The sequence below is a fragment of the Mytilus edulis genome, chromosome 3 (assembly GCF_963676685.1).
Source record: "Mytilus edulis chromosome 3, xbMytEdul2.2, whole genome shotgun sequence".
Classification (NCBI taxonomy): domain Eukaryota; kingdom Metazoa; phylum Mollusca; class Bivalvia; order Mytilida; family Mytilidae; genus Mytilus; species Mytilus edulis.
In genome coordinates, this window is record NC_092346.1 from 70806480 (window position 1) to 70950658 (window position 144179).

The following is a 144179-nucleotide window of genomic DNA, read 5'->3' on the forward strand; positions in this document are numbered from 1 at the left end:
TCACCTATCTTTGATAATAATTGATTAGTTAAACTTTCCAGAGATGTAAACCTTACAGCATGCATACCACTTATTGCGGACCTGTTTTTGTATTGCTATGAGTTACAATTTATGACAAAAATCAGCAAAGACCCATCGAAATAACATATGATACACAAATTTAATAATACTTTTAGATATTTGGATGATATTTTGGCTCTCAATAATGACGACTTCAGAATGTATACTAAAGAAATTTATCCTGTTGAACTTAGTTTAAATAAAGCTAATACTAACAATGACCACTGCCCTTTCCTCGATCTTGGTATCTATGTCATTAACGGAAAGCTTAATACTAAAATTTATGATAAAAGAGATGATTTTTCATGGTAACGTTCCCTTGTCACCATCTTACGGTGTTTATGTATCTCAACGTGTACGATTCGCTCGTGTATGTTACAATGTTTTAGATTTTAACGAGAGAAATGTATGTATTACTGAAAAATTATTACACCAGGGTTTTCGACAAATAAGTCAAAACATTTACTAAATTTTATCATCGGTATAAGGACATCATTCGTAGATATAGCTCAACATGCAGACTTCTTATATGTTCAGGTATTTCACATCCAATTATTTATGGAAATATTCTTTATACAGCACAAAAATGTCAGTATTCACCTCAGTAGCTAACAAAACCTTTAATAGACTTATTAAGAATTGATATAGTTACGATACTGTTGTCAGGTCATTAAAGATTGCATATTTTGGCGTTAATATTGATTCACTTATAGGGTCTTTGCATCGGAACTAAACTCATTTATTTGAAAACCAGTTGTTGGCATGACACTTGTTATGTTCTTCTCATATATGTTATGATGGTATGATACTAAGCCCCTAACGGGAAGGATTGTGCCTGATATTCATATGATGAAGACATAATCTTTCAATCCGTTTAATTGAAGTCTGGAGATGGCATGTCAGTTAACTGCTAGTAGTCTGTTGTTATTTGTGTATCACTGTCATTTGATTTATTTTCTTTAGTTATATCTTCTGACATCAGACTCGGACTTCTCTTGAACTGAATTTTAATGTGCGTTTTGTTATGCGTTTACTTTTCTACATTGGCTAGAGGTATAAGGGGAGGGTTGAGATCTCATAAACATGTTTAACCCCGCCGCATTTTTGCGCCTGTCCAAAGTCAGGAGCCTCTGGCCTTTGTAAGTCTTGTATTATTTTAAATTTTAGTTTCTTGTGTACAATTTGGAGTTTAGTTTCGCGTTCATTATCACTGAACTAGTATATATATTTGTTTAGGGGCCAGCTGAAGGACGCCTCCAGATGCGGGAATTTCTCGCTGCATTGAAGACCTATTGGTGACCTTCTGCTGTAGTCTGTTCTATGGTTGGGCTGTTGTCTCTATGACACATTCCCCATTTCCATTCTCAATTTTATGATAAATATTACATTTTAGTACTATATTTATGATTGGTTTATAAGGCTTCTTACAGCAAAATAGGATTGTGCCATATCTCAACTTCATCGGATTGCATTTGTACGCTCTGCTCTGAGTATATGTTTTCTAGATTTTGTATGGATGGTGAATAAATATGCAAATCCATGATCACATTTAAAACAGATCAATGGAAAAAGGAGCGCAGTTAACAGTACACAGCTAATTCCAAAAGCACTCCTCTCCTAATAAATGTTACATCCCTTATTTCATCAAAGTCCTATATTTAAGGTCAACAAGCCATTTAATTGAAAACTTAGGGATAACAGTTATTTGGTTATCTTATTTTCTATAAAGCATTTCGTCAAGTAATGGAAGATCTAGCAAAACGATACTTTGATTGCTGGTACTGATCGAGGTTAATGGAGTTGGAATACACAATTTATTTTTAAGCTGTTTTCAAAACAATCCTGTTGTAATTCTGATAGATATATTGTCGAATATTTATAAATCTGATCTTTGTGTGGCCAATCAAGAAACGTATTTCATCATTACAAAAAATAGGGAACCTAGTAATAAGCTTGGAAATAATAGAAAAGTAAGATAGCTTATAAACTACAGGCATCGGGAAATAAAATGAATAAACTGGATAGATAAACACTCGATTATATATGCAATGACAGTAATTTAAGCTTCCTTTAAGAGGCTGTAGGCATTTGAAAAGGTTTTGTGTATCGGTGTATTGCTTTTAAAAGTAAAGATTTGTTTTATTGCTATTTAAACATTTATTTAAAATGTGTTTGAGTTAAGGGACCTGTGTTACTTTCAACTATGCGCAAAACCGATATCGTATTTTAAGGTTTACAAAGCCTTGGCTTGACAACATGTGAACCAGTTAAAAGGTAAACTACAAATCATGCTTTCACTAGCCCAGTAGTCAGCATTGCACTTTTTGTGCTGACATGAATTGTCATTGATATAGTTATATTTATAAATTTACTGTTTACAAGTTTTGAATTTTTTGAAATACTAAGGCTTTTCTACCTCAGGCATAGATTACCTTAGCTGTATTTGGCAAAACGTTTAGGAATTTTGGTCCTCAATGCTCTTCAACTTCGTACTTTATTTGGCCTTTTTACTTTTTTGGATTCGAGCGTCACTGATGAGTCTTTTGTAAACGAAACGCGCGTCTGGCGTGTATACTAAATTAAGTTCTGGTATCTACGATAAGTTTATTTTCATTATTAAGTCATTATTCTCACTCCCAGCCAATCAGTCTTTGTTCTTACTCCTTCAAACCGCTTGATAATTAGCGGCGAAGCTTTGATGCAGCCGAGGATCGAAACCTGGACCTCTCGCACAATTAAAAAAAACGATATAAAAATTGCATCCAGTATAGTGGAAGGATCTGAAAGTTATTTTGAATTGTACTATATTATTGTTCGTGAATGATAAATTATATATAGACAACATATTATCAACTCTCTTTCGGAAATATCAATTACTTTGTGTGATTTACCCGATTAATTTCAAAAATACAATATGTATTGCACGAAATGTGTAACTACTCATTAAAACTCGCCCAAGAATAATTGTAGGCGATATTCTAACTTCTTGGTAAAGAGTAACAAATATAAAATAGAGAGAGTCAATAATAACGTCTTCTCTTGCACTATAAAATACAAATGTCAGTTTATTCTACAAAGCTGTACTTGTAATTACTAGCGGCAGCATGGCTGTAATCCTCCGCAGTTCAGTGATAACTTTTGATTACCCTTTAGATAACATAGTATGTGATTACTAGTCATAAAGAGTAACAGTTGATAAATCGTTTTCCAATACCACTTCGATGACCTATGATTTTTGTTTGTTTCATTAATAGGTGTTATCAGTCATCGGCATCTGCAATGAAAGTTTATCAAGCAGCAATTGACCGTACAATCCCAATCCATACAAATAATCATTGAGACAAAATGAGTGCTTTAAAGATATTGCCTAGAAAGATAGGTCAGTGATGGGTTCATAAACAACTAGTATACAGATTTACGTGTACTCAACGTGATTTTCATTAATTTACAATAAGGAATACATTTTGTTGTACGATTTAAAGCAGGGAATATAAAAAGCACAAGTAGGGAATATAAAAAAGCCTAAAGATAATTGAAAAACAGAAGACATAAAGAAGACAAAACACGAATGATCTTTCGGACTGACTTGGCTTTCATTTTCACGTGTTTGCTTGATCCAAACTGTTTATCAATTAGCGTATCTAACGTTAACGATAATGTTTATGCAAAGAGCACGTGGTATGCAATATATTCAAAGCAATATAAAATATTTTCGCACTGTATATTATCAAGTGAAATTTAAAAGCTCCAGTTAAAACACTTTCAGGAATGGGTGAAAGTATGCCCTTGTATATGCCAAATTATAAACGATACATAGGGAGTAACATGTATTGTTTGATTAAAGCTTGAATTTTATAAACTAAAAACGGCGGATGAATGATATCAGCTATAATGAGGTTCCTAAATTTATCCGATCCTTTCAAAATTATGAAATTTTTATTCATAAATTCAGTTTGATAATTGATGATAAAACCTACGAGAAATGATATATTTGAATATAGCCATAGGGATGTTTTTTAGTCTTCAAATATTGTAATTATAAAAACGCTTTATATCAGCCGTAATTGAGTGAAACATTTTGTAATATGGTAGATCGAACTTATAACTATATGTTTAATGTTGTGCTCAAAATCATAACAACTGAAAGCTCAAATCAATTACAAATTTCAAAAGTATTTAACTCCAACAATTCTAAAAATTACAACTACAGTAAAAGAGGAGTGAAAGATACCAGAGGAACAGTCAAACTCATAAATCGAAAATAAACCGACAACGCCATGGATAAAAATGAAAAAAAGACACACAGAAAAATATTAGTACACAAGAAACAACATAGAAAACTGAAGACTGGGCAACACGAACTCAACCAAAAACTGGTGGTGATCTCAAGTGCTCCGGAAGGGTAACCAGATCTTGCTTCACATGTGGCACCCGTCGTGTTGATCATGATATTACAAACCCGGTAAATATTCTAATTCGGTAGGTCAAATTCATGATAAGGGACGGGGATTGTAGTCACGATGTGAGAATCATCTGTGAAATGGTTATTCCATAATGGTCAACCAACTCGTGATGGCGTCCGTGAAATTTAACGAAGGGATGTTTTCAACTTCACCATTTGGAACTCTTGGTTTGATAGCATCCTTATGAGCAGCAACCCTTTATCAAGGAAATCATGATAGGAAACTCAAGCGCAGGAATATATAGTCCGTATACAGGCGCTTCTGGAATGTTGCTACATAGAAATGTACGCTACTATACTCTTGATTTGGCATCGAAATAATGAGTGTAAATAAAGGCAATAGTAGTATACCAGTGTTCAAAAGTCATAAATTGATTGGGAGAACAAAAACCCGGGTTATAAAATAAAACAGGAGAGCACATCAATTATAAGACTATAACACAGAAACAACAGGAACACTAATAGTGCAACAAAAACAAACGCCATATGCCTCGGACTTGGTAAAGAATATTTTTAGATTTTTTTAAATCTAGTTTAATCGCTAGCTTTATGACAATGTTAAAAGAAATATCGCCCAAAAGACAACATTACGCGATAAAATACATCACACACAAAACATATAATAGTCGACACAACATGCAAAATGCAGAACATAACACACATATTTATTTAACGACAAATATCTAATGATATAAAATTCATTGACGTAACTAACATGCAATCTCGAACTTTATACAATCATTTTATTTTCGTAGACTGAGAAAAACATGCAGTTTTCGTGGATATTTGATTTCTCGGTTTTGCAAATCTCTGAATTCAAAGCAAATAGGAAATTTGTAATTCGTTTAATATTTGATTTGTGGTTGACTGTATGCACGAAACCCACGAAAATTGGTACTAGTATTCAACGAAAAATAATGAATCCACAGTACTCGTCCATAGAATTGTCATGGTAATGAAGTTTAAAAAAGGCAAATGTTCAATTATTTGGACTACAAACGATAAGATTTAGAGAAATTATCCATCCGAAACCATACCATCATCATCAAAAAATTAATACATGAATGTTGGAAGTCCAAAACACCGAGACAAGTCGTAAAGCAATGCTAATTAACACTCGGGAATATGACAATAATGGTATTGAAAGGCAACTTTATAATTATATGAACAACAAACTATAAATCAATACACACATTATTCAACAGAAACCATAAGGGGTTATACAACCAAATCATATTACGTCACATCTGATTTCATACGAAAAGGGGTCGAAAAAATAAACCCTTGAATTTGACAGTTGTAGGAAATTAATCCTACATGTCATTACAATAAACTGGGTCATTAACATTTATCTTGGGTGTTTCCAAGCTCAATAACTATTGGATTTGGTGTATTTATAGAAATTTTTGGAAATTTGAGGTTACATGGTTACTAAAGCTTGTACACAGGTTGAAATGAGGTGAACATTTGATTATAATGTTGTTTTTTTTTTATATATGCAATGAAATGTTATGTGAATTTTGATTATAGTACTGGACAGAATTAAACTTTACTCATGACAATTATTTTTTTTTATTTTAAACATAGATGAATCCTGCACAATTTTTTGAAAAATGTAAATTTAATAAAGCCTTAATGGTGAAAATCAATATTGGTATTACACCATTACATAAACATCAAAAATTAATACATGAATTTTGGATGTACAAATATTAAGGCACGTCGTATAGGAATGCACATTCACACTCTATATCTGTTATATTAGGGAATCGTTCACGTTCGGTACTTAGCAGAATGGTGACATAGATATCAAACCAAAAATCTAAGACGTGATTAAATGTCATTGGTTAGTTTAGACAAAGACATCGTATAGATCAACCAATTCGGTATGATGTTCATAAAATTAACGGTGTGTCATATTTAGTCTTTTCTACCCATAACTCTGTTGGAGCAGTTTCTGCGTAAGGAGAACACATCTGTATATGAAGTCAGTATATCGTAATCGTGCACATGCATAACGTATTTATTCAGAGATGTAAACACCATACGACGAAGATCCTCCTGTTACTGCTGAGAAATGGGAAACAAATAATTAGGAAGTTAAAATAGTTATCAAAGGTACCAGGATTATAGTTTAATACGCCAGACGCGCGTTTCGTCTATAAAAGCCTCATCAGTGACGCTCAGATCAAAATAGTTATAAAGCCAAATAAGTACAAAGTTGTAGAGCATGGAGTATCCGAAATTTCAAAAGGTTGTGCCACATACGGCTAAGGTAATCTATTCCTGGGATAAGAAAACCCTTAGTTTTTCGAAAGATTTTATGTTTTATCAACAGGAAATTTATTAAAATGACCATATAAATCATCCCGTTTGTCATAAGATTTTAGTGTAAAGTCGTCCACCTATCAATATTGAGGAAAAAATCATGAAGGTATGAAGCAGTCCTTCTTGTATCAGTAGTATCCTTAATTTGAAGTTCACTGGTATATATGAGATGCAAGTAATGACTGAAATATTGGTTATTCAGTGATTTGCAAGTGCTTTTTATTTGTCTTTTAGAAGGTTCTAAATGAATTTTGCTACAAACGAGTACAAAAACAAGTCGACCAGAAAGGGTGCACAATTAAAAGCCAGTGAAATACCGACTGTTTGTTAAAATACTAATCCTCAAAACTCAACAAATTTATTGATGTTTAAAAATTAAAGCATTTTGATAATATAATTTTCATTGTATTTTCTGATAGAATCAGTGTGGTTCTTCACAAAATAAGAATTATTATAACCCAAAACCAAAAATTATACCTACAATTGGCATTTTTATTGAAAAAGCTCTGTTTAATGAGATGGTGAAGTCGATCTTTGAATTGATCATATGGAATAGAAGTGTAGAGCGTAGACATATTAAAAAGGTCTTAATGTTGTTACAAAATTGCAGAGATAGTGATCTGAGATTTTGCAGTAGATCTTTGGAATTTTTGAGAATTCACATCTTATTGACAGCACTGGTTGAATATATCTCATCACAATATTCTTATAGTACATATTTTACTGTAGAAAAAATAGAAATCAACACGTTAGAAAGGTGTTTAGTCGAACATCTTGATGATAAAGCTATCAATCATTCTTTATACGGAGTTTTATGAAGTTTTTGTAACCAGTATAATGACGGTAGATTGTAAAAAAACTTATCAAAGATACCAGGCTATTGATTTAGGAAACTGAAACTACAGATGGCTCATCAGTGACACTGAAGAGAATTGAAAGTATAATGTTTCAAAAGACGTTGAAACCAACTATGTCTTGGCGTGAAAACAAATGTTGCATCACAAATATATTTCTTCGCTAGTGACAATTGCATATATTCATATTCTTTTACCAAATGATTAAACGTTAACTTGTAATAGTTATAGATTAATGAATTAAACTATTTTTGCAATGTTAGTGAGCAGATAATTTGTCATGCATACATGAAGGATGGCAAACGATAATGAGACACCAATTCACAAACCATAAAACATCAAGCTTGTCTAAATACGATGACGTTTTTGCAGAAACGCATCATATGCATTATGTTTGAATATAAAATGAGATGGTTGGTATACATCAACAAGGCAATGAACCAAGAATACAACAAAATAGTGAAAAACATAGAATTCATCTTAAGTGGTCAACAATAGCAATGTTTCTTTACCAAACCTCAAACTCTAAATCAACTCTATTCTAGACAACTTATAACTAATTTTACGGACTGCTATAGAATATCTATCAACGCCAAATCCTTGAAGGACAACAATATTTAATGTTTAACATATACGTAAAATATCCACTAAAGATGTTTCAAACTATGGAAAAGTGCATTATCATGTGGCGAATCTATCTTGATTTCATAAATTAACTCCATCAGGAAATCAAAACATGTGTGAAGAAGAGTTTACTAGTTAAAAAAAATACTGTCCAGAAAGAAACAGAATTTTGGATTAGCATTATAGACGACATAAACATAAGTTCGACACAACTCAACGATACCGCATCAAATTTCATGGTGATAAGTTTTATCGGAGTAAACTTATTATTATTAGTAAACCACCAACCATCATCCCCTAGCTATCCAACACAACAACATGTCAATAGATTATCGTAAAATGAGATGCCGACCAAATTACGAAGTCTGTCATAAAAACCATCGATAAAAGACGGTCAAACACATTCACAAAGAAGAGAGATGAAAAGACAAACGGATATTAACACACAACACAGAATACAAAGCAACAATAAATTCACAAACACATAATCGCCATTCCTTTGAAACACCGTATTACCTGATATAAAGATTTTCCTCTTATAAGATGTTTTGGGCCAAAGAAACACAAACATTTATTTAAAAATATAATTTATCTTAAAAAACATATATTGTGAATGTTCATAATTAGAAAGTGTATAACGTGATTACATAAATACATTGCAGACATTCTATTAATGTGACTTTTCATTGGCTAATGGTGAGCAATCAGTCAAACATAATTTTCATACAAAAGAGATCACGAAAACAAGCAATAGCTAGATAAATAATAATATATACTTTCAATATTTATAATTGTTAACGTTATATCAATTTCATAGTGGCGTTTGATTTTTCTTGAATATTTAACCAGGGTATAGCGTTCCAAGTCAATGTGCTATTGTGATTTGTTTGAAACTGTTTGATGGTGCAGCCTAATTAACATGACTGTCTTTACTCCAAGTAGGATGAGAGAAGGTATTTAACTAAGAAAACTGATTGTTAATTGCTACGCATGTAAACTGATTTCATGGAGCTTGTTTTTTTAAGTTGTCTAAGTTGTTAAATTTTCTAAATAAGTTTTCTCATTGCCACTTTATATTCCTCTGATCGAGAAAAAAGATTTAAAAGGTGGTTTAAATATTGATAGAAATAGTTTGATTCAAGTCATGGACCTCGTCTCGTGTGTTTATTTTAATAGTGGGTTTTTTCTATGTCTTTGTATTTAAAACTTGTTAACTAGTTTCTAAGAAGTACTTAAGTTATAAAGAATAAATGCGAGTGTCAAACTATCCGTCTTAAAATGACTTTATTTAACAATAAACCGACTATTGTTTGGTCAGGTTCTAAGCAGATATGTGTTATGGTAATATATAATTGGTTTGTCTGATTTTGTTTCTCATTGACCTACTTTCAATTTAATTATGTCTTATTATGTGTGCTGGATATACAACTAAACAAAAGTATTCTCTTGATAATTATGAATCCGAATGGATGATATACTGATGTTTTGTTTATGATTTTGAACAAAGGAACGAGTTTGTATAATTCAACCAGCCTTTTCGTCGAGGAGCAGGGTTTTCTGTCCCTCTTTAATATTGAAATAGGAAGATATGATATGATTTTTAAATGAAGCAACCCTTAACCTGAAAACATATGATATAGAAGGTAAGTAACTTTAGTTTGAGGTACGTCCTTAACAATGAGCGAAATACATATCGCATAATAAAAACTATAAAAGGACCCAAAACGACAAATATAAAAACATTCAGCCGTATTAACAGATTGAATGTGTTTTTCTATTATATTTGTTCTGGAATATTACTCCAGATCAATTTGTCTAATTTCATGTTACATGATAACATCATGCAGTATATTTGTGAAAAATGTCTTCCTTCTTCCGACTATCTTTATCTTTGAACTAAGGAGATTACCCTGTCCAATTTTTTTCTTATATTGGGTTCAAAAAGGGGGTTCCTTTCTAATTTTTAGGAAACAAAGGGTTGCAAATAATAAAGATTTGAAGTACCATATGTATACGCAGTACATGTTTCAGATTGTACGATTCTATTCATTTTCACCTAATCAGCTAAATAAACGATCTCTTCATAACAAAACGCTCTTAATGCTCTTCTGACACATATTTAGTAATAGCAGACAAAACAATTTAATAACGAACAAAAACGTCATTTTTGTATGTTTACATAATTTCCTCGTCTATTTAATGTTTTCAGAGACAATTCAAATGTTCATGCTATGAATATCTAACTTGCTTTTAACTAATTGTATTAAGACACTATCCATTATCACAAAATATGTAACGTTAGAAATGTATGTTCACAGCGCTGAAGAAATTGAACAAAAAATGTCGTAAGAAATAGTCGATATTGCTTGGTAACATATAGCCATCAAAATAATTTATATATCTACTTTACGTCTCAAACGTTTTGAGCAAAAAGAAACCCTAAGCTTGCAACGAACTTAAATCGTTCCCATGGGCCAAGAATGTCATTTAATAAAGAGGTCTTTGAAAAAATAAATTGCGACTTCAAACTTTTATTATAAAGATACAATTCATCTTTTAATCTTGTTCAGATTCAAACTGAAATTCATTTCCTGGTCTAGAGATTTCAATGAAGATTTTCAATAACTTTCAGGTTAGTATCCATAAATCATTTAAACAGATTTATTCCAAGAACATTCTAATAAGGCAAATGTAATACATCTTATATTCTGTTCATATATCATTTTGTTTTATAAAAATACTTTCAGAGAATTTTGCTCTGTGATTTTCTAATTATGTTAACCTTGGATCATCAACAACTAATATCAAAGAAGATCAATTGATCATGGTTTTTTTCAAGTTTGCTACATGTAATAATTGGTAAATAGAAGAACTGTGAATCTTTGGCATTTTGATCACAGCACATGTATATTTGCACTGTAGGTTATACCATTAACAATTTTCTAACTCGCATGTAGATTGAATGTCTTTGGAATAAAGGTTTTGTTTAAGTTGTATTTTATTTACAGTTGAATTTGCATTCAAAATTATATATATCACATCATTCATCATGCCCATTCATGATTTATAAGATACTTAAAGTATTAAATTCTTTACTGAAAATAAATATTATTTCTTAACAATTCTCTCCAGCAATCCTAGAAAAAATCCTATTGAATTAGAAAAAAACAACAACAAAACACGTTTTAAGTAAAAATTGGTAATGAACATGAAATGGAAGAAATCTATAATAATTTAACAGTATCATTGAAAAGTATCCGAAATTCTATATTACAATTGTATTGCTCAAAAATACAATTAATAAGACAAGTAAGCTTCCCATCAGATATAACACAAATGTACGATAATAACAATCTATTTTAAGCATCAGCAACCACAAGTGAAAAAAAAACACATATGAAAATGCATAATACTACATATTTCTACTTTGATTATATGGTTCTATGTTCAAAAATTAAGAAAAATCAATGACATAATATGAAAACTCATAAGCATTAAAATACACCAACAGATTTGACTTAAAGCAAGTGAACATTAAAAGATCGTGTTCAAACAACCTTTGATGGCTTAATAATATGCATTGCGTGTACACATAACACAATTCGTGATCGAAGTAAAATAATGGTTATGATAACATAATAAGTCAGTGAATGGCGACGTCAAAGATGCTTTGTCACAATACAAATGCAACAAAGTGACAAGGCCCTATAAAATTCGTTAGAAAAAAATCTTTAGAAAATCAAACCGCCATGATAGTACATCCACTTCATTTGAACTGATGAGACATTTAGTGTATATAATAGAATTTTATGCGATTGTCATACAAGTGAGAGGTTTAGCTAGCTATAAAATCAGCTTTAACCCACAATTTTCCACATCTGAAATGCTGTACCAAGCCAAGTTAGTATTATGACAGTTGTTATCCGTTCGTTTGATGTGTTTCAGCTTTTGACTTTGCCATTTGTTTTGGGACTTATCATTTGAGTTTATCTCGGATTTTGGTATTTTTGTTTTTTTTTACTTATCAATGTAGAAATGCGCATCTGGTGCAGAAAATTTAATACCGTTAATGTTATTTTCGCATTGGCAATAATACCCCATATTTTTTTTTCTCGATAATCTGTCAGATATTAGTTGTTCTATGTACATATTTGCTTGAGGCGTTCTAGCTATTTTCGTTATAGATAGAAACTGCACACCTTTCTAAATTTCCCCTGAAATCTTGTAATTAATATTTAGATTTGAGCAGCAACACCTACCATAGAATGAATTTTGTCACAAAATGTCTTTTGCAGATCATGTTAATGTTGATAGCTCATATTAAAATTTTACCAAAAACTATGCGTAAAAATCGCATATTTAGATCAGCTTTGGTTACATTACAAACAACATCTGTACACTCTAAGGAAAATAATCATAGTTTTTAAAGGGTTGAAAGTTTATACTAATTTTGCATTGTTAGAAGTCAATCAAATAGTACTTGTATCGCCCCCTCCTTTTAATAATTGCCTGTTCTCATGTACTAAAAAATAAAGCGAAATAGGAACAGTGTAAATAAACTATATAATTTTGATAACAAGAATAATGGTAGTGAAATTAATAAAAAATAAAAATAAATTGGTATGGATGTATGGTTAGATATTTGAAGGACTCATATTGTTATAAAAAACCCAACTTTTTGTATATACCAATCCAATATTAATTTGTCGTTCACACACACAAAGGTGAATAAATTAATTTTGCTTGAAGACACCACGTCATTCAAAATAGAAAGTTATTTTGAAGCACGTCCTTCGATATTGTATTTTTTTAGAATCGTTTTATTGATCAAACCTTCAATCCAGGGTGAATAATATGATTATTCTTTACAAAGCAAATTATTTTGATTCTCTAAATAACACGTTCAGTCAATTAGAAAACTTGTTTGTTTGTTCTTGATAAAGGATTTTAATGTTAAAAAGTGACGCGTTGTTTTTATAACTCCGGTGGCAGTAATGGATTTCGTAAATTAAAATATTTGGAACAGTATGCGTACAATTCGATGAGAAGCAAGAGGATTTAATTGAAATGTTCATCGCAGCATTCTGATGTTTTAAAGACTATTTCACCGATCAAACGACCATGTGTAAACAAATCTCTTTGTAATATAAGGGTGCAGTCATGTTTTACAAATAAATATGCAACATACATGATAAATGTAAACATTTGATACGCAAAATTAGATATAAAAATGATTTTCGTTTGACTTGATTTATACATTGGCATTTTAGTATGTAACAGATGTGATGTTGAAATTGATTTCTGATTTCTCTTAAACATCTTCTTGTCCAAGTTTTCTATCTAATATGGCCATAGGACCCACAGGTCCTTGGAAACCGCCACCATGTGACGACATTTGTCCTCTTTGTGCGGTTTCCCAAAGTTGTTTTTGCATAAGTGCCAGAGAAATTTTGTTAGTGTGTAGAAAATCCTTCATTGATATCATTTCGTCTGAATTGCGTCTATCGGAATCGCTGTCGCTATCTGTTTTTTCACTCTTTTTATGTCGCGCACTTCCGTTTAAATGTCTAGGTGTAATAGCGTTTCGTCTTCCTCTCGATCTTTTTCGGCGTCGACAATGACAGTTTAATTTAGAAATCATCCAATTTAAAAACTGTTTTATCACAATGGATGTTACGTTAAACAAACTATATATACAACAACAACCTAAAACAATAAATATAAAATTTCCCAGACGATAAAAATGTTTATTTTCATAGTCATCTTTTTGACTGACTACATAATCACCAAATCCAATCGTTGCAAAAGTGACAAAGCAAAAATAAATAGCCTCAAAGTACGTCCAATCTTCCACCGGATAATACATTGCAGAAGCACAGCAGGCAACCACTACAGCTCCTAACAATAAAATAAGCATGACCCAATACACCGAAGGTTTCCACGTGTCTAGTTGTTCATCGTCCGAGATATGAGAATTTCGTCTATCCTTGTTATCTATACCTTTTATTCGTAGTTTTCTTTCATGAATTGCACGTAGGATATATGCAAGGAATGTGATGATTCTTTCCAGAAATAAATTGAAAAACAGAATGGCGCCAGCGCATCCCAAAAATCCATAGAATATTAATAGTATTTTACCACCAATCGTTCGTGGTGTTGTCATACCAAATCCTGAAAATATAATAAAGTAATACATGAATTTCTCATTCTTATAAATAGGTTCGACTATATATATGTGGCGGGATTTTTGTAAATAGTTATCTATATAAATAACAGGTGGTAGAAATGTCACAAGTACTTGATATCACACACTCGACATATGGCACAAACTTGAGTTTTAAGTTAAAAGGTAATATCACATTTAAACACTAATTTTTCGTATCTGAGACCCCCTCCACTTCTCTAATGTTGACAGAGGAATATAAATATGGTCATTTCGGTCTTCAACAGACCGACAGAAAAACACTTGCTTTTATTGGGGCGTTCGTTTGTCTTCTCATGCGGGATGTACAAGTGTCAAAGAGACAACAACTCAATCAAAGGACAGAAAACAACCAAAGGCCACAAATGTGTCTTCAACACACAAGAAAATCACGCACCCAGAGTTGGCCAGTTGGCTAACAAGATTGTATTGATAAAACTTGCTGGAATTCTGACTGTTCGTTACCAATCAACATACATAACCGTTGTCGCTCAAAATATCCATAAAAGTATGATTGTTCACTCCCGGTATCTGGGCTTTTCATGCTATTAAATGGAACACAATTTAATTAAATAGGTCAAGTTTTTAATTTAAAATGAATAATATTGATAAAGAATGTAGATATTGTTGCATAAAAGAAAAGATACTGGCATCATCTTTATAAATATCTATATATCTATATTATATATATATATATATGTTGAAATGGGATTGCTAGATGTCTAAGATGATTCCTAGTTATGTTTGTCTACAAGATTATAGATTGACTGTACGAACATATTGAACATGCAGAAACATCTGGACGACAAAAAGGAGGACAGAGGAAGATTGCACACAAATTCCTCAAGGTTAGAATTTATATTTGAACATTTTTGGAGGGCACGTTGTTTTTTTATCCTGTACATATTTTTGATGAAAGATATTGTTTATATTCAATGCGTCCAAATCCTTTTTAGCAAAATTATCTGTGAAAATACTATATACGTTTCTGACCGCCCTTACTAGATGAATAAATATATTGATCAGTATGTAAATATTCATATTTATGGACACATTCTATAAGTTCTGGACGAATAGCCAAAGATAAATTTATATGATAATTCAGAATGTTAATCATTCAATAATAGCATTACTTCGGGATCAAAATGGACATTTATTGAAAATCTTATTTTCAAATGCAATAAAATAATGAATATAATGAATAATTAACGAATTTAAATGTCAATCAACAAAATCAATATATAACAAGCAACTACAAAATAAATCTAAAACAAATCTGAATATATTATTAAATCAATTGATTTCCGATTTACTGGTGAAAGAATACTTCTTTGTTCACGAAGAATCATGACTTGAAAGAGTAAATTCATTATATGTATGTGAAATAGCCCTACACATCGTTGTCAATATAATTGAATTTTATGCGACTATCATACAAGTGAGAAGTTTATCTAGCCATTAAATCAGGTTTAATCAAACAATTTCCACTTAAGAAAATGCCTGTACCAAGTCAATACTATGACAGTTGTTATCCATTCGTTTGTTGTGTTTGAGCTTTTTATTCTGTCATTTGATTATGGACTTACGGCTTTGAATTAACTCAGGGTTTAGTATTTTTGTGATTTTACTTTCTACATCATTGCTGGCTTGTATTTTAAAAAAAATATACTTCTACTATTTACTTCTCCTATCAGCAACTAACGGGTTCAATTTTTAAATGATTTTAAATTAACAAAAAGCCAAAAAGCTAAATAAGAGATGAAATATGAATTTAAACTAAATTTATTTTTCACTTGCAAACATATGGTTAACAGGGACATCAAAATCAAGTAATCAGTGCAGATTGCTTTTCAGATTTGACAGCCAAGATGTCACATATCTTTGTTCTGTATTTTTTCCCCAACCTATTCAAAATATATCTTCTCTTATTAAGATCGATCAGGGGTTTTAAATAAAATCGAAAGAATGTTTCATGAATGGGAAAATGTAGTTTGAAATGTGTGTTTTTTTTTTTTTTTTGTTGTTTTTTTTTTAAATATTAATAAGAGTACGAGTAATAGACATTTTTACAAGTCGCTGGTTGTGCAAAATTGTCATTTTGGAATGGATAAATCGCAGACAAATTCATTTTTGTAAAAAGTAAAATCACAAAAATACTGAACTCCGAGGAAAATTCAAAACGAAAAGTTCCTTATCAAATAGCAAAATCAAATGGTAAAACACATCAAACGAATATACAACAACTAGCTAGACAGTTAATTGTGCTTCTAAAAAAAATGAAGAAAAAAATTGAGATTGCAGAATTGCAGAACTTGTTTTCTTGCTACAAAACAAAATATGTAAACTTACTACACATTCCTTAATTAAAGTAATGTTATCAGAGTTATCTCCCTTTATATTACAAAGATGAACAAAGCAAAAAAAATTTAAATTTAAAAAAAAAGTCTTAAATTAGGCCGTTAGTTTTCGCGTTTGATATTTTTTTTACATTTGTCATTTCGCGGCCTTATATAGCTGACTATGCGGTATGGGCTTTGCTCCTTGTTGAAGGCCGTACGGTGACCTATATTCTCTCTCTCAAAATTTGCAAATTTTTATTTCATTGTGTTGTCATATCGAACTTGCTGTTTTATTTCAGTTTCTCTTCCGAAACCATATAAAACATTAAGTTGTGTTTATACAAACTATCGAATGTCCATTTTTTTTCTGAAATTCCTTACAATAAAGTCTTACAAAGAGGAAATCCAGCACCACAAAACATGGTTTAAACCATTACTTTTCGAAAGGTCAGTAAAAACAAGACAAAAATAGATAAATTTCCGATGTTTTTCTTAAAAGCAAAACTTTGAAATCACCATTGTGTTAGGAATAACTAGTACTAAATTGAAAAAAAACAGTTATTTAGTTAAACCAACTCTCTCTTTTACAAATATTGGAAATCATTCAAATCCCTTATTTTCAAAACCAATGATCATAAGGTCAGATTCTCGTTTTCCATTGATTTGATTCTATAAAAGCACAAACAAATGCCATTATGTAGATATTTACAAACATCATAACCACGTCCAACCTATAAGTTGTCATTGTCCCTATTGACCATTAAGATGCATCATCACATTTCTTCATAATAACATGGTAACACTATAGATTTCAACCTATTATGTAAATATACATCATAAGTATGTCCCTACGGATTAAAGTAACTATCTCTTGTATAACTCAGAGACAAACATTGTTCTAACTAAACAGCATATGTTATACTGTCCGCATATTGATTAACTATAGTGGTAGTATTGACACTCTTGAAGTCTTATTTGTTCATAGAAACGCTGGTATCACCATTTCCATAGAAATTGAAAACTGATCTTTCAAGTATTATTCACTTAAGCTCGAGTCAAAAGTGCAAGTGATATTTTAAAATTACAATAATAATTTCCATATGCAATTTATACAATGTTGTTTCAATCTATAAATGTCAAATAATTTAAATCTGGCATCATTTTCAAAGACCTGCATTAAAATTTTAGACGAAGCATCGTATTTTTCAAATATATGTAACTATCAATCTATGTAATCACTAGTGCAATTCATCTGACATTAATTTCTAACATTTTAAGAGTTATTTTTACTTAACTTTACCAAATCATTGTTAATGAAATTGAGAATGGAAATGGGGAATGTGTCAAAGAGACAACTACCCGACCATAGAACAGACCACAGCAGAAGGTCACCAATATGTCTTCAATGCAGCGATAAACTTGTTTATTAAATTGTATGCCAATTTTCTTTAAAATCGTTTCTTAGGATTAATTCCTTTGTATTTTTGTAAAGAAATGTTGAATTCAAATTATTGAATAAATAAGAGGGATACAGATTACACCAACGAGAGAGAGAAAAAGAGATAGTACACGAAGAAAAAGAGAGGAGATTACACCTAGTTTTCGATTGTGAATGTTATGTTAACGATCGTCATGAACAGATGAACATGCATGCAATTTTTGCCACTGAACTTATCATCTTCATTGTATGACAAAATATACTTATGAGTAGGTGATATCTGAAACCTAACTGGAAATGTTGTTAGATTATTAATCAAATGCACAAAAGACCTTCATACATATCAATGCTATTATTGTGTATAAATATACAGAAAAATAACAGGATTGGATGTTTTGTGTTAAAATTCATGTTTATGTTACAATGTTTTACACGATTAAGTTACTATAAATATGTTTTCAGCAAGTAGAAACATTCCGCGATACAATAGTAAGTATTGTTAGTCATGTAACCGAGTTACAGTGTAGCAATGTATGCTTTAATGACAATAAAATTGTAAAAGAACTATAAATTTGCTTTCAGTAAGTGGGAGGTGATCTTTCTTTGAAACGATCTTTAGTATAATTAGTCATGATACAATGTTTTTATGTTCGGGTAATACGTTTTATTGTTGACTTGGGACCTATTTCTTGGTAGATTGTTTTGCTATCATACATGTTGGCTGCTTTATAAATCAAGGTATAATTGTAATAGGGGCTGCTACATTGCTATAATGACTACCCACTCCACCAAATATTTATGCGCATGTTTTAATTCTAGAATCTCTTCAGTCAATATAAAAAAGAAGATGTGGTATGATTGCCAATGCGACAACTGTCCACAAGAGACCAAAATGACACAGACATTAACAACTATAGGTCACCGTACGGCCTTCAACAATGAGCAAAGCCGATACCGCATAGTAAGCTATAAAAGGCCCCGATAAGACAATGTAAAACGATTCAAACGAGAAAACTAACGGCCTTATATATATAAAAAAATGAATGAAAAACAAATTTGTAACACATAAACAAACGACAACCACTGAATTACAGGCTCGTTAGCTCGTTATGATTTTATCAGAATTCAGAATTCGACAAAAATTGATATCAGATATATCATGGTTTGTAGAATAGAATCCTAAGCAATCAAATACTATTAAACACCTGTCCATTGTTCAAAGCCGTTAGGTAATTGTTAGATAATGTTTTTATTTGGTTATCAGGTGTTTACATCATGTTCACTTTGTAAAGGAAAATGGTAAAACGAATAGATTGGAATAACGTATAATATGAAACCAAGCTATCAAATATTCTATGACTAGAAGGTAGTTTTAAATCGATAAATCATTTGTGTAAACTATTGTGTTCCTTATATCTTTAATTTCACAGTCAGAACAATATGTTAAATATCAATTATCTATATGCAACAGATGTCAAATGTCATTAAGAATTAAATTATTTGTTGACAATTCTAGTTCCTCTGGTTATATGCCTACAACTTCATATTTACTTATGAAAATGGGAATGTTTAAAATAATCTTGGTTTGATATCTTGAAATGAAAGCATACCGATCCCACTTTAATGAAATTTTAGCTGAAAACGGAAGTTGAATTCTATATTAGTATTTCGACTTCTGTAAAGAAGTAGTGCTATTAAAAAATATGAAGTTTTCAATTGGACAGCACAAATCCTCGATTTTATTTTTTGCGTATAATAAAGTATTTGTATCGATAAAAAAATGTTGTGTAAAGGAAATACCGGTATAAATACAAACATCGTTGTATCATTGCCAATATATCAACTCTCCAGCAGAAACCAAATGACAAGAACATACTTGGGCATGCACATATAGAATGTGGCGGCATTAAATAGTTATCAAAGGTACCAAGATTTTAATTTAGTACGCCAGACGCGCGTTTCGTCTACATAAGACTCATCAGTGACGCTCATATCAAAATATTTATAAAGCCAAACATGTTCAAAGTTGAAGAGCATTGATTAAACATGCTTGCTAGCACCAAATACTCACTGAAACCTGGGACAAAAGTGTAACAGTACATCATAAGAACAAGCCATAATAGTCAGGTGATAAAGTCTTAACCCATCAGATCGATACAAAGCACAATAAAAATAAAACAAACACAAAACACACAAAAAAAAAGTACAGATCAGAGAGTCCTCGCAGATACTGAAATCAAGTTCAAAGGCAATACCAACCTATAAAAAAAAACATGTGTCTATGACAAAAGTTTAAATTTTTGTACATATCCAACTTGAAATGATTTAGTGTAAATATGTCTTGAAATGTTTGATAAAACCTTGTAAAATGGTTCCTGACTTGGAACATACACATACAGAATATGGCGGGGTTGAACATGTTAGCCTTGCATTTCAGTTCTGTTTCAATTTTCAAAACATTGTAATGCTGCGTTTTATTTTAGTAATTTACATTGATTGGTCCAAATCATTCATATAGACATGGACCTTTACAATAAGAAATGATCATCCGTAATTTAACAATTATACTTTTATGGTTGCTTACATGACATACGTCGTACAAAATAAGATATGCTATAATAATATATTGATGAATGTCATTTCTACAATTTTATTTTCTGTTTTGTCTGGAAGGTTATTATATTATAACATCAAAAGCACTTTTTAACCAAAAAATGAAACTAAATATCGTTATGTCTTTAATGTTGGATAGAGAAACATCACTTCTCTTCCCTAAAATTGTAGAAATCACAAATTATATCAAAACTTGTAGCAAATGTATACGAAGGAAGCTTGCAATACTGTTCAGTGTAAAAGGAATACTAGTAGTTATTCAATTCCTGAATACATATACAACGTCCAATTAAGTACGTAAGGTTTTTATGAGTTCAAAAAAACACACCTGAAATTAAGCAGCCATTTAAAATCCGAAATTTGTATATAAAATATCACAAAATTTGAAGAGGAAGTTACAAATATAAAAACAAATGTTTTGTTAAATTCTACAACATTTGATAACTTGCAATCGTACCTTATCTTTTGCATTTTATATTGTACACAGAAACATATTAATAAAAGACACACAAGTCATAATCATATAGATAAATTAAAGAATAAATGTCATAAAGACCAATAGCAACATGTGTGTGTCGAAAAAAGAATGCCATAGTTTTAAACAGGATATAATATAAGAATGACTAGAATTAAAGTGGAAGACACTTCCTTACAAAGATATGTGTACGATACCAAAGTACATTCTAACGTACACTCCATAGCAAAAAAGAAAAGTAAAAAAGAACAAATCTTGATTCAGCCAAGCTTTACAAATGGGAGGAACATTTCCTTTACTGTTCAACAAGAACTATAATGTCTTCCTTGAATTTCAGTCTGTTGCAATTATTAAAATATTGTAATGCTGCATTCTATTTTAGTACTTTTATTTGATTGGTCTAAACTATTATCATAAAGATGATACCATACAATAAGATATAATCCATATTATATACAAAACACACTAGTAAGTTAACAATTGAACTATCATATGCTCAATGACAACACAATATCAATTAAAGTTTACAAAATTTGTATGCTCCATAACGATACCATATCAATTTGAAATTTCCCAAATGACATATTATATTTATTGTAAAGGTACATTGCATTATTTTAGTGAACCTCACAAGTTTGTAATAAACTGAGCTTTTATAGCCTTTTTATAGCCTTGTTTTCCTAGTAAATCAGACAAAAGGAATTATCAGGAGACAGATGTAATCCAGGTCAAATTTGTAATGTATCACGAAGTCAAGCTTTCTTTATAAACTACTTTTCTATTTTTTTCCCTTTCTGTTTGTGCATCGGTCAATAGACATTTTTATTCGTTAAATTATTAAAAAGCTATTTCACCATTAAACATGTGGTCTTTAATATAAAATGAATGTGCTAAATAGAACAATATTTTGTACCTTTTTTCTTTGCTATAAAAAAAAGATGTAGTATGATGCCAATGATTCAACAACCCACCAGAGACCAAATGACGTAACGTAGATGTTAGCTCTGACGTATTTATAATCACAAAAATACTGAACTCCGATCGGAAAGTCTCTAATCAAATGGCAAAATCAAATGATAAAACACATCAAACGAAAGGACAACAACTGTTATATTCCTGACTTGGTACAGACATTTTCAAATGTAGAAAATGGTGGATTAAACCTGGTGTTGAAGCGCTAAATCACTTGTCATCTCACTTGTATGACAGTCGCATCAAATTCCATTATATTTGCAACGATCCGTGAACAAAAAAGACATAATAGGAAATAGTCAAAATATGGATACAGCAGTCATCAGTGTGTCACAATATCAAAACAAACGAAATTTAACAAAAAAGCATATGTCTTTGGCTTATCAAACTGTTGGTAACATGACTTTCTTGAAGCACGTGTCCTACGCCAGGTAATAATTACCACATAAAATATCATGTATATAAACAAATTACTGTCGATGTTTAATAAATTTCTATGAAGGTTTAACAAGTCTATTGTAGTCCAGATTTGTTTTAACCCAAGATTGTATCTAAACATTCACTGTAAAACAAACACATGGATATAAGACCAAAGACATAAAAGGAAGTAGCTACAGGTCACTGCACGGTCTTCAACAATGAGCAAAACCTATTCAACACAGAAAGTATAAAATGACCTGACATTTCATATTTAAAACGATTCAAACGACAAAAAACGTAAGGCCTGATTTAAGTAGGTAACTATTAACGAAAAAAATATGATATACAGCAACAAACGACAAACACTGAATTACAAATGATATATGTATTTATTAATTTCCTCAATAACTTTAATCACAAACTGAACATAAATGTTGACGATGTCGAAGATTGAGTCAAATTCGCTATAAATCCACGAAACACCAACATCAAGTCTAATTTGAAAAGTCAACATGATAATGTAACCTTCGTTAACACCTAATTAGTATTCACAATTGATCGACTTATTTAATGTTTTGGCTTTTTATTTTTATGCCTTAAAATTAAAATCATCTCAGTGCGGACAAAATTCTGCTCCTTGGAATTACATAATGTTAAATGGATATAATTCCTTTACATCAATGCACATCAGATCATAGATCTAGGATTTTATGACGTCATTCAAGAGTTAGAGAATGTGTATTTTTTTCTTTCTTGGGCTTAATCAGTATTTTAGAAAAGCAATTTACTTTTGCAAAATAGTACACTCTCATCAAGACTTTGATGTAGTGAAGTTATTATTTGACAGCACTTTACCAATGTATTATTAATAATCCACGTCTTTCAAAGTGAGTAATAAAATTTATGTTTTATCCAACTTCATATAAGCTTTATCATATACATTAAACATTAGTTAGCATTATCAATTAAATTAATCAGATGACGGATTTAAAATAGTATCAGTGATTGATGACGCAAAAACAACTATCCCTTGTCCTGTGAAAGTTTTCCAATGTAATGGACTTATTGAATGACAAAGAAAGAAAGCCGATAGAAACATAAAGATTCCATAACTGTTGTTTCAGTTATTGGACTGAATAAAAAAAAAATAGTGGCTAGACATTTAACCCTGAATTCTAATACGCTGGTCCAGATAATTATTTTCCTATGTCAGTTATTTTCAAATAAAAAAAAATCGATACAAAATTCTAAAGCGATTTCATACGCATCACATATGACGCGTATGAAATCATCGATATAATAAACACCAAGGACCCACTAGAAAACAAAATGCTATTCATTTGCAATACAAAAAAAAATGGGATGTTCATGTCATGGTAAAATACAAACAGAGGCACAACTAAGTTTGATAAATTATAACATTATGAATTGCTGATATCGTTTTAATGTGAGATTGTGAGATCGATTACAACTAATCTTATGTTAAGAAAATATGTATTGAAACGCTATCTCTTCATACAATGATAGTTATATTTTCCTTCCATTTTACCGTATTGTTATTGGATTTTTGAATGATCACACACTTTATGTGTGTGGCCTTCAATTTGGTTTTGATCTAGAAAATAGCAGTTGATGGTTATTCCAGGAACATGCTGAAATCGTAGAATGCATACTTTGGAAATTTAAAGTTTATATTATCTGATATTAAAAAAAAAACCGCACACAAACATAATTTGTCACCCGAATTCTTTGAGCGACAAATTGCATATGTGATATTCGTTGTGTTTCTCGTTTAAGTACAAAAAGAATGATAGTCTCTTTCGGTTATGTCACGTTCTAGAATAGAGGTTGGGAATATGGTTAGGACGCTTTGAACAAATCCATCGTCATTTGTGAAAAGGATATTTCGTAACGACAAACGAACTCGTTAATAATATAAACACATAGTCAGTTCTACAAAGTCCCAAAATGACTAAAACATATATTTTAACATAATATATTTGATCAGAAAATATTGCATTGGAAAAAAATCACTTCAAGAAAATGTATTTGATCATTTGACCTATTCTAGGTTGTATTTCAGATGGATTCTCTCATCCGTATAAAACTACATTACAAAAAGACGTTGGAGTAAAAAGATTACTAGTGACATCATCAGCTTGACTTATGATGATAACAATCGATCAAACTAAATCTGACAATCAAATTCGCATATCACTTAGTGCTTTTCATCATTGCCTCTATGTTGCCTGTGATTGTTTTACTTAAAACACTTAGTTCTGACTTTCTTCCATTGATTTACTACTACAATATGACACAGAACCTGCAAGAGGAAGGATCTTTAAAGTGGAACTCCATTAATAAAATAAGATTTAATCCAATCGAAATTAGTAAACTACGTGTAATATTGGTCAAAACTACAATACGATCAGTAAATCATTGCTTCAACCTGTAAAAAGCATCAATATTTTATTATCTTATCGCCTACTCGAGTTATATTTGACTTTTTTCAATGATATAAGAGTAGGAGATCTTAAGGTTAAGAAAGATGTATGTAAATCCATCAAAACAAAATCAATTTCATTTGCGCTTTACATGGTAATGTAACTCTATAAATGTATTTCTTGTACCATGAAATCTAATTACTCACGCCCTAAATGATGTATAGTTATACGTATTTTTAGCAAATATTTATTGAGATATGATATCCGTCGTGTGGTGCCTTCGAGCATTGATACTAGTTGTCTAATAGTAAAACCCTTGCGACCCAGTGGAATTCAACATGGTATGACATAATTTGTGTACGCGCCAAATGTGTTTCTAAATGAGATTTTTCACCAGGTACGCTGGTGAGCGAAGGCTAAGAATTAAGAGATAAACATTTTTCAGAGCATTAAAACCTTATTTACACTGGATGCTGTAAACTCTGGTAGCAAAAGTGCAATAAAAGGTTTGATAGCACGAAAGTCCCCCCTAAAACAATGCTTATGGGAGTTGCAACTTTAGTTTTGAAAGTTTATTATATTAGAAATTTGATAATTTACACATGAAATATCATTATAATGATGGCAATACCGAAGAATTTGAACGGTTGATCGGTACCCTCAGGGAGAGATAAATCAAAAGGAGTGGTTCCAAATAAGTGGTTGTAAACACATATGTTATGAAAATCATAATTATTCCGTGGATACAATTGGTTATTGACTTACATAGTAAGACATTTTGCGTTGAAAACGTTTGTGACGGATAGACACACAAATAGAACAATGGACATCAAGTGACAATAATATATTGGCGAAAGATATATATGTATATATATATATCACCGTCATTTTTTTATTTAGTTGCTGGTATTGTTTCATATTGAAGTTTAACCTAAGAAGCATAGTGTAATGGCTTGTTAATCAGAGTAAATATAATTCTCCTTACAAAGGGCAACTAGCTGTCAATTTCAATTTAATCGATTTGAAACAAAATCTCACATTCTACTTATTACATACTAAATAAAGGCAACAGTAGTATACCGCTGTTCAAACTCATAAATCCATGGACAAAAAACAAAATCGGGGTAACAAACTAAAACTGAGGGAAACGCATTAAATATAAGAGGAGAACAACGACACAACACTACCATGTAACACACACAGAAACGGACCAAGCATCAGACAAAATCCCACGAGAATAACAAATATAACATCAAAACCAAATACATGAATTTGGGATAGACAAGTACCATGACACGTCTTATCGCAATGTGAATTTACACTAAAAAAATAAGAGAAAACAAACGAAGCAACGTTACAATGTAACACACACAGAAACGAACTATAATATAACAATGACCATATTCCTGACTTGGTACAGGACATTTTTAAAGGAAAAAATGGTGGGCTGAACCTGGTTTTGTGGCATGCCAAACCTCCCTCTTTTATAGCCATGTGAAAAATAACATTAAAATGACAATACAACATTACAGGACTACAATATAAATAAATTGGAGAACACAATTGACAAAGAAACACACGAACAACAGCCAACAAAAGGCAACAAGTTCAAAATTTTAATACGCCAGAAGTGCATTTTGTTCACACAAGATCTACTAGTGACGCCAAGATACAAAAGTTTGAAAGCCGAAACAAGCACATAGTCGAACAGCATCGAGGACCAAAGATAAAAAAAAGTTGTGCCAAAAACGGCCAGGGTTTTCTGTTAGTTACTAGAACATCCCTATTATTTAGAATAATTTATACTTTTGCAAACAGTAAATTTATAAAACTACTATACAAAAGATGTACATGATTAAACTGAAGTATTAACTAATGACAGGAAACAACTGAAATACATTACATAACCAGACATTTGCAACACAAAATGTAGACTCATCCGAATAAGTTTAAACCTCAACGCCAAGTGACGACATATTTGAAATTGTAAAAAATGACCAAAACAAATGACGTCATTTGAATTTTTAAACAGATCATCAAAAATGAAAAATGACGTCACATTTGAATGAATAAATAAAGGCAACAGTAGTATACCGCTGTCTAACTCATAAATCCATGGACAAAAAACAAAATCGGGGTAACAAACTAAAACTGAGGGAATCGCATTAAATATAAGAGAACAACGACACAACACTACAATGTAACACACACAGAAACGTATATTCAAACAAAAAAGTTTTAAAACATGCATAAACTCGAAATTATGTAAGAGCATTACATGTGTATTTCAGTTTATAGGTCATCTAATTAATCATCGAAGTGACCTTCCGAAGACTAACGAGAGTTATATAATCCGATATAAACATAAACATACATATATAAATCGATAGCAAACTCGTGCAGTTGGATTTTCCCAGGTCTGTTTGGTTTCATATTATAAATTAAACAATATGTTAATAATCTTTTTTGTCTGTATAAGAATGAGGTTTTTGTAGACCGGTATAGTCAAATAAATGGTTTACCATTGTTTCACTTTCAATGTTGACATTCTTTTCCTTTTACTAGCTCAACATGTCTATTTCATGTATAACCCATCTCTAGTAAAGAAGGTTCAATTTGAGTTCTTATGAATATTGTTTTAATGAGGTCGAATTCATTAGCAATGTTTCTTTGCTTATTTTGAAATTACCGAACCAAAAATGTCTCCTTAAAGATAATTTGTATTGCACTATTTCACTTACATTAATGGTTGAACAAAAAATCATATATATTTTTCTCTCTATTTCGTACACTACCAAGAATTTACTCACGTTTTTTTTTTGTACATTTCTACCCTCGTATATATCAGTACCTAGTACCCCTTTAAAAAGAAATTCAATGATTCCTATGATCGGACATTTATTGCAAGTTAAGGCTTTGATTGAACAAATGTAACATCTGTTCTAGCAAACCGCTTAAGCACCCTTTAATGTCTACGACTCATACTTTTGTCTCATTGTTCACCATTCTTATCCTACATATCACTTTCAGCAATAAATAATAACACTTGACTTCCATATGCAGACATTCTATTGATTGTAAGCTGATTACTGTCCATTTATATCAAATAGAAGACGTTAATGATAAGAACATTAATCCCAAAACGACAAACGTATGAAGACATATAACACTTATCTAGACAAAGTCATCTGGTGTTGAATTTTTCTTTTCAAATATCAATGCATGATTTTAAAGCAGGCCGTAATAAGTCTAATACAATCGTTGGTAGTTAGTTAGAAGCTTATTTGACTATTTTATATTTATTCAATCAAGCTGTCAGATAGATTATAGAGATGACATTGCACTGAAGAGAATTTATATCCTCTTTTAATAGAATATATGTAATTCATCTTCTAAATGTATCGATTCAATTCTCAAAGGAGCAATTTCATTGACAGAAAAGGGATGTTTAATATTTATGTGTTATGTGTAATCATCATTGGCCAATCAGCTCTATGTGATAGTATTTTAGATTCTGTCACACACTAGCTTTTCATCCGCCGCCACAGGCGACTTCGGAATAGAACTCCAAAAGTCGATTGAATATAAATGACAAATAAACTTTACAATATCTATAAAGTCATGAAAATCACAAAATTATGAAAAAAATTATAGTATCTTCGTTTGTTACCTTCCTTAATGCAATGATGTGGTGTGTTCGATTTCGAAGATGTTTGCGTTGACACCTTGGTATCTTCATACAGTTCAAATGTATTCAAACTACAATATGCACCTTTTTATGTTTCATTCCTACCTATACATTTGTTTTGGTAAATGGTGCCTGTAGAAAACGAAATAGCATTATCTTTTACAACACCGGTATATTGTGTGTTGATATAATACATAACCATTGAGAACTACCCATGTGTAATATTTTATCAATAAAGGCAACAGATGTATACTGCTGTTCAAAAGTCATAAATCAATTGATAGAATGAAATGATTGTCATTAAAAGTTTTTAAGTTATAAATATGAGATTTACATTAAATAATCCAATTAAACTATACCAATGATTGGTATCAGAATGCATAAATGCTTGCAATATTTCATAAACATGACAGTATGCAGCCGTTTACGTCTGCACATCCTTTGCACACTTGCAGTTTTAAGTTTGAAATTGATTTAGTCATCGTAATATTTATGTGTTTGTTGCTGATGAATGGTCGCTGTTAACTTTTGTTGGTTCTATTCTATGTATTTCAAATTATGCTAAAGTTGAATTTAATTAGTTAAAGATTGATAGTTAGGAGGGTTTCCAGTCTAATTGAAATATAGGCATCTGATTTCGTTATACTCATATGTGGTAAAACGAACTCAGAGGTCTATTATATTTTAATTAGACTGGGATAGTTTCATGACAACATAGTTCAGAATATTTAAAACGTGAATCATGTACATGTATATACATGAAGAACTTCTTGAATTGAAGTTAAAATAAATTCTTTTTCTTCAAATAAACATTAATATCGGTCTAAAGTAGACGAGTCGTTTGTTAAATCACGACACTGCATGTGATAGGACACATTATTTTCTAGAAGAAAATATACACATTTGGCGTTTACCTTGGGGTGTTTATAACTTATATAATAGCAAAACAGAGGATATGGTGTATCTATACATGACACATTATATCAATACACAGGAAAAAGACACAAAAAGCTGAGAACAGGTAGAAAATAAACTGACAACGCCATGGCTAAAAATTAAAAGACAAACAGACAAATAATATTACAGAAGACACAAAAAAAGACTAAGCAACACGAACCCCACCAAAAACTGGGGGTGATCTCAGGTGCTCCGGAAAGGTAAGCAGATCCTGCTTCACATGTTGCACCCGTCGTGTTGCTTATGTTATCACAAATCCGGTAAATAGTCCAATTCGGTAGGTCACATTCGTCAAAAGGGAAAGGGGATTGTAGTTACGACATAAGGAACAATCGAAGGTTACCTGTAAGTTCAACTTAACCATTTTGAATCCTTGGAAATCTTGATTACTTTTAGACATGTCCGCTATTAAACAGGGGCTGCTAAAATGTGCTACACAGAAACGGATTTTTAAAATCATCTCTTTTGTCGCAAAGTTTTCAACAGACCCTCATTGCCAAACTATAGATGTAGTTCAAATATTAATCGAATTCAACTGTATATATCTATTTTTTTTTCAAGTTCAATCTATTTACATGAGTTCAAGAGTTAAAGCGAGCGTCTTTTCATTTTTATCGAGAAGCTACTGTATGAGTTTATCTCATAAAATAAAGGAGGTACTATAATTCAACAAGAGGAGAAGTACAGTTGATTCTTAAAGGAATATCGAGAGTCGGCTATATGTATTCCTAGCTAAACATATATTGCAAATTATTGGTAACCTAATCGCCTTTATAGAGCAGCTTCACGTAGCCACAAGTGTCAAATTTCAAAGAAAAATATGTATGTAACAGACGTTCTTATTTTTGAAGTGTCAGTTGTTTCAATTTGACTTGTACATATATATAAATACTCACGGAACTGACTTCATGGTCATGATATTTGAACTGAAATCTACGTACTACGTTATATTTTTAAATTCAAACCAGTTTACTAGCTACTATACTAAAACATAAGATAATAGGAGAGGTAAACAAAAGACAAACAAACTGAATAAGCTGACTTTTGGTTTTTGTTGTTTATGGGTTGTTGTCTTATGGATGTCAGCCTATATCTTCTTATTCATGTGTAAATCGACGGACTAGTTGTTGTTAATTAAAATTGAAATAGGAGATCATCTGATACCCCTTTATATTTGATTCATGTTTGTTAGAAATGCACGAATAAACACTTCGGACTATCGATATATTAATTGCTGCGGAGTTAGTTGGTGTTTTGATCAATTTCTATGAAATACTTTGTTTATTCAAACAATGCAAACACATTGGATTCTTTTTCCTAGAATACTTTCTTTGAACCAAATCACAGTGTAAATTTAAATAAAAGTTTAAATGACTATCAAAATAAACGGAGTCGTTGATTTGTATATCACTGGTGTTTAACTGATCACAGTAACTGCAATTACGGTGATCCCAACATGGCGGAGCCCAAAACAGGTAAAATCGTCTTTTTGTAATTTCTCCGTGTACACACATTATTTTAAAGAACTACTCAGCCGCTAGGTTGATATGTACGGTATTGTTATATGTGTGTGTTCTTAATATCATATGTGACCTTGTTACCGAAATAATAGCCATTATATATATACTGATTGGCGACTATAAATAAATCGTGTTTGAATGTTTGATAACTAGTGAATAATTTACTAATTTACTTTTTGCGTTGAAGGTATAGTCTTTATATATTACAAGTCATAATTAAATAAAACGGTAAATGTTTATCATGAACAAGGAAAGGCAAACATTTTTCATGTTCACACATTATTAATGGAAACTATAATGCTTAAATTACATTCGTGTTCAAGTAAAGATATGTTTTAGGTCACGGTATCTTTTTTTGTGAATCTCGTTCCCTTATTAAACACATTTTTTTCGTAATTTGAATGTTGTATTAGTTCCTTTGGTGTGGTAGTTAAGGTGTGCGCCAATACTGCGTCTGCACTAGACACAAAAGAACAAATATAGCGCATATAACTTACGAAACAATGAAGCCGTTACTAAGAGTGTTTAAGGGTTAAAACCTGTCAAATTAATGTTCACCGAATTAACTCAAAATTCTCATATTTGATTTACAAGAATGTAAAACATTTATCCAAATGATTAAAAGTGTAAAATAAACAGTTTACAGAGCATAGGATCCAATATATGTAGCTTCGTTTCGTGCGTATTTTAGTTCAGACGCCATCTAATTAAATGTCGAGTTAACCTCGTAAAATCTCCGATGACTATATAAGGTGTTTAAACATAAATATGGTTGAGGAATGACTGTAATATTTTTCTGTCTATGAAGAAATAACATAAAAAATGTGGTGCACACTGAATAATACGCTGATCGAATCAGTCAATCAAATGATTTACCTTTGTTTCACTTTCAATGTTGACATTCTTTTCCTTTAACAGACTGCTCACGCACGATTCATGCGTTACCTATTTCAAGCTAAGGGGTTAAATTGAAGTTCACATGACTAGGGATTCAATGAGGTCAAATTATTCACTTGCAAGTGAATAATTAATCTTTAATGGTTTTTTTTTGCTTATTTTGTCAAAATAGAACCATTCTTGCTGCTAAAAGCGAATTATTATCTCAATATTTCACTTTCATAAATGATTGAACAGAAAAAATCCTATTTCAGATTTTTTCGTGTATGTCGTAGCTTATGCCCCTTCAAATAAAGATATTGTGGCTGAATCGTTTTTATATTCAAAATTATGTTTAGGATGGCTTGTTTCTATTTCCAATTTATTTTCATTGTTTTTATTTGCTTACATGTTCGTATCCAGGGTAAACTAAAAAAGTGTAGTTGATTTTTATTGGTTAATCAGTAAGGAATCGTGGTATTTTACATAAGATAAATGATTAAAAACTTTCCTTTTCTTCTCGGTAGTAATCAATAGATGTTTAGATTAAAGTATTTTCGAGTTCACCTTTATATACAAGTTTGCATCGAAGTACGCAGTTAATTAAAGTTGTTATTTCTTTACCTGTCATTAGTATATAAAGCAGATACTTTATTATTTCGGCCGACAGACGACGGATGAAGATGGACTCCAGGTGATGGCATAAGCTCAGGGTCCCGGTGAGCTAAAAAGGATATTTGATACATAGAAAATATACTAAGCTCGAACCGTCTCTTTTTACAATTGATGGAATTTCAAACTATAATTTACTATAGTTTTAACATTAGGATGCATTATATTCTTAATATCGTTGACATGTGGTTGTCCCGAATAGTATGCAAATATCTGTATAAATGATCATGAAAAATAACTTACCTTATATATCAAAATATTTCGATCACGAATGTTGTTTACGCGTTTGTTGTTATCTTTACACTACAATTTTTAATTACATATTCCGTTACCAGAGGTTACTGACAAAATCAGTTACTATGATCATAGACATATTTTATACAGTGACGATTATCTTTCAAGTTATTTGTCAACAAGTTACGACTATCTTATTTTGGAGTTACGATGATCTTCTGTAAATTTTCAATGGCTATTATTTCGGTAACAAGGTCACATATGATATTAAGAACACACACATACAACAATACCGTATATATCAACCTAGCGGCTGAGTAGTTTTTTAAAACAATGTGTGTACGCGGAGAAATTACAAAAAGACGATTTTACCTGTTTTGGGCTCCGCCATGTTGGGATCACCGTAACTGCAGTTACGGTGATCAGTTTAAGACTGTCCCTTTGGTATCTTTCGTCCCTCTTTTTTTAACAGCAGTGTATATATGAGGAAGTAAAGGTTATTCAAATGTTTTGCTGAAACAACTTCGTTGTCATTTCGAATGTTTTGCATGGAAGAAAAATCGTTTTATAACGTATTTGGTTTTTTTTAACCTTAAATAAAAGTGATTCTTTGAATTGGACGATTATTTAAAGAAAAATAAATACATATATAACTTGAAATTTTCAGTTTCCGCTCGATAATTAGTACAATTTAGCATTTGTATTTTGGGAACATGGATTAAATGAAGTATGTTATATATGCCAGCAATCAAACAGGGAACCAGTGACACAAAAACAGACGTCATTAAAATTTGGAGCATTATTATTGTTCTCAGACTCCAACCAATCAAAATACTGGATTTAGTGTTTCGAGCACACATTTGTACTGAATAATGTTTAATGACAGTAGGCCCTGGAGATCAACACACAGTCCTAAACCTAAGATAAATGTCCTACATTATACATGGTTTAATATTTAATGTTTTACCACGATTATAATCGGCATAACAAATGAAAGGAAATATGTCGAACTATACATCAGAGCTGTAATTTAATTATACAGAGACTATAAAACATCAGTATACATAAGTTATACAATAAACATGGTTTAATTTGTATGTTTACCTCAATTATAATTGGCATATTTGGTATATAAAAGGGGGACGAAAGATACCAGAGGGACAGTCAAACTCATAAATCGATAATAAACTGACAACGCCAGGGCTAAAACATGAAATACTTCAATAGCTCCTTAACAATTCGTTACTATTATCTTGTGACTATCCTGTATAAAAGGATGTGTGAATGTCTGTTAGTTTTGCGAAATCATTTGTTAATTCATATTTTCTGCATGTAGTCTCAATTTTACAAACAAGAAATAATTGATGCAAGCTATATTTTATTGTAGTTTTAACATTGGTAGGCATTATATTCGTGATTTTTTTTGCCCGAGCGATAGAATAACTTACATTAATTAAGTCGATTCTGATTAGGACAATTAAGGTTATTTCTATTTCCGATGTGAATAAGTGTAGAGCGTTTATGTAGGCTCTACCATAAACCTTCATATTTTCGTTTGTAAACAATCAGACGACTGGCAATGTGTTGTTTTCAAAGAGAGGGGTTTTTAATGGCCAGCATGAGCGTTGTCGTATCTAGGTCAAATAAATTAATTGCGAATTGTAACACATTGTAGTCATACTTAGTCGGAAACCAGGTTGAAATAGAACAAAAGAATCGAAGCTCTTTGTTAGAGAAGGCGATAAATGTTTACTGTATTGTTTACTATAGTGACAAATTTTTTAAAAGTTAATAGAAACAAACAAAATTGCAATTTTCTTCTCAATTTCGAGGTGTTTTATTTTAAAAACACCATTTGCATAAGTTTTCAATTTATTTAGTTCATAGTTAAGCAGAACAATTAGATATCAAGTCGACGACATGGGTATCTTTCAAGTTGGATGACAAAAATGCATAACCTCCGATTTTTTTGAAAAAATTACCACGGACGGAAACCATATCAATCTATTACTTCAGTAATTTTCGTGTCTGCCCTTCCATTATGTGACTGAAGAAAAAATTCCAAAAATGGGTAACAATTGTATCGAAGAGAGAAAATCGAGTGCACCGTTTTATTTTAGGGCGTGTTTGAGTTGAGTATTTTGTCTTGATATCGAACAAAGCAAGAATATTTCATACATCGTCTCGCTTCAAATTCTATCATTTTTATACATTAAAGCTACAGGTTGACGTTATAACACAAAAAAATCACAGTACTAAAAGATGAATTATATAGGTCAAGTGAAATACCTATCTAATGAGTCACAAAAACAGAGAATGTGTGTTCGAATAGCTATTTTTTTACTGAAAGTACTTGACGACAGTCTTTCAAGTTGGATGATGAAAATGCATATCTTCTAAAAATTCTAATTTTTTGTGTGTGATAACTAGAGTTTATAGTCTTCATACACTAAAAAAATCTAGTCACGAAAATATTTATTTAGAATTTTTTTAAATGTTTATGAATTTTCGAAAATTCCACCTGACAACCGATCAGACAATAGTTTTAAGTTGAATCAATGCAGACAAGATTATTAACTGATGCTCATTAGCTAGTTGATACATTTGTCTTTAAAAATACAACTGACATATAAGGATCGTAATGGTGCAATATGGATAAATTTATCGGTTTCCAAGAGCAAAAATGGTAGCGCGTCATCCCTACAATGGCTTCCGTTTCTACGATTGTGAAAATGAACTGGCGTAATGGGGAGATAATTTTGACGAAGTAGGATCCTGACTGTACTATCGCAACATCTGCATCATTTAAGAGTTTGGAATTGTTTTAAGTTGATGAAATATATCAAATGCATGCCAATTTGATAATATTCGTTTTTTTGTAAATTGGATTTCGAGCATGGGTTTATTTACAAAGCGAAAGAAGCACGTCATATTAGAATGTTGAATATATTATATTACTGATGAGGAAAAGATTCTCAAAACTCACATAAATTATATCAAATTAGCGTGGGTAATCTCGAGTAGTTGTACAATTAGCGCCTTTTATTGATGTCCGTATTCATTTTTTAAGAAATAACATATGAAACCTCTTGGACATAATTATCTTTAAACTATCCCCATCTATCTTCAAATTTTTAAAATTAAATTTGATAAGAAACTTAATGATTGCGTTATATTCACATATTATTTTAGTAATTTGTATCCTACATGCAATACTTCAATAGCTCCTCAACAATTTGTTATCATCTACATGACTTATCTCTATAAAGATATTTGTGAATGTCTGTATGTTTTACGAAATGATTTGTAGATCCATATTTTCTGCATGTAGTCTCAAATTTACAAAGAAATTGTTCGATACATAATTCATTGTCGAGGAAAAGACTTTCAAAACCCACATATGTTAAGTCAAATTAGCGTGGGTGTCTTGTAATTTGTCAGTATTACTAACAATAGATCGATGAAACTGGCGGTTACCTGCACGTACTACAAGTTAATTCTAAATCATATATATCTTGAATTTTGTTTAAGGTTGGCAAAGTATAATCATTAAGTCACTAATGAGATCAGGCTACAGTTTCAAGTTAGGATGAACAGTGTTTTAAACAGTTGAGCTTATTTATGTCCGTATTAAGTTTTCAAGGAAAAACATCAATGAAACATCTTGAACAAAGTTGCCTTAAAATCCTTAGTTGTCATGAAAATGCTCTACGAGGCGCAAAGCCCGTTCGGCGGTGTCGTGTACACTAAACAGGAAGTTTTTAAATTTTACCATATGAACTATTGTCTCAATTGTAAAATACTAATACCTTCTTAAATCCTTGAAATGACAAGTCAGTTAGTCTTTTCAAAAATAGTTTTATTCTAATATGACATCAAATGTGATAGTCTGTTTTATATCGTTAATAGTTTGTTATATGTTTTATATCGTTAATAGTTTGTTATATGTTCTATGTCTCGTTGACGTAAAATATGGTTCATACTGATCATACAATTTATATGGTTGAAATCTTTCTATTTATCGATTAGAAACGAAAATGACATATTGGACAGAATAAGTTGATTTATATGAATTACATTTTCTAACAACACCATCATTAACAGTAATGCCAAATACAGGCGACGAAACTGAATTAGACAGAGTCTATCAAAGAGCCGTAAAAAGATTTACAATAGACAATGTTGGATGATTAGCACGATTATGATCGGCTAAGCAAATGAAAGGACCCACTCATCCATGCAAACGATCTTACCCCCATTTGATTTTATATGGTCTAAGAATGTTAAACATTATAATGCCAGTAAAACCCAAAATCAACTGACATTTTGGAATCGAAATTATTCTGTATCAATTCAAAAATTGATGTTATAAGACTGCCCCACCTATATTCAATTTTTCAATCCGATAAAGAACTTTTTTTGAAACTTAATTATTGCGTTACATATACAGATATATCTTAATAACTTTTGGATATTACATGAAATAGCCCCTCAACAATTCATGACTTCCCTGTTAAAATAAATTTGTGAATGGCTGTATGTTTTGCGAAATAATTTCTTAGTTCATATTTTCTGCATGAAGTCTCAATTTTACAAACAAATTGTTAAATATGTTAAATTATTGATGAGGAAAAGATTTTGAAAACCCACATATGTTACATCAAATTAGAGTGGGTATCTTGTAAGTTGTCAGTATTACTAACAATGGGTCGATTACACTGATGGTGGCCTGCATGTACTACGAGTAAATCAAAATTATGTATCTTGTAGCCAATAATAGTGGGCTGTATAATATAATCACTTAGTCACTAATGAGATCGGGCTAAAGTTTCAAGTTGGTATGAACAGTATTTGTAGCGGTTGCACTAATTTATGTCCGTATTAAGTTTTCAAGAAATAATATCAATGAAACACCTTGAACATTGATTAGTTGCCTTGTAAACCAAATTGGTTGTCGCGAAAAGGCCCATTTGTACGCGGCACCGAGCTTGTTCAGCGCTGGAAGTTATTTAATTTTCACCATATAAACCATCGTCTCAGTTGTAAAATAGTAAAACATACTTCAATTAAAGAGTTAAAATGCCATTCGACATGCTCAAAACAGTTTTATTCTAATATTACATCATAGTTGATAGTCTATTTTATAGTGTTAATAGTTTGGTATATGTTCTATTTCACATTGACGTAAAACACGGTCCATACTGATTACGTCATACATTTTATAAGGTTCAAATTATTCTATTTATCGATCAGAAACGAAAATGACATATTGGACAGAATATAATGTCCTTAAGTTGATTTATATGAATTATATTTTCTTACAACACCATCATTAACAGTAATGCCAAATCCAGGCGACGAAACAGCCAACATCGATAAGCAATCTAAACAAGCGTTACAAAGCGGGACATCTACTGCCGTGAGAACTGCCGTACAGTATGATAAATAGCGACAATATGTCGCATAAACACTTAGGTTCTGTAGAGCTTTGCAAATTAAAATTCATATAAAAGTATTAATAGTTAAATTATACAACTTTGTTGGACTTCCTAGAAACCAAACAGTAGAAATCTAGAATTATGAATATGAGATTGAAAGTATTATTAAATGTCAGATTGTGTGTCATCAATATCATAATCATTAATATTACATTGGAATGTTACCTATTCTTACATCTATTTTATCCAATCAAAACCGGGTGTTTAATAGTGCAAAATCAATTGACATCTATAACTTTTACAAAATTAGTCCTCCTTTTAAACTTAGTGTTGTTTCCTATTTATTATTTATAACTGTTGATGTAAACGTCCCTTGGTTTTGTGAGTCTTTTTTTACTCCATGGCTTTGATTGTTATTGTCTTAGTAGAGGCAGGGTTGAGATCGTAATAGAATAGTATGAAATTCAAAACAGTGTAGCTGTGGCCATTGATTGACACATTAAAATCATTCATTGACTGGGACAATTTAGGTGAACGTTTGTATGTAACGACCAATGCTCACTATGTACTTTTTAAAGACACTTAAACTATGGGGTCACCAAAGGTTCTCAACACCTAAATAAAGTAATTCGAAAAATTAATCAGAAATAACACGATATTTTGATTTATATCAATTATATAAATCAAAACACAAAGGTTATTCCTGATTAATTTTTCGAATTATTTTATAATTAAAGGCGTTAAGAAACCTTTGTTGACCCACAGTTTAAATGTCTATCGTAGGTACGTCATGAACAGTGGTTGTTACAGACAAACGTTCACGTAAATTGTCCCAGTCAATGGATGATTTTGATGGGTCAATCAATGGCCACAGCTACACTGTTTTGAATTTCATACTATATACCCCACCACATTCTTTACAGGCTTATCCAGTTAGGATATAGTTGTCATTTATCTATTGTCTACATTTATGCTGGGTAATGATAATATTGAAATTGTAATACAATATACTTACCTTGGTTTACATCTAACAGAATTTTTAAATTATGATTTAATGGCAAAAGCTATTGCCAAGTCGGCAAGTAGAGCTCTTGGGTTATTGATCGCAAAATGTAAATCAAATGGTGGTTTTTGTTACTCTACTTATACAAAGCTTTTTGACACACTTGTATGGTCAGTCATCGAGTAGGGTGCTTCAATATGGGGAACAAGAGAATTCTCTTGCATAAATGCAGTTAAAAACAGAGCGATGAGATTTTTATGGGTGTAGGAAAGTATACACCAAACTTATCTCTGTATGGTGATATGGGCTGGATTCCATGCAATGTAAAGCAATGGACAGCTGTTTTTAGATTATGGTCCAGATTTTGTAAAATGGACAATGATAGATTGAACAAAAGAGTATTTATGTGGTCATATAAGTATGGAAATAAGCCAATTAAAAACTGGTGCTTCAGAGTGATGACTAAGTTTAAAGAGTATAATCTTGAACCATATTGTAACTGTGATATATTGTTAACTAAAAATGTAATTAAGGATATAGAATGCTTAGCTATTGATTTATATAAAACTGAATGGCATAATAAGTTGGTTTCGAATGAATATGCCAAACTTCGTACTTATAAATTATTTAAAACAGAATTTAAGGTTGAAAATTACATTTGTAAAACTATTGCAGGGAAATATAGAAGTGCTTTTGCAAAATTTCGCTGTGGTGTTGCGCCCCAAAAAATTGAAACGGGCCGGTATCAGAACTTACCTATTAATGAAAGAATATGTTTTAGTTGTAATGATACCATTGAAGATGAGAAACATGTAATATTGAAATGTCCACTATATGCAGATTTTCGTGCTGTGTTGTTTAGTCATGCTAATTCTTTCTGTCATGATTTTAATAGTATGTCAGATGACGATAAATTTGTATTTTTATTTAATGATGAAAATGTTTACTTTTATACTGCCAAAATCTGCTATGATATGTTACTGAAAAGAAAATGTTTATTATATTCTTAACATTTGTATACTTTTAATCTGTTTTATGTTACTCTTAACATCTGTATACTTTTAATTTGTTTTATGTTTTATGTATGTATATATATATATATGTAATGTATATACCTTTTTTATAGTCTCTCATAACTCTTTTTAGAGTGGCTCTTGTTTTATATTGGAAATTGTAATATTATGTAAATGTTTTATAAGAGGTGAGACTCAAATAAAATATTGTCTTGTCTTGTCTTGTCAAATAGGTATCATTGATTGCGTCTTACTTAATTATTGTTTGTTAAAAAGGAGGCCGTTGATTTTTCTACTTTGAACTAATGGGTATATGTTTAACAAAATAATTAAAATGACGTTTAGATGATAAATACTCTATTCCAAAAACAAATATATTTATATTTAACTATAGAAGAACAGCTTCCAGTCAATCGTAGATGTTAAAATTGTAGTGAAAAAAAGTGATGATTGTTTGTACCAAAAAGAAAAGGGACATTATGTTATGGCGCCTTTATTATTTACCAAAAATATTGAAAGGTTGCGAAAACATCTATGATATAATTTAATACGCCAGACGCGCGTTTCATCTACATAAGACTCATCAGTGACGCTCAGATCAAAATAGTTAGAAAGCCAAACAAGTACAAAGGTGAAGAGCATTGAGAACCCAAAATACCAAAAAGGTTGTGCTAAATACGGCTCAGGTAATATATACCTGGAATAAGACAATCCTCAGTATTTCGAATTATTCATGAGCTATTCTTTCGTTTGACCTTTGAATTCTTGTCGCTTGGAACATTAAAAAGGACTATAAACTTTATTAAGACCTTTTCTTCCAAACTGATATCGGCTCTAAAAATTTATTTGAAATCAATAAAGAACGCGAGGCATGTCAATTTCGTCTACAAAGGCGGTGTCTTTTGGTTTATAGGTTATAGGTTACTCATAGTTTATATGTTCTCCTCTTATATTTGATGTGTTTCCCGCAAGTTTAGTTTGTAACACGGATTTTTTTTTCTCAATCGTTTTAGGAATTTCGAACAGCTGTATACTTAATATGTTGCCTTTATTTATGTATACCACAAACCTCCTTTTATTAAAACTAATTATATAAGGTTATAAGAAGGAATATTTTTTCGTCAACACTCTATGCTTCTTTTCTAATCTGTGGATCTCGTTTTAATTGTGTATCTGCTTATTACAAAGCCTTAATGATACTCATTATGGATAGCTAGTTTGTTATTCATTTTAAATATCATCAAAGCTTTGCAATATTTTGACAACCCCCTCGGGAAATTTCCATATTTGTTGTAGAAATTCTGCAGATCCTTAATAATACAATTATTATTTTGAAGTGAAATGCATACACAAATTTATGAAAAAAATGTTCTTTCAAAACATGTTATGTTTAATTTGCAATGTATTATATTTGAGAACAAGAGTGTTTTGAATATATATATGTACTATTCTACATGTAGCTAAATAATTGAACTAAAATGTCTAAAACTCATTATTTGGTTTAGAAAATGAAATTAATGTTTTACGTTTGTACATTTAATCAAAGAACTGTAAATCTCCTAAATCGGGTACACCACGGTTGGTTGATCAAAAGCTTACTTACGGACGTGTTCCGTGTTCTAACATGAATTAATAGGAAATGTCACGATAGCTACTGATCGTCTATATCAGGAATGATTGAAAAAACATTGGCTTTGATTTTGTAATTGCTTTGTTTAGTTTCTAGACACAGAGTGGAAATTACTTATCTTTTACTCTTCATTTTCACGTCTGATTCAATCATACTGAATGAAGCTATTCCGGGGAAGCTGTTTCATTACCAATAACGAAGAACTGACATCAACAGTCTATGGGTCATTACCAAGCCAATCGTTCTTAATATCATGTATATACTTTCCAAAACCAATAGAACATGATGGAGAGACAAGATGTTTGCTTGTGTTATTATACGACCCGGATGTATCTTATTACGCAAACAATGATCTAGACGATGTAGATGTCTCCGTACAATTAATGTGTTACAACCAATCGTTAAGTTAATTTACGAACACTTGCAAAATTAACCTTAATAAAGACGATACTCAAATGTCAAATCAACTAAGACAGATTGCTGGGTTCTCATCAGTGAGTTACAGAACTGAAACAAAAGTGTTCCGTCTACAATAAATATCAAATAATAAAGGCTTCCGAAGTAACCGAATGTCAGCTTTATATTTATTGGTATTGCTTTGACATACTTAGTATATCAGTGTTAATTGGTTGATAACAACCATGTACATTCTTTTTATTCTGAAATCAGACAATCTTAAACCATTTTTTAAAGAATGATATATTATATACTTATACTGAGCAAAATTTAAGGATGAAAAAAACCACATCAATTCTATTGCAAATAACCAGATGCCTTCAATACCATATGTTCTCACCATAACCAAGCTTTTAAAAACTGCAATAAGAAACACACTTTTTTATTGATGAAGACTTTAACTGGTTTGAAAATTGTGTCCCTTTTAAGAAAACTGTGTGTAAAATTTATTTTTATGTCCAACAAATCTGACGTTGCATGAAAAGTTCCGATTTGAGGCTGATTTCGATAGAAAAAAAAATCGATTGAAACTTAAATCTAGAAATTGATGTCTCGCCTCAAAACTAAGCCCTAACATGTTTGAACTTTTCACAACCAAAATTTGGAATTAAAAAGAAAGGGAACTATCTTTGCCATTATAAAATTATTCAATTTGCAGATTATCTGGTTCATTGATAGGAAAATGGCAAAGAATCATCGAAGTCGATGAAATAATGTTTTTGGGTAGAAAGCGAGTTTTTAAACTCTTAACTTTTGAAAATAATGAAAACGACTGGTATTTCTCAATTCGAGGGCGAACGGAAATCACGTGTTAACCATTGTTTGAAATGGAATTAATCATAACATTTTTTGTCTGCATATGTTTACAATTTTTTTTAAATTATGTTGCGAATATAGATTAAGGCAAGTCTTTCATTTTTGAATATGACCTGGAGTTCGGTATTTTTGTAATATCTTTGTACAGAATCTTTTAAATGAATACATATGCATATACACACAGGTTGATATAAAATGCGACTAAGAGTAAGATTAGTCAATGCATGCGTCTGGCATAAAAAAAAACAAAAACATCAAGTCTTGTATCTTTGATGAGTTATTGTTTTGCTTCTGATATGACTTTTTAATACCTTCATAAAATTCCTAGATGATGAATTCGGAAAATACTAAGTAAGTAAGGCAACATCTCTCTTATAATGAAAGTTGATATTAGATATATAAAAATTGTCATATTTCTCTTTACGATTCAGCATATTCTTACGTCCCAGGATTTCAAATGTTTAAGTTTGAATTTCCGTCTGGGTAAAATAAAATTCAGAAAAGCACTTTGAACGAACAGAATTTATGATTTGTTTCATTTAAGATTCGTCTCATTCTTAAACAATCACAAAACAAATCTTCTGGGGAATATAATGAATCGAACTATGAAGTACATCTTTGTGATACCAAAGTACTGTGTTACTTGTATTGCAACGTCGAATAATTGTTATTTTCAAACATACGATCGTCATGATAATTCGATTAAAAAAAGATGAAAAATGAACCTACATTCTCTTTATGTGATTATGCATTAACCGTGGTGACATACAATTTCAAATACTATTCAATATCTTCTGAAATTGGAATGACAAATTAAAAACGCAACATTACTTTGCAAGATTTGTATTAGGTTTATAGACAGTCACCTATTGCTGCTGGTACAAGTAATGTTGGACTTTGGTCAGAATAACGACTTGTCGATAAATTCAAAATAGTATTCCTTGGACGGTTGTGCATTGGTAAGTACAATTATCTCATAAACAATTATTTCATTTCCGTCAACTTTTACTTGTCAACTCCGATGAGCGGTGGAATGCATATGACTTTTGTCTATGAGTATGACTGTCCCTCTGGTATCTTTCGCCCCTTTTGTGTTAATATAATATCATGTATTCCTTGAGAGTCACATGTGCCATCTTTAAACCCCTGATAAATATGACTCGAAAGTGAGAGTGAATCACTGGAACTATCTGGATTTAAATAGTAAACTTTTGGTCACGGTAAAACTGGCCCCAATAGCAATATAAGAAAGCCAATGATCATTGCATGGTTCTCATTCTACTGATGCCGATAAACTTTTAACTATTGACGCTTTTGAAAGGAAGAAATAACTGATTTTATTTAAATTGTCGATGTTTAATCAGTTTAGGAATTGGAGCGGTTTTGTTTCGCAAGAGGATGATATAGTCGTATCCTTACTTATATGTGTTTCAGATTTATAGAGGTGGTATGGGAGTCTAAAATAAAAATGATAGAATTTGTTTATAGTATCTATTGATATATGTTCAAAAATATGATAAAAATAATAGGTCACCGCGCATTTTCTCAAGCTACAGGTTGTGACAAAATTACACATTTTGTATGGATTATACAGGAAAAAAAACACCATTTTTTGATTAAAAACTAAACAAAAAGATAGAATTGGATGGTCACCGTACGTTTTTCCCCCTTTTAAATACTAAATAGGAAAATTACATGTAGATTCCTTCAGAAATTGCACTGTTTTAGAGTTACCTCCCCTTAAAATACTAATTTTGAAAAAAATAAAACACCCAAAAATAATCTACACTCGAAAAAATATAAATAATTATAAGTTATATTCTTATAAATTGGTTCTTTTAAATGAAAATTTCTATAAGATATCTGCATTCCTGCAAAAAATTTTACTAACTTGATAGAAAATCTGGACCTTAGATTCTCTGTTTTTTTACAATCCAAGATGGCGGAAGACACTCATACCACCTTAAGTATACAAATTTAAACTCTTACATCTTGAAATATCATGTCCTGTTAAATTTTGATATAAGGAGAATTTGTATGCATATACTAAATTTTTATTGAAATTGAAAAAGGGTCAATGAAATTTAAAAGCTTCGATACAATCGGTTATACGTGTAGTTTAACATCAGATACCAGTTCTATTTCATTTAACTTTCAATTTTCTTACTTCGTGTCATATTTCATAAAAATATTTCAATTAACTTGTATATTTATATATAGAATTTATGTTTCCTGTCGGGTTAATGTAACGACTATAACACACTTAATTGGACCATTCGAACAAGTATTGCATATTTGATTTTTGAAGAAGAAAAAATCCTGAATCAGCTCTAGCTCTCAAATTGATATTCTTGATCGTCCTAAAGGGTGCTATTATGAGAAATACATTGTTCGTTCACCGTGATAGATTAATTCGATGAAACCAGCTGTTTGTATGAATAAACGATACTTGATAAGGTTAGTCAATTACATTTTTCTAATGAAAAGAACTGCAAATCACTGTAAAAAGTCTCATCTGTGAAAGGCCGATAGCTAAAACCGTCTTGATATCCTGCTAAAATGCATCAAAAAGAGTGTAACTTAAAGTACAGAGCATTATTCATATAACAGCGAATTATAAATTCAGTATGAATAGAGTAATACGATTCATTGCAAGCAATCCTTTCTCTCTTTTGGATAGAAGATTAATTTAGTGAATGATACTATTAGCTGTTATAAATCAGACTTATGAAAATCCATTTTAACACTGAATGGTGGTTTTGTCGTGAATGTGTTTACTTGTAATACGTCTACATTTCTTTACATGTCTTCAATCAAAGATTCTCCAATGCCTTTTAGAAATCATTTGTTTCATACATCATTTTTATATGGCATCAAATGTCATTTGGAAAATTTCAATTTCCTGGTGAGCAGTTTTTCAAATTGTTTCAACTAAGTTTTTATGAGGTTTTAATCATAGATTCATCCAGAAAATAAAATTTCAGATAAAAAAAAATCAACGCAATTGAAGTGTTTGCTGATTCTTGTTTCTAAATTGAACTACGCATTTGTATGCCTGGGATGTAAAAGAATAACATTATTTATCAGAATGTTAATTTGAAATTGTCTTTATCTTTATTAAAGTCTTTAATTCTAAGCTTCAGTCAGTGGTTTCAGATTGCTTTGGGTTTTAATTCGTTTTTCAATTTAAATTGAGTTTTGTTATACAATTTGAATTATTTCCATGGGTCACTGTTTTTAAAATAGTTTATGAAATGAATGCCAAATAACATAGGTACACAAGTATGAATATCCCAGTAAAATATCTAATTCAAGGTATATAAAAAAAAACGATTTATATATCAAATGACTATGAGTAATTTATATTCATTATGTGCTATGTTTTTTTTTTATCAGAACACATTTAAAAATTTGGAGGTTATAACAAAAAATCTTCTCTGGCGTCAAATTATTTTATCCATAGTTATTCATTTATAAAAAAAAATATTCATTAAACCATTTATTATAAATGTTCATATGTTTTCACTTCTGAACATATAGAGCACGAATAAGATTATTTGCTTTGTGTTCTATAAAAGTAACATGCTTTTATGGTGCATTTTGTTTTTCCAATAAATTAAAACGTCATTAGAATATGATTACGACGTGATAAGAAGGCGTTAGATACGAACATTTAACTTATTTGACCCATCAAATGATAACATGAGCGCGCAAAGAAATGGTATCGTCCACACTGTTATGAAAACGATTATAATTTTAGTGAGTTCTTGCAGATTTTATGTGTATTTATTTTGAAACATAAAAAAACAACGAACATTTCGTAATTTCTGTGACTTTCAAATTTATCACGAAATTTCTGATGTCTGCTATAATTTCTGACTTTGTCGAGTGTTTTTGGTTTTGCTCTTACATTTGATACCACGAAAAAATTTAATTTTACATTAAACCCTTAACGGGCTGTCTACATTTTCAAAATTGCAATTCCCGTACTCAAGTATCTATCGTTTTTTTTTAATAAAAACAAATGGAACTCTTTATATGTCTATATTCAAACTAACATATCAGGAAATCATCTAGCAATGCAACTATAGAATTCAATTTATATAATTGTTATTTGTTTTTAATTTGTCAATGTCAAATAAGCTAGATCAGGAATAAAATTTATACATAGGGGCTTTCTATCATCTCAATATAATACTCAATAGTGCAACAAAGTGGATAATTGCTTACGTAGTGATTTTTTTCTAAATGAAATTGAAAAAAAAAGATTCAGTGGGTATACGTATGTCACAATAGCAGTAAAGTTTCATTCTTAATTTCTTATTTGGTGTCGCTATGATTACACCGTAATTTTCAATTTGAAGAATATAACGATTTGACATAATAGGTTGTAATAATGTATTGATTGCTCCCTCGACGACAGCTGACAGCAACAATTGAATTTAGTTTCGTGTTGATTTGTAGGGAAGATTAAAATTTAAGCAGAGCGAGTCATTGTAAATATTAATTTAGAGATCAACTGCGTGTCACCAAGCCTTAATAGTTTCACTTTGGCACATCTCGTTAAATTATAGCACATTTTCTTCAATCAGCTGTTCTAATTCTCTCTGGGTTCAACTGAGCATAAGGCATTTTTCAGCTGTGTTCGAAAGAAACTGATAACACCAGTCTGTTGAAGTGTTGCTCAACCATGTCAACATTGCATGAAATGTTGTTTATGTCTATTATGTTTAATGATAAACGTTAATGACAAAAAAATATCTGGCGTTTAGATAAAATCGAGAAATCGTTTGTATAGCAATTATTTCGTGGTCTATTACTTTTTGAAAGATCTATAAAAGGGGACATATTATAGCGATAAGAGATAGAATAAATATTACCGTATATGTTCCTAACGGAATAAATGGTATAGAATATTTGTTCCGACAGGAACAGACATTATGGCATTGTTTACAACTACGTTTCTACTGGAACTTCTGTCAGGTGGAACAAATGTACGTTGACAATATTACTAGTGTGGGAGGTGTTTCCACGAAGCCGCAAATTTGTGGATAAAAAGTTGTTGGATTAAATTACAGACGAAGTTTGTAGAGGTATTCAAATAACAGTGTGGCCAAACTCAATACTTATGTTGGTAATACAGCCGATTTCATTGAGTGTGTAGCCAAAGGTAATATATATGGTTAGCTTGATTTTTAACTGAACCGTGAAGTCATTAGTAGGTCAGGTATACTACCCTCCTTTTCGAGTAGCCTAGTCCAACAGACATATAGATTGGTTATCTGCGGGACTAGTCTACTCTAAAAGGAGTGTAGTTTACCTGACCTTACAATGACTTCACGGTTCAGCTCACAAGCAAGCTTACCAAAGATATAATCTTTGGCTTCACACTCAAGGAAATCCGCTGAGACATTTTTTAACTTGTTTGTTATCGGCTACATATAACAATGATGTTACGCTCTCACAGTCGGTCAGAGGCCATCCATTGGGGGAATAAATAGAATTTATATGTACACGAAATACCATAAAATGATGAAAATTGAATTCACCCAAAATAGCTTTTTGCATGTTTAGTGAAAAATCAACCTTTAGTTACGTATGTTATCAATCCACTTAACTGCTCTTATATATTTCTTGCCATTCAGTGTGAAAATGTCAATTTTAAATCAATATTCTTAAGCTTAGGTGTGAATGAATTATTGACACAAAATCATTTGTAGACTTTGCCAATACCTTTGCAGTTTTCTGACGTTCTCGAATATATAATGTTATTAGGAGTCGTATTCATACATTGAACAAATGTAAACAAAAAAATGATTGTCCGTTTTAAAAAAAATCTGATTTTGATAGCCTCCTTGAATTCGTTCACTCCTTGCTTTATTTCACGAAGTAAGACAGAGGGTGTGTGGGATGGGAAGAGTTCTAACCAAAAGGTTTAGTTTTGTCTCATGTTTGATATGTGGCATGTTCATTATTCTATTCAGTAATATTGGTACACTGGTTTATTTTCCATTTCAGCTTGCACAGTGTAAGAAGTTCAATGAAACTTTAATAAATGATGTAACACTAGATCAATTCGTATTACATTGTAGCATAACGTATATTCTTTTTTCACTTTCAATTTTACCTGCATATTTGTAATAACAATACGATTATCGTTTATGTATCAGATTGAAGGATTTAACATTGTTGATTAGAAAATAACAAACAATGTGTATCGTCGTGAAAGTAACATGGAATTCGTGTGTAAATTATATACAGACCCAACTGTTAAATTTTTCTAAATAACGAGAATGAAAATCGCAAAAAAATCAACGGTTCGGGCGAATGGTATACTTATTACTTGTGTGCCTGTATTCCTTTGTGTTTCCTTTATGCCCGCGTCACACTGTCCCGATTTTTATATACGATGGACACCCGAATGCGAAAATTGTAAGTTCGTACGAAGTTGGTCCCGATCTCGTTAAAATACCAAAAAGTGACCGAAGCAAGTACGATGAATAACGAAGTCTATACGATGGTGCCGAAATTATATACGATAGCAAAAGATGGACATACGAAGGTTAACCGAAGACGGGTATTTAAGCTTCATATCTCAGCCGAATCATACACGATGGATCACGAAGGCTACACGATGGATAACGACGATGGCGCGATGGCCATACGATGTCTAAAAGACGTCGTGTACAGCTTACGATGCATTTAAATTATATGCCGAAGGCATCACGCGTTTTAAATTGTTTGATCAATATTGAATATATATTATATTGTACATTTAATTTCTGGTTTAATCATAAGACGGAAGACCGTGGGCTTGAAGGGTAAAACTTGACTCTGAGTCTGCAAATAATGCCACCAAAATCAGGGAGAGAAAGATGAAGAGGACATTTTTACGTTCAAGGCCAAAGGTCAGGTTCATGCAGATGGACTTGTTTTTTCTCCTTGAAATAGCATAATACACAGATTATTGGTTGCTCATTTTTTACCTGCTGGTTCTAAAGACAATATTAAAGGTATTTCCAGTTACTGAATGTTTTGGTTGATTTCTAACAAAATAGTTTATGTATCAAATGCAAATTCAATTTACCGTTTTCTGCATGTGTCATGTACAAATAAAGGTCCATATTTGTCCCCAATATGTTACATACGAGGGGATGCCACGCTCCGCATTGCCTTGTTTGAACTGTAAAATGTGTGCAATAGTCTGAATAATCACCCATAATTATGCCCAGGTTTACTGATCTACCTTAAATTAAGGTAAGGTAATGGGTTCGTTGATCCTTTTTTTTTTTTCAAAAAGAGCTCTTTCAAGGAGAATATCAAAATAATATAGACAAAAGGAAGGATGTGGGGAAAGCAACAAATGCGGCAAAATATGACATATAGAAACAAAATGGTTATGGAGTAAACATTCGTGTGACAACAACTCAGACGATACATAAAAAATAAGAACAATGAAGAAAAAGTTGGTTTCCCTATATACGTGTACCTGCAGTGTTGGTGTACGAGGCGCGTTTATGATTTTCATTATGTTACTTGATATGAAAAATTGACAAAAAAAAATATTTACTTGTAAAAGTAAATCCTGGGCCTGTAATAGCTGCTCTTTTTGTTCCATTTGGATTAATAGAAACAACGCTGTTGCCTTTCTTGTTCTCATAGAATCATATGATATGAGCTCCATGTTTTGTGAACGTCTTTCTTAATAAAATTAACGGTACCAATTTTTCTTGCACCAGATGCGCATTTCGACAATACATGTCTCTTCAGTGATGCTCGTGGCCAAAATATTTGCAATCCAAAGTATATATAAAAGATGAAGAGCTATAATCCAAAAGATCCAAAAAGTATAGCCAAATCCGTGAAAGGAATCAGAGCTTTGCATGAGGGAGATACATTCCTTAATTTATAATAATTTCTTATATTTTGTAACAGCAAATTTTAATAACACAATAAATCCGTATTTTCATTATTGTCGTATTAGACTGACTAGTGCATATCGCGCATGGCACTTTAAATGTATTTTAGTGCGAAAATTAACTTACATTTAGCTGGATTTATTGCCGTCGTAGTTCCATCTTTTCGCCTTCGTACTTTTATTTGATGGAAACACGACGGGATTACGAGGTCTTCACGAAGTCGTGTTGCCATCGTAAGACCTTCGGGTAGCTTCGTAATTCATTCGTGCAGACATCGTAATGTCAAAACTGCCCGATGGAAACGATGGAAACACAAATGCAATACGATGTTCAAAGATGCATTCCGGGTGACATTACGATGGTGAGGATGGTGATACGAACTCAATACGAACCCTCAACATCGGACGCACCTTCGGGGATTTTTTAACATGTTTAACTTCCCGAAGTTGTCCCCGTAGGCTAGAAATAGTGGCCGATGGTTCTACGATGGTTAAAGATGGCACTACGAATAGCCCGATCTGGATACGATCAGTCCCGATTTTGAAAATTTCCATAATCGTGTCGCCATCGGCGTAAAAATCGGGACAGTGTGACACGGGCATTACCATGTGTTTGTTTATGCCCGCGTCACACTGTCCCGATTTTTACGCCGATGGCAACACGATTATGGAAATGTTCAAAATCGGGACTGATCGTATCCAGATCGGGCTATTCGTAGTGCCATCTTTAACCATCGTAGAACCATCGGCGACTTTTTCTAGCCTTCGGGGACATCTTCGGGAAGGGTTCTCAATTTTTTAACATTTTTTTAACAATTTTTTTAAAATCGGGACAGTGTGACACGGGCATTAAATGTGTTTTATTCAGATGTTTGCAGTTGATGTGGTCTGTTGTATTATTTTCAATTTCCAAATTGAAATTAAAAATTTTGACTTATTTGCCAGAGCCTTCCACTTTCTCTTTAATGCCGATTTTTTTATAACTAAGTTATTATTTCAATCTTTTCTCATTGTTTAGCGTGGTAAAAATCATATTGTACTTCAGTATGCAAAAACCGTTTAAATATACCTGTACATCACTTGTCAAAACATTTTTACAGAATCTGTCCTAATATAGATCGAAATCATAACAGATACTCATAACTTTACAACAAGTAGACGTATAGTCCAGATGTATGCTGCTCTGATTTGCTTACTGAAAAATGAACCAAAACAATCAATAGAATTAATTAATATATCAATTTGAAAAAATAGCTGATAAAACGGAATTATTGCTTTAATCTAGGCTACCAGATAGTCTCAAAGGGAAACATTTTGTCTTTTATCTTGTTTATTTTGTAATATTCACTTTACAATACACCTGAGAGCTTTCGTATTTATTGCATGAGAAGAGTTTCAGATACTTGAAAAGATTTTTTTCCAGCAGTTTACGCCTAATTTCAATCAGTACTTTGAATTTGTCTTTTGTAAGTTGTTGACCATATGATGCTTTTGACCCACAGTCTAGGTTTTACCTCGAAAATCATCGTTAAGATTTAAAAAGCTGCCAATTCGAGTTTGAGGACTTATAATGTCAGTCTGTAGTTAAATAATGTTTTTAGGTTTTACTAACTTTTGGAGGACAAAAAAAAAACAACAAAAATTTTCATGTATTTACTGCATTTGATATAATATTATAAAAGACAAGGAGAGGTATTGTGATTACCATAAGACAAATATCAAACACAGTCCAAATAACGTGAACTTAATCAAAATTATTATAGCTCACCGTACGGTTTTAAACCATGAACAAAGCCCATGCTTTATAGTCAGCTGCTAATGACCCCGATGTGACAAAATGAGAAACAGTCCAAACGAAAAAATGTAACGACCTGAATTTTAACAAATTAACAAGAAACGAAAAAAAAACAACAACGGCCTTATTTATGACGACCTATGAACTTTAATGATCAAACCGTGTATCGTTACATTTTGAAACATAAAAGGAGTAGGTTCAGTAAGACCCCTTTTTGGCCCCAAAATATAGCAGTTTTACAAAATTGTGAAAATGTAAACTTTTAGCTATTAACTAGAAGGTAGAATGCTTCTGCTTCACAAATATGGGCTGTTTTTCACAATACAATGCACAAATATCGGGTACTAGCATCATAAAGTCATGCTAAATTACTGAAATCTTCACAATTTTAGCATTTTAGCTAAATTTTAGACGGTTTCCGTCCTAAATGAAAGCGGCCGCATTTGTGTTCATTCATAATATTGAAATCTAAGTTTTATTTGATAATAATACATAACATGTATAAAGGTTGAGGATGAACACGGATGCGGCCTTTTTCATTTTTGACAAAAACCATCTGAAAAGTGACGGTTTTTGGCATATTTGATAGATTTTTCATATTTAAGCTTGAATCGGAGCGTTTTTAATGACTAAATCGGTCAAAATCTTTCACATACACGAATTGAATCGATTGAAACAGACACTTAAGGGTTTAAAAAGTGTCCAAAATCTTTCTTTAGATGAACCTAAAATTTGAGGCCAAAATCGGCCCTTACCGGACCTACTCCTTTACATAGACTTTCAGAGTACCATGCATTTCTAATTAATTGCTTTTTTCCTCGATCAAAATCTACAAAAGACAGACAATACTATGAATGCCTCAATTTTATCTGCCAATGTTTTTTTTTTCATTATTTCTTAAATAAAATGACTTTGATTACTTAAATAGCATAGATTGAGTATTTGCAGGGGACGTTACGCACGGTGTTCGGTGTATGTTTCATTTGACCATTTCTTGATGCATAAGTATGACAAAAACAAATCATAGCTACGCATTATTGAATTATAGTAACTTGTCTTGATTTTTCATTTGAATCGAAATTAAATAAAAACCTGATTTTAATAAATTTAATGTTATGTCTCATTATATGATTAAACAATGATTTTGTGTTCATAATTTGCCGTATTTGCCGTGTAAGACGTAACAACAAGCGCCAACCATCCAAATATAAACGAAGAAAAAATACTAACTACTGAATGGATTTCGATAAAATTTGTACAGATGGGATATAATATATATTCACATTTATTATGTTAAACGGTCACAATAAATATCCTGTCAGTTCGCAATCTAGCAGCCATTTTCGAAATTCCATATAGCTGTAAGATTTGAAAATTCGAGTACACAAAAATGAAAGCTAACACTTCAATATTATAATATTTTTATATAAATAATAGGAAAGGTTCGCCACCTCTACATAAAAATGTGATTTTATTCAATTTTACAAAATTATTTTTATTTTTAACATAGCTTCTCCCATTTTATTTTTTTTCAGTATTTTCCGTGTCTTTCGTAAATGTTGCCATAGAGCCATTGTTCAAGATTTTTGAGTACGATGATAATTTAGGGTATTTTAGATTTGTGACAGACAAATGAATTATGCAAACAAATATTATTACTGAAATGTGATTTTTTTTAAAGATTTGGATAAGCCTTCAAGGTTAAAGACACGCCAAATTTTCCATCAATTTCCATCCAGTTGTCCGTGTCTCCCGTAAATGTTACCACGTCCAAATTGAACGATTTTTGCATGGAACGTGAATGTAACGTTATAATATATAATTGTATTTCACATTTACTGAAAGTGTAGCATGTTGTGTCTCTAGCATTTGACACGTTCTGTATAATGATATTATTTTGGGAGATATTTTTTTTTGAATAATTATTTAAATCAACAAGAAAATTTGACTTCCATCAAAATTTTTAAGCCATTTGCTGATTGTAAAAGCGTCGGATAAATAAAAGTATCATGCAAAAGATTATGTATTTTTAATGTCAAAGAATAACATTTTAAACCAAGTGACACAGAAATTAACAACTGTAGGTCACCGTATGGCCTTCAACAAAGAGCAAAGCCCATACCGCATGCATAGACAGCTCTAAAAGCATGATTCAATCATGATTTTCTTGATATGATCCAGCGATTTTCATGTGTTAATTTAATTATATTATTATATTACTTTAAATTTTCGGATGAATATATATGTAGCACAAGCTTTAAACATGCCGAAGCTTTCGTTTTTGGATTCTAGTAACAGATGCGTCTGCTAGTACGATTGTATATGTTGTATACACTAAAAGTCATTTCCACGCATCCGACAAACAGACGCATTTGAAATTACTCATTATATTTCAAGGACTGTAGATGACATTTTAATTTTAAATAAACTCAACAATCCTAAACTGCCGTTTTCATTTTAAAATCTGATGATGAAACTATAATTATAGATAAAACAAACAGAGGATAAATAGTAGCTGTTTATGCGATTGACCTGAACAAGGATTATTTTCCATTATAATCTTCTTGAAAGACACATATTTAAGATGTTGATAATACGAATAAAAAGACCCTGAAATTATATTCGCGAACTGTAGTTAGAAAACTAGTTGAAGGTGGGTAAATAACATTTATACTCTTGAAGCACAAAAAGCTTTGGTACTGGCGGTTTCCAATCGATATAAATGCCTAGTCCTAGATACTTGTGATGACGGAATTCTGAGAATCATAGAGCAACAATTGACATGCTCGGGCAGTGACAAATATTTGAAATATACACTTTCATTTTGTCAAGAATATGATGTCAAAAATATATACTAGAAATCAGTCATGTTAACATGTTTTTTTTTTAAATAAATAGTTAAACATCAAAATGCAAGCCGTTTTATAAAAAGCTGCAAAGCTTTGACGTTTTGGTACAGAAGTAGGATGAAATAATTGAAAAACGACGTCAACTAACGTTACCATTACACGAACACCGTGCGTAACGTCAGGGGGATCCGATTTTTCATTAATATTGACAAAAATGTATCGTGACTGCGAACAGACCATTTCAAATATGATTTCTTATACTTGTGTAACAGTTTGTTTCATTGTTTACTTGAAGAACTAGAATCATGTAATAAAAGTGTCACGAATTGGCTGTGTCTGTATTGGCCCTAGACTCGACAAATACAGTAAACCTAGGATCTTTACTAGGATCAATACAAAAAATCAATAACACTATCACATTATTGCTACAGGTGCAAAAATATGAACATATAAAAAGCAATACAAATATACTATTATAAATACAGTTGCATAAAGTCACCTTCTAAAATTATTAAAAAAAAAGGATTAACAAGAAGTACAAATGCAAAAAAAAAATATCCAGCAAAAACCAAAACGCAACAAAGTAAATATTGTATCTCAAACCCATTGAAGAAAGACCCATACCAAATTAAAGCAATACTCGATCTTATGCAGCAACCTTGCTTGAAACGGTTACATTTTGTTAAGTGTGATGTGAAGCCAGTTGCTGTCTGTTATACATGTTAATATATTTGATATACAATGTGCTTCCAATTTAGGGAATTTTAATTGCATATATTGGATATTTGGTTAGATATTCACCTGAATTAGAACTTTTTTTTATATCGTGACAGCTTGTCTGTGGTTAAAGACCGTAACTATGATGGCCTTAATGTATCTGTTTTCTTTTGTGTTGTTGGGTTGCTGACATATGAATGTATACACAATATTTTCTTTTATTCATTAATTAAAGTATAAACCTTTTCAGTAAGAAGGTGTTTTTAGTTTTCGACTCAATTTCTGTTGTCTGTATGGCACAAACAAAGTCTAATATGAAAAGACACAAATCGATGGTAACATACTTATAACAAGTAAAGTCTTGAGAATGAGAATACAACTATAACACACGACTTATCTTTTACTTAAAAGAATTTCATTGCATTTGTTATGGTTATAATTTTGTCATCTTATCGGCTTTTGGTCTCATTTTCTGAACAGAAATAGATTTGCATACTTAAGTGAATCATTTTCCCTACAACTTCATGTTTCATTTGGCCTTTCAACTGATGAGTCTTACATGTATGTAGACAAAACGCGACTGGAGTACACAACTATAAGACTGGTATATTTGATATTTTTTTAAACAAGTTAAGCAATTGCTCAATAGATAAAGCAAAAATACTAAAAGAAGGGCACATTTTCTCTTGTTTTTGTTTCAATTACAAACCCACATCATGTTGGTTTTTCCAGTCTCTATATATTATACAGAGTGGCTATTTGTTTGGCTACCAGACACGTATTGCTGGGACTACGTGTCCGGTGATTGCAATGCGCATGTCACAATTTCATCATGCACTTTCGCGTGTGTAATATTATCTGCAGCAGTAGCAGGTGTCTGCGTGACAGAAATGTCATGATATTGACTGAACAAGGCGGTATCAATGTTGGTGATGAACTTTTCCAGTTCTCAACACGCGAATTCAACAATGTGAAATTTTCTTCTTTATTTATTTAAAATAAGCACTTGTAATAAACTTTGAAAAATAGTTTTTCAATGATATCAACTGATGTTACAGTGATAAAGATTAGACATTTTGTTAAAATACAGACTTTTTGTAGTTTTATTAAATCTAATTTATTTTATTTTAATGTACACTATGTTTATTACTGTTATATGAAGTCTAATCTCATTCTATGAAATTATATAATAAACACATGTGAAAATAATTTGTTTTAAAAGTTTTTAATTTCATGATTCAATAGAAGAAGCTGAACATCTGTACTTCTATGTACTAAATTATAATGTATCCTTCTCAAAAATGGGGAAAAGAAATTTTTATTTGTATTTCTTTTTCTGCTTCTGGTTTGTCTCTTTTTTCATACAATTTTGTCGTAGACAAAACCTTTTCATCAGTTAACCATAACACAATGTGGTTCACAACATCATGACCTCTATGAGACCCTGACCATTGACATATATGTAACAATTGCTGATTTTTTGGCACATTTTGTGTCCAGAACATTGAAAATGGTGCAACACAGGAAGACTTTATTTTGAAGATGATCTTTGACATTAACCCTTGATATAGGAGGTCAACTTATTGTTTTATATGTCAGTCACAAAATCAGACAAACGTTATTGCTAAGAATGGAAGGATCTTTTCAATGTATCCTCTTTCTTGTCATGATAGTTCTTTAAATAGTTCTCTTCTATGTTATTTAACCTGTATGATAGACAATTACTTTTCATAACGCGTTAAGCTGTATGTATGTGAAAAATTAAGAACTATAGGAAAATCAAAAGATACTGACAAGGATAGTGTCTGAAACATCTTAAAATAGCTAAATAATTTAAAATGATTTCCCTATCGAAAGAATCAAAAATAGTTGACAGTCACTATCATATTTTAACAATGGTTCTCTTCCTGACGGACATGCCTCAACTTATAACATTAATTGATTTTAATGTTTTGAAAACTTCATATTTTGGTCCTTAACCATATACATTTTTTAAAACTGTTATGAAAATATCTTTACAGTGCATCCTAAGTTTTCCCTTCAGGACGTGCGCAACTATTGTATAATTTAATAATTTCTTCCAGTTGGCCGGAAAGATAGCAACTGCCTATATAATAATATTTTTACGTTAAGTCTGCATACGAATAACCTGAGACGCTCGAATCACAATAGGTAAAAGATTAAAGCAACGATGCAGTTGAAGAGCATTGTAAACCACATCATCCAAAAGGAATGTGAAAAACGACCAAGAAAAATTAAACATATTGTAAACAGTAATTATAAATACTACATATCAATGACATTTCATGGCACACAAAAATGCTGACTACTGGGATAGTGATACCCTCAAAGACGAAACGTCCAACTGCAATCGCAGCATCCAAGTGATTGTAAATTTAAGCTCTCCGAGATACCAGACTTGTTATTTGCTACAGCAGACGCTTGTGTCGTCTACATAAGACTTATGAGAGATGTACTTATTAAATTAGTCCTTGAATGAAATACATTCAATGGAATATTGGGTCTATCTTTATGTAGAAAATCTTTGATTAACATTTTGATCAATGCCTTTAGATGTATATTCCACATACATGTAAAATAGAAAGGGACATGATACATGTAACGAGGTTTACTGTTTCACCTATTGACACAAATTCGTGTTTTCTTATAGTTTGAGAAGCGATTGTCGTTTCAACAACGTGATTATTTAATATGAAATGTAGACTGTAACATTCCGTCGATATCACTGCAACTTAACGTTTACTTCCCGAGATGTTGATTAAGCCAACACACAAGGATAATTTCAAATAAAATTGAGAATGGAAATGGGGAATGTGTCAAAGAGACAACAACCCGACCAAATAAAAAACAACAGCAGAGGGTCACCAACAGGTCTTCAATGTAGCGAGAAATTCCGGCACAACCTTAACAAGATGTTATCTCTTTTCACCACAATTTAATTAGTTTTTGCTTTAAGCCATGCACATGCATATTTCAAAAATATTAGTTTTTAAATGCATTTATTTTTATGTTAAAAACTAATTAGTTGAATAAAAAATAGTAATGGTACAATTCTGTATTCTTCTACATTTGTGAAGATGAGTTATTTAAAGATTTTTCCATTTGTATCGTTTAAAGACTATCAAATATCAAACCATAATGAATTATAAATTACGGTGACTTCCGACATAAGACAATATCATGAAAACAATATCACAATATGGCATCTGCTACTCTGCAGCTATATAATTGTACAATAGAAGATAGCTCTACGTCGTACGTTCAGATGGCCTTAATTGTTGTCATAATGAAAGATAAATATTTTATTAAAACTGCCTCATCTACATAGAAAAGAAGTTTATCGCCATATTGATTGCTACTCTCTTACTTTGTGAAAGCATCAGAAAGATTATAGTACTTGATAAAAAGTAACCATTTCGTAATTAGTATACAAAGACAAACTAATTTGTTGTTTGGACATGTTTCTACCATTCAAATTGACGTTATGTTATTTCTTATGAGAATACACAATATGAATAAAAGATGAATATTCATGTAAAAGCTGGCGTTTCAGTCCAAGCGTACCTTCTTCAAAATAAAAATTTGTAGAACATTTAAGATTTAGAATATGATAGACATTCACATATTAAAACCATTAGTAAATCTAAGAATACATATTTAATCTTATTTATACAATGTATATTATGCCAAGCGTCATGTTAAATGATACTTTAGAGGTTAATCCTATGAAGAACGGCATAAACCGAACAAGAGAAATATTTCATTTTTATATTACAGACTTGGCTGTGTGGCGCTGTGCTCAGTACAAGCGGACCCGATAGCTGGAGCTCAAATCCTGCTTAGTTAATGATATAAAGTTCCAAGACTAAAAAAAGTAATTCCAGCATTGTTCGGCTTAAATCAAAACATATATTAATTCTGAATAGAAGAACATTCCGTTTCATTAAGCTTTACGTTTCCTCAATTTAGATAAATTCTTTGGTAATGATCCTGTTGGAGCAGAAATAAGAGACTTAATTATGGCTATGTCGATAGACAAATATATTGGGTTTTTCTATGGTAACACTTCCCAAATGAATTCTAATCTGATCACATCAAAGCCTTAATCATTAGTGTTTAGGATTCAAAAGACGGTAATAAATAGCAATACTACACGAAACAGTTTTCTGTATAACAAAACAGTCAGATTGACTCGGTTCTTAAACACGTTTGTCATCAACTTATATGTAATTATATTTGAACACACATGTACTTCAATAAGTTGATTCTTGCATTTTGTTTTATTACGAATGGTGTAAAATAAGTTTTTATTAGAAATTTATATATATAAAAAGAGTTACGTGAATAAATGTTTTATTTTTTTCGAATTCCTTTATTGAAATATGAGCATCAGAACTTTTTTGGTTTGTTTGTGAATATTATTCTATAAAACCACATAACGTAATAAATAAAATAAGACATTTTCCTGGACCTCGGTGATCGAGTGTTCTAAGTAGTTCATCAATGCTATTAAAGAATTCGAACCCTGCACGTGGTAGGTGCGCTCGACTCCGATCTCAACTGACTAGGATTGCCAGCGTCGGTGATGATCTCCTCGCGCCACACATTCCTGCACACATAAAAACTATTCTACACGACATAGCCAATAATGCGTAAATACAAACTTCTCATATGGAAAGGATCGATAAGTTTACCCTGATCGTACCTAACATAACGGGTTCGGTAAACAGCATCTCCGTAAACATGAGGAAGTAATTTCCCGTTTGTAATTATTTTCAGTAAACTTTTAAACAAAATCTGTGTATCAATTTAATGTAAATTTTAAAGAAACTAATGGTAACTAAATCATTGACTTAATAATTTACTAGTAACACATAGATTACAGTCATTGAAATCCAAAAACGTCACTACAAACACGGACATAGCGAACGAGTTGGGGTATACACAAACACATGAGCTTCGCCATAAACAGTACAAGAGCAAGTTTGCTATCAAAGGGGCGCAATTGGTGCCAAAGGTATACTTAGAACCTTTCGATAAACTGTATTGCCAAAACGTACATGAATGTAGGCAAGGAGAAAATGTACAGCTGCAATCATCTTATCACACCTCCAGGTAGTAAATATAGCATATTTACATTCATCATTCGTAGAAGAAGACTTTACATAAGTTGTAGCAAATACATTTTCAACAAGAATTTTCAAACGACCATTTAATTCAATAGAGACACTTGTGTTTGATTAGATTGTGTGGAAGAGTAGTAAAAGAATTGAAAAGTCAAAACTGGCAATCGAATAAAAAGGACCATTAAAATAATGTAATTTATTTACAACATTCACAGAATTTTTTAAGGAAAATGCCTACATACAAAGTTAGGAATATGACAGTTGTTATCCATTAGTATGATGTTTTTGAGCTTTTGATTTTTCCATTTGCTTATGGACTTTCCGTTTAGAATTTTTCACTGTTTTAATACGTTTTATTACAAAAGTTATAACGATAATTTCTTTGATGGTAGTGAAGGGACTCATTACAAGCAATGAGATATTAATTGTAGAACACTTACCAGAGATATAGTTTATCTAACCAAAAACAAATAAAACATTACCGTCCTCAAGTTAAATATCAAACAAAATGATCACATATACTTCAAAAAGAACATTATACAAATTGAACCGGCGTACAAAAACAACTTACCAATGGTGGATACAACTGTTCCAACAAAGTAAAATGCTCCAGAGAAGTCCCATCTCGGACGTTTGTTTCCTATAAATCCGGCAGATTCAGCCTCAGTATGAGCATTCAGCAATATCTGTAAATCCGTTTCATTTATTTGGGGATATTTTTGTCGGAATAAATTCAAGGAATCATTATACTTCTTTCTTTCTTCCACCTCGTTATCCCGCTCCAAAAACATAAATACTGTTGCACCTGCTAGCATATATGCAGTCATTACAAAAAACAAAAGAATAAATCTCGCGTTGTCTTCGCGCAGATGCAGGGCAAAGCAGCACCCCTGCTTTCTGGCAATAGGCATACCGAAAATAAAGAGTTACACCATTTTGTTATCCCACACATCAGATAAAAGTTTTTGTCGAAAAACCAGTGAAATTATAACCTCACAGATTCCAATATATAGAATTTAATATCAGGTTTCAGTCCCCCAACATTTCAACACATTAGAAGTCAATATAATCGTTAAAAGGAATAGCTATATCGCTATTAAATTGAGATTTGTTGACAATTACTACTAAAATTATACAGCAAAGTGGTTTCATTATTAATTCCATCAGTGTAATTTTTTAAGAATTCAAAAATTCGAAATGAGAATCACAAGATATAACCATATTTAGATAAATATTTTTCGCAGCACAAATTCCGATTATTACGGTATGAATAAAACACAAACACCAGTTGAACTGCAAATAAAACTGTTAGTTATACGTGACAGATTTTCTTTTATCGATCTAGTCACGGATGATATTGCAGTTACGCTCGGAACATCAACTTATAATAATGGATATCTATCGGTCATAATTGATATGTGTTACACAGTTTGTATTGGGGTATAGTGAATTAAAGACAGATTACAGGGGATGAAGGTGAGAACATCGATTGGTATGATAGTTTATTTACCAAGGACGAGTCAATAGCCGTCTACTTAAATCAATCGATCAATCTCAACCCAATCATAACTAATAATTACATGTTCATGTCACTTTCATAGAAAATACTTAACCAAACAAAAATGGAATTATTTGCCTTATGTCCAGAATACGTTATATTTCCATGACTGGAACTAATCTGTTTTTTTGCAATGATTAATATACTTCAGGTGACATCGCTGTTCATTTCTCAGGGAACAACGTGTGGCTAACAAATAATTCTATATGATGAAGTTCTTTTGACCGATCCCGTACAAGAGAGATCAATCACAGTTCATAACATCAACATGTCGTTTGATTAAGCGTATTAAACTTGAAAAGTAGTAAATATCTAGATAGTTACAATGCAATGACTTTCTTTATTTTAATGCCAAGACTTTAGAGCATAGTATTGATGGTTTATCGCTACATGTTTTACATTAGAAATTGTGTTTTCATGACATTACAATAAATCAGTGGCCTGATGATGACCCTAAAAAATGCATTGTTTTGTCATGTGATCTTTGTAAGATAAAAAAAACATATTGCAAGCACTGTCTGTGCATGAACTTGAGATACAGCTCAGTAATTTTAGAAACTTCATTAAAGTTGGTGTATGCATTTTATCATAACGACGACACGTGCTACATGTTATTGTAAATCAAAAGACAAAACTGATGTGAAGGCTTCGATCCATATCATTGTAAATACGATACTATTGTAACAGCTTGCATAGACATGAATTTTTTTTTGTTACACTTATAGTAAGTTTCAATTGGAAAAAATGTTCCTAACTATTAAAATTTTCAGCTTAAAAGGAGCCAGATAAGATGAAGGATCAAAGTCAAGAGCGCACCTGAAGAAGTTTACACTAGAAACATGTGTCACTTACAGAGAGTATTATACAAATCATTTGTTAACGTTGATGGTAAAGATTGTTTATACGAATTCATTGTTTTTCCAAAATCAAAACTTCTTTTTCAACTTTCAACTTTTATGCTGATAATTTTGATAGGACTTTGCTCTAATATTTGTTGGTATTCTGAATCACAAAATTAACAGAATACACGATAAGGGTATTTTATCAGCGCATACATTTGTACATTATGCCATTGTACAATAATTCACTGGCTGAAATGGCAACGAATTTAAAATATCAATAAAAGCCAAAAAAAAGGAGGTCACATTGAAGTTCATGATAATGATATCCAAAAACAATATGTTGGTTCTTTTGTTTTAATATTTGTGGGTTGATAACTAGACGTTTAACAGATGACAATTGAAAAGTGAGGAGAAAGATAATTAAATAATTAGCAACACGACCCTCCGCCCCCCCCAAAAAAAACCAAACAACCAAATAAAATAAAATAAAAAATAAAAATCAGGGTTTGATCTCAGGTTAGTTCGGAAAGGTTAGCAGGTCATCAATAACAGACGCATACGTTGTTGTAAGCATTGGATATAAAATGGTAAACAACTTTCATGCAATGGGACGATTTAGAGCTTGGCATTTGGTATAAATACACGTCTGTTGATGAGGACGCTATATGTTAGATTTTTTGCAACCCGAACTGCCTTTTCGTTTTCCAAACAATGTTAGCCCCATGATTCAGATAGCTTAGTTTGCTTATTTTTATTAACGAAATACACCATGACTGATGATAAGCGGTGTTCAAAGTTCTACATGCATGTAGGAACTTAGATGCTAAGTTTGTGTGTATGACGCTAAACAACATCACCAGTTCGTTATGTCATGTTTAATTTTTCCTACTACTCTCCTTACTCTATTCATTTTTTAAATGTCATTTTGGTCTTTTTCTCAATTAAGTGATCACGCTGTTTTTGCCCTCTTTGTCCTTACCATGTTTATAGCAGACGGTTTATCGGTATAGTGACGAAAAAGTATACATAAATACCGATATCCAAGGTAAATTCAAAAGTCCACAAAAACCGGAACGAGTAGAAAACAAACGTCATATTTTCGACTCCGCACAGGCATTAAAAGGAAAAATAGGTTGGTTACTTTAGTTTTAAGCTATCTAAAACCTCCAACTTATATGAACATTCAAATTTGTTAAAATTTCCGTCTTATTGACAAAATTGGATGAGCAACTCATACAGACAAAAAGGTTAATGTAACAAGTTTTGGGTTCCAGCATCTAAAGCTGTAAACGTACAGTGGAGATCACTTCTAACTTCTAATTAGAACTGTCAGAATAATCTGTCACAGAACTGTTCTAAACTGTCCTAGAACTGTTCTTAGCAGAACTGTCAAAATTAGTTCTAGGTAGAACTGTCAGGATCAGTTCTCGTCATAGAACTGTCAGCAGAACTGCCCAAATAAGTTCTAATCGTAGAACTGTCAGCAGAACTGCCCAAATAAGTTATAACCTTAGAACTGTCAGCAGAACTGACTAAATCAGTTCTAACCGAAGAACTGTCAGCAGAACTGTCTAAAACTGTTCTAGCCGTAGAACTGGCCAAACCTGTCAGGATTGTAGAACTAAATGACGTCACTGGAGTTAGGGCATCTCACCAGTCACCATTCAGTGTAATTATTATCGTTGATAAAGCTATTTTTTAATAAATATAATATTATTTTGATTTATTTATATTTAAGACAAAGAATCCTTAAAACTGATGTATGGATAGAACTGACTAAAGCAACTCTAACCGTAGAACTGACCAAATCAGTTCTAATCGTAGAACTGTCTAAAAATTTTCTAGGGTAAAACTGTCTAAATCAGTTATACATAGAACTGACAACATCAGTTCTAGCTAGTACTGTCTAAAAGGTGCCAGGATGACAGTTCTACATACTGTCATAGAACAGGTCACGTGACAGATTTTATGAGAGGTTAGAAGTGACCTCCACTGTACATCACAAACATACAGCACATACATCCAGCACAACCGACTAAAAAATTCGAACAAACTTACCAATAAATTTCACAAAAGAGGCAAACAAAACATGTATTTGATAAGACATATTGCAAGCACTGTTTGATAAGATTCTTGAAGTTTGGTAGTACAATGTGAAAATATATGTACTTTTGGTCTGAACAACTGGCAAAATATGTGCTCTTATTTCAATTTCATATAATTGTTGTATTTGACAAAACTTTCAACAACGGTACCTCAGTAATCCCAAGTCCAAAATCTTTCATTTGATACCAAAGTTGTCCAAATAGTTTACTCATTAACAAAGTTATATAGTTAGGAACTATTTTGTTTTAAACATGTACTTCTATAAATTATAGTATAATCTTTAACCCCGTCGCATTTTTGCGCCTGTCCCAAGTCAAGAGCCTCTGGCTTTGCCAAAATTGTATGTGTTTTTTTAAATTTTAAGTTCATGGGTAAGTTTTGGAGTTAAGTGTGGCGTCCATTTTCACTGACCTAGTACCCATGTTTGTTTAGAGGCCAGCCAAAGCCGGCCTCCATGTGCTACATGTTCTCGCTTTGTTGAAGACCAATTGGTGACCTTCTACTGTTTTCTGCTTTAGTCGGGTTGTTGTCCCTTTGACACAAATCCCATTTCCATTCTTAATTTTGCTTTCTTGTATGTTCTCTCCAAATAAGTGAGTCTTTACCTTATCTGGACTGGGTTATCATTTTGTAAGCTTTTTCTAAAATGTAACCGCCCGTCTGCCTCCTTATTTTAAGTATTCAAAACATTGATAGAAACAGATAATCAAATTCTTTGAAGAAAGCAGATTTCTTAGTTCAATCTGTATCGTTGTTTATCAAATTCTGTCGTCGTTATTTACCGGGTCATCTGTACGATAGCACAAACATGTTGATTGACCAAATTCAATCGTTTTTCTTTGGAAGTCGTACAGGGCCGAAAGATATTTTATTATATTTAAATTGTGATGATCCATCTGTAACTCAATTCTCTGGTTAACAAATGATCGCTCAACTTGCATCGTTGATATTCTTGTTGACTAATAAAAGTCGTTTAAAAAATGGCATATTCTTTTTGTAGTAAACAAACTTTTACCATAGAAATACTGTAAGGCAGTATTTATCCGATGTTCAAACCTTGTAGATTCAATAAAAATAGACAAATCAAGTGTGGGAATCGAATGACTTCTAAAAGGACCAGTAGCCCTTTTCACAAAAAATCTTAAGTGTAAAATTAATCTTACGATAAAAATATTTAGTTGAATTCTTAAGGAATATTTTAGACTTACGATAAATTTTACACTTAAGATTTTTTGTGAAAAGAGCTACAGGACTGAGTCTTCGACTGAATAAGCGGCGCCTTTTTGGCATGCACAATTACCCGCCATGTGATGCTCACGCAGTGAAAATGTCACAAACGGGATAAGACGACTGTTTTGGTATAAAGATGTAACATAACGGTAATGAGTTTGACCGATCAATTCGTTATGATGACCGTAAAACTTACGTAGATTTCCGTCGCTTTTCCTCATAACTCTGTTGGAATAGCCTTCGCCTAATGTGCGCGTGCCTGTTTTCAAAGTCCATGTGTGTACACCCACGAGCAAAACGTATAAACTGAGAAATGTAAACGCGAAGCGATGGACCAGAGGGTAAGTTTCTGCTAAGAGATTTGGAAATTTGAAACCATAACGTTTGTCATGGATATTTTATTTTGAACACTTCTATCTATGTCAGTATTGTGAAATGATCAAGCTATAAAGTAGACCTTTTACTTTCAATAGTATCATTCATATAAAATTCACTGGGATATATGACATGTCAACACTCATTTAAATGTGGGTTATTGAATGACAGAACATCATACTTACATCTAAAAGGTATATTAAAGAACTTTGGCAGATGTCTTTAATAAAGTCCTTTATGGATTCTAATTTAAATGATTACAAGTCAGGCAGTAGTGGTGCCAATTGGACTGCCGACTGTCTACTGAATTATCAATCCACCAAACTCAACAAATACGTATTCGATCAAAAAGTATAGAATTTTGACGGTATCATTTTCTGTATATAAGTTGAGTAAATCAGTAAACTTCGCAACAACAAAAAATTGGTCATGAAGGAATTTGTTTCCGTTTTTGTAGAAAAATCCGTTTAATGAGACAATGTAGGGGATCTTTCCATTGAGCATATGGAATAGTAGTGTAAGAGTAAAATAGAAGGATACATTTTACTGCAAAATTTTAAAGATTGTGATTGTACATTTAGGGTAGATCCTTAAAATTTGAAAGAACTCCCATCCAATTGACAACGTTGATTATATACATTCATCACAATATTTCTGAAGGCCATCTTTTACTGCAGAACTAATGGTGATAAGAGCTTTAGAAAGTTGAATAGCAGAAGATCTTGACGATATCGAACTCTAAGGTTAATTAAAAAAGGTGAAGTTCAAGAAATCTGAAGTTATCAACCATCGAAACGAGTGAAAACAAACGGTCAGATCCTAAGAAAATGGGTGGGTAAGAAAGTGTATAGTTCGGTTAATTTGACCAATATTGGGTGAGCAACCCAATCAGACATAATAGGTTAGTTTATACATATTCTATTGTTCAAAAAGGACAAATGAAAAACAGGTTAATGTGACAACAATTGAGACCCAGATAATATAACTGTGAAAACGTACATAACAGACACAACAAAATTGCTTAACAAATTTATTCACACATACAAAAAAATATTATAAAGACGCCAACAAAAAAGCTGTTTTAGTTGGTTATAAATTTTCCAAAGATACCAAGAAAAAAGTTTTGGAAGGTGACAATGTGTTCACAAAGACGCCGATTAAAAAGTTGATGTAGTTGATAGTACATACCGATTATGGTACAACTTTCTCAATATAGTACAATCTAATTGAAATACAAATACAAAGAGTAAACAAAATAGAAACACTATAAAAATCTCTTTATTTCTAATTTAAGTTATCCAGTACAAAAGTGGGATATTCGCATCGTTTTTTTTTTTTATGTTAAGACCTAATAAGAAAAGGACGGATTTATGATTTTCTAAATCCCCTATTTTGTAAATGATGTAATAGTATATGTGGGATTCCCAGTTTTGTTGTGAATCCGAAAATCTTTAAAGAGACATAAAAATAAGAAAAAAAATACTATATCTACAATGCTGGAAAAAATCGTTTGTCTGGTCTAGATTACACAGTGCATATGCAGTACTGGAAGCTGATAATAAGGCAGCAATGTGGTCTCGTGATTTAATAGACGATTTATAAGAATTAAGGAGTAAGGCAAACGGGCTTAAAAAAAATCAACATATAAAAAACCAAACTGTCAAGGAATATAATTTCGTTATTACTCAACCACATTGCAGTTTGATTGTGATATTACAGAGAATAAGCAAATAGTGTTGCCGTCAAGTAGCATTCCTTTGTATGCATTATAATCTTTAATTCTAATGAAAAAGAAGACAAGGCAATTCGTCTGCTGTTTTTCTCAGTCAAATTGTTTACTTTTGTGGTCTTTATATAATTCTTTTCGGCGACCTTTCAGAATGTCTGTCAAATCTACAGCTCAAGAATGATTTAGAGGAGCACGATTTTATATCAAGTTCGTTTAAAAGATTATTCAGTAAAACCCATTTTCGATCAAACTACATTAGCCTGTGCAGATGAGGTCATATATTTTGTCTAGAATTCCGTTAAAATTGTTATAATAATTATATTTTAAATACATCTGAAAACAAATCAGCTTATCTGTTGATGTACGCACACCTTATGTAATAACACTTCGTCTTAAAGACTTGAAGGCAGTGAATATATCTTGTTTTGTTATACCCATCTACATCTGGGTCTTTGTAAATAAAGGCAACAGTAGTATAAGTCTAAGTCTGGTTAAATCTTTCTCCGTTAGTTCGAATTTTGAACATGAATAAAGGTTATAGTCTAACTTGCTTTTGATATAGCCATTTCATGAACATTCTATTTTTGGGAGTTGCTTTTGATTCAAAACTTCGACAATGTCACAATCAATAACCCAATGTGACAACACTTTCAGATGCCAGAGATTAAATATTCATATTTATCAAATGCAGTAAATTTATTGCATTGTATTGTATATGATTTCATTTTTATATAGAGGACGTTTTACATATTGGAACTTTCTTCGTTCGCCTTCAGTATAGTTATAATAGTACATCTGAAATTGCCGTTCGTGCAGTGAACAACACTCAGAACGATATTCATTGTTTCTGTGCAATAGATTAGTAGAAAGAGACACAGGACCATTGAAATAGAAATAGCATTTTGTCTTGTTCCTTTGCCAAAAAAAAAACAACTTCAGAGGGTCTAAAGAACTTAAATACTAAACAAAATGATCGAGTTTTAAAAAGTTCATCTGAGATTGTTCTTTCTTAGTACTCCAGTACGACCATGATGTGTTACAAAACTTCTTAAAAATGTATGTTTATATATAAGGTTTCAACTCTCTCATACAAAGCTGACCCAAGATAGATTTGTCGGATATTTTTGGTCCCTTTATGTCAATTACAGCTTCAACTTTTTCAGATCTTATAATTCTAAGTGTTTAAATATTCGGCTTTTGTCATTCCTGATAGAGGAAAATACAGAAAATCCCTTCGGATGAATGAAATATATAAAAGTGAGGTTTCCATTTTCTGATGTTTCTAAGTATTTTAATTGTTGCTAAATTATTGGATTGATTCTTATAACATGATAATTGTATAGGATTCTTACACGTTTATACCCTATACTCGCGAAGTACTTCATGTATGGAATTGTATGACAACTTAAAATACAATGCAACAGAAGAACAATATGTGAAACATCCGTCAGAAAAGAGTGACCAAGAACAACAATACAAAGTGCTGATCTAAGATAAATCGCAGAAATTTTGGTGAAAGCCCAATTTAATAAACCAAACCTGTTCACGCAGACACAGATGTCAACCGGATAATCTCAATACATCTAGATAACATAATTAGTTTTTTTTTTTTTTTTTTGAAATTATAATGTTTTATTTGAATTTTACATTTGTTAGAGATACATGAAGTACCGGTACCTTACCCCGGCCTCGTTAACGTTAGTATATAGCATTTCATTGATAAGTTAGTACTTGTTAGTGCACAATATATATTTAACTATGAAAAATAAAATCAATGTTAAAACCGAAAAAAGACATGTTTACTTCAATGCTTAATCCAGTGCTCCAGCTAGAAATTGAAAGGGACAGGGTGCCAGTAGAGGCCAGGGCACTTTTTTAGGTAAGGAAAAGGCAACTCTCATTTATTATGTGTATTATTTCTTTGTTTATCCGTCTTGTTCATTTGTCATTATCACATTGTTCGCATTGTGTTTTTTTTACAATAAAGATGTATCATAAGTTGTTGTTTTAAATATGTATTCTATAAAATTTGCATTAAATATATTATAAGTCATTCATACATTGTCATTATACATAGCAATACACAGTAACACCTTACATGAATAATAAAAACCATACGAAATAAAAATAATAAAACATGAATGTAGAAGCAGCACTATTATTTCTACAGTTCTAATGTTCAATTGTTCATATGTTTCCTAACACAGAGAGTTCTTTTGTCTTTGGCATTAAATAACTTGGTTTCTGTAGGTTGAAGTAAACCAGCAAACATTGTGTCATCACAGTTCCATTTTACATTTAGTAGTTTGTTAAATGTTCTGGTCTTCATGCTGTTTCTGTGACTGGGTTTAATAAGTTTCACCTGTGAAAATACCCTCTCCACCTCTGCGGTACTAAGTGTAAGTGTGGTGGCCACACTTAGAAGTCTGTATACCAAGTGATACTGTGAATTCATTTGTTTCCGTGGGTACCAATTTTCGTGGATTAAGGAAAATTGACACTTTCGTGGATATTCAATTTCGTGGTTTTGACAAAGTCCACATACAAGGCAATGGGAAAAAAAATGGTTAGCCTGTACACACTAAATCCACGAAAATTGGTATCCAACGAATATTAATGAATCCACAGTAGATGTCTTTGAGTCCTGTGACTGTAGAGTTGTGAAGAAGTTGTAGTAGTTTTGTCATTAACCTCTTCTATGCTCTCAGGGTGTTCAGTAGTTTACTGAAGTCTTGTTATTGTGTCTGTAGTTCTTCTGGGTCCACGGAGAAGTGGTCTGCTAGGCTGAACATCTCATTGAACACATACCGTGCTGGGAGTTCCTCAGGTGTTCCAATCAAATCAAGCACTGTATCAACAGAACTGTCTTGAATGTTGTTGATCAATTTGGGTAGGAATGGTTCTTTGACTTTTCTGTTGAAGTCAGAGCTTGATGATGTTGTCAGTTGTAAATATCTTAACATATGTGAATATTAAAGCTACCATGGCCGATCTTGAGTTTGTCTGGTTTCCAGCATTTTGGAGTATTTTGTCTACTGTAGTTATGCGAAGGTTCACATCCCTAAGTTGAAATACCAGTGATAGGGCAGCTATGTGTGGTAGGGTGTCTGCAAGTAGCAATAGGGATCTCAGTGTGGTGGGGTCTTTAAGGCTTTTCGGGATGCCATTACCAACTGGGTCAGTGCTGATTTCTGTTGTTTCCAGGTTTTCAATCATATATTTGTAGGATTTGATTATGCTAGAAACTGCCTGGTCATGGGATAACCATCTGTGATGTTTAGCTTGTTTTATTGCTAGAGGTGCTTGATTGAAAGCAGCTTGTACCATCTTTAGACTTGCTCTGTGTACACAACTGTACTTGTAATATTTGCATATTTTTTCTAGAGTTTTATCTGTTTTTTTCATGAGTGGAACATAGTTAAAGCTGTCCCTACAAGCGAGTGCTAGTCTATGATCTCTGCAGTGGTTTGTGATCATTGCTGGGTTGTGGTCTTTTTTTGTTTGCTACACCATTATTTTATCCGAAGAATACCGCTGCACCATCGGAGACAAAACAAGACATGTCACTTATAAAAAATTCTTTTTTGTTGATTTCGGTTATTATTGAGTTTGTAACTGTCTCTTCTGTTGCATATGATAAATCTTTATCGACTGAAAATGCTGTCTGCAGTTGTCCTATTTGGTTGATGTATCTCGAACAGAGAGCTAGGTGTTTAATAGATCGGTTGTCGGATACCTCATTTACCATTAAAGAAAAAACATGGACTTGATTTTACATTGTTTGAAACCGTGTCGGAGACTTGCTCACTGAGAAGGTCAAGTAGCTCGTGTACTATTTCCCAACTTGAGTATGTGGCATTCTTTGCTAACCGTAGGTTTGTTAAGTTGGTAGCACTAAGTTCAATGCAGAGATCTATCATTCTGTTGAAGTGGTCAAGTGGTAAGTTCTTGCTAATTAAGTAGTACATAACTTTGAGTGCTTTAACAATGGCTTTCTGTGCAGAAGATGCGATATTGTTGGACATGTCGTTGACAGTCTGATTTAGTTCCATGGAGAGTGAATGTTTATGCTGATCACTGCCTTGATGCTCTTTGACCTGTCTCGGACCAAGCCTTGTTAGCATTAAAACAATAGAACTTGTGTTTCTGATCATTATTTTAACGGTGTCCTTATAAATACATCTTCATTCGGAAATCTTAATATTCTAGCACCTGATTTCACTCCCGGTTTTTAGTGTAGTTCGTGTTGTTTCTTATTTATTATTTATAACCGTTGATACAAATGTCTTTTAGTTTTATGAGTCTTTGTTTGCTCCTTGGTTTTGGTTGTAATTGTCTTCTATGAATAACACTATCAGTACCAATTGCACAACACCAGATACGCTGAAGAGGTAAACAAAAATCGATATCTACTAAAAGAATAAACTCCAGATACCAGGAGTCATAATCGGTGATATGAAGAAGTAACTAATTTTAGGATAATATTGCCTGAAAATATTACATGAAGGTATCATAGTTTTGAAAATGTCATACATCAAACATTAATTTGGTGTAATCTCTTACAAACGTTACTGGCAGGTCTAATTGCAATTTCATCTGATTAATAAATCATTCTTAAATCATTATTCTACGATTTAAACATGAAATTCAAACACGTATATTGCATTAAGATAGGAAGAATTAATGAAATCAAATAATTAGAAACCAGATATGTATAATTTTAATGGGCAAGCAAATAGAAATATATTGACATGTTTTTCAGAGAAATCCTCTTTTGTCAAAATTTCTCACGTTTTTGAAGTCCTAAACTTTTTACATATTAAATATTACAGGTAAATTCGCTTTCTAGCAATCAAAACATTCTTTACAACGTAATGTAATCTTAGATAGAAATACAATTTATATCTTTCCGGAAATTGCTGTAGACCAATCCTCATAAGCTGTACTGTTGGTTTGCATACTAATGATACCCCCACGACAAATCAACCAATTTAAGTGTGATTCTATAAGTTTAGGCTCCACTGGGGCTTCAATGATTTTTATTTGTATCAGGATGAAAACCCACGTTCATCATATCGGATTATTCATTGTTGGTAAAAAAAAATTCCTATACAAATTCGAATTCTTTGTAATATTGTATACACTTTCAGTCAGCATTAAGTAAATAAAGGCAACAGTAGTATACCGCTGTTCAAAATTCATAAATCGATAGAGAAAAAACCAATCCGGGTATGCAAATAGTTATCAAAGGTACCAGGATTATAATTTAATACGCCAGACGCGCGTTTCGTCTACATAAGACTCATCAGTGACGGTCAGATGAAAATAATTATAAAGCCAAACAAGTACAATGTTGAAGAGCATCGAGGACCCAACATTCCAAAAAGTTGTGCCAAATACGGCTAAGGTAATCTATTCCTGTGATAAGAAAATCCATAGTATTTTGTAAAATTCAAAGTTTAGTAAACAGAAAATTTATAAAAATTACCATATAATTGATATTCATGTCAACACCGAAATGCTGACTACTGGGCTGTTGAAACCCTCGGGGACGAAACGTCCACCAGCAGTGACATCAATCCAGTGGTGTGAATAGTTATCAAAGGTACCAGAATTCTAATTTAATACACCAGACACGCGTTTCGTCTACATAAGACAATATGTAAAAGGCAGCCAGTTATTAGATCGATAAACAGATACTCTCCTCTTAAATGTCATTCAATTGGCAGTAGTGCATGTTATATAGCTATTAATTTGTGTCACTACATAATCAAAGATCATAAGACTACTAGGCGGTGAACGTTTAACCAAATAATCCTCTGATGAAAGTTGCCTATATAAAAATAAGAAGACGTGGAATATCTTCCAATGAGACCAAATGACACAGAAATTCAAAACTTTGTAGGAGTCAAAACACCTCTTTTCCGTTCCAGTGGATACCAGTTCACTGTTTGAGTCAAAACATCTGTTTTCCTTTCGCGCTATTACAGAGTGCACTATTTAAATCATAACGTCTTTTCGTCCTTTCCAGTCATTACCAGTACAATGGTTGAGTCAAAACATCTGTTTTTGTTTTCGTGCCATTATCAGTTTACCGTTTTATCAAAAGATTATATTTTCCCTTTCCAGTCGTTACCAGAAACTGTTTGAGGCAACACATCTTTTTCCTTTACAGTCATTTCAAGTACACTGTTTGACATTTTTGTTTAAGTAGACTATGACGTGCAATATGAAATTATCGAATGTAACTAGTTAATGTTTTCTTCATTTTAAGATTTGAAAACAGCAATCATCTATTTAACTTTGATCATTTAGGTACTAAGTATCCGATAATATGTTTAACCTTGCATTGTGTAAACATAGTCCGTTAAATTCAGTCACTTGATTCTATTTGCTCGTAAAATCCATCAATTCAAAACTGCACGATATTTAGCTCATATGACGATGATTTGAGTAAATGAATTATTTGAACGTTATGAATCTGTTTCTTTTATGCTAGTGTGGATGTTCATCTTAATTGTGTTTAATGAGATCCAACACAATTTAAAACCGTTTTCCTTAAAGTATACAACAAAAACTATACGGCTCTTGTCAACAAGTTAGGTGCGTCAGTTATCTATGGTATTATATTCTTCGGTAATAATTTCATAACAAATTATTTACAAAAATATTTTTAAATATAAAAAGCAACACAAAAACATTATAACTTCGTTAAACTGTTAAAATATTGCTTAATACAACATTTTCTTGACGAACCTGTGATGTATGATCCCTGAATATTTTATCTAATTAAAAAAGACCTGTGATTCCACGTTGATATGTAACTTTGAAGAGATGACCAATCACGATAAATCTGGGTTTTAATCATGTCTATAAACAAGAATTTATTTTTACAGTACATTTAATAAATAAATATATATTTTATTTGAGTGTCACACATCGATTGATACAGTACATATATACAAATTAATTAAGTAACATCTTTAAAATTCAATCAATGCCCAGCCAAACATATGACTTAGTTTGGTTTCATATTTTACCAAAAGTATTGTTCACTTTTGTTTTGTGTTCATGAAAGATATCGTGGATTGCCAATCGGGACTAATTTTTTCTTTCTTTTCTAATGTTAAGGTTTGTCTCGTCTCATTTTAACAAACGTTTCTATAATTGGATTCATTTATTTATGATGTGTTTAGAAAATAAAACAACGTATGAATGGCCAATTTTAAGTTAAATTTTTTTTTACAGGTTTCATCAATCTAAAATACATTTTGAGAATACCAATTTTCATATTCATCAACCAATTAAAAATACTATTTCCGCTTGCATATACAAGGTAATAGTATTTTATTTTAGTTGCACTAGTGTATCACCAGTTACAATATATTGAAGATTAAACTAGTTAACTGTAAACATAGATGAATGTGTCGCCTTGTTACGTAATCACAAAATTAAGCACACCACCAGGACAGGAAACACCACGTATCTTATTGTCTCAGATGACAAAAATTATTTAAGTTTAAAAACATTCCCACGCTAAAGACGTGTTACTGTAAGCAATCTACTGTACAAGGAATAATGCATTTTTGTCCACATCATTCCTATTGCGTAACCATTCTCGCACTATGTTTTACGTTATTTTGTTAAATATTTTGGTAAGAGTGGTATCAAAATGAAAGCTGAATGTTTGGGGATCATCATAGGAGACCTTTCTGATTTAGTAAATTTGATAATAAAAAAATGTATACAAATTTTAATGGAGGGTAAAATTTTCTCCTTAATTGAGATCTAAAAAACTTGTTTTGAGTACTCCCCAATTTCAAAACCCAGACTCTCTTATATGCAATTAAAGGTATGTGGATTTCTTAAGTACAAGAGACTTATCAGGTCTTGATTTGACATGCAATGACTGTCACTTTATTTGAATAAAAGCAAAAGAGCTATGACTGCTTTAAATTAAGGAATTTTTCATATAAAATAATGGAGCGAAGAATTAGTGGTGTTCCTCCTTATATGACCGTACACATTATAGGAAGAAAGATAACTCTATTTGACAATTGTTTGAGCTGGATAAATAAGATTTTGTTCATTAACCTCGTATATAATGATGGGACAACCTATATGTATCTTCAGTGGCGGATCGAGAAATTTTCACAAGTCACTAACTGACCTAAGAGGGGGCCCGCTCCAGTCACGCTTCAGTGATTCCCTATATAAGCAACCAAATTATTTCCCAAAAAGGGGGGGGCGGCCCCCCCCCCTAAATCCGCCTCTGATCTTATCTTACCCTAAGATTGAAAAGGTCAAGAGAATTCTAAGGGGGTATTCTACACTATAATTCGATTGATTGGTGATTGCTTAACGCCGCATCAGCAAAAACAGGCTATATTGCGGTGAGACCATAATTGGTAGAAAGGCAAACATATCAATGACCAACATAAAAACGAAGAACAGACCAAACAAAATATTAGAATAGTTCACTAGATTGATTGGTGATTGCTTAACGCCGCATCAGCAAAAACAGGCTATATTGCGGTGAGACCATAATTGGTAGAAAGGCATACATATCAATGACCAACATAAAAACGAAGAACAGACCAAAAAAAATATTAGAATAGTTCACAGAAGGCTAAGAAATGGCAATGATAGTTATCACATAGATAATCTCTATAGAGGCTAATTCAATATGAAAACAACCATACTAAGGTGCATGTTGTCATTAAAAACTCAAATATATTGTTGTACAAGTATTGTAAATATGCAGCTCAACAGACATATCCACATTTCAAATATTAACCCTACCTTCACAACCAAGCAAAATCAAGCACACCTCTTGAGTAAACAAAGTAAAAAATATCCAAAATCAGTTCAATTGTCGTCTTTTGCACCAAGTGTAAGCAAGGTATCAAACAATATCGGTTACACTAACCCACACAACTCTTCAAAGGTAGAACTAGCTGGAGTATGGCTACATGTTTCATGTTTAGCTCACCTGGCCCGAAGTGCCAAGTGAGCTTTTCCCATTAGTCTGCGTCGGGCCTCTGTCGTCGTCCGTCGTCGTTAACTTTTACAAAAATCTTCTCCTCTGAAACTACTGGGCCAAATTAATCCAAACTTGGCCACAATCATCTTTGGGATATCTAGTTTAAAAAATGTGTCCGATGACCCGGCCATCCAACCAAGATGGCCGTCACGGCTAAAAATAGAACATAGGGGGAAAAGGCAGTTTTTGGCTTATAACTCAAAAACCAAAGCATATAGAGCAAATCTGACAGGGGTAAAATTGTTTATCAGGTCAAGATCTATCTGCCCTGAAATTTTCAGATGAATCAGACAACCATTTGTTGTGTTGCTGCCCCTGAATTGGTAATTTTAAGGAAATTTTGCCGTTTTTGGTTATTATCTTGAATATTATTATAAAGATAAACTGTAAACAGCAATATTGTTCAGCAAAGTAAGATTTACAAATAAGTCAAATGACCGAAACGGTCAATTGACCTCCTAAGGAGTTATTGTCCTTTATAGTTAATTTTTAAATAATTTCATAAAATTTGTAAATTTTTACTAACATTTTCCACTGAAACTACTGGGCCAATTCATTAAATGTTCAGTAAAGTAAGATGTACAAACACATCACCATCACCAAAACACAATTTTGTTATGAATGATATATCCATCTGCTTCCTTTGTTTAATATTCACATAGACCAAGGTGAGCAACACCGGCTCTTTAGAGCCTCTAGTTTGTGAATCGCATACGAAATTAAAACCAGAGTTTATTTCAGCGGTCCAAACATACAAAAAGGCTGGCCCATTTAGTATAACCCAATGCAATACATGATTTGAGTGATGGTTAAGCTAACAGGACATTTAGGAACTTTATCAATATCTGGGAGATCGATTTTTTCATTTGTAAAAGTTCGATATCATAAATGAAGCTTTATAATATTTAGTTTCATTATATGATAATTTAAAATAGATATAAATGACCAATAATAAGACTAGTTTCTCATAAGCAGACTGCCACTGTTATTGAGATATGTAAATTATGTCTAAGAAAACAAAATATGTCTAACTAGGGATGCTCATAATGAGGACAACTTTCAGTTGGAGATAAAATAAAAAAAGATCCAATATACGTAAACTAGAAATTGTAATCATGATGGTATGTTTGAGATTTTTTAAACCACTTGGTCGATGCCACTGTAAAAAGGTCGCCTTAACAAGTGTATCCACATTACAGACAAAAGTAAACACCTATTTGTTGGTATAACTTATCATCTTACTTTTAACGAAAAGTTGTATTGTTCGAAATACTAAATATGTTCTACTACAGCTATATATAAGCTATGTTCGGCAAAACGTTTCAAAACGTGGGGTCCTCAAACTTCTTATTTTGTTTGGCATCATATATTTTTATGATTCGAGCATCGCTGACATGTCTTTTTTTTATACCAAATGCGCGTACACAATAATAAGTCTGGTATTTTTTTATTTATATACAATGTATATATATATTTTGTTACATCTTGTGATCAATTTTATTTGGCAGTCGCCAATGGCAGTCAGCAGGGTTAAAGAACATCAGTTGTTCGACCTGTTAGTCAAATGCGTTTTGTTTTAAAATACTTCTTCACTTTTTTGGTCTTTTGGAAAATGTTGTTTGTGCCGTATTTAGACCCTTCTACAACGAAATTTGTTTTACATGCACACGTATAAAAATTGCAGTTTTTATCCAACGCAATCATAGGTTTGAACGTAGTTTTCAATTTAGACTCGTTTAAATTTTTTCGTTTGGGCTTGTATCATATTTTCCCTCCGGTTTATATGATCCGTTCATCCTATATTGACTCTTAAAATTCAAGAGTCTTATCTAAAAATGAGGGTACATTTTATATGGCCTTCCAAATACCGTTTCGATCCCTAAAATCACTGAAGAGACATTTATTGTCGACATCCGGATCTGGTGTACAAAAAAATATTAACACCTTATGTTTGTGGCATAACATCGTGGCCACAAGTTACTTGTTTCCCGCTTAGTATTAAATTTATATTAAGATCCAGTTTGTTACATCTTGTGATCAATTTTATTTGGCAATCGCCAATGTCAGTCAGCAGGGTTATTAAAGAACATCAGTTGTTCGACCTGTTAGTCAAATGCGTTTTGTTTAAAAATACTTCTTCACTTTTTTGGTCTTTTGGAAAATGTTGTTTGTGCTGTATTTAGACCCTTCTACACGAAATTTGTTTTACATGCACACGTATAAAAATTGCGGTTTTTATCCACGCAATCATAGGTTTGAACGTAGTTTTCAATTTAGACTCGTTTATATTTTTTCGTTTGGGCTTGTATCATATTTTCCCTCCGGTTTATATGATCCGTTCATCCTATATTGACTCTTAAAATTCAAGAGTCTATCTAAAAATGAGGGTACATTTTATATGGCCTTCCAAATACCGTTTCGATCCCTAACATCACTGAAGAGACATTTATTGTCGAAATCCGGATCTGGTGTACAAAAAAATATTAACACCTTATATTTGTGGCATAACATCGTGGCCACAAGTTACTTGTTTTCTGTTTAGTATTAAATTTATATTAAGATCCATTTTGTTACATCTTGTGAGCAATTTTATTTGGCAATCGCCAATGTCAGTCAGCAGGGGTAAAGAACATCAGTTGTTCGACCTGTTAGTCAAATGCGTTTTGTTTAAATATACTTCTTCACTTTTTTGGTCTTTTGGAAAATGTTGTTTGTGCTGTATTTAGACCCTTCTACAACGAAATTTGTTTTACATGCACACGTATAAAAATTGCGGTTTTTATCCAACGCAATCATAGGTTTGAACGTAGTTTTCAATTTAGACTCGTTTATATTTTTTCGTTTGGGCTTGTATCATATTTCCCCTCCGGTTTATATGATCCGTTCATCCTATATTGACTCTTAAAATTCAAGAGTCTATCTAAAAAAAGCTTATGACTTTTTGAAGAAAGGTGTTATTAAAAAATAAAACAAGCCATTTGTATTTTAAAATCAGATCATTCGCTGTGAGTAAGACTGGGGCGATTAAATTGCGACCCAGTACCAGGGACTTGGAATATATTTTAGCATGATCAAATATCAAGCCAGAGTGTCCCAGCGCAATATTTTTCTTCTTTATTGACATGGAATACCATTGATAAGTTCATTTATTTGTAAATTTACTACTTATACAAATTGAATTATTCAAAACACTCTAAATTTTCCTTCATATTGTCTCAGTCTATTTGTCACAACTTTTTTTGAATTTTGAAATTTTGATTTTGCCATTCAACTATCACACTGATTATTTTTGATATAGACGAAACACGAGTCTGATGTGCAAAATTACCAGCTTGCTTTATTTGATGATTTTGTACTGATGCTGAATGAAACCGAAATAGAAGTTGAAGATGTCACACGTATGGGAAATATGGAAGCTGCCCTGTCGGCTCGATTTAAAAAAAAATATATTAAATTTAACCAAATTACTGGCAGTTGTGATTACATAGCAAGCTGTTTAATGACTTTAGGTAGAAAATATATTTTGTTTACAGCATTATAATTTGGTTTCCTTCTTTCCTGTCAGTATTAAGATTTCTAATGCGCACCGTCTTATTTTTTTTTATCGAGATTAATATATGAAAGTAGTCAATTGTCCTTAAAAATCCTTGAAAGTGGAAGGGTGAGTTCTCCACCGAGAGGTAATGTGCCTGTATAAAGTCGGGGTTCTCGTCGTTGATATTTAAAAAAAACAACCCGGAAGATACTTAAGGGACATCCAAATCTCTTAAATTTAGTTAAACTGAAACGCCACTAGGGATAAATATCATGCTACTGCTATATTTAGTTCGCTGATAAGTTATTTTATTTGATTATGGATTACGCAATACCGGTTATTGATTCTTATCTTACCCTATGACATCTTGAAATTCGTATTCCACCGTACATGTATCCAACGTTCATATAATTTCCAAACCCTTCAAGTTGACCGAGTGTGACTTTTGGAAACTGCGTGAAAGACACCCAGGACATAAGATAGATAATAGTGGTATTAGTAGAAACAGCACAGACATTGAAAATATTAAAAGTGTAAAGCACTGCACTGGAAACTAACGTACACCTATAAAACAAAACGGTTGCTAATCTCATTATTCCCGTTATGTATTTTGTGATATACCCTTTAAACACGTAGTCTATATTTAATTATTTTATTACGTGTTTTTGAACTCTTTTCTCAGAGGATTTGATTCGTATTGACTTTTTAAATGTTTAGTGGGTGACGGGGTATACTATTCTTTTTCATTTTTTATGCTTTATCATGACTCTAGGTGATCAGAGCTTGACATATTGTTTAACTATTGCTGTAGTGGTGATCTTTTCGAGTTGTTGTGTTGTTTTGAAGTCAAATTGACGTATACCAATTTTATGCTTCTTTAAGTTGGTGAATCCTTAGAGTAGGTTCCATGCATTAAGTATCGGCTGCATATTGTGATACATCAACATCCTATTTACAACCTGATAAAAGTAGCTCAACAAACTATTTTTATGCCATATTTAGGGGCATCTATTTTCGGTGTGTGAGTCCGTTCGTTCGTCCGTCTGTTTCGTTTCAGGTTAAACGTTTTTGGTCAAGGTAGTTTTTCATTAAGTTGAAGTTTTATCAACTTGAAACTTAGTGCACATGTTCCCTTCAATAGGATCTTTCTAACTTTAATGCCAAATTAAAATTTTTATCCCTATTTCACGATTTTCTGAACGTAGAAAATGATAATGCGAGTGAGACATCCCTGTACTAAGGACACACTCTAGTTTTGATAATGCAATTGTTTATATTTCAAACGCTTACCTGCGAGTGTGGCATTCGTGAATTAAGAGCACATTCTTGTTTTCATAATGCAATTGTTTATGTTTCCAACGCTTATCTGTATCCTCTGTTGAGACATAAAGAAACTTGAGGCAATAAAAGAAAAGGAGAATCAATGAACTACTGTGTGTATATTATTTAAATCATATTGCATAATATTAAAAATGTACAATATATAGAGAACATGTAATACTTTTTTTAAGTATCGAAATTTGCATCAATCTTATCGTCCCCCCCCCCATAAATATGCACAGAATACAAGTTGTAAAAACAGTTTTTGTTGGGGTTCGTGTTGCCCAGTCTTTGGTTTTCTAGGTTGTTTCTTGTGTACTATTATTTTTCTGTTTGTCTTTTTCATTTTTAGCCATGGCGTTGTCAGTTTATTTTCGATTTATAAACTTGACTGTTCCTCTGGTATCTTTCGCCCCTCTTTTGGAAAACGTTGTCTGAGATTTTTTATATCAAGTTTTAATATGGAATATTGAATTGAACCTTTTTAGTTTCAATACTTTAATTGATACGATATTCCCGTGCTTGCATTTCCTATCATGATTTTCTTGATAGAGGGTTACTGCTCACAAGGAAGCTATTAAACCAAGAGTTCCAAATGGTGAAGTTGAAATCATCCCTTCGTAAATTTTACGGACGCCATCACGAGTTGGTTGACCGTTATGGAATAACCGTTTCACAAATGATATCGGATATGTTCCTTACGTCGTAACTACAATCCCATTCCCTTTCATGAATGTGACCTACCGATTTAGACTATTTACCGGATTTGTAATCACATAAGCAACACGACGGGTGCCACATGTGGAGCAGGATCTGCTTACCCTTCCGGAGCACCAGAGATCACCCCTAGTTTTTGGTGGGGTTCGTGTTGTTTATTCTTTAGTTTTCTATGTTGTGTCATGTGTACTATTGTTTTTCTGTTTGTCTTTTTCATTTTTAGCCATGGCGTTGTCAGTTTGTTTTAGATTTATGAGTTTGACTGTCCCTTTGGTATCTTTCGTCCCTCTTTTAAGCAATCAAAATTATTCATTTTTAAAATTGACCTTTTAGTAATTAATCCGATACACGTTTTGTAGCATTTGCTTCTGTTTTTTTGTGGTGATAAAGGGGGGGGGGGGTATTTATTCACATCTTATTTCTTTTTTAAGACAACTCTTCATTAACTCAAACTAGACTGTTACATTTACCGGAAAATACAGATTCCAGATCTACGCTTAGCGATACAATGCCTGTATTCAGACTCTAAAAAAATGTCCGCTCGCACAGACTTGTATATATTTTATTGTAATTCCTAACTTAGGGATAGTTATAGTAACCAATAAGCATTTTCTCAATTTGTTAGATGCTGGGTATGGGGGATGAAGACCCATTAAACTGGTCATCAAAGATACCAGAGGGACAGTCAATTTCATAATTCGAAAACAAACTGACAACGCCATGGTTGAAAATGAAAAGGACAAACAGACAAACAATAGTACACATGACACAACATAGAAAATTAAAGAATAAACAACACGAACCCCACCAAAAACTAGGGGTGATCGCAGATGCTCCGGAAGAGTAAGCAGATCCTGCTCCACATATGGCACCCGTCGTGTTGCTTATGAGATAACAATTCCGGTAAATAGTCTAATTCGGTAGGGGATTGTAGTTAGGACGCAATGAACATGTCCGATATCATTTGTGAAACGGTTATTCCATAACGGTCAACCAACTCGTGATGTCCTCCGTAATGATTTCAACTTCACCATTTCGAACTCTTGATTTAACAGCGTCCCTGTGAGCAACAACCATCTATCAAGCAAATCACGATAGGCAATGCAAGCACGGGAATATCCCGTGCTTGCATTTCCTATCAATTGGGAGATATATACACCGTATGGAGGTGCTGCTGGAATGTTGCTACTTAGAAATGGAAAGCTCAAATTACACTCCACTAGTGATAAATAGCTTGCTACTTCTATATTTAGTTCGGTGATAAGTTATATTTAGTGATTATGATTTACCCATTATCGGATTATTATTAGAAAATTCTTATCTAGCTAACCCTATGACCATGATGACATCTCTAAATTCTTAATTCACCGATCATGTAATTTTCAAACCGAGTGTGATATTTTGAAACTGCGTGAAACACATTCAGGACAAGACTGGTGTTGGCAGAAACAATACAGACTTACACAAAACTAAAAGTGTAAAGTACTGCATAAAGTAAAATAATAGCAACACATCCATCTTTAGAATAAAACCATGGCTAATATCAGAAACGTTTTATTTGTTTCATTCCCCTTTTGTTTTTTGTGATATACATGAACCTTTTTAAATTATCTTAAATGCATAGTCTATATTAAATTCTTTCATACTTGCTTTAGAACTCTTTACTCCGATGATAAGATTTGTGTTGACTGTTTTAATTTTTTTGCGTGAGAGATTGTATCCTATCCTTTTTATGCTTTATCCTGACTCGAGGTGATAAAGGCTTGGCAAATTGTTTAATCATTGCTGTAGATGTGGTTTTTTTTTGTGTTGTTATGTTTTTTAAGTCTCGTTGACGTTTACATATTACATACCTGTGGTGATAAGTTGGTAAAATGCTTCTGAATGGTTTCACTTTAAGGACGAATCATTTGATTTTTTGCGTAGGTCCAATGCATTAAATAAATACATATAAGAAAATGTTGTATGAGTGCCAATAAGACAACTCTCCATCCAAGTAACAATTTATTAAAGAAGACCATTATAAGTCAAAGTACGGTCTTCAATACGGAGCCTGCCCTGAAGCTGTATATTGTCATATATCAACCTTCCCTCCCGTTTTACATTCTGACCTTTAATTATTCTAGAACACAACCTGACTAAGGTGGCACAACAGACTATTTAAAAAAATTGCAATTGTTTATGTTTTAAGCGCCGTATCTGTATCCTTAGTTGAGACATTAAAGTCATTTAAAAAATTTAGGGTAAGGAAAGAAAGAAAAATCAACCAGTTTATGCGACTGTTTACTATTTAAATGTTATATTAAAAAGGAACCATATGTGGAGAAAATTAAGATACTTTTAGAAAGTCATTATTATCGAAATATTAAGAACGTCAATCATCAACCATGTAGTTTTATTTTGCGTAAATAAGCACAGAATGCACACCTTTAGGGGGATACATATTTTTACACTAAATCAATAAAGGAACTTTTTTCACCTATGCAATTAATTTAAGTTTATCAATAAAAAGTTGATTAAGGGCAACTATGATAAAAACAAGCCTTAAATTCCACCCCTGAGAGTAAAAATTGCTGATGCAGCAAATTGTGCCTGATCTGTAGGTAAGTAACATAAAATTTACCTAGAAAGTAGAACATCATATTTTTTATGTTACTTGCAATACATTTTTAATTATAAATGCTCGCTTTAACTTTTCGCAGTGTCTGACAAATGTGCAACCACTGAAATTTGAGACGCGACATTCTTCGGTTGCATGTACATCCTATTATTTTCACCGAAATAAATAAATTGCATAATTTCTTATTTTTTTTTAACACAAGTACAGCTATACTAGTTTTCTTCAGGTTTAATTTGTAGTTCTGATGTAACATCACACCAGTAGGAGCTTTTGGGGGACCAGTTAGTGATTAAGGGGTCCTTACTTATTCATTTAGCTCTCATATTGGTCTGAAATAGAGATAGAAATAGGGATTTCTTTACATTGACTAGACATTATTTTTGACAAAGAATGTATTTATGATGTTATATCAGCAAGATTAAATGGTTTATTCATTTTCCATGCAAATACCATTAGTTGTTATTAAGATTTTCTGACAGTGAAAAGCACAATAAAGGCAAATTGATTATGTAAGGGGACATAATTTAACTTAATGCATACATGAGAAATAGACAAACAGTCAACTTAGAGATGTATTCTAGTACATGTATTGTCAAACAGATTTTGGAATAATAGTTAACTGTAATCTAAAGTCTCTTGTTGTATTGCCCTCATAATCTGGAAATGTTTTAAGTAATATAAAGCATGCTGTAAAATGTGGAATGGACATTAATATCAGTTTTCATGATTTGGTGCTTAAACTGTTTCTTTCAGTCAGATTAACCATAAACAGAATTGGCAATCCAATATTTCCTCCTGAATCACCATGTTTGACTCCTGTGTTGATTTGAAACATCATATATTTGGGTTTTGTTCACTCCTTAAGTAAAAATGGTAAGATGAAAAAAATGTGAAAATCTGCCAGATGGGGTAGGGATGTAATGTTTCATATTTTTGGGGTAAGAAATGAGTGCAGACTAGTATTCTTTATTGTAATATGTTCCAAAGTAAGAAGTCTATGCATCATAAGTGTCATGACTTGTTTCAAGTTTGTTATGTCTTGGTTAAGGTGGCACGGTAGTATTTGCATTCCAGAATTTAGGTTGCTCTTTTTTGTACCCTACTTAGGTAAATGTATCTAAACAGTGTGATTGGACAAAACATACAGCATCAACTGAACATACTTTCCCAAACTGAGGGATGAATCAGGTGTAGAAAAATATGAAATAATTTTACATACAGATGAAAATGAATTTTTGAGATTTTTTTCTGTATTTTGTATTCACTGCACCATAAAAGACCTAAAAGTACTAGTGGCCTTAGGTTTTTAAAAATAGCAAAAAAAGTAAACGGTCATGATACATATTCAAATTCATTTCTGAATAGTAAAATGAAAGTACTTTAGTAAACTGTGAATGTAGAATTTTTTGCAGTGTTAGAAAGTGGTGATAATTCTAAAAAGGCTATTATTATCCCTTATGGGCCAGGAAATACTACCGTGCCACCTTTAGATATTCTCAATCTGTTTAGGCTAGCGATAACAACATCCTATTTACACTCGAACAAGGAAGAAGGAAGAATATTGGTTTTACATATCAAAGCCGAGTATGTCTCTACATATGAGACAATATCTGAAAAAGTCTAGTTTTTGGCAATAAGAAAAAAACAAAAAAAAATTCTTTAGACCCGGTATTTTAATAGCACAAATCGAAGAACACACATTGGGGATCTAGGAACTGTTGTCTGTAATTCAAATACTTGTTTAATAAGGAAACAATGGCAATTTAAAAAATGGTACAAAAAAAATCCAGTTCTTTCCTGTTACCAAAGTGAATCAATTTTAAAAAGTTTCTAATGGGAATAAGGAATAAGTTTAAGACACTATTTGTGGTTTACTAGTATATCCTGCAATAGTTTATCAAATGCCAATTATTGATTTTAGCATTTGCAATACAAAAGGTTTAGAAATATACTTAAATATAGTCAGATATGTCGGTAACATGAAAGAATCTTGAGTAACAGGACAACGGTAACAGGACAGAGTTGGTAACAGAAAGGATTTTTCTGCTTTATTTTAAAGTTTAAGAAAAATAAATCATTTTAGATTGGTCACAATTGGAAGATAACAGCAAACAATGCCATTTATCCTTTGAAACTGTATTTGCAAGATGAAAAATCTGCCCAGGTAATGAAAAATTCTAAAATAAATTCCTTTCTGTTACTATCTTCTAGACTAGAATTGCACAATGTTCTCTGCTGTTATCAAAAGCAAAAAACCTATTTTTTTATTCAATATACTGTATATTATTTTGAAATTTATTTGATATGGGGGTGATAACTTATATTAAATGAAATGGTTGGCATATAGTAGATTAACTGTTCGATTCTTCAGTGAAATTGTCTTGAACATCCTTCCTGTTACTGATGATGGTTATGCTGTTACTTTTGATCAGGTAACATGACAGAACGTAACAGAAAGGAATTACGCGATAGTTTTTGTTCTTTTTATCACATTAAATGTAAGTGTATTTCCTGTGACATATAACTTTTAAAAAGATGATATAAAAACACACTTAATGTTGTGGTGCACACTTAAAAATATTCTCAGAAAGTGTAAAAAAAGGCTATAACAGGATAGAACACCAATAAGTATTTTTCTATAAATTCTTACCTTTTTCAGATATTGTCTCATATCGCAATATTTTATTTGTAATCAAAGGTATAACTTCAAAATCTTATTCAAACAAATAACTGTACTGTTGGCTGATAACGTTTTTAAAGTCTATCGGTAGATATACTATAATAATAATTTCTATAAATAGTTTATTTATACGTCAAGAAAAAAAGTATAAATAGACTAACATGTGAAGGTCGTATTATAGATTGATTCAACGATCTGTGTGTACGCATGTTATTTGTTATAATTAACAGGATCTACATGCCAGAATACGTTTGATTTGTTCAAGTTATATGACATTAAACTGCAGGTGAAATGAATTAAGACTGGGAAGAATGTACAATTGTAAAAGAAACATCGTCTAACAAAGGTATGATTTACAAGTAACAAATTAAAAACCTCATTGATCATTTGAATGGTGGTCATGGAACATCTCCCCCTTTTCAATCTTTTGCCTGGTGTGTTATAAGTCTTAGAAAACCTGCAACCATCAAACTTAATAGGTTTCAGATCGTATGGAACTGACTCCGAGGGAACTGATGATACAACACAAACATAAAACAGTAGTCAAGGAGAAAGATGTGTACAACGATACCGAATAGAATTAATGTGCGAATATGATGATATCGTTTTGAATGCAAGTATACCGGCACAATTTTGTTTTTGCTCATAGTCGAAATGTTTTGCCTTTAGTTTAGCTGTGTTTAAATTTGATAAATCAATTAAAATGTGACAAGTCAAGATTACAAACTAAAACCGAGGGAATGGCCTGAACTCAATGGTTGAATCGACAGGGTACGTATCTCCTGTTCTGCATGCATCACCCACCATGCGTACAATATACATATATTTATGGTCCTCTAAAGTAACTCGCTTAATGAAAACACATATAAGAAAATTAACCACTTTAATAAAGATGTACTGATAATTGGTTAGTTTTGTCCTCTGTACATTTATTTATCCATCTATCTTTCGTTGGCTAGAATTTTCCGTTATTATTCTTCTACTTATCTGTATGGATACACGATCACAAAATATGGGGTAATCATTATTCTTAGATAAAGGAAGTGCAACGGTAACGTTCTTGACTAAAATAGTAATTGTCCTACAATACTTTCATACATATTCTATTGTGTCACTCATTCTAGACTCAGAAATCTTTCTGTTAAAAAATGAATAAGAATAATTGTCTCTGCTGATACAAAGTTATGATAAAAGGGTATAAAGCGTGATTTTAGATGTAGTGAATATTTTTTATATGAGGTTCATAGTCGTCACTATAATGGAGATGACATTGCTAAAAAAACAAAATATCACTATCAGACATATACAAATATTAAAAACTAATTCGATGCATTTATTCAATTTTAACACCATCGCAAGACAGTACTGCTTTTGTAAGAATAAGTAAAATGTACATGAAAAATCGACAAATTATACCTGTAGATTTTAATCATTACGACATCTGTCAAGTAAATATTGATTAGAACAAATGTGTTACCATGATACATGTGAAAGACAAATAGTTTTAAACGTGTATTATGATTTTTTTATCTTATACTTAAGGCCTTACATGCATAATTAAGTCTCGGTTTGAGATGAGAACTTTTCAACCTCTACAAGCCAGACAAAAATTTCACAAGTAAAATTGAGAAAGCAAATGGGGAATGTCTCAAAGCGACAATAACCCAACCAGACAACAGCCGAAGGCCTCCAATAGGTCTTCAATGTAGCGAGAAACTCCCGCATCCGTATCCAATACCTTTAAACACTAAAGGAATTACACTGTAACACAATTTGTTAACCTCAAAACCATCTAACAAGCAATTTCCACATCATAAATAAATACTTTGTTCGAATGCCCCTAAACATTTTAATCGATTTACACAAATAAAAAAACAACGTTTGCCTACGGGTTTTTATATTAGACGAAACAAAACATGTGTGTAAGCAAAAAGATAAAAAAAAAAAAAAAAAAAAAAGAACTGAAAATGACAACCGAAACCGTTCATGTTCTCAACTACGTCAGTATTAGTATCACCGATAATTTAGTATATTTGATTAATTAGTCAACTGATAATATATCTTTTAATACATGCCAATATTTAATCATTGACTTGGTGTAACAGTGTGGACCTACAGTAAACAAGCAGATGTATAAATATTCAAGCACTGGTAATATAAACATGATACCGATTTGAGAGTGTACAACTTATTTGTTTGACAATTTGATATCGGTTTAAATTGATGCATAATGTATATAACATATTTTTAAACGAAACAAATTGTGTGTGTATTGAATTACTGAGTTCTGCTACACCGAGTTATGTCGTCTAAGCGTACCTGAAAATACTGAAAATTCAATGTTAGAATGATACATGCCATCATGAAATAAATATACGTGATGTTCGGCAATATTGAGCATATAACGAACTATCAAATCTATAAGAACGCATCTACATTCAAGTTGACTTCGTTCCAGTCATTTTTAAGTGATTTTATGCACTATAAAATATATTTGAGAAAATAATGGAATTTCATATTCTTTTCAGGATTGTAGAAGATGAATGTGGAGTCAATAAAGTAAGTGCGGGTTTATTTTGCAAAAGAACCACCATTGACCCAATATGAATTACGTATTTCATTCTTTAAAACCACCTAGCAGAAATAACATTACTGGTAAATAAGTTTTACTGCAACAAACGCCCATTTAGTCAATAAATGCAGATATCTCATCATTAATGCTCGATGCCAAACTATTAGAAAATCCAAAACTTCATACAAACGTTTGCAGAGCTGATAAAACTCTAAAGTATACGTGATGTTTTTTTGGTGGTCCTTGTCATCTATCTTATTTTATTTACACATTTACAGTCCCATATAATCTTAATGTTTAGAACACGACGAATTGTACTTTAAAAAACCTTGATCTCTCTCATCCGAAACAGTATATTGGTTATTTGCCTTGTTAGTGGGAATTATTATGAATCGTAACTTAAATTTAATGTATGACATTTGCGCCGATTTTGAAAATTTTCATTCTTTCATTTGCGCCGATTTCATTTTTTTCATTTGCGCCGATTATATATTTTTTCTTAATTGGATTTACAGGTAAGTTCATACTTTTACATTGGCTGAGCACAGAGTATAAAGACAAATCAAGTGACATTGCAATTGGTAAATGGCTATCCCAATGCTTCGGGTTACCATTCATTTCCCTAAATGAAATCGACGACTGCTTCACGTTTGACAGTGTCTGACGCTCCTTCTGTGACAAATGTCATATATTCTTAGACAACGTACAAGTACACATTCCATAACTGTCAACCAATGATGGCGTCCATAAAATTAACGAAGGGATGATTTCAACTTCACCATTTGGAACTCTTGGTTTAATAGCTTCCTTGTGAGAAAATGCGAACTCTAGAAATGCCCCCACCAGTACGTATGCCAGACAAAGAAAAGATAGCCTTCGTTATCGACAATTACGCCAAATATAGAAGAGACGAAATCATAAGAAAGGAATATATTAGATGTGTTGCCTATACATACTCGGCAAGAACAGATTTATGATTTGAATGTATTCCGTTTTTATGGATTTGAATGCTGTACATATATTTTTAATTCGTCATTTTAGTTTAAACAAAGCGCTTTTATCTTAGGTTTTTACTTCTTGATTTTACGCAGGAGACAACAGTTATATACGTGTTATGATTGACAATTCATAACATATGTACAACTGGCTAACGGAAGAGGTCTTTAATAATAAATGAAAATAACATTACTGGGATGGAGAGTTGTCTCATTGGCACTCATACCACATCTTCTTATATCATTTCACCTGTAATTTACCTGTTATTTACCTGTAAAAAAATCGGCGCAAATGAAAAAAAAAATCGTCGCAAATGAAAGAAAAAATCGGCGCAAATGAAATGCAGATCGGCGCAAATGCAAAACGCCGCTTAGAAGCATCAAACTATTATTCTAAAATGCGAACAATAGGATTTATCTCATCGAAAACATAAAATACTACTAAAGGGTAATATCAAATGGTTATTATATCTGCTGCAGTAAACTGAACAGCATTTCTTTTGATTTATTACAGATAAGAGGTCTAACAAGATATCATTTTGTAGTCGTAATTTACAAATGACATCGACAGGAGAGTTCTAAATACTATTGACTAGTATTGTTGTGCAACATCATGAAAAACGTACTGATCATTACAAAAATAATACAACCCTTTTAAAATAAATCTAATAAAACAACTTGCATATCTTGTATTATGAATTTATTTTTCACTTTTTAATATATAATGTTACTATTCATTTCAGTGCTGTGTGTGGAATAGCAATTGTCCAAAAGATATTTGGTCCTGGACCTACAGAAGGATCTAATCATATTAAACTACAAACCGCTGGCGGTCCAGATTCTTTGTTTCAGAGAGTTATTTTAATGAAAAACATTTACTACGATTCAAAACGATTCCATTTCCACAAGAATGATAACATGCATTTTAGGGTACGATAATCTTTATTTCTCAATATATATGGTATAGATATAAATATAATTGAAAGATAATATAATGCTTTAAATAACACAATAATGATGCACTCGCAGATCATGAAGATATTTATCAAAGATACTCATTGAAAACAGTATTCAGCATGGGCAATCCAGTTTCAGTTGAGTCATTAATTTTGAGTGGAAAATTATTGTCAAATGATTGTGGTAGGCAAAATCTGTTTGCAACTTTTCTACTATACATCGCATCTGGAATAAATGATAGCAATCTTTCTGTACTTTATTTCATCACATTTAGGGCTAAAAAACAGTATCAAAGATTTGCCAATTTGAAAGAACTATAATGTCTTAAAAAATGTTTAATCCTGGTGTCAATGATGAGCTTAGTTTAACAAAAATTGTTTGGTTATTAAACGAAAATTATCTGTTATTTATTTTTACTGTAGTTTTGGAATTTCGATAGACCAAATAATGTATAGGATCAGTGTCCTTTTGTAAGACATCGTTTGCATTCTAAAAAAAATAGGACATTTTGTTAATTCATTGTCAAGGCAGACGCTTATTCTATGATAAAATATAAATAATGAACACATAACTTGTTAAAAATAATGTGAAAGAAAGACCATTGTTACCTTTCACATAAAGAATACTTTGGATTCGTGTCATTTTAATAAGTGCAAGATAGTTTATGGATTTAATTGAAAATAATAATTTGGTAAGATGTCATCACTAAACAAAGCACAAACCTAAATCCAGCACTGCGATTCAAATCATTTCGGGTCACAGTTATCTTTGAAATACATTATGAGTATTATTTTTAGGCCTCTCCAAAATAGTTAACAATTTATGACAAGTCAGCCTTAATAAACCCTTATTCCTAAATATGTGTTTGTTTTCTTTCAGATTCGTCATGATGAAAAGACAGATTGGCACAGAATAGAATTTGCCTCACTAGGTTCAGAATGTTTATTATGTAGATCTATACGAAAACATTGTGATTTATCGTTCAAGAGAGATTTGTGATTGCGTATTGGTTTTAATTTTCTTGTTATTTGAATTATAATTGGTTTTAAAATAAATTGTTTTGTTGATACTTCGAGTTATCTTTCTTTCCAAGACGTCACAAGAATAGTAAAACTTAGATAGAGTAGAAGTTACAAGGAATACAACAATATTATTATTATTGATGTTTAATATGATATCTACACACTTCATTTCTAAATTGTTTTTATTTTGCATTTCTCCTTGATTTGATTTACCTCTTTGTAACTTGTATTTATACGTGAGCTAACGAGAATAAGATACAAGTTGTACAATACAACATTTGTCATTACTGATTTGTTTGAACGGTGACCAGATCGACCTGTCTTTGTAAAAACATATACTACATACTGTTAACATGTTCAACACTTGCACTTCATGACTACAGGTATAGTCTCTTGTAATATGGTACATTCCATTTCCGTTATATTTTCAGGTCAACGTTTTATATTTAGTTTCTGACTAAACATCCTAAGACAAGATTTTAAACGAAAAAATTAAGAGTTAAAATTAAGATTTAAGATTTAGATGAAAATGTTTAAATTAGAGAAGCCGTAAGAATTAAATCGCCATTTTACGTTTTCTGATGTTTACCCTATAGATATATGTAAATCGACTAAATAAAGACAACAGTAGAATACCGCTGTCCGAAACTCATAAATCGATAGAAAAAAAACCAAACCGGGGTTACAAACTAAAACTGAAGGAAACGCATTAAATATAAGAGGAGAACAACGACACAACATTAAGATGTAACACACACAGAAACGAACTAAACATTAGACAAAATCCGATGAGAATAACACATATAACATTAAAACTAAATACATGAATTTGGGATAGAAAAGTACAATGACACGTCTGATAGCAATGCGAATGCACACTCAAATATAAGAGGAAACAAACGACACAACAGAAACACAACATTAAAATGTAACACACACAGAAACGAACTATTATAACAATGGCAATTTTCCTGACTTAGTACAGGACATTTTTTCAAGAAAAAAAGGTGGCTTGACTAAACGATAAACAAAAGATTTGCCCGACGAAGAGATATATAATTTAGGTACCGATATTAAAATTTGTATTTCAAGTCCGAAACGTAATAACCAGGTATAGTTACTCTGCATATGGCGAACGATAGTCTCAATTGCACATACAGATATAGATAATCCCGATCTTGTTAATAATGATTTTCCACCAACGGATAAAAGTAAAATCATAAAAGTACTTAACTCCGAGGAAAATTCAAAACGGAAGATCCCTAATCGAACGGCAAAATCCAAAGCTCAAACATATCAAATGATTAATGTAACTGTCATATTCCTTACTTGGTACAGGCATTTTCTCAATTAGAAAATGGTGGATTAGTTTTTATAGCTAGCTAGGTAAAAATTGGGGTAAAGCAATAATGACTTTGTTAAAATCGTTAAATTAATCACCACAACAACAACCAAATATGTAACAAAGAAACACAAAATGTATACAGACAAAGCACATTAGCAAGAATGAAAGACAAGATTACAAAATATTTCATAGCAAAATAACATAATGACGGGATTACATAGTCACGACAAATGGATATAGACAAATAACCAAACATGTATAACGAATAGAGAAAACATTAATGATGAAAGGCTGAATTCGTGAATGTCGGAAGTCTTTATCATTTAAAAACGTACTCGTGCGAAAAAAAGGACTACTTGATTAGATTTTGTACTGATTAAGGAAGTTATTTTTTAGGTTGACTGAAACATTATCTGGTTCGCATCGTACCGTTTTACCATTGATTACTTTAAAAGTTAAAAGTTTTATTCAAACTTGCATCAAGGTCAACATACTGGCAATGCTCACTGAATCGGACAAGTTCAAGATGTCAGAATTTGAAAGAAATCAACTAAGTTTTTGGAAGGAAGAAGTGAAGTAACTCTAGTAGGAGTTCTCGTGTCCGCGCGGGGGTATTAAATAAACTCATCATAGATACCAGGATTAAAATTTTATATTTACGCCAGACGCGCGTTTCGTCTACATAAGACTCATCAGTGACGCTCGAATCAAAAAATGTTTAAAAGGCCAAATAAAGTACGAAGTTGAAGAGCATTGAGGACCAAAAATTTCTTAAAGTTTTACCAAATACAGCTAAGGTAATCTATTCTTGAAGGTAGAAAAGCCTTAGTTTTTCAAAAATTCAAAGTTTTGTTGACAGTTAATTTATAATTATGAAAATATCGATGATCACTCAAGTCATCCCAGACGTGCTGACTACTTGGATGGTGATACCCTCGGGGAAATAAATCTCCACCAGCAGTGACATCGACCCAGTGGTTGCAAATAAACTCATCGTAAAACCGACTCCCCATTCTTACCGGACGTGACTGTGTACTTGTACATCCAGAACAGCAAAATGGGGGAGGGGCAGAGTGACGGAGTTCATACTACTTCTGAATTATCAGCAGTATGAGAAGCCCGTATGATGTTGATGTTCGTTTTATACATGCACTAACATTTATGTATGCAGGGGTACTTTTGCATCCTTTCACACGCGTTGTTGATTAAAAACCGCGATGGAATATTTTCATTGTCAATATAATGGAAATTGATGCGACTGTCGTGCAAGTGAGAGATTTAGCGCTATAAAACCAGATTCAATCCACCATTTTATACATTTAAAAATGCCTGTACCAAGTCAGGAATATGACAGTTGTTGTCAATTCGTTTGATGTGTTTTGTCATTTGTTTTGCCATAAGGCCACACCAATTTAATTTCTTGTTCTACGGATTTTTGGACTTCAAAATTTGGGGCGAGCGAGCGATTTGAAAATTTTAATAAAAAAATATTTAATTTGCAAATTTTTGAGGCGAAGCTTGAAAAGTAAAGGCGAGCGATTATAATTTTTTTTTTTGTAAACATAAAATAGTAGGTTTTGACAATATTAAAGCTTGATTTATCACTTGTACTTTGACATTTCTTTAATTTCTGAAGTATTTTTTCCCTGTTCACCAAGAAATAAATAAATCTGGTCTATGTATGTGTGACTGACAATGAGACAATTCTCCATCCAAGTCATAATCAGTTTGGGGGCAACCCCTTAATGTTATAAATATCCCTTTTACATGTTTTATGAGGGATCAATATAAGTTATTATAATATATTTATTTGTACAAAAGGGCTCATATTTTCTCAAAGAACTATATATCTATCTGGTATTAAATGGTCAAAACATGTCCAAGAATTTTGTAATATTCCTGGACTTTAACCATGTTAACACATTTACTTTAACAGTTTAATATTATTCAAAATAAGTGGACCCCTCTTTTAGAAAAAGTTGTTTAAAATGTGATGTAACTCTCCTCTTTTTGAGTTCAAAATTCTAAGTTTTCAAAGGTTTTGTTTGTAAGAACTATACAAATCCTTGGTATTTCTATTTTCTTTTCTACATCAGTAAAATGACCCCTTGTCTGAGGGAGGATTGTTCTCAACCTGATAATAAGGCAGCAACCATTTGATTTTCTGGGGGGGGCTATGGTTTTTTTTTCTGTACAAACTTTTTTTTTCGCCTGCGGCGAAAAACAATCTATTTTTTTCGCGACAAGTTGAAAACAATTTTTTTCTTTCAAATTTAGCATTACATATAGTGGCAGCTGAGGGTGAAACAAACAATTTTTTTTCTCAGAATCAAAAACAAATTATTTTTTTCTCCAAAAACTGGAAACAAACTTTTTTTTCCAAAAAAAAACCATAGCCCCCCCCCCCCCCCCCCCCCCCCCCAGAAAATCAAATGGTTGCTGCCTAACAAACACAGGTCAAAATACGGCCTTTTACACAGGGCTTTGATACAGACCAAACAGCAGGCTATAAAGGACCCCAAAATTATTAGCGTACACAATTCGAACAGGAAAACCAACGATCTAATTTATATATCATGTAAATGTACATATATATCCAAACGGGAAAATACAAATGAACATCAACAAACGATAACTGCTGAACGACAGGCCCCTCAATCAATCAGGACAGGTGCATAAACATGCAGCGGCTATGGATAGTTTTGTTTTGCCAGCATACAATATAATTGCAGTTGAAGGCAAATCTTTCAGAAGTTCTTTGTACTTTATTCTAACATAACGAACATTTTTTCGATAGGGAATATAAGTAAGGGGGAAAGTAACCAATTTTTTATTCTTTAAATTTATTTCGGAGCACTCCCGCTTTGGATAAATAGGTTTCATGCTGAAACAAATATTCTCACAGATATTTACAAAGTGTGGTGGGGTGCTTTTATGTTTAAAATCGTTATATACAGGTTAAGACTGTGATTTTAAAAACAAATGTTGATATCTTTTTATTATATTTACAAAAAAAAAACGGTGCGGGAAATGGACATGATTACATTTCCGGATGCGGGAAGCGGGAATATAAAAAAAATAAAAAAAATTTGTTTTGAAAAAAATAGGTGCGGGCGGGTCCGTCGAACAAGGAATCAAATTGGTGTGGCCTAAGGGACTTTTCATTTTGAATTTTCCTCGGAGTTCAGTATTTTTTTTTTTATTTTTTTTTTATATTCGATAGATTCCAATGATTTTTATTGGCGGCAATTATCTGGATATTTATTTAACAAGATATACATATTATTACTATTGTAAATTAATACTCACGAGTTATCTTTCTTTTCCTGTTAATAGAAAAACGAAGATACATTTGTTTACATTTACATTTTAACTTTTACTTTAGTTTATATTTACATTTTTGGTATTATTCTGGTCCTTTAATATGTTGTATATTATATATGCGTATATAATATCAAAATATTTTACATTGTGCATTTTTCTTGATTTGTCATTGTTTCCGATGCAATGGGAGACAAAGTGAAAAATTAAATATTTTAAATTGGAATTAAATAAATTGGATATCAATTCAAACTAGATAGTGTGGGTTAAATCAGATCAGATAAAAACAACAATTCAAAAAGAAAATTCTTTTTCTTGCGAGTTCTCAACAAGGAAAAAATATACCACAGATCTTTATGTGCAACATCATGTAATTTATGAGAAACACGCTATATTTCCATGTATTTTTGATTTTCCATGTTTATGATACCTTTGCTAAGATCATCCCAAGGCAGCTTCGAGACGATGTCCGAGATATGTCCTCAAAATAGTTATTAAAGGATCATATTAAGGCATGTCCTGAGATATATCTTACGACAGCTCCCTGGTATCTATAATGAGAGGGTTTTATCTCCAGGTATACGAAATTACTGAAAGCTTGTTTTGAGTTACATCTAATTTGTTATTTCCTTGGAATAGAAAATAAATTAATTAATGTCAATTCAGATATTTTGATACTCGTTCCGTTTATATGTAACAAAATCCCAAGAGATGTTTAACCAGTATGGTTTCAGTGGCAAATATTTCATGCATATTCTGAGTGATATTCGACTGAACGTTATCTCAACCGGAAAATACAATACCAATTAGCATGTTAAGTTTTACCATAAATTTTTGATTATGCTAATAAAATAATAGGAATAAAATAAATTGTAGAAATAGAAAGTTTAAAGAAAATAGCTGATTATATTTTGAAAGCCGATTATATTTAAAGAAGTATTTGAATCAAAAGATTGGTTATAAATATACGCGAGGTGCGGTTAGATGAGTTTAAGGTTGTTCAACTCTTTAATAAGTGGTCATTTGTGGTCACTGGCTCAGAAATAGTTACATTACTTGGTCTTATCATTCAATTAATTAAAAACCAAAAAGTAAACCTATCAGAGGTTTTTCATATTATAATGAATTGATTTTAAAATCAACCATCGACTCGAGGGTTCATGTGAATGTTTTGTTTAAAAAGCACCGACACAGGTTAACTTCGAACTGTGGGAATGGGTAACATGAACAATTTCTTTAGATGCAAATATGTACAATTGCTTTGATTTCACGTTCTACACACTCCGTTTTGACCTTCAAACCAAGCTATTTTTAAGAACGCATGGTGACATAAGAAATGCTAATATAGATCGAAAGATTGCATTAAGATTATTTTCACATAAAACAAAACAAAAATTTTACAAGTCATCCTGCAATATTTGATACATATGACAAACAGTTAACTAATATTTGTTGCAAGTGTTATATTGCAGTATTGATAAAGAACCTGGACATAAATATGCATACTGCTGTAAAAGATAATGATAAAATTACCAGAAGATTTAAACATTTGTCATTGATAAATGTCAGTTAAATAATAAAATGTCTTTTTATGGTTCATACATATGCAAAGACAGCATGCATATCACTAAAATTAGAATTAATTATACAAGAAATAATTGAAATAAGAAAAAAAAGCTAAATCCCTTTTTTAAATAAAAGTTGATGTATGTAGATACGTCAAAGAGGCAGTGATCCAACAGCACATTATGTCCTAAATTATCGTGAGATATTGTCTTTTAAAAACTTCTTCTTATTAATGCAGAATTTAAAATTGTCTAACAAGAGTACAACAAATAGAGGTCTAAAGTAAAAAAAGGTTCAACCACCATCTGAGTAATATAAATGAGGAGAGGGACACATAACGTGACCGTTGGGTTAATTTATTTAAGTAGCCAAAAAAAAACCAAACAAACGTAAAAGCATTTACGATTTAATAAATGTTTGCTGAGAAAAAGAGCTTTCTCTGTAACTTCTTATGCATTTGAAAAGAACAATTTAACTTAAATGTAAAGAAGAAACGTTTCGTTGAGTCAATCCAACACTATGGAAAGGGTTTCTCATCATTCTAACATGTACATATAAAATTTGAAAATCTAAAAGTAAGACAAACGATTTAACAGTATATTAAGTTTTTTTCATCACTACTTGTACATTTTTTTTTTTTTTTGGTAATCTGTCTAAGGTTGACATTTATTTCTACAAGGTACCATTGCTTCTCTGCGTTTAAACAATTTGGCTGTGCATGATCCTTTTGCTAACAAGTTTAAAGAAATCCTTCTTTACTATCGAAATCGCAAATCATGCTTATGTGTCTACTTCTTGTCAAACAGTTCATTATGATTTTTTCTTGTGTCATTATAAAAGACAAAGCGATAATGAAAAAATCAGAATCACTAGAATTCTGATATCAGAATACATTCACACGTATCATGACTGTATTCTTATGCCTTTCATGAAACACTAATCTAAAATAAAGGACCGACATGAACACGGCACAGCAAACATGCACGATATAAACATGTTCGCGGTGCGGTATTACAGGTTGCAAAAAGAAAAAAAATATTTAAAGACACTTAGAAAAGACGCAGAAATGTCTATATTAATAGACTCGGGACAATTTAGTCTAAGAGCTTGATATGGTGTACAGACACCTTACTACTATTGAAGACTGTATGCTGCACTCTACATGTCTTGTGACTATTTTTTCGTTGTGTAGTTGGTTCGTTTATTTATAATTATTATTAGTGGTTACAGTTTGAGTATTTAAAACACTCTTTCTTTAACCCAATGGGGAACATGTGTGTTGATCGTCACAAAAACATATCTTATCGGTAAAGTGTTAAGATGTAGTATTCCAACATGCATTCCAATTTGTTCTATGGAATGGTAAAACATTTTGTTTATTATGTTTCAAAATAATTAAATTGACAGAAATATTGGTATATTAACTGATGTGTTTTTTGTAAACGGTAATGAACCCAACCAGTGTATGGGAGGTAAGATACGAGTATTTAGCTGTATGCATTTTATACAACACAAAACATATGAGCATATGACATTGCGTGTCATCCAAATAATTAAATGGTCCGGAATGTATCCAATTATTATTTGTTTTTTACGTTAATTTTACTGTCTTGTGACTTTGAAATTGTTTACATGCACAATTTGACAATGATAGAAGTCTGTTTAATATCATAACTTTTTTTTTTTTTATTAAGGAATACATTTAATAGCGTTTAAATTTCATAGATTTTGACACCAGAAAAAATTCAAAATATATTCTAAGAAATCAAGTTACACTATCATCGGATATTTTTTTTCTCTGTCATAGCATCTGTGATTATAACGAAAGGGGAACCAATTTGAGATGTCATACACATGTATATCAACCTTCATTGAAATCTTAGCACAATAAAAGGTTAAAATGTTTCTCAAAGTCTGTGATTTTTTTAACAGATAATTAGTTTTACTGCAGGTACAAGGAATTAATTTTAACAGTTTATTTTACCAATAGGTATATCAGTTTTCATTGAAATCCTAGCACAATAAGATGTTTAATCTACCAAATTTTACAAAAACAATAATTAAAAGAATTGGCAATGTCACCAGCATTGCACACATTTTATCTGTCCAATGGAAATAACTGAAAAAATGTTTTTTTTATATAAATAGTAATTGTGGTGTGTTTTTTTTTTTTTTTTTATATATAAACAGTAATTGAGGTGTGTTATCTAAAGAACTTTTTTTTATAAATACTAGTTGTTGTGCGTTAACTAAAGATCCATTTTTTATATATATATAAATACTAGTTGTGGTGTTTAACAATGAGACAACTAGATAGTCCGTTATAAAAAAATACTTTTATTTGTAATAACCATGTTTTCTGATGCCAGTGTGTATATGTTCCAGACCGTATGAGTATTTGGACCGTAAGCGTACGGTCTGGACCGTATGCGTACTTTTTCAAAATACTCATACGGTCGGACCGTACGCGTACGGTCTGACTAATGTTAAGAAGTTGTCAAAGTTAATTAGATCCATATAACAGATCAATATAACTTAACTCTCAAATAGATATAAAAAAGTTTAATTGTAATTGAAAAAAACCAACTATATATTTTAATGATTTAAAAAATTCACGCTAATCGAATCTGTTAATCTCTTGTATTTAACATGTTGATCACTCAGTAAAATAATTGAATTATGATCACTAAAATTGAAAATATCGGAAGTAAATATAAGGTGGGAGGACAATTGTTTTAGAATATTTAGCAACTTTACCAAAAAATATTTTTGCTAAGGAACATACACGAACTGCAAAAATGTAAATGTAAAAAATATTAGTACGTTACTTGTGGTAGCCAGTGTAACATTGGTTGAGAGTACCAAAAGTAGGATCAAGATATACAATTAAACAAATATTTAATTTCAATTGTTCATTTGTTCATTTTATCCGTGTAATTGTAATAATATTAAATTAGTAAATCTGAAAATAAAGATTGTGATTAATGTTAATTTTTTAAAATTTAACCCATATGATCTAATAACATGTATGGTCAGCTCGTACTGGACCATACGCGTATACTCATACGGTCCGACCGTACGCGTATGGTCGGACCGTACGAGTATACGTATACGGTCCGGACCGTACGCGTACGGTCCAAATACTCATATGGTCTGGAACATATATATTGTTGTGGTCGATCAGTTTGTTAGTAATCACACACATACATGATCGGTTACACAGTTGTATTTATATATAGGAGCACCCGATTTCACTCCCGGTTTGTAGTGTAGTTCGTGTCGTTTCTTATTTATTATTTATAACTGTTGATGTAAATGTCTTTTGGTTTTTAATCCTTGGTTTTGATCGTCATTGTCTTATACTTACTTCAACACGTTCGAAATTTCATGATAAAAGTCTCACTTGATCATTTTTCTGAAATAGAGTTTTTTGTGGTATATAGCTGTTTGTGATGTTACTGTGTTTGGTAAAGTTTGTATCATATACATACATGTATGCTTTAGCGTATTTTAATTCAAGTATATCATTTTAGTCGTTAATGGGTTTATGGTCCGTTGATGTTGTAGGATTGTTGTGCTACTCTTTCGTTACAAAAAAGAAAGATATCGATTACCGTGCCGAGATACATTTTCTGGAAAGATGTTTTGGTCACTGACTAAATGACATCCAATTATTTCTCAAATAACTCCTACTAAAAGAATAAGCATAAGTTCATATACGACTCTGTAAATTGTGAAGATGAGAGAATGTCATATTTGTTAGATAATTATGCAAGCCGAAAACGTTACACTAAAAATAAAATTGAGAATGAAAATGGGGAATGTGTCAAAGCGACAACAACCCAACCATAGAGGAGACAACAGCCGAAGGCCACCAATGGATTTTCAATGTAGTTTCTCGCACCCGGAGACGTCCTTCAGCTGGCCCCTAAACTAATATGTATACTAGTTCAGTGATGATGGACGTCATACTTAACTCCGAATTATCCACAAGAAACTAAAATTAAAAATCATACAAGAATAACAAAAGCCAGAGTCTCCTGAGTTGGGACAGGCGCAAAATTGCGGCGGGGTTAAACATGTTTTTTGAGATCTCAACCCTCCCCTATACCTCTAGCCAATGTAGAAAACACAAACGCACAACCATATATTGTACTCTCACTTTGAATTAAATTAAAACTCAAAAAACACATTATCCACGAGGAAATACCATATCCAATAGCTCAAACAGATAAACCTGTATGTTTACGTAAAGAAAAAGACTCAATGGGTCTAAAATAGAAAATTCATACTGTCGTTGCACAGCAAGATGCTGTCCGGCAGATCTAAAATCAAGTAATTTCTCTGTACAGAGGCTGGGGAATTTATAACTAAAAATTAGATGCTCAGTGGGTAAAACAAATATTAAAGGCATAGTCTAACAGGAGCTGACTTTCTTTCTGACAGATCTGAAAATCTTTTATATGGCATAATCAGTCATTATTTAGTAATGATAGACAACATATCAAATCTTTCTAATACAGAAGCTGAAACGTAATAACAGTGATGAAAATAGAACACCCCACTTTGAAAGACCACTTTTGAAATCTTTAACGCGACATAGCTCATTATTTAGTTATTGACAACAATATATCAAATATTTCTAATACATAGAAGTTAAAACATAACAAGAGTAATGGACATAAAGAGGAACGGACATTTACAACACCCACTCTGTGATTATTATTGGACATTTTCCGTTAAAAATTCGACACTATCATGTTTGTAGTTAAAACTCTGTAGACTGTAGCCAGTAAAATTACTTATATTACAAAGAATTTTTGATTGTTAACGTTAGATGTAGAAGTTTTAATATTACTTGTGAGTTTACAGTTATTGTAACTTTTAAATGGTGATGAAAAGTGTGATTTTTGCATATAAATTTCTGAGCGCTGTTTTCAAATTATTATGGCAAGTGATATATCACTATTTTGTTTAATATTCACTTCGTATTGGTTTCTATAAAACATAATATCTTTCTTCAACAGTATATCATTTTTCATTAATCACTTCAAAACAATATGTGCGACAAAACAATTTCTCTCAGCGGTAAATAATCTGGCGACAATTTTGGCAGATAAAACCATATTAGGAAATTTGATACCAAACAAATTCACATAAACAGAAAGATGATGACATTTATCAAAATCTCCTACATGTGATTATTCTAATTTTTTCTTTATATTTTACGATCTATTTTAACACAGAAATCCGACACCACTCTCGCATATTGTTATGATGTTACGGCTCACTGTTTTGCTTTCGTATCTCGATTTGATCAAATGATATGAATCAAAATCATAAAGGAAAGGTTAAGTGTCGTACAGTTTATAGGAGACATTATGAAATATTGGAAGTTGATGTTTTATACATATGGCAGACACTTTATCGTAATTAATTTTAAGGGATATTGTTAAGATTCCTTCGTCAAGCAGAGTTGTGGTCCGTCACCCGTGACTATTTAAAAAGACATGTCAAGAAAACAAATCGCTTCTTAGCTAAAACTTGCAAGTAATAATGCTAAAAATGCAGAACACTTAATCAAACACTAATGACTTAATGCACTAAGCCTCGCACTCTTATTGAACACAAAAATACAAATACGGACATGATATATTCAATTCAAAAATATATCTTCACATACATGTATTTAGCAAGCCAAACTATTACTTCTAGGAAAGGATTTTATTGTGAAACGATAAGTATGGGTGTGAATTACTCGTATGTGCTATACATTCATCTAAAAGATAATCTTCACATCAAAGTTCCTATTTTAGACTATATCGACGACTTTACCTATTAACAAAATTTATATACCCTCCAATTTCAATGAAATTTCCACTTCTTGCTCTATAAAAAAACCCTCAGTTTTCAATAAGATTTGAGAATAGTATAAAAGAAGTGATCTTAACAAGACAGCTGTCCACGAGTCCAATGACGAAGATGTAAGCGCCTTCAAAAATACATAGGTCACCATACATCGAGTAATCTTTTTCGTTAGCAGTCTTTATCAAGACATTTTGTAGGAATATATTTTTTGCAAGAGCCTTTAGAAATGGATTGATCAAATGACAATTTTATCAGATACTTGTAATCGAATTTACTTTGAATAAGTCAGAGATATATTCAGGAAATATTATTAAGTAATACTAAAGCGTACAATATAGACAATTCCAAAATAAAATAGGCTACACAATCAAGAAATATCCTAACAAAATTATCTTCAAGATACACACAAACTTTTTTTATCCGTTTTTAAGAATATGTGATATGAATTGATTACACTGCCCACAAATTAGTATAAAGTTATGTTAAAGAAAACATAATCACGGCGGGTATGGTTGTCCTGCGAGAGAACGTTCTGTGCTTGTGATTTGGTCCTGTCGGGTGCTGGTGGGTCCTGATTCTGTGCTGGTGGGTTTGTTTACATTGTATCAGAACGGCAATAAAACGACTGTTTTGTTGCTTAATTTTTCTCTGATGCGTCATAAGTACCATGCAAAGTATATTACAACAATATTATATTGCAAAAGTCGTGCAAGTTCGTAAAACGGAATTGTCCTGACGCTGTGCTGGTGATAAGAAAAACGGTCCTGGTTCTGTGCTCCTATGTCCTGGTTCTGTGCCTTTATATTTTAGTTAAAAGTGGCATATATTCAAGATCATTGATGCTGTACTGTTATTGGCTAATTAACTGTTGTCTGCTTTCTTGAAATTGACATTGTTGTGAATCTGTTACTGTTATTATGAGAGAAAAAATACCCCTATATTTTCATTTTTTTAAAAATTAACTGTAATCTTATTTATTGGCCTGTTAATGGAACCCTTCTTGCACCCTTTTAAGATCAGAAAATATGTTTACGATTTTCGGGATTACGATCATTTTGCAAGATCACCAAAATACGTTGTAAATGATACAATACTTATATAAAGTAGATAATGTGGTATGTTTGTTGTCAATGGACAAATTTCCATAAGAAACCAAAGGAAGTATGTGTTAACAACCATACGTCATCGTACGACCTTCAACAATAAACCATAAAATAAAAATGTAAAAGGTTTTGCATAAAAATGGAGAGCAAAAATATAGAACAAAGGACTTTCTGAGCGTTTGAATACTACCCTCCTTTTAAAGTAGCTTAGTCCTACAGAGAGATAGATTTTTTATCTGTTGGGCTAGTCTACTATTAAAGGAGTGAAGTTTACCTTACCTAACAATGACTTCACGGTTCAGCTAACAGGCAATCTAACCAAAGATATTACCATTAGCTACATACTGACTGAAATCTGCTGTAACAGCATAAAACACATTTGTTTGTGAACAATTTAGTTCTGACTATAAGAATGACAATAGTATTGCGGGTTTGTTTGTTTGGTTTTGGTTTTTTTTTTTGGGGGGGGGGGGGATGGGGGATAAGTTAGAGCGAGATTACAGTGAAAGTTTTAAGCTTGGCATAGTTTCTCGTAAGATTTAAAAGAAAAATGTATCTTATAGCTATTAAGAATCACTTGCTGTATCTAAGATTTTTTCAACATAATTTTTTTGTCTGAACGGTTATCAGGTATATTTTTTCGAAAGTTCGATAGAACACTAAAAAAAAATTCACTATTTTATTAAAGGGCAGACTAGAATATGTCAGAGAATGAAGACGAGATAACCTTTGTACAGAGATTTTTGTTATGTTTAGCATAGGATCAACACAAGGGTACATTATCCTTAACGATCTATTTAAAAGTATTTGAAACTACCGTTTGCTTTGTTAATTGTGCCTTCAATTTCAAAAATTAAAATATCTCCTAGCTTCATACTACCAATTGAGTATAAAACAAGTATATAAGTTTAAAAAAGAAATTCTTAGATTAACACCTACATTTAACTTTAAAAGGTCATAACAGTTTAAAACAATACAAATCTACACACACACAAAACTGGCTTAATTTCAACTGGTTATCAACCCGAATCGCTATAAGATCATATATAAGCTCACCTGTGTCGAGGGGTCGTGTGAGGTTCATGTATTGTCTTGGCGTCCGCAATTAAAAAAAGATCTTTTCTTAAATTATTTGACCAAATGTTACCAAATGATTTTTCAAGAGTGAATCTAGGAAAAACAATATTCATCAACAAACATGACCACTGTCTGTTAAAATGTATTCGAGTTTTTAGTTACAGCCGATTCCATTGAGTATGTAGGCAAAGGTAATTAATATCTTTGATTAGCTTGCTTGTTAGCTAAACCGTGAAGTCATTGTTAGGTAAGGTATACTACCCTCCTTTCGAAGTAGCCTGGTCCTACAGACAGAAAGATGTGTGATTTGTCGGACTAGTCTACTCTTAAAGTAGGGTAGTTTACATAACCTAACAATGACTTTTCTGTTCAGCAGCAAGATAACCAAAGATATTCCCTTTGTCTACACACTCATTGAAATCGGCTTTAATATTGCAAAAGTTCAAGCAATTAGGGCAAAACTTACCGAGTAAAAAAATCAAAAGGCCAATGTCTATCTACCTTGCACATTTCAGAAAATTCAGATCAGATAACGAAACTGGGTCCAGCAACATTTATAAGCAATTTAAGATTTTGACCCTCACAGTTTCCATTCACCACAAATATTCTCGTTACAACGAATCATTTTAAATACAAAAATACCAGTTGCAGCCTTTTGTTTATCTATAAATATATGTATACGGATAAAGTTATGAAAGGCAGCAGGGTCACCAGGGTGAGGAGTCCATGTCATCTGAAATAAAAGCTAAGCATGGATCTAGAAAGCGACAGATAATCATGACATTAAAAAAACTCTCTTCTTTTCGACTTTTTCCCAACAAATTGACACATAAAATGAATTATATAGTATTGTGGAATTTTTAACTTGTGTTCAATTCATTGATTACACCTTTTACTAGGATAACAATCCTGTCAAGTAAGAGCTGGGAAAAATATTTCAGAAAAGAAGATGGAAATGTGAAAGTTTCCGTGCGTCAGGTGCAACAGCATACGAACAGCTAACATGCCTCGTCAGGGTGGAAGCTAAAAAGTCCACGAAAATTTGATTTAAAACCTTTATTCGTTCCAACAAAGTTATTGAGATTTTGTTGAGGATTTAACCATCTACGACAACAAGATTTTTTTTTAGAATTTACAGCTCTTCTATAAATATATGCAAAGCAAACCATTGATCAAATTGCTTGCTATGATTGTTTGTATGTTTGTAAACGACAGGTAAGTAGTCTGTTTACTATATACTAGAATTTGTTTGGGCAATAAACATTAACTATAATTCCTGTCAGTTTGTATGTATTGAAACTCCGCCTACCTCAAAACATCCAAGCAAACATAGCAAGCAAGTCAATCAAAGTTTTTTTTTTGCATGCTTTTATAGAAGAGCTGTACTATATACATGATATAATGCAATTTCCTTCCATCCGTTGATATAAGAAAAGGTTTTATCGAATCGCTTCTTCCATAGACTGATAATCATTAAATTGAACTGTAAAATATTTATTGGTACCTTCTAAATTCCTTTATAAGTCTTATGTATAAATAATTATGACAATAACTGTTGTGAGCACAAGATTTACTGCACACTTTTAAAGTTCTGCTTCATCAAACATTAAAATGTGAACTTAAGTTTTGAGACTTTTTTAATCGACACGATTTGAATTTTTGTATATGAGAACATGGTTTATCTATTAGTTGAAAATGCGGCTTTGAACTAGCTTTCAGTACCTGCGAGCATTCGTTGTTCAATAATGTGTGTCTTTTCGTTATTATTTTATGTGATAAATTGTTGTGTTGGTACACCACTGTAACAATGAAGGAGGAAATGAGGAGGGTTGGTTGGGTGGAAGTGGGGAGGGGTATGCGGAGCGCTAACAAACATGTCTATGCAGCATGGGCTTTGATCATTGTTGAAGCATCAATGTAAGGGGCATTTAATATCTTAATAATAACTATTCTTATTTTAGATACTATATATTGTTATCTGATATTGGACGAAAGATGTTGCCCTTTTATGTAATTATGTAATTAAGGAATGATTGTAATATTTTTTCTGTCTATGAAGAAATAACATAAAAAATTTGGTGCACACTGAATAACGCGCGTAGCGGGTTATTTAACAGTGTGCACCACATTTTTTATGTTATTTCGAATAGACAGAAAAAATATTACAGTCATTTCTTATAATTTAATTCTAAATTCCATTTCAATCCGTAGAAAACCACGAAAAAACGTTGATGACGTCACGGTAACATGACTAAATTATGTCTATGGGATGATAACAAAATAACGTCAGCCAATCAGAGGACGCGTTACATTCTAAATTAAATTATTACAAGTTACGATCATTTGAAAACACATATTAAACACCCAAATGGATGCACAAGAGCTAAAATAGGAGTCATAGATCTTATTGACAACAATTATCTGCCCAATATTATTGATTTTGTAACATTTGTTACAAATATGACCAACTTCTTATCCAAAATCACCAGCACCGTATCAGGACCCACCAACACAGTATCAGGACATGAATAAATTGAGAAAAGGCTAAATTTTAATAAATTGCAATGTTTTTTCACAAAATAGTTTTGCCGTGTGGATTGCGGTATGGAAAGCGGACTCTATGAGCATTTTTGTTTTATTTTTTCAGTTCTAGATTTTCTGAAAATTAGCACTTTTGTGTTACGCTTACTGAAACAGTTTAGAGGGTAAACTTTTTAATGGTTTACATATGAACCCATAAGAAACAAAATTGAAAAATCTAAACTGTTTTCTTCCATTTTTTATGAGTGAAAACGTCAAAAATCATCATTTTCGTCTTTGTTTACATTTTTTCATTGATCACCAGCACCCGTCAGGACCGAATCACCAGCACAGAACGTTCTCTCGCAGGACAACCATACCCACCGTGATAATTGGATGTGCTGAATTTTTATTTGGGTTCCTGATGCGGAGAATTGCAATCATTAAGTTAAGATCCAAGGGGAGAAAAAAGGCAATGTCAGACCATGATTTATGTCCTTACAATCCCTTTGAAGGCAAAGATCAACGAAAAAAAATCTTATATGATAAAATTAATGTAAATAGAGCATATGTTTGAGTTACAGATACATACATATTATATAGATAGCATTTTATATTTGTATATTTCATTTACGTTTTATTACTTAGTCAATTTAATTGCACATAAAACAAGCTAATATAGCGAAAAATAATTATATTCTTCTGTAAGGGCAGACACCCAAGCTTATTGATGATATTAATTGCGGCGTTTTGCATTTGCGCCGATTTTTTCTTTCATTTGCGCCGATTTTTTTTTACAGGTAAATTACAGGTGAATAGATATTAGAATAAGTGGTATGAGTGCCAATGAATGAACTCTCAATCCAAGTCATGTTCTTTTTCATTTATCATTATAGACCTCCTCAGTTAGCCACTTGTACAAATTTAATGAATTATCAATCATAACTTGTATATAACTGTTGTCCCCTGCTCACCACGGGTAGTGGAAGAAGTCCTACAAGATACATCTCCAGACTTTACATTGACTGTACCCGCTGTCTTTCGGACGTCTACCACATGGTTATGCTCGTTCTGTGTTTTGACAATAGAATCCGTGGTGACTCTAGCTGTACACGATTTTATGGTACATTAGTAAAATGTGTTTCAGGACACTTATCTTCCGATATGTATATGGCCCTCGATGATTAAAGAATTGACTCCTCGACTCGTTTCAGTGTGCAATATGTCTATCATGTTACTATGAAGTTTCAGAACAACATGAATCAAAATTAACATAAATGAACAGCATTTATAACCAGACTTCACCAATAGTATAGTACAGTACATAGTACATGTAAAAGTATTATCTTACCTGTAAATCTAATTAGGAACAAATATAAAATCGGCGCAAATGAAAAATGAAATCGGCGCAAATGAAAGAATGAATATTTTCAAAATCGGCGCAAATGTCATACGCCCATTAATTGTCTGTCGAGTAAAACAATAGTGCAAACTGCCGATGTTATAATTAAATTATAACCAAACTAATATTTTGTGGCAATATTGGAATTAAGAGTTAGTTCGTTAGCTTGAGCGTATTTACATTTTATATAATTACAATTGTTCACATGAGAACTTTCACCTGTGTTTATGTACACAATAAATTGACTCCTTTTCTAAACCGGTTATTAATAGATAAAGGTAAGATGGTGTTGGTTAAATTGCACATCTTATTTCAAGAAAGTACCATTTGTTAAGTCATTTTGTTATTAATTATATACTGAATTCACATTTTATACATTGTCCAGAATTCATGCTTTCCTCGAAGGTAACCATCAGTATTCATTACAGCCATGCTGTTTACTATTACTGTTCTGGACCAATTCGTCTCTTAAATGTTTTGGCATTATTTAGGGTTAAAACGTTAGGACTTGGGTATAAAATGGTTTAAATGATACAGTTTAAAAGCCCTACTTAAAATAAGACATTTCCCCCCTTTATTTAACTTCAGAATCAATGATCAACAATGTCGATTGTAAAAGGAAAGGAAGAGGCTCAAGAAACACGTAAACGATATGTGGAGTCGAGAAAGAAACCAAAAGTAGAGGACACACACTATAATTCGAGGGACGAACATTTATAATTTAATTTCGACAAGAATACTTTGACAAGGACAGTGATGAAAACGAAGAAACATTGACATTAATTTTTGTTTATATTCCTTATATACATTTACGGAATATTTTGATGCATATTTTTTAAAATATTTTGATGCATATTTTTTTTAATATTTTGATACATATTTATTGAAATTTTGTATACATATTTATAGAACATTTTGATATATTTTTTTATATACATATGCTATTCCGTTTACAGACATTTTTATTATTTTTGTTAGATAAAATGATGACATTTGATCTTTAAGTGGGGAGGAATGTGGCAATATTGGAATTGAGAGTTAGTTTGTTAGCTCCCTTGTTAGCTTGAGCATTTTTACATTTTATATAATTACTATTGTTCACATGAGAACTTTCACCTGTGTTTATGTACACAATAAATTGACTCCTTTTCTAAACCGGTTATTAATAGTTAAAGGTAAGATGGTGTTGGTTAAATTGCAAATCTTATTTCAAGAAAGTACCATTTGTTAAGTCATTTTGTTATTAATTATATACTGAATTCACATTTTATACATTGTCCAGAATTCATACTTTCCTCGAAGGTAACTATCAGTATTCATTACAGCCATGCTGTTTACTATTACTGTTCTGGACCAATTCGTCTCTTAAATGTTTTGGCATTATTTAGGGTTAAAACGTTAGGACTTGGGTATAAAATGGTTTAAATGATACAGTTTAAAAGCCCTACTTAATTAAGACATTTCCCCCCTTTATTTAACTTCTGTATTGTTGTACAACTGTCATAATATTAGAATATTTATTGTGTATTTTGGTATGAAATAAATATGATAATTTAGGTATTATTTTTTTTAAGACTTCCCTTCCTAGAATGCTGGCTTATACTTGTCCAAATCATTATCCGGTCAAGTATTAACTTTGTTCTCCCAGAGAATTGTCCGTTATGTTGGTTGTTGTAGACACTTGTCCCCTAGTGTGACAAGGTGTCCAGGGCAGAACTGGTCTTCATAGTTTATGTAAAGAACCTGGGTTTATTTGATTATTTCGTGGCTGCGTTAGCATCAAGTAAAAAGGTATCCAGAAAACGTTACTTTTACTTGAATGTTAGATCAGTCCGTTCACATTTTATTGTATATGCATATGCACAATCACGGTTTTACAATATATAGAACCCTGTATTTTGGAATTGCACAAGGTCATGTTTTTCTCTGACTGTTAATGACGTCTTCACACTAAATCCATTGAATGTTGGATATTGATTTTACTGACAGTTACTTTATTCTTAGAGATATATATTTTCTTTGTTAGTTTTCATTGAACTACTTGTCAGTAACTGCGAGCATCTCCGATGCTGTGGAGATTTATAAATACACTGCCACGTTCGGTATTTTGTTACTTGTTTATATGCTTTAACGGTTTCGTTACGTATACATCTTTGGATTCCAAATGTTTGGCTTTGAGCGTTCCTGATGAAGGTAAATCCAGAAAAGCGCTTCGGACGCAAGAAATTATTAAACGTGTTGTTTTCAATCTTTTAAACATCGATTTTATGAGTTAAAACTGATTTTTATAGTGTGTTTATTCGTTGTACTGTTCCATCACTGTCCAAGGTTAGGGAGATGTTAAGGCGCCTGCAAACATGTTTACCCCGCCAATCAGGTCTTAAGTCGGGCGCCTGCAATTCCATGGGTTTCGTATGTTGCTGTATATCATATTTGCATTTCGTTCATTTTATCTGGTGGAGAGTTGTCTAGTTGGCAATTATATCTTCTTTTTTTTTTTTTTTTAGAATAATCAATTAATCCAGTACCAAAGGTATACACATGGGTAGATTAAATGAATCAAGTTACCAATGACTTCAATAGGTAGGCTGTGTACAGAGTTTCGATCCGGATTAAGGCCTGGAAATTAAGACTGGCAAACGGAAAAACATGTATGTTAGCAAGGAGAATAAATTTTACGTTTCAACAGGCCTCCTAATGTCCCCTCAAATGGTTGTAGCGAGTGTTCTTTGTAGTTCACAGAGAGGTCACTTAAAACAGGAGTTGTGTATAATAGATAATATAATAATAAAAATACCAACACAAGTAAAACAAAGGAACCGATTTGTATAAGCAAAAAATATAATGTATAACTACGCTCTCAACAGGGGGTGTGATTTCGAACCCCGTACGTGACAGGTTCACTTAACTCCAATTCAAGCTGACGTCCTCAATTTAACCAATAGTGCAGAAAATGGCATTAAACACCAACAATCAATACATTGAATTTTGAACAACAATGCTAGATCACTATTTCAGGCTAGGACAACGGGGTTTACTAGTTGGAACTGACATTGAACTAGCCGTTTCGGTAATGTAAGTTCTCTTAGATTGGTAACTTGTGCTGTTTTCTCTTTCTTTATTTTTTTTTTGTGTGCTTCGTGTCGACCATTTGATTCAAATCCTTTCTAACTTCTCATTTTCACTTTGTTGTTATGTTGTGGTGTTGACGGGAAGGATTGACCATGTTTTTATTTTTCAAATAGCACATTCTTGCTTGGCATCAGCACAAGTCGAAAGCCTTTATTCAGTGGTTTTCGTTGGTTGCTGTCGGCCACATTTGCTTTCGCCTAAACCAGGTCATTAAATTTACTTCTTTGATTTCTTTCTCATTTTTATTTTATCTCGTGGTCTTTGTAAAAAAGGGACGAAAGATACCAAAGGGACAGTCAAACTTATAAATCGAAAATACCTGGCTAAAAATGAAAGAAGGCAAACAATAGAACACAGGACACAACATAGAAGAAAACTAAAGAATAATCAACACGAACTCCACCAAAAACTAGGGGTGATCGCAGGTGCTCCAGAAGAGTAAGCAGATCCTGCTCTACTGTCAACTGTCTGATGTAGGAAAAGCTCACTGTTGGAGGCTGTATGGTGATTAATTTTTGTTTACATCGTTGCTCTTGTGTTGATAGTCGTCTCAATACTAATCACACAACCTCTCCGCGTTTTCTTATAGATAATCGAGCAAAGAAGAATTTTATATTTTTTAGAAACAAGCTCACTGTAAACAACGATCAATGAATGTACTTCAAGAGTTAATGTTAATTGCATTATCACGAACGGTGGAAGAAATGACGATTTAGGGGTAAAGTGAGCAGCAATTCAAATTCAGAAATAACAGCTAGTATATTATCTTAACGTACAGTGGCAAATATTACATGCACATCCTCAGAACAAAGTCGCCAAATACAACTTTAAACTTAACTTCCTATTCAAACTGAACGTAGTTGCGTATATATACACCCAGCAGCTGTCATCCGCCTCTTTTAAGCATTCGCTTTATTTCTAGACGGGAAAAGTAAATATTTCAACTACAAAACAACCATTGAAGTCTCGTAAAAGTTAAATTAACGTAGTAAATCCACAGCGAAATATTATAACGCTTTTCAACAGAAAGCATGTTGAAAAGATAAGATACATGACCAATTGTTAGGTCTTAAGAAACATCTTCTTATACGTCCCATGATTGTGGTATTGTTCTATTGTAAAACAAATTGTATTCTTGTCTTTCATTTTAGCTAATGTAATTGTCAAGACGCCTTTAAGTGTTTCCTTGTTACATACGACGTAGCTCTGTATTTATACATCCCGTCCTTGTCTTATTGTGCTATGGTAAATTTTAGTATTATTTCCGCTAATGTACATTGTCTGTATGCCTTTTTGCGTTTCTCTTATACATTTTTATTGGTTTTTATAGTTATTAAGATTATAAACAATTCTGAATGCTGTATCCCAATTTTTTTATATTTTTACCTATAATATTTTGTCTGTTTTGTTCACAGTGTTGTCACTCAAATAAAATTTAAAGCGACAGTCATACAAGTCAGAGGTTTAGCTAGCTATAAAACCAGGTTTAATCCACCATTTTATACATAAGAAAATTCCCGTAGCAATTCAAGGGATAAGACATTTGGTATCCGTTCGTTTGACGTGTTTGAGTTTTTGATTTTGCCATTTGAATACGGACTTGTCATTTTGAATGAGTTCAGTATTTTTGTTATTTTGCTTTTAAGTGTGTAACCAAAGAGGGACGAAAGATACCAGAGGGACAGTCAAACTCATAAATCGAAAATAAACTGACAACGCCATGGCTAAAAATGAAAAGGAAAAACAGACAAACAATAGTACACACGACACAACATAGAAAACTAAAGAAATAAACAACACGAACCCCACCAAAAACTAGGGGTGATCTCAGGTGCTCCGGAAGGGGTTAGCAGATCCTGCTCCACATGTGACAACCGTCGTGTTGCTTATGTTATAACAAATCCGGTAAATAGTCTAAATCGGTAGGTCAGTGAACGTCACATTCATTCAATAACGGTCAACCAACTGTGTATGTTATAATGTTGATATCGTATGACGGCCATCTTGGGAAAAGTCGCCATTTTAAAATTTCATTTTTGTACACATGAAACATTGTTTCAAGTATTTCATATTATAAATTTCAACATTTTAAAGGGATAGATACTGATTTTAATATTTGATGACGGTCGTTTTGGGAGAACCCGCCATATTTAAATAACTTCATAACTTAACATTAGCAGTTGAAACTGGACGCTACCAAAATATGTCACTATATATAATGACCTCTATTTCTGCGATCAATTTCATGATAACATTGTGAGTAAGATTAGATTCTGAAGAACCACTTTGCTTGTAATACAAAATACTGAAGTAGAATATTCTGCATTTTAGATAGTTTAGTTTGAGTTAAAGAAAGTGGACACTTTTTAGCTCACCTGGCCCACAGGGCCAAGTGAGCTTTTTTCATCACTTGGCGTCCGTCGTCGTTAACTTTTACAAAAATCTTCTCCTCTGAAACTACTGGGCCAAATTAAACCAAACTTGGTCACAATCATCATCGGGGTATCTAGATTAAAAGACGTGTCCGGTGACCCGGCCAACAAACTAAGATGGCCGTCATGGATAAAAATAGAATATAGGGGTAAAATGCAGTTTTTGGCTTGTATCTCAAAAACCAAAGCATTTAGAGCAAATCTGACATGGGGTAAAATTGAATTTTCAGATATATTGGACAACCCGTTGTTAGGTTGCTGCCCCTGAATTGCTAATTTTAAGGAAATTTTTCTGTTTTTGGTTATTATCTTGAATAATATTATAGAGATAAACTGTAAACAGCAATAATGTTCAGCAAAGTAAGATTTACAAATAAGTCAACATGACCAAAATGGTCAGTTGAGCCCTTAAGGAGTGATTGCCCTTTGTATAGTCAATTTTTAACAATTTTCAGAAAATTTGTAAATGTTTATTAACATTTTCCCCTGTAACTACTGGGCCAAGTTCATTATAGATAGAGATAAATGTAAGCAGCAAGAATGTTCAGTAAAGTAAGATCTACAAACACATCACCATCACCAAAACACAATGTTGTCATGAATCCATCTGTGTCCTGTGTTTAATATTCACATAGACCAAGGTGAGCGACACAGGCTCTTTAGAGCCTCTTGTTCTGAAAACCTAAATAACAAAGGCTTCAGTAAAGTTGGCTAAACATTTTTTTAAATATTTGATGGTATAACTAAAGTCTCTTGTTCTGATATAAACCTAAATAACAAAGGCTTCAGTAAAGTTGGCTAAAATTTTTTTAAATATTTGAAGGTATAACTAAAGTCTCAGTATACATGTACCAATGAAGTATAAGAAATTGGAAATATGTATTTTTCAATTAAAACTGAACACTTATAAATAAATGATTTTTAACCATTAAAAAATCTTAATTGGCAGGCATATTTCCGATAAATGATGTACATTTTTATACAAGGAAATTTTAATCTAATTTCTGCAGTTTATTTTCGTTACCTTAATTTGTCTCCAAACTATAGGATTGTAGTTACGTTGGAACATATCAATGGTCATCTGCTTTCCACAGCGCTCTACCTTGTTTGGCTAAATGTCTTAATTTCAAACCATTTACAAGGGTCTAAAATGGCAATAATCACTGGTTAATCATCTATGCATGCAGCTCCAATGGATAACTTGGGAATAGCAATATGGATACTACAGATGAGTCTCCACCCGGCAGTAAAACTCTTTCCAAAGTGGGTTTCTGTTTCGCTGGGCGGGATGTATAAGTACACAGCAAGGTCCTCCTGTCAGAACGGTCGTTCAATCTTATGCCTCGTGTAGAGTGCCACGCTCTCTAAACGTTTAGAAACCTTTGAAAACTCTGTGTGGGGACCGTAGGTGACATGTTGCAAGACAAAATTCTAAATACTGAAAGTAAGACCTATTGTTCTGTTTTTGCTTTTATTTATTTATTATTTTTTCTATTCCTATTCAAATATATGGTTCATTCTATATTGGTAATGTATTATTTATATATTTTATAATTTAAGCATGTATATATTACAGATAAATCAAGTAATAAGTACTAACGGTAACCAAAAAGACCATATACTACTTGTACTAACGGTAGACACTCAATACTACAATGACCCGGGTGTTGGCTGCTTCATGTTTTTCTTCGGTCACAGCGGTGTTCGTTATTGTATGGATGCGACTCCAGAAAATGAACGACTGTTAATCACAGCAAGAAAAACTACAACTGCAAAATGAAGGTGACAGAAATTCAAGGTCGGCCAGCGGTCTTCGTTTTTGTATAGATGCGACTGCAGAAAATGAACGACTGTTAATCACAGTAAGACAAACTACAACTGCAAAATGAAGGTGACAGAAATTGAAGGTCGGCCAGCGGCGTTCGTTATTGTACGGATGCGACTGCAGAAAATGGACGACTGTTATTCACAGCAAGACAAACTACAACTGCAAAATAAAGGTATTACTAACAGAAATTGAAGGTCGGTCAGCGGTGTTTGTTATTGTAGATGCGACTGCAGAAAATTGACGACTGTTACTCACAGCAAGACAAACTACAACTGCAAAATAAAGGTGACAGATTCAATGCTAAACATGGAAATTTTATTGAAAATCCACAGCCTTTATCCTTATACTCCCATATGTGGCAATTTGGTGACTGATAGATATAGGATTATTGCATGCAGTGCTAGCATTAATTTCCTTAAAAACAAGTTTATTAATGTAGTTATTGGTTAAAACAAATATAGATATCGACCAAATTAGAATCATATTCAAAACAGTGTGGCTGTGGCTATTGATTGACGACCTAAATTATCCCATTGACTGGGACAGGTTATGTGAACGTTTGTTTGTAACGACCACTGCTCACTTTGTACTTTTTAATGACACTTAAACTGTGGGGTCACCAAAGATTCTCAACACCTTAATAAAGTTATTCGAAAAACTAATCAGGAATAACACGATGTCTTGATTTATATCAATAATATAAATCAAAATATAAAGGTATTCCTGATTAATTTTTCGAATTATTTTATTATTAATAGCGTAAAGAACCTTTGATGACCCCATGGTTTAAATTCTATAATAAGTAAGTAGTGAGCAGTGGTCGTTACAGACATACGTTCACCTAATCTGTCCCAGTCAATGGGATAATTTAGGTCGTCAATCAATGGCCACAGCCACACTGTTTTGAATATGATTCTAAGTACACCTTTTATGGTGCGCTCGACTTAAGTGACTCAGCACGAGCTGTTTTGGAATTTACAGGTTGCTTAGAACTTTTTGTAAAAAATAAAGATCTATGTTTCAAATTTTATAACAAAAATCTCTGTATTAAAGGCTATGGGTTTACTTGCCACAAAGTCCTCTTTTTCTATTAAATGAAATGAAACAATAAATAATAATGCTCTGAATCGAGTTTCCCCTTGGTATATGTACAAAATGGCCTATCTGTAGTATTTATTATATGTATAGTTTTGATACACTTGAAGTTTGAAAAGTTCGTACAAAAATGTCTGCAGAAGGGGTCATAAACCTTAAATCTGTCCGAATAGCATTTAAACCTTATAGAAAATCTGCAAAAGTTTTATATCGTACTCGGCTTAAACAAAGATGTGCTGAACGCCTACAAGCTAGATTGTCTAACAAATTATTTATTGTGTGTTGCCAGATAAGTTTTATAAATATTTATTTGTAGATTGTATTTAAACAGAAACAATATATTTATAAACAAAAAAGTAGATGTGGTATGACAGCCGATGAGATAGTCGGCGGATTTGTTCTTAAAAATTCCAACTTTTTTTACAGCGTAGTTTTGTTTTCAAGAAGTTAGTATTTAAAATCTCTCATACTTTGTAGATAATAATTTGATATAAATTTTGTTAGAAGAGATTTCTTTTTTATTTATACTGTTTTAAGAATTAACAAACTTAATTTTTTTTATCAATATGGAATTAAAAAAATGTGTTCACGTCAGGAAACCATGCCTTAAACCGCCATATCACTGCACTACACAATCAGTTTAAACTGCTGCGGAATCCTTGGTCTAGAATGAAATAAAACACAAACAACTTAACAGAATGTCTACCTCGCTCTAGAACTAGTTTACATCAAATGTATTCGTTCAGTGGATGTTAACTTGTTTGATTGAGTTAAGTCATTTTAACTGATATTTACAGTGTGTCTTTCTATGATGTGATGTAACACGATTGTTGCAGGTAAGGGTGAATGTTGTTACATATGAAAACGTTTAAACCCGATGCCTTTGTTTTCACCTCTAAGTCAGGAACCTGATGTTCAGTGAGTGTTTTTACGTTTTTTTTAATATGATAGATGAGACCGTTGGTTTTCTTGTGTGGATGATTTTACACTAGTCATTTTTGGGGGGCCTTTCGAGCTTGATGTTCGATGTGAGCCAAGGCAACGTGTTGAAAACCGTACTTTGACCTTTAATGGTTAACCTTTACAAATTGTGGCTTGGATGGAGAGTTGATCTCATTGGTACTCATACCACATCCTATTTCTATTTGATTTTAAGGGAGGTCCGATGAAGTTTGCTATTCAAATTTGGAAAGATCTGTTGTAGTGTGCTTGGGAACGTCCATCATATTTTTTTTCTTTTCGCAAGAAAATTAATCATAAGAGTCCAAAATTAGAAAGTAAACCGAATCCAACTCCTGAAGAATTTTTGTTGTTGTTGGAAAATTGACATTTATAAACCAACTTTCTACATGTATGTACCAAAAAATAAAATTCTGTAATATCATACAACTGGAATGAAACTCAAACTTCATCAGTATCTAAATATGATATGGATATATTAAATATCTTATAAATAAGATCTAGATTCTAGTTAAACTATTGACATTTACCCATATAAAATACTTGAAACAGGTGTTACAGTAACAGCACTACTTCTTGTTCTTGATTTTGAAATTTCAGTTTCACACGGAAATTATTTTCCGTTACAGCTTTTCATCTGTTTCGGTCTATTTACATCCTTGACGTTCAAATATTGGTCTTTGAGCGGGCCTGATGTCGGTAAACCTAGAAAAACGGTTCGGACGCAAGAAATTAATAACGAGTTGTTTTCATTTTCCCCTTAAATTAACAATTAGATACTTTTGGTTCTCTTTTGTACGCTTTCCTTTTCTTCGTTTTTAATGCGCCTTTTGTCCATTTATTTCTCAATGCTTTCGTGATGCCAGTATCTGTAGTGGTGTTTAAAAATGCTTTCAACGTTACCTTTGCATGAGTGAAACAAATCGCAATACCACTCAGCCGTGATGACACTCATACATCAGAAGTCACATGTTTCTCCCCGGGTCACCGGGTAGTTGTCTGGAATGAACATCATTAAAAATGTTATAATGTCTGTATTTCATTGTACATATTACTGATTCTATGAGGAATACTAGCCAAAAACGTTACATCTAGAAGTTGTTTAAAATATAAAATGTAAAAACAATATCCGAGCGGAGTGTTATATTAAGCTTAACCCTAGTGTCTGTATTGTGTATTCTTTGAAGAATAAAAAAAATAAGCCACACATCTTGTTCCATGTAGAATGTAAAAACATATTCGGTCGGAGTTTTGAATTAAGTTAAACAATTTCTTACTCGTATCTTTCGTATATTTTCTGCCTTGACATGGCTTTGTATGTAAACATTCCAAACAAAACGAAAACCATCGACTATTCGGCATAGGCTTTACTGTAGGGCGTGAGAAGTCCACCCTTTGTGTAATTTTAAGTCAGAAGGGGATAATAAATGTCGAATTCCAAAAATGTTTCGTAGGGTTTAAAATAGGGTTGCGCTTTTTCTCAAAATTTACCCTATTTATATATCTATTTTGAGGATATTTGAACATTTAACAAAATACAATGAATCAACGAAATTTAAGTCATGTCAAAGAATCACCACTCTATGTATAATTGTTCGTATTTTTGTTTAAAAAAAATGAAAATCTGGTAGTAGCTTGGACGAATGCATACCCAAATATCAAAATATAAAATCAAGAAATTTGAATGTATGATTAAGTTTCAAATTAGACCAGGGAAATAAGTATCAGGTTAAATTGATGGGGATTATTTCAAAAGTCGATTTATCCTAACAAATCATCTGGAGTACTCAAACCTTTGTCAATATGATATCGTATTCCATTTGCCAAAGTTCATCTACATGTTGTGTGTCTTGTTGCACGATGAGGTAGAAAGCCGAAATATTTTTAATTAGATATCTTTATTAAAATGGCCATATCATACCTAAGGTTTTTATTCCAAAATAGATCCATAAAGACTCTGAGCAAAAACTATTTCTAAGTAGATCATGACTTCGTTTACACATATGAGCTTAGTTCATAATATTTATCACGTTTACTTCGCTACAAGAGGGACTGAAGAGGATACGTGCATACGAAGTATACCATCAGTTCTACAGTTCCAGCACATAATGGTCTTCTTCTGGTCAACAGATAAGTAAACATATTTGATAAATATTCCATAAATAGATAATTTTCAAAATTAATACAAAAAATAAGTGTAATGTATATAAATAAGTGTAATGTATATAAATAATAGACCACTATACTATGAAAATTCAAATACAAAATGGAGATAAAAACAGATACATTTGATGATATTTGTTGTACCAGTGAGTTGAATTTAATTTGTAATGTAACTTTGAATTTAATTTGTAATGTAACTGTATCGTTTATATTAATAACTATTCTTGCTATATATATAAAGAATGTTCATTGATAATAAATCGTTCTAATAATCCGTCAACCTATAAAGATTGAGTTAGGAACAGGAAAAGGAGTTCACAGAATAAGAGCTTCAAACTCTTCTGGATGCCGTGGAAAAAAACCAAGTCAGTACTTACTGTACTGTTCAGTTAACAGTCAAATGTAATTACAAATAGTGCTGAGATTTTGGAGAAATTATGCAGTACCATTAATGCAACAAACCACACTAACCATAAACGTCGGATAGAGGAAATAAGGCAGTAGTGGACGACCTACATGAGCAGTGTAAAGAAGGCTGCTTCAAATAACCGTTGCGATGCACGAAAGACGGGAGGTGGACCTCCACTAAAGGAATTGTCTCGACTGAAAGATAAAAGAGGGACGAAATATATCAAAGGGACATTCAAACTCATACAGTCGTCGGCACCTTTGGAGAAACCCCACTAGAAGGAGGAGCTGACACATGATCTGTACAAGCTGATTATTGAATTGAAACATGTGTCTTGAACTCCACTTTCCCTATTTGTCCGAATTCTAGAAGGAATTCAAATTCGTTTAAGGAAAACGGTAAGTTTCCTTATTAAATAAAATGAGAAGAAGTGGTTGAAGAACAGTGCCCCCCTCCTTGTTGTTTGACACGTAATGCTTTATACATGGTTGTTACACCTCTTTTTATGCGACTTGCATGTGTTGCATCCCATTTTCAAAATGACTCGATCAAACCCTAGAGGGCAAATGAGACAACTCGCCATGCATTAATGTTCGCAATTATATGTTACGAGACAGCCGTTCACGCGGATCTTAGGTTCACATTGATCAACAATTCATAGATGGCCACAAAATAACGTGTGACTTGGGACAAATACATACAAAAAATGAGAGCGGCTTAAACGCTTAACTTATACACTAGTAACACCCCATTATTTTTACTACATTAATATGCAATACGAATTTAAGTGACTAAATATTTAGGATAAACACAGTCGAAGAGTTATACCTAAAGTGCGCATTACGGAAAACGAAAAAAAAAACAACAAAACTAGTCGTGTGTTTATAATGTCAAAGTTATGATGCACTTTTTCAAATGTGGTATGCTAACTCGTTCGTTTTATCAACATCTCGTGAATCTCTAAATGTAGAACAAAGATGAATGATATTGAATGGCTGCTTAACGTCCAGTGGTAAATTAATAGTATCCTTCAGACTCGCATTGCTCTTTGTCTGTTACCTTCAAGAAATCAATTCATTCTATTACAGAACCAAGCTTCTCATTTTTTACAAAGAGCACCAAGGATTCATGTTTGTCGGGAGAGGCACCAATCGCCAAATCGCAAATGAAATCTAACAAGATGCTAGAGGACAAAACAACGCAGAGTTTTAGTGCCATCGAAAATAGACGACTTAAAACAGAAAAAGAAAGACTGTGTCAAAAATGAGAGATTGTCTATGGAGTAAGAAAGTCTTAATATAGAGAGACAGCGATTCAACATTAAACAACAGAAACACCAACTGTTTTGGCACAAATGAACTTTAATTAAGCACAAATGGAAGTCAAAGTGTTAGACAAACAAACACTAAACACATTTGATGATGCCTAGATTTTAATTTTATAAAACTCGCATAATGTTATATTACACCTTTTTTGTTACTATTTATTTCTTTGATTTATTAATGAGTGTAGTGAGTTTATTTACTCAAAGCTGGCAATCTAAACATTGAACGACTAACAAATTTTCTGCACAAAGAGAAGAGGATTAAATAAATCCCTGGTAGTTTAAATAGTTTTAAATACAACATTAAAAAGTATTTAGATGATACAAATTATTCAATGTCCAAATGTTCCATTTATCATGATTCAAACATTTGCACCATCATGCAAATAGCCGACATACTTCTACTTCTTTACTGGTTAGGAGGGTAAGGCATTCAATCCCTGATGTTCCTTGGATAGAATGACGTAGTATTATATTGTGGGATCAGGAAAGAGTTTGTGCCCATATTTGGTGAGATCCTGTCTGGTACGAGTTTGTGGCTTGCTGCAACATTGACCTCCTAATTGTTGATCTTATACAGCATTGTCAAACGTGCGTATTTTCTTCTATCCTCTAATTGTGTCCTCTTTAGTTGTTCTAACATATCAGTTACGGATTTGTTACATATCTTGCCGATATCCTTTGAACCATTTCTAACTTTTGTTTGTCTTTTTGAAGGTGTGTATTCCATAGAGTGGTGGCATACTCGACTCCGGGTCTAACGAGGGTGATGTTTCTTTTGAGAAATCTAATTGTTTTATTTGCCTTTGCACATGTTTCTGATATGGTTCAGGTCTGATGTTAAAGTTACCATCAAGTTTTTTGCAGAGTGTGGCTATGTAAAAGGCAATCCTTTATAATTGGTATTTTGTGCTTTGTTACCGATAGTACCTGGCATTTATCTGAATGGAATCTCCTCATTCATTTTTTATCCATGAGAACCAACTTGTTTTAATCTTCCTGGAGAGTATTATCTGATGTTACTGTGATCTATGCAATTAATGGTGTCATCTGTAAAGAACCTCGCTGTCGATTTGATGTTTTCTGGCATGTCGTCGATATAGAAGAGGAAGAAGCTAAGCCCAAGCACAGATCATTGTGGTATCCCAGACTCTACATCGATGGAGTCAGATGCTTCCCCTTCTATCAGTACTCAATATATAGGTTCTCCCACAAAGGAAGATTTTGATCCACTTGTATGTATTTATCAAAGTTGTACAAAATCGAACATGTAAAATGTTATTTGTTTAAAGTTAACACGTGTTTGGTTAACTATAGTAAGGTCGGTTCGATTGGGATATTGAGATGGTTTTAAGTCATTCGAGCCATTGCAGTCAAAGTGTACAGTAGCATTTTGCAAAATGAATAATATTATTAATCATATTATAAATTTTCAGATTCGTGGCCCACAAGTATGGGTAAACCAGTACAAGCTGCTTAATAGCTATATATATGTATGAACTTTCAACAATATTATACTCATATTTATAATAAAATGTGCGCTTGTCTCTGCAAGTAGCGTCTCCAATGTAAGAGTTTGTGGTTATATGATAAATATTTTATGTTCGTTTGAGATTACGAATTAGAATTTAATTATTTTTCCTGTTACTCCATAGCTTGTGTGCGAGTAGACTATGGCTTTCTTTATGTCAAATGCCTTTGAAAAGTTTGTTGGCCACTATCATTTTTTTTTTTTTTTTTTGTGAAGTCGAGATTCTATCAGCTGTGTTTCACATGATAATTTCTTCCGTTGTTGTTATCTGCATGGCATATAATAAGGCTGGTGACAATGTGCTCCATTATTTTACAGTATATACAGTTTAACGATATTGTAGTAGATTAGTTCAAACTATTTCCCTTTTTTTTTAAACTGGGCAAACGTTTGCTATTTTACATAATGTTGGAACCATTCCTGTGTCATATGATATTTAAAAGATAAGTTGGAGTATATGAGCTATTTCATTGGCTAGGTCTTTAAGAATAAAAGGGGAGATGTTATCTGGACCCGCATCTTTATAGGAATTTAGACCATTTAGTAGTTTCACTTTAACTTTTTGATAGAACGCTGAAGTGATTATACGTGCTGATGACTAGCGAGTAGCAGAAGGCGGAGTAGTTTGGACATTCACACAGTATACAGTCCCAGGCAATTTTCTCAGTAACATTTAATGTCTATGAATTGGCAGTGGGCATGATACCACTGGTTACATATATCACAGACAATTCCCTTGTTGTCCCATGTGACTGGTTTGTCACATGTTCCACATGGATATATCGTGGAATTATTTTCTGATCTTTGAGCAGTTTCCTGTTGGGCCAGGGTTTAATTCAATATCATTTGAAACAGTAAAAAGAACTATGGACAGGCATAATAACAGCTTCCCTTTGTGATTAAAGTTATTCTTTATTATGTTGTTTACATACACACTGTATAGAAGCTGGTTTATGGGCAGCAGTTTGTCATTTTGTCTATCTGTTGTGTTTGTAAAGGATATATGGTATCCTACTAACATCAGAAATAGAAATAAAATTAGGAGTTATATCTCTTTGTTGATTAAGAAGCTTAAGGTGGTTATAAGATGAACTTGCTCGTTTGAATTGTTTTACATTGTCATTTCGGGGCCTTTTATAGCTGACTATGCGGTATGGGCTTTGCTCATTGTTGAAGACCGCACGGTCACCTACAGTTGTTAATTTATGTGTAATATGGTCTCTTGTTGACAGTTGTCTCATTGGCAATCATACCACATCTTCTTTATTATATTGCCTACACATTTTGCTTAACTTCCACTTGACTATCGAACTGTCAGAATTTTATCTCGTAATTGCCGCCATTTTGGTCTTTAACTTTGTTTACATAGGTAACCATACTCTGGTCGAATATTTCAGTGTTGAAAGACGATGAAAAGATCTAATTTCTATATAGAAGTTGATCTGATGGATAATGGAACTATCTTATCCTTATGTACATTCAAGTAAATTCATTTTCCCAAGAATACGTCCGATTTCGGCGCATGCACACATCCTCGGAAATAATGTCTTGGTGATTCCCGTCAATGTTTGCCTGCAATGGGACACTTTTTGCTAAACACATATTATGTAAAACAGCCACAGCAATAAAAATGTCACAGTATGGTAATGGGTTTATAAAGCAATGTCCAATCATTTGCATCTTTTCAGCGGAAACGTGATTTTAAAACTCCTTTCGACAACGCCCCTCGTCTTCATATGGGAAACATCAGGTCTTTGTTGATTTCTCGTTGTGGGTTTAGCACAGGAGAGAGAAGCCATGGTCTAGGTTGATACCCACTTTCTTCTATCAGCCTTCCATGATCAATTGTTTCGTCCTCGAACAATTCACTTAAGCTAGAATTAGCCCAAATGAAGGCTTCATGAGTTGCACTTGGCCGTTTAGCTACAATGTTCAGAAATTTTATGTTAGAGTCACAAACTCTTTTGACATTAAAAGACTGATTTTTTTCTGTTCACATATAAATGTTCATCTTCTAATGGAGATTTTTTTCTTAAAGTGCGTCCAGTCTACTGCCCCGACGATATTTGGGAAGTTAGCAATGTTATAAAAGCCTCCCAACGTGTTATGCATATGTGTTCCATCAGTTGGCATCTTACTATGTTGGTTGCACTCTTTTCAAACACACTGTCACATCTTGGGTAATTGATATCGAAATGCTGTGTACGTCGGTATTAACGAGCTGAAAACTCCCAGTTGCGAAAAATCTCGAAGCAAGCATAACTTGTAAAGACACAGGGAAAGCGCGAGATCTCCTTGTTGGTCTTTGAAGATCAAATTCAATCATTCTGCAAATATCTATAATCATAGGACGTGATATTCTATATTTTTTAACTATTTCTGCATTATCTACGTAATCCAACGGATTGTCAGGGTCTCGGAATATAATTTTTCTGCGTATGTTTTGTTGTTGTTGTCAGAAGTGCATGAAAACTACAAAAGTCATATTTTTACAACACAGGTTAGGACATCAAAACGATGTCTTAACTTATGACTAACTTTAAGAGATGTTCAAGATATGACCAGCTTGTGAAACCCACTTAGGACTAAGACATGTCATAGTCCTTAGACAGCTTCATAAAACTGGTCCCATGCTAATGAATTGTTACGACGACGCGCGTTCTGTCTACGTAAGACGAAAAAGTATTGCTTAAATCAAAATGTTTGATAGGTCAATTTAATTACAATGCTGAGATCATTTTAAGACCAAATACCATATGATAAAACACAAGATTGAAGATAATTCGATATAAAATAAAATGCGAATTTAGATAAACCATTTGAATAACTGACCACATACAAAGTTTACCTTCTTCTTTGAATACCTCTCTTAACTGACCGTTCAATCTTTGTGATGTGACATATACTATCGAATGAATGTCTTGGTTCCCTTAATTTATAGTTGCGTTTGAGAAGAAATAAACATATAGCTATTCATCTATAATAGCGTAGCGAAGAGCTATATCTATTTTGAATGGTTGCTTCGAATTTAAAAAACATGATTTATTATATTCCTTTAATCATGGAAATCATAAAACAGAAAAGTTTAAAAGTGCTTATGTAAATAATTAAGCTTTTTTGGTCCTTCATTTATAATTCATTAGAGTAAACAAGGGAATACAAAGGCGATTTTTAAAATTATAATTTTAATATTAAAGCATACTTAAAAAGGGATTCAATACTCGGTTTCAAATGACTAGCTATTATGTTTCAGAATATTCAACTAATTTCTCTCTTATAAGCCAGATGCTTCGCTGTCAGAGTTTTGTACCATTAAGTCTAGGATAGAGTGGGTTTGTGTGTTTTGTGGTATATCTTGATATCAAAGACCATTGTTTCCTGTCCATTTCTGACAATATAACACATAGCCGATGCTGTTTCGTTAAATTCGGCATCTAATTAATGGTTTTCTCCATTTGCTGCAATAATTCCTATCTCATCAGTTATATCTGATCACTTGCAACTACTGTTAAAAGTGATAAATCTCAAGTTTTAACTCGATCTACAGTCAATTATGTCATAAAAACAGTAGATCAATCATATACAGATACAGGAGATTATAACGAAAACCAACACCAATAGATTCACACAATCTTAGCTGGTGTCACACTATCAAATGTCCATTTCAATGGACGTAAACGTTGTCTGTTTCGATGTTATCAATTCAATTTACTCTCTCGTTTGTATTGTGGTGACTCTGCAGATTTTCACAATGCAATTGGTAAAATAGACCAGAATGGAAAAACATCCACCACGGTGTAATCTGATAATAATTTTCATATTTTTAACTTAAATGTTTTTAATTATTGTGCAAAGTTTACTGAAGAAATTTAGGTCTCCCTACCGAGGCTTTGTTTATTTTGTATACCATGCATAATATATAATCATTATTTCTCCGATTGCCTGTCACTATATGGTATTGGCAAAATTTATTAAACAGTAAATTAGTTGTCATATTTATATTTTGTGCAGAAACATGAAAGAAAATGATATTTCAGTTTTAAGGATTGTATTACCACAATATGCATGCTTAAAAGGGGTCACAAAATATTGTAAAGTAAGGAAAGAGAACACTAAATTAGGTACCAGACAGTGGTCGGTGTTCTCAAATAATTTAATTTAGTTCCTTTATTTACGAGTATTTGGTTTACTGCTAGTCATGATTTTTCTTTTTCTTTAAAATATCTATTTTCCTTATTATAAAATTAATTAGAGCATTAACGGGACACATTTTCTTCAATGGTGAAAATAAATCAAAACAAAAACAAAGTCGCATGTTGATTTTTGTAATTGTGTTCTGTTTGTCAGGCTCAGTTTATGTCATAAATGATCAAAACTCATCTGTTCCAGTTTTGACTTAAAATTTATATTTCTATTTATCTATCTACACGTAAGTGTTAAAATTTATATATATTTGTCGCTTTTTTTCAAAAAAAATTTTTTTTTATTTTTTTATTTTACTTTTTTTTTAAAGTTATTCATTTCCATTATTTTCTTCAAAATAATATACCAGAGAAAATAGAAACACTTATATTGAAAATTATTGAGAGCAGTTTGTCATACAATGACAACAAATAAGAGACATTATTAACGTTAAAACATGAACATGTTTTGTTTGGATTAATCTACAGAAACTTATCTAGGTTTTTTTTTTACAGAATTGCAGAAAATATAGAAGACAACATTTACAAATGAAAATTTGATATATCGTCGTGTAAATCCAATCGCAATTATCTCAGTCTGACTGCTTTAAAAAATGTATGTAAAATCCCAAATAATTTTTTTTCCCATGAAACCTAAATTCAACTGGGCCTGACTTCGTATTAACTCGCACATTTAACCTGATATACTTTTCATACATGCAAGACCATCAAACACACGCACATTCCTAAATAGTCATACAAAAAAGAATTATTTCGTATAAATTAATCTGTACAAACGGAGAACAAGTAAACCTTGACTTCATTTTTTTAAAGGAAATTCTTTTTTTTAATCATGGTATTTTCAAAATAGTTATTATATTCATTTAGTTTTACCTTTTCAAGCTATATGAAGCCAATTATACTTTGTACTGAAGTTAATTCTTTGACGTAGAGACGCTTCTAGTTAAAATGCTAAAAATGTAAAGTTAATTTGACTGAATTCAAAATATAAAAAAAAAAATGTTTTTGTGGTATTTTTCAATAGTACATCAAATTAAAAATTTCAGTCATATTTGTTAATATTTTTATTAATATAATTACAATTTTTATTATCTTTTAATACAATTACAAATTTTTATTGATTAATATTATTATTTTTAAAATCTTAAATACACTTCTTTGCTACAAGGCTTTTTTTAAATTCATTTATTTGTTGGGTTTATGAATGGCTTTTTTTATGAAAAATATAGAAACCTTAATTTCCTTTCAGTCAGTAACTATTTTTAATTAATCACATGATGTTACGCAAGACAATCACTGCCGAAGTTTGTAACTTTGTAAATTGCAAATGGATATGTGGCAGGTTAAATAGTTGTTTTTTGTAGTTCTCTTGCAATAGGAGCTACGAGTAAAAGAGGGAGGAGTAGAAAGATAAATGTTGATATAGTTTTAAGTTTAAAAAAAAGTGAGAATGGAAATGGGGAATGTGTCATAGAAACAATAACCCGGCCAAAGCACAGAAACAGCCGAAGGCAAATTTGAAAGACAAATACCGAACCTTCAATGCATTTACATGTTACAGTAGATAAATACATAAGAATATGTGGTATGATTGCCAAAGACCTAAAGTGAAATAGTTATATCCCTATTAGAGGTTGAGACAACTTTTTCTAGTCCAAATAGCGTGATACCTATTGGTCACCGTACGTCCTTCGACAATGAACATCCTATCGTAGTCGCCATGACAAAATAAAAATAAAAATTCAAACATGAAAACCATCGGCCTAAACTATGACAAAATATTAAACAAATCGCAAATACGACAGACATCAACCAACGACAACGGAATTACAGGCTTAACTAGGACAAACACCTAATGAATGTGGCGGGGTTTTAAATGTTTGTGAGTGCTCGATCCTTTCCTGGAACAGTGGTGAAATATAAGAACGATCATGATCTCTTAAACTTAACTATGAAAATGCGCGAAAAGCACGTGCCTTGATACCAAAATACAAGTAATTTATATCGACAGTATGTAGAACCATATGTTATCAAAACTGCTTTCAATACATAATTTGTTCTGTTTTAATTCTGATAACAGAGTCAATGTTAGCATCGGTAAAATAATATACAGAGTTCTTACTTCTGTATTAACTTATAACACGTCACCGGTGTCTGGGGAGAATGTTGATGAACCAGGGTTATTAGTATGTCAAAGAACATAAATATTCCGCATCATCTTCACAAGTAATAAATGATGATATGGGAAAGTAAAGATTCTACGAACTGAAGTTGTTTATTATCGAAGTTACATGTTATAGACGAGTTCTTTTACTTTATCTTTGCATATTTTAAACCTTTATTGATCAGTCCATTTTTGGTAACATACTTATGGTGTTGCTCGACGGTATTGTAATTATATTTGTATTCTTTCTTTTCTTTTTGCTTAAGTATTTTGTCTATAGATTGTCTATGTGCCATTTTATTTATCTTTGTATTGAAAAAGTTATTTGTTTTTATAGTGATAAAGATATAACACAAGTGTGACTTTTTATATGTCCGTTTTGGTTTTACATTGATACATATTTTTTTATATAATGAAATTATATGCCATTGTCCTACAAGTGAGAAGTTTAGCTAGTTAATTTCCTACATAAAGAAATGCCTATACCATGACAGGAATATGATAGCTGTTTTCAATTCGTTTTATGTGTTTTAGCTGTTTATGTTTGCTATTTGATAAAAAAAAAAAGATAAAAAAACTTTCCGTTTTGAGTTCTCCTCGGAAGTATGAATTTAAAAAAAAATTAAAAAAAATTGTATATAAATAAACTCATCATAGATACCAGGACTAAGTTTTGTATATACGCCAGACGCGCGTTTCGTCTACAAAAGACTCATCAGTGACGCTCGAATCCAAAAAAGTTAAAAAGGCCAAATAAAGTACGAAGTTGAAGAGCATTGAGGACCAAACTTCCTAAACGTTTTGCCAAATACAGCTAAGGTAATCTATGCCTGAGGTAGAAAAGCCTTAGAATTTAAAAAAAAAAATCAATATTTTGTAAACAGTTAATTTATAAATATAACCATATCAATGACAATTCATGTCAGCACATAAAGTGCTAAGCGTCTTGATTTTCCCTCGTTGAAAAGACATGCCAAATGTTTGTTAAGTCTCTGCATTTACTCTTTAAAGTCATTCTCTTGATCTTTATCACAAGTCATCTTTTACAATTATAGTCATCTATTACAAATAGGAAACATACTGATTGCGAATAGCAATAGTTGAGAAACATTTACAAACACAATTCACAAAATTGTTCTAGACTCTTTTTAGTTCATTGTTCTTGTATTTCATTGGTTCAGGAAATATCAAATATTTACTGATCGACTTTGCCAAAATTGATAATCGTTCAAAATATGTCCTTTCTTAAGTTCCAGACTATAACAATTATATACAAAAATAAAGAGAAACAATTCTGATACATTAATAGTTTATTTTCTAGTTCAATCCATATCGACGAGGAGCATGAAACTTAAAACAAAATTAATTTTGATGTTGCCTAAAGAGTTTCTTCTCCAAACAGCAGTACAATATGATTTTTAGTTTATATTAAAATTGTTCATATAGTATAAATAACCAAATTTCTTCTAGTTATATTTATGTTACAGGTTAAGATGATTAAAACGCGTATAAATATGATTAAGTTTGGTCGTCTTTCTAGAATCAAGAAACTATTTTGACCTTCCTTGTTACTTATATTAAAAAATTACTCATGACAGAAATTATACGTTCTTTGTGGTTAAAGATTTATGAAATGTCTTATTGTTGATAGTTCTGATAAAATGATTTCAAATGACCCATAAAATTTTATCGTTCTTTTATCTGGTAATTACATTCATAGCTAAAATTTAATGTATTCTAAATTCGTCAATATTTTAAATTACTTTACAATGTACAAAAAACTGAATTTCTTACTCAAATTACATGTTATTCAAGAAAGTGTCATTTATTTAAGTAGCCGTTTGTCATATCAAAAAATTCAGAATAAGGCATCTCAAACTATTTTTTAGTTTGGTTTTTAACAGTTAATTATATACACTTTTGAAATTCATTTTAAAAACAATTACAAAAATAAACAGATAACGAGACCTACATCAATGTATCAAGAGAAAAAAACATATTGAAATTATCTACCTTGATGTAAAATGGTCCTTGTTTAAGGTCAATGTCAAATTAATCTTCAAGGAATGAGGGTTTTTTTTATAACTCCGTCAGTAATGAGAGAAAAAAAATATAAATTGAAAAAAAAACATACTTAATTTAAAGGAGGTGTTAACTGACACAGCAAGGAAAGCTTATCAAGTGTTTGGTGACAACATAAATATATCTATATATTATATATTAGATATATAGCACGTTCTGCTGGTGCTTTTATAATATTGAATCTTATAGAATATCGGAATTGCTTTAATGTCTATCTCAAAATTAGAAATATGAAACGTAGAAAAACAATTTACCGGAGGAATATGAGATATACTTTGTTCTTTAATATTAAATTCGCAAACATTTCTGCACACGACAAATAACTGTAATTTCTTTTTCTTGAACTCAAAAGTAATAATAAAGAAGAAATATACCGTTTCAAATTCTCGTAAAATGAGAAAGATCATTTGAGCGATGGTCTTTGTAATACAAGCTTGAGGCTAACGTGGCAATCAGCGTGTTGTCGTCCAGGTATTATTACAAGAAATTAAATCCTCACAGATGTGCAGCGTGGAACAAATGAAACACCTTAGTCTGTTGTGTAAAGATATATTAAAATTTGCCAAAGACAAATTGATATCGATGGTTAACTGATGAAAATAACAAAATAGGACGAAGAAATTTATGGAAGATAAAAAGTTCATTAAATCTTTACATAGTCATTATTCCGACAATCGCCATATTAAAATGTCTGAGAAAACTGACGGGGTAAACATATAATTACAAATATAATAAAATGTGTGCCTGTTTTAATTTGATAAAAAAAAGTAGTGAAACAAATTAGTTTATAGCAAAAAAAAGTAGCAGGTCAATTTGTCATTAATTTACAAAAATACGACCTGAATCTGTAGTGTATATAGGATGAAGAAAGGAAAGATTTTACTGTCTCAATTGTTTTCTTCATATACCACACTCATTTTAGTCATTTGAAATATTTAAATGCGTTATATCATATGTAATTTACACTAGTTACAAAAATGTAAGTAAATATATAATTTTTCAACGAATCTGGTATAGTTGAAGATGTTTGTGAGTGCTCAATCATCTATCTAACCTGAAACAGTAGTGTAACAATAGCATGTACATAAAATAAACTAACAAAATAATTTAATGACTAACTAATACCGACCTAAGAGTAGTTACAGATACAAGAAATTAGTTTTGAAAAACCAATTTCAAAATATAAATTGACCATGGTTTCTCAGACTTTAATATCATTAAGTAAAACTCAAACGAATTTATTGTATAATACCCTGATGCAATATCTAATATAAGTTTTGGCAGGCAGGATATCAGTGTTGATAAATGGACATAACAATAAATGTTTTTTTTTAAGTCTAACCATAGGAACAAAAAATTGGAAAGATCTACATTTATTGGTTAAATTGCTTTTAAGAACACGTTTATAAGAAGACCAATGAGTTGGGTCGATTTGAATCTCAATCAACGAGCTCTATAAACTACATTACTGTAAACTTAGGATGGAATATTCCGTTTGTTATAAATTTTCCACATTCAAACTTTCCCAAAAAAAATCTTTGTCTTTGAAAGATTTTAAGTCATTTAAAATGGTTAAGAAATCCCTGACTCATGATGTACCGATTCTCATAGGATCATTTGACTTTACTAACGTTTATTGAAAACCAAGACACCCAAACAGCCATGGTTTTACGTTGTCCCTACAAACAATGAATAAAGTGCTTTCTATAATTCTAAGAGGAACAAGCACAAAAAATAAAAAGAAAAATTCCACAATAAAAAAAAATATTATTAAATCTTAATCACTGTGCATGATTAAATAATTCATTTTAAACCATGCATTTAAATTGAATTAAACTGCTACTGTAAAGGGTCTTGCGTTAATGTGTGTCAAATATCAGTTATCCAAGAACAAATCCATCAAGGGACTACAGCAAGTGGAACACACAAGTGATACCTGCATGCGATTAACTTGGAGTGCAACAAAAGCAGGCCATAACGTTCATTTTAATAATACAAAAATATATAAGTCGTTTTATGGTTAAAATTTAATTATAGTTTATGAAGAGCAACACGTCAGGACTATTTTTTGAGTTATCTATTTTTTGAGTTATTGCAATGATTGTTTAATGTTGAGACAGCTTTGCCCTCTCTCAATATATATTCATACATCGTGTACAGCCAAATGATCGTATTTCCAGCACGATCTTACTGCCGGCCAACAGAAGTTCAATATGTGTAGTAGTTTTTCCTGGTGGCACACTTTTAGCAACATTATCGATGACATAAGTAGCACCACTGTTCCGTGTTAGGGAACGGCATTATTCTCATTATTATTATTATCATCATTTGCAGGCGTTTATATTTGTATATACGCCTTTTCGTGCTTTGTTATATATTTGTTTTTTTTTTTGTGATTAAGATGCTTGTGGTACTTGTACGTCCTGTCAGTTTTGTTTGTGATATTCTGGTTTGCATGTGGCGTGGCGCTGTGCTTATACATCCAGGTATTGTGCTATTCTAAAACTTGTTTGTTGCTTGTCCTTCAGTTTTTGCTTTCTGCTTTGTCTATATGCCTTTTTATATTTCTTCATTGCATATATGACGTGGCTCTGTACTTATACATCCCGTCATTGTGTTATTGTACTATGGCAAACTTGTGCTTCTTTGTTACATATTTGTTTTATAGTAATCAAGATTATAAAACAATGTTGACTGCTGTATACTGTATATTTGAAATTTGTACCTATTATATATATAGATATAGGAAAAGCTGGTGAGAGCAGAGGCGGATTTATGCCCCCCCCCCCCCATTTTTGGAAAAAAAAAGCTTTTATAGGAAATCACTGAAGCGTGACTGGAGCGGGTCCCCTCTTAGGCAGTCAGTGGGCCCCCGCTTATGAAAATCATAGCCAGAAATTAGTAGTGCTTTTGCTAATTAATATTCATAATATGTAAATGAGAATTGTACCACGTGATAATAGTTTGAACTGGACTGGCTTGGTATCATTAAAATCTTTAAAACACGGATATTATAAGTTGCCTGTCACTGAGTCCTTGTTTATAATCACTATGATATTTTCGGAAAGTTGTCAGGCGGTCAAAATCAAAACAATGAACGCGAATTTAGTGATTTTTTCGCGTTTTCGTGTGTTGATTCTTCTTGAAATATGTGCATTTTAGCTTTACGTGGGAAAACAGAGTTCAATGACTACACATACAAGGTTTGGACATTCAAGTTTCAAATTTCACCCCGGCAACCTACTTTTCTAATGACCTTGTTAGCAAATTTTCAAGTCGAAGTTTGTAAAATTGACGTTTCAGCCATTTTAGCCTGTATTTTATACTGCAATGTTAAAAGCCTTCCGCTTCGATTTTTAAAATAGCTCAGGAACCTTGATTTTTGCAACAACAATCATCATGTTTCGTTTGAATAGTGTATATTTATTTTCTGCCCCGGCAACCTGTTTATCACTTAAATTAAAGTTAAAAAAGACATTTTTTTCAAAATTCCCTATCATTTTAATATAATTTCCGTGACCCGTATCCGATTTCTTTAGTATAATATTCAAATAAGCAAAGTGGCGATGATTTCTGGATATGTTTCTGGATCCGCCACTGGAAAGTGCCAATGAGACAGCTCTCCATCCAAATTACAAGTTTTTAAAGTAAACCATTATAGGTCAATGTACGGCCTTCAACACGGATGTCTGTTTTGTTCACGCATCGTTGTCAATATAATGGAATTCGATTCGACTTTAATACAAGTGAGAGGTTTAGCTAGCTATTAAACCAGGTACAATCCACCATTTTCTACATAAGAAAATGTCTGTACCAAGTCAGGAACATGACAGTTGTTATCCATTCGTTTGATGTGTTTAACCATTTGATTTTGCCATTTGATTAGGGACTTTATGTTTTGAATTTTCATCGGAGTTCAGTATTTTTATGATTTAACCTTTTTTTATGAGCGAGCTGAATCATAATGATGTAGCATTTGCACAATAATCAAAACTAATATTGCAATATCTTAAAATTTGGCCAATTTATTATTAAAGATGTAAGGCTAATTTCGTATAGATATTATAAATGACACCGGATCGTTTCAAAAGTATTTAAATCTGTATCAAAATTCACAGTATGGTTGTTCAAGTGGGTACTTTGAGATTCTAAGAACAGTCATCGTATTTCAATTTCAAATTAAAAAAAAAATGCTTTGAATGGCACAGGTTTTGCGGAAGAGGAAGTGTCATTAATACCGGCCTAAAAATAACATTTGTTTAAATACAATCCAGATTATATTGATGTGTTTTAAAAGATAAGAAAAACTTGTTACTTTAGCCCAACTTTTTTAAACCTTATTTCGATTACATCAGCATCTTCGTATCCAACATTTTCTTGCCAAATCATAAAAAAAGGCGAGATGTCTGAAAGCAAGGTAATTTTGGTATAATTTTGTTAATATGTAACTTCGTTGTACTACATAATTTTTTTGACGAAAATCGCAATTTAATCAGAACGAATTTATTAGTTCTAACTTAACTGTAACAAATTCCATTATTAGAAAAAGAACCATTCAATTCAGACGGAGTGAGTTTCTGTGTACTGTGCCACCTCCTGTAAGACAACGCTACAATTTTATCCTAAATTTACCTCAAATGTTTATTAAAAGAAAACATGCAATACACCATTTGATACACATTTAACTAAAATAATAGTTCCGGCAATAACTTATTCGAAACGTTTAGCGGGGAGAAAATAAGTTGGATGTATCTTCCTATTGTGAAAATTTCTGTAGGGCAAAAAGAATCTAGAAAATTTCTTATTACTTGCAAGTTGTTTGGTTTCAGAAAATAGTCAAAACATAAAAAGTATTACTGCTTATATTATGCATGAGAACCAGCTTATTGATACTATGTATATCTTAAACAGTAAAATTTTAACTGTTTTCTATTCAAAATGTATACACAAACTTAAAATGCTATGTCTTCACAGTTAGTTTATAGCTGTGAAAAAGGCACCTGGTCAGTGTCCACCAACGTCCATACGGACACGTGCATTTCTCCCTAATACCAATCTGGACAAAATTAAACACGTGAACAAATACTTATTATAAACGTAATAGTCTAGCACGCGATATAAGCTACCACCCACATCTCTAACAATCCGTTCAGTCTTTAATCAAGGCAATTTAGTATTGTATTTTCAAAGGTTATTGTTGATGATTTCACAAAGGAATCTAAACTGTTGTTTGATTTGTTGATTCCTGCTGCTTTACTCTCACCTTTAGGCTACTGTTGGTATATCTTATTAAACGAACTAAATAACCAATTAAACCGTTCAGACATCTGATTCCATTTTTCCCCAAAAAGACTAAGCTAAAAATGTGTACTTAAAACAATAAAATTGAAAAATAAAATTGAGAATGGAAGCATTATTTTTTATAATATAATTTAACTTTTCAATTTTTCAGCCGATCATATACGTACATGTTATGATTGTAATCGATTATTCTTTTAAATATATATATATTTTTTTATGAAATATTAAACAGTTACTGTAATTCTATTACGGATACAGAGAAATAGACCCATCTCAATTTTATCAATTCTATCATATGAATCAACTTCCGTGATTTTTTAAAATGATTTTCAGTTTTAAATATAAAAAACACAATAACATCTGTACTTATACGAGAACCTTTGATTATTATATCAAAGCATACGGAAATTAGTGATAAAAGTATTATATAACATGTCCCTGTCTATCAAATTAAAATGCCAGACGGTATGCGAAGAAAAACATTGCAAAAACTGTAATCAAATAAAAGTATACGAAAAATGCTGACGTTTTACATTTTTACGTTTAATTTTTAATCCGATCCAAAATCACACATTGATAGGTGCTTGTTTCTATGAAACTTATATAAATGATTCATAATTTATATATGATTTTAAGGGTAATGATATGCTAAGTTTAATTACTGTAATCATCCAATGTTTCAAAATGATGACCATTAACCAACTACAATTTAAGATCTACAATAGCTACAGTTTGTGCATGCATACTTACTTTTCTTGTGTATACTCGTTCACTGCCTTCTTTCTTTTGGTCCAATTCGCCGTATCTAATATATATTCAGTATTCCCTGCCAAGCTTTCTAACACAAATAAGACTGCCGTTTGCTTGTCTGAAAATAGAAAATGTGTTTCTTTTTTTGTTTTTTTTAATGAGATTGTCGGGCAAATTAGAACAGAATTTTAACCAGTCGTTTGCCGCAATAATTTGTTATTTGTTGATGAGGGCACGGTAGTATTTCCTGGCCCACAAGGGATAATGATAGCACTTTCAGAATGTTCACCACTTTCTAACACTGCCAAAAATTCTACATAAACAGTTAACTGAAGTACTTTCATTATACTACTAGTATTCAAAATGAATTTGAATATGTATCATGATCTTTTTTTTTATATATCTTTAAAAACCTAAGGCCACTAGTGCTTTTATGTCTTTTATCAGGCAGTGAATACAAACTTTAGCAAAGTTGTATATAAAATTATTTTATATTTTTCTACACCTGATTAATCCCTCAGTTTGGGAAAGTAAGTTCAGTTGCTACTGTATTTTTTGTCCAATCACACTGTTCAGATACACAAAAGAGTAACCTATATTTTGGAATGCAAATACTACCGTGCTACCTGATGTCACTCCACGTCCGTGTTTTTTTTTTAATACACTGATGTAGCGTTATCGACTTTAATTTGATTCAAAACGATGCAAGGGGGTAAAGTATGAACTTAAAGAAAATACGCTATTAAAGTATTTTTGCTCTTTAAAGTGTAAATAGGTATCACAATGTAGCTTGTTTTTCATACTTTACACTTGCAACCGATTTGACTGATTCTTTATCACATTTATATCCTACGCAAACCTTGCTTAAAACTGATATTAAGATTTGTATTGTAGAGTAAGAACTCGCTTGCATGTATATAAACCTCTAGTTCACATTCCCTTTTGTGTCGATTGTCGTACTGTGACTATATTCTTTTTGTCACAGCCAAAAAGCCCATTCCCTTTTAATTGTTAGTGACATTTTCGGAATTTTACGTGCCACCGGTTAGGAAAGAACTACATTCACCCAAGGAGTAAACGAGTTTATATTGCTTTTCTTTCCATAAATGGATTTATAAATCCAGTCAATTTAAAATATTAAAGAAATTAACGATTTTTAAATATTTCAGGATGACTGTACTATTATCCTCAATTGATATAAATAAAAAGTTGTTATTCGAAAACCAAATAAACTATAGGCATATCTGATTAAGTATACTTGGCCGGAAAGAAAGAAAAAAAATAGAGCTGTAATAATTTTCCAAACGCTCTTTGAAATTACGAGAAAAAAATGTTTTTCTTCA

General features: G+C 32.0%; 2 protein-coding genes across 3 annotated transcripts; one reads left to right on the forward strand and one right to left on the reverse strand.

The window, feature by feature from the left end:
• Positions 1–8898: 8898 nt before the first annotated feature.
• Positions 8899–63295, reverse strand: LOC139517308 (potassium channel subfamily K member 12-like). The gene is made up of 2 exons (XM_071308230.1): positions 62532–63295; positions 8899–14499 (listed from the first exon to the last, which is right to left on the reverse strand). Exons 1-2 carry the CDS (start codon positions 62869–62871, stop codon positions 13640–13642), a joined length of 1200 nt encoding a protein of 399 aa, XP_071164331.1. The 5' UTR covers positions 62872–63295; the 3' UTR covers positions 8899–13639.
• A 25148-nt stretch (positions 63296–88443) lies between these two features.
• On the forward strand, positions 88444–95308 carry LOC139517309 (uncharacterized). 2 transcript variants are annotated; one of them, XM_071308232.1, is made up of 5 exons: positions 88444–88619; positions 89946–90061; positions 92244–92274; positions 94026–94212; positions 95119–95308. In XM_071308232.1, the coding sequence occupies exons 3-5, from the start codon at positions 92255–92257 to the stop codon at positions 95236–95238; spliced, it is 327 nt and encodes a 108-aa protein (XP_071164333.1). In that variant the 5' UTR covers positions 88444–88619; positions 89946–90061; positions 92244–92254; the 3' UTR covers positions 95239–95308. The 2 variants fall into 2 exon arrangements, with proteins under 2 accessions (XP_071164333.1, XP_071164332.1); XM_071308231.1 differs by lacking the exon at positions 88444–88619 and having other exon boundaries at positions 89871–90061.
• The last annotated feature ends 48871 nt before the right edge of the window (positions 95309–144179 follow it).

Coding starts and splice junctions, on each gene's coding strand:
- LOC139517308 (XM_071308230.1), bottom strand. CDS start 62,871: ATGCCTATTGCCAGAAAGCAGGGGTGCTGCTTTGCCCTGCATCTGCGC. Junction 14,500..62,531: donor AACAGTTGTATCCACCATTG/GTAAGTTGTTTT, acceptor TTATATTTTCAG/GATTTGGTATGACAACACCA.
- LOC139517309 (XM_071308232.1), top strand. CDS start 92,255: ATGAATGTGGAGTCAATAAA. Junction 92,275..94,025: donor ATGAATGTGGAGTCAATAAA/GTAAGTGCGGGT, acceptor TATTCATTTCAG/TGCTGTGTGTGGAATAGCAA. Junction 94,213..95,118: donor ATGATAACATGCATTTTAGG/GTACGATAATCT, acceptor GTTTTCTTTCAG/ATTCGTCATGATGAAAAGAC.